The sequence below is a fragment of the Scardinius erythrophthalmus genome, assembly GCF_964197995.2.
Source record: "Scardinius erythrophthalmus genome assembly, chromosome: 8".
In the NCBI taxonomy this organism is placed as follows: domain Eukaryota; kingdom Metazoa; phylum Chordata; class Actinopteri; order Cypriniformes; family Leuciscidae; genus Scardinius; species Scardinius erythrophthalmus.
Window position 1 is genome coordinate 35,393,636 of NC_138228.1, and position 144,179 is coordinate 35,537,814.

General features: G+C 40.5%; 1 protein-coding gene across 8 annotated transcripts; it reads right to left on the reverse strand.

The window, feature by feature from the left end:
* Positions 1 to 12,493: 12,493 nt before the first annotated feature.
* ppfibp2a (PPFIA binding protein 2a) lies at positions 12,494 to 94,125 on the reverse strand. Of its 8 annotated transcripts, XM_081373049.1 has the most exons (23): positions 93,906 to 94,125; positions 58,786 to 58,872; positions 57,871 to 57,984; positions 54,997 to 55,128; positions 51,804 to 51,959; positions 50,766 to 50,858; positions 47,367 to 47,478; positions 40,692 to 40,753; positions 40,065 to 40,140; positions 39,646 to 39,740; positions 39,479 to 39,546; positions 39,351 to 39,393; positions 39,110 to 39,151; positions 38,723 to 38,852; positions 35,818 to 35,950; positions 35,591 to 35,710; positions 35,318 to 35,465; positions 34,853 to 34,964; positions 28,512 to 28,600; positions 28,283 to 28,405; positions 28,042 to 28,167; positions 19,661 to 19,849; positions 12,494 to 19,553 (listed from the first exon to the last, which is right to left on the reverse strand). In XM_081373049.1, exons 1-23 carry the CDS (start codon positions 93,951 to 93,953, stop codon positions 19,350 to 19,352), a joined length of 2,502 nt encoding a protein of 833 aa, XP_081229175.1. In that variant the 5' UTR covers positions 93,954 to 94,125; the 3' UTR covers positions 12,494 to 19,349. The 8 variants fall into 8 exon arrangements, with proteins under 8 accessions (XP_081229175.1, XP_081229170.1, XP_081229174.1 ...); XM_081373044.1 differs by lacking the exons at positions 58,786 to 58,872; positions 93,906 to 94,125 and adding an exon at positions 45,917 to 45,949 and having other exon boundaries at positions 57,871 to 58,062; XM_081373048.1 differs by lacking the exons at positions 57,871 to 57,984; positions 58,786 to 58,872; positions 93,906 to 94,125 and adding exons at positions 45,917 to 45,949; positions 52,620 to 52,678 and having other exon boundaries at positions 54,997 to 55,316.
* Positions 94,126 to 144,179: the final 50,054 nt, after the last annotated feature.

Genomic DNA, 144,179 nt, shown 5'->3' on the forward strand with positions numbered 1-144,179 from the left:
AAAAATCTTGTAGAGGACCTCGATCGGTTCCGATGTTCGGCGCAGATTATCTGGTAATGTGAGGCGTTCACAGATCGAATCTTGCCCCTCCCGATCTGCTCTCACACAAATCGGGCTCGCCCCGATCATATCAAACATGTTTGATATTTATCGGGATGAGCAAGATTGTGATTACGTCAGTGCTGTCAAAAAGACAGCAGGGCTGTCGTGCTGAAGGAATTTCCCTTGAGATAATTTTAAATGACTCGACTCGATATGCGTTTTTATCTCCATTTATTTATTGCTAAATAAATAAGTATTACGCTGTGGTCAGCAGGCACAAACGTTACATGTTCAGTAATGAAACCGAAACTAAAAAGCGCGTGGATTTCAAAATCAATGCACGCATCACCGGATTTAAAAATGCACATCTAGCTTGTTGCACGCACACATATTATGCCGAAATAACAATAGTATATTATGTTAACATTATTAGCCTAATAATAATAAATCTTTAATTAATATTTGATTGAATGCTGAATGTTGTGCTTGGTCAATTTAATAAAACGAATAGGCTACTTTAATTGTGACAATTAAAATGATTGAATATTAAATATTAAGTGGACAATTTTTGCAATAGTATTTATATGCTATCTAGCACCCCCTCGTTAAAAAAATATCTCGCACCGCCCCTGGCCCACGTATTAAAAAAATGGTCGGGTTTAAATCGGGCTCGGGCTCATAATTACAGTTATGTTAATGTGTTGTGTTGTGTTGTGTTGTGTTGTGTTGTGTTGTGTTGTGTTGTGTTGTGTTGTGTCGGGCCGGGCCGGGCTCGGACACAACGTGCATGGGCTCGGGTAGGGGTCGGGCTTGATTTTTTTGGGCCCGATCTAAGCTCTTAACTCAAAGTACCGGTAGGTTCAAAGTCTCTGTGCGTGTCTATGTGCGTGCATGCGTGTGTGTCTCATGGCAATGCATATCCCATATGTTTCCATGTTTTCACACTTCAGATCTGCTGCGTGAGATCACGTGAGACGCTTCCTCTGGCACGATAATCTTAATAACATTTTGTAGTGTGTGGTGCACCGCGATTTTCAAACCTTGTAGTGTGAGCATGTTTAAGATTTGGGGGAAGAAAATCTGCAAAGATTCTCCTTAAGTGTGTGCTTCAACCAGATTTCAAAATCGGTTAGGATTTTAAAACTCCTGTAGTGTGAGCCAGGCATTAGCCTGGAAAATGGTCTACAAACACAATTTTTCTTCCACGAACTGTTATATTTGGAACAACAGGAATATTCAATATAAAAATAAATCTATATATTACCAAAGATGGGTTGATAACAACATTCTATTAGTTGAACAACTCATGAACACAGAAGGTCAGTTACTAACATACGACAAGTTTCTTTCAAAAGCAAAATTTCCTGTCTCCCCTAAGGAGTATGCTATCGTTTTTGATGCTGTGCCAAGAAATATCATTCAGATTTTAAAATATAACTCAACTGTTGTAAGTGGCAGTTATTTGACTACACAAGAAATGTTCCTTGGCGACATTGACATCACTACCAAAAAATGCCCAAACAAATACATTAGGCAAGGCAAGGCAAGGCAAGTTTATTTATATAGCACATTTCATACACAATGGCAATTCAAAGTGCTTTACATAGAAGAAATTAAAATAATAAAAAGAAATAAGAATAATTAAAACAGTTTAGAAAAATAAAATACAGTACAGTACAAACAGTCGGACGAACATTGGCACAGTGCTCATTCAGTAAATGGATAGTTAAACAGATGTGTTTTGAGTCTGGATTTGAAAGTGACTACTGTAGGAGCACATCTGATCTCCTCTGGAAGCTGGTTCCAGCTGCAGCTGGCATAATAGCTAAAAGCGGACTCACCATGCTTAGAGTGAACCCTTGGTATTTCTAGCTGATATGATCCTAGTGATCTGAGTGATCTGTTGGGTTTATATTCAGTGAGCATATCTGCAATGTATTGAGGTCCTAGGCCATTGAATGATTTATATACCAGTAATAATACTTTAAAATCAATCCTAAATTTAACTGGGAGCCAGTGTAAAGACCTGAGGACTGGTGTGATATGTTCACATTTTCTAGTTCTGCTCAGAATCCTGGCGGCAGCGTTCTGTATGAGCTGCAACTGTCTTATGGTCTTTTTGGGAAGGCCAGTGAGGAGTCCGTTACAATAATCCACCTGCTGGTGATGAAAGCATGCTCAAGTTTCTCTAAGTCTTGTCTGGAAACAAAGCATCTAATTCTTGCAATATTTTTCAGATGATAGTATGCTGATTTAGTTATTGCTTTGACATGACTACTGAAACTAAGGTCTGACTCTAGTGTCACACCAAGATTCCTGACTTGATTTTTAGTTGGTTGACCCCTAGAGTCAAGGTATGCATTCACCTTGAGAACTTCATCTTTGTTTCCAAATGCAATGACTTCAGTTTTGACTTTGTTTAACTGAAGAAAGTTTTGACACATCCAACTGTTGACTTCATCAATGCACTGGCACAGGGAGTCAATGGGGCTGTAATCGTTAGGCGATAGGGCTAAGTAGAGCTGTGTGTCGTCTGCATAGCTGTGGTAAGCAATTTGGTTCTTTCTCATTATTTGGCTCATTGGGAGCATATACAGGTTGAACAGGAGTGGCGCAAGAATTGAGCCTTGAGGGACTCCGCATGTCATGGATGTCCACTCAGACTTATGATCTCCTATACTCACATAATAACCTCTCCCATCTAAGTATGACCTGAACCATTTTAGGACTATCCCAGAAAGCCCCACCCAGTTTTCCAGCCTGTCAAGAAGTATGTTGTGATCGACAGTGTCAAATGCAGCACTGAGGTCGAGTAGTACCAGCACCGATAATTTGCCTGAATCAGTATTTAAGCAAATATCGTTTTTTATCTTTATGAGCGCTGTCTCTGTGCTGTGGTGCGGTCGGAAACCAGATTGAAAATTGTCAAAGTATCCATTCGAGCATAAGAATTTGTTCAGCTGATTGAAGACAACTTTTTCAATGATCTTGCCTATGAAAGGAAGATTTGAGATCGGTCTATAGTTGCTTAATATGGTCTTATCCAGATTGTTCTTTTTCAGGAGGGGCTTGACAACTGCAGTTTTCAGGGAGTTTGGAAAACTCCCAGAGAGAAGTGAGGCATTTACCACTTCTAGAAGATCTGCTTCTAAACTGTTTAACACACTTTTGAAAAATGATGTGGGAAGTGTGTCAAGAGCGCAGGTTGATGTTTTAAGGTGCTGTACGGTTTATTCCAAAATTTTGCCATCAATTTCTTTGAAGTCAGACATAGTAACTACTTTCTCAGGTGGTCTGATCTGTCTGACCCCAGGGCAACTCAAGGATGTGCTGATCACCTTTCTGATATTATTGATTTTCTCAGAAAAGAAAGAAGCAAACTCATTGCACTTAATCTCTGAGAGCATTTCACTGGGAATCTGGCTTGGGGGGTTTGTCAGTCTCTCTACAGTAGCAAAAAGAGTGCGTGTGTTGTTTAAATTACTGTTTATAATATTTAAAAAGAAAGTCTGTCTAGCTTTGCCTAGTTCCATATTGAAAGCATGAAGGCTGTCTTTGTAGATGTTATAATGGACTACAAGTTTCGTCTTCCGCCACATGCGCTCTGCTTTTCTGCATTGTCTTTTCATAATTTGCACTGCTGTTGAGTTTCTCCAAGGTGCTTTTTGTCTGCCACTCTTCTTCCTGACTTTAACAGGAGCAATATCATCAATTACACTTTTAACTTTTGAGTTAAAAGAATCAAGGAGAAAATCAACAGAGTCTGCAGATGTGCTTGGTGTTAAAGGTGCTGTATGTAACTTTTTTTATAAAATGAATCCTTTTTTTATTGGCCGTCTGTGAAGGGGTTGTAATCACACATTACATTGATCCACTTTTCGTGTTTTGCTATTACCTCTGAAGGCCAGTAATCCTATTTTTATGTGAAGTCTCCGGGTCGGATTTTCTGCGAAATCCACCGGATGTGACGTGCATGCGCGCTCCCGAGCCTACAGTCTATTGCAACTGCACTGCAGCTAACGACATGGAGTCTGATAACACCAAAAAACGACCTGCCTCCAGCACAACACAGACTCCAACACAAACTCCAAATATATATATATATATATATATATATATATATATATATATATATATATATATATATATATATATATATAAATATATCTGCTGAAGCTCGTCAGGCCAAACGTCAATCGGATCGACTCAGGACGAAAACACGGATCAACATCGGCAGAGCGTTTGAATTATGGAGAGACCTCCGTTTTGAAATAGCAAGGTAAAATATAACATACATAAGACATGAAATGAATACAAAAGACTGTTCCATGATAACAAAAAGCAGGTGCTTTAGGATGTAACTTTTATTTTATGTAATAGATCTACTGTCTAACGTCACTCATCCCACTACTATCATATTGTTTATAATACACATTTCCAGACATGTACAGTACAGTAATATTACTTCCTACTGGCTTATTGTTACACTGAAATTGTCCAGTCTAGTTGACTAACCGTTTTCGTTTTCATTCATTGACCTATGTTGACATTGCTGATTGTGAAAGATACACGAATAGTTAGTGAAATAATGCTAGATAACACCACATGTCGGCAAAATACAGTCAATGTAACGTTATCATGGTACGAGCATGGAGCATTAGTTCTACGTCAAGCTGATAAAAGTAGCCTATTATGGTAATGTTGCAGTGGGAGTTTACAAGAGTTTCCAGCATGTTGTGTGATGCTTTCTCCGTTGTGTTGAAAGTCTCAGTGTGGCCGCCGGTAGTGAGTTCGCGCTCTTGAGTTTGAGCACGCGCACGAGCGCTGTTGTTGCAATCTGAAACATCACCGCTAGAGGCCGCTGGATCCTACATACAGCACCTTTAAGGATATAGCCTTCATAAATAGTACACTAGTGTTCTCATTTAAGCATCTCTTCTTGACAGACACAGATCTAGCTTCAGTGGCAGGAGAGATCAATATATCAAAGAAAATACAGAAATGATCAGACAGTGCTACATCCTTAATAACAATCGATGAAATGTTTAGACCATTACTGATAAGTAAATCTAGAGTGTGTCCACGATTGTGTGTGGGTCCATGTATATGCTGAGTCAGATCAAAAGTTTTTAAAACACTTTTGATTTCTTTTGCCATATTGTTCTCTGCACTATCTATGTGGATGTTAAAATCTCCAGCAATGGCAAAACAGTCAAACTCTGAGGTAATTGTTGATAACAGTTCTGTAAAGTCCTCAGCAAAGGCTGGATAGTATTTTGGAGGCCTGTAAATAATGAAAAGTAAAATGCGTGGAGCACCTTTTAACACAATACCCAGATATTCGAAAGACAAGTAATTCCCAAATGATATTTGCTTACATTGATAGATATCTTTAAAAAGAGCAGCTAGACCCCCACCTCTCTTCACAGCTCTGCAGACACTCATAAAAGTAAAGTTAGGAGGGGCTGCTTCATTGAGGATTGTTGCACTGCAGCTGTCTTCTAGCCAGGTTTCATTTAGAAGCATAAAATCCAGGTTGTTTGTGGTTATTAAGTCGTTGACTAGAAGTGATTTATTTTTAAGTGAGCGGATGTTAAAGAGTGCTAACTTAACAGACTTACTTTTCCCCACAGCAATATTAGTTTGACGTATAATAGGCACCAGATTAGTTGGGTTTGCTGTACGGCTATTGAAGGCCTTAGACTTTCTATCTTGTAATAGAACAGCAATAGAGAAAGATACAGGCACACTGGGTTCCCGCTTGTTCTGTAAACATTTGAGAAAGTTACTGTTATCAAAAGGGGACCCGACACATATCACTGAGAGCTGGTATCAGTTGTTTTTGGTTCACCTCGAGCAGATGGAGGAGGGTGTGGGCCCTGGCGTTGTGGCAGAGGCCGAAGAGCTCTCATAGGAGGGGGAGGGCGAGCTGGGCCCGCAGGCTTTGGTGGTAATGGTGCCTGTCTTTTTTTGGTTGGTATCTGTGGGCTTGCAGCAAAAGAGTGGGATAGTCTGGTTCCAGCATACACCAGTTCTTCCATTTTCTGTGAGAAGCACAGAAGTGGCGATGCTGGGGAGAGGGAAAAAGTGTCTGGTGAAAGGGGCTGTTGCTCTGGTGTTATCTGAGGCTGTAATATGCTGTCCTGGCTTCCCTGGCTGTTTTCCAGGAAGTCGTCCTTGGGTGCTGAATCTTCAAGCAGTTCTGATATGTCTGTCTGTGGTGAGCTCTGTGGGCAGGGTTCAGCTGAGATTGAGTCCGTGAGCAGAGGTTGTTGTGGCGGGGTGGTGTTATCATTGTCCTTGTGTGATATGTCAACTGCATGTCCATTTTGCTGCTGAAGTGAAGTCCCGTGGTCATTCATACTGTGTCCAGGTCTGTGTGTACCATTCAGATTGAGTGGATTGGCACAAACTGCAGAAGGATGATTGAGGGAGAAGTAGATATTGTCCTTTAGCACTCTTGAACCAAGTTTGTTTGGGTGATGGCCATCCTGATGAAACAGTTGTCTCTGACTCCAGAAAAGATTGAAATTGTCAATGAAGTTCACTGCTTTTATATTGCAGGTTTTTTGCAGCCATGTATTAAGCCCAAGTAACCGTGAAAACCTGTTTGTTCCTCTTGCTGGGAGAGGTCCACTGATGAATGTTTGAACTTTCAGTCTTTTAAGTGTTTCAAAAAGTTCATGGAAATCCTTCTTAAGGAGTTCTGACTGCTCTTTATGAATATCATTCTTCCCCACATGAATGATGAGTCGATTTGCAGTCTTATGTTTCATCAGAATGTTCTGAAGTTCCCTGTTTACATCAGAAGTTGTTGCTTGTGGAAGGCAGCACGTAGTTGTATCCCTGCCGCTAATGTTTCTGATTATGGAGTCCCCCACTATCAGAGTCCTGGGCTCGGCTGCGCTCTGAGCTGAGTGCCGCTGTCTGCTCGACCTTGAGCGCCAGTTAGCATCAGTGTTAGCTACTGGCCCATTCAGTCGATCATGTTCGATCACATTCATCACGTTTGGGGATTCCTCATTTACATTCCTTAGTACTTCAAATCTGTTCTCAAGATGTATAGGCGGTGGTAGTAGACTAGTGTTTGCAATCCTTGTCAGAGCTGTATCTGGGGTAGAGGATGCTACTGCGGCAATATGTGATGCTCGTGACAATCTGATGTCTCGAGTGCCTTTGGGTCTAGCTCCCTGTTTGTGCCATCGATTAGTAAGTCGATCGGCTTGTTTCTCTATCTGTCGAGGAGCACTAGTTTCATGGGACTCACCGGTATGCTGAGGGTGTCCATGACGAAGCTCTGTTGTGTGCTTCGTCTGGTTTGGTGGTCCCGTAAGTAACTTTGTTTCAAGAAATGCAATCCATTGTAAAAGTCTGTGGCAGTTAGTGCAGCAAGTAGATTCCAGAAGAGGCATTTTCTCTTATCCTTGAGGCAGTTGTGTTTTCCTTTCCCGGTATGTAAGCTGGTCGGGTAAAAGAATTCTCAGTGTTTGTAGTAATCCAAACTTTGTCGTACGAGCACTGTGCTGATTTGCTGAAGTTAAAATTAGGTGATAAAAGGAAATAAAATAAAGGAAATAAAATATAAAAAAATAGGAGATAAAATGTAAAAGCGATAGAGCAAAGCGCGGAGCAGTAGCCTAAGCAAGAGCGTCGAGATGGTGGACAACCAGAATGCCTATTACCACCGCGCCAGCCGCCGCGGCGAAATTACCGCGGCGAAAATAAACCAGCCGCATTTCAAAGTCGTTCCCGAAATGACCGCCAGGTGGCGCAAAGGGACATTGCGCAAAACAGCAGCAATTGCCGTATTTTAAAATGTAAGTGGGTTAAATATAAAACCCTAAGCCTAATAGGCATATTTTTCATATATATAAATAGGCCTATTAGGCTACAACAGAATAGAACCAAAGATATAATCAATTTTACAGCTGAAAAAATAGAATCAAAAGTTAAAAATAGAGCCGATATTAGGAGCAATGACGCTGAATATTTTTACTGTTCTATTGAGGAATTAGATAAACGAAGAGCTCTCGTGAGCGATACAATTGCACAGTAATGTATAGTGATTTCAAAAGCAGTCCTTAAAAAAAAAAATTACATGGAGTAGTGTGGCATAATTTTTGAGAGATTACGCGGAACACGTTTTAGTTAAGATCCTGGTTTCAATGCCCTTAATGTATATAGGCTAGGCTACTGCTTTAAAAAAATTTCACAACGCGTTTTGAGATTGTTTTAAATTAAACATTGAAGTTTAAAATGTAGTGTTTTGGCACACCAGGCCGAGTGGCGTTACGCATTGTTCAAAAATCAGGTTTTATTCTGGCATGTTGAATTGGCGTTAATATTTTTTATTTTTATTTATTAGATTTAGATTTTAGGTTTCGTTAGATTTATTTTTCTCATAACAGCTAAAATAACTTAATATATGCCTTGTCTTCATATGATTTTTATCGATAAACTAGTGTTTTCTGACAGTGTCGACTGCAAAGATGAAGTTGACGATCGCCATATTTGTAGTGAACGCACCTAGAGAGAAATGCACATAAAGACATAATCAGAGAGTAGCCTTTTTCTTTTTCGTTTTGAATTATTTCGTTTAAAGACATTTCAAGCTTTGTGTATTTGATGTATTTATCATGTTTGTGTGAGGCATACACTGAGATTCGTTAAATTAGGAGGATGAGATGCGCTCCCGCTGACGTGCAATGCAAGTGACCTCGCGGGCGCCTCTATGATTAGTGTCTGTTTGCTTCTCTTACTTATTGAATCCAGACAATTGGGTGATGAAAAAATGATTGAAATTAAGATAATTTATAGAAAACGAAATTCACTTTAAAAAAAAGGTTTTCTACTAAACAAAACTTAATGAAGTGGTCAAAATCATGTCTGACCCACTCCATATCCATCTCTCGATATAATGCATCCTATCTTACTCGTGCTGTTCACTTTTCATATTCAACATAGATGGAAAAAAATAACATTATAATATTTTAACAAATATGATACTAAATGAGATTATTGGCTACAACAGTATAGTAGGCCTATAGACTCTATTTTTACAAATTGCTGCACATTAATTTAATTAAATGAAACCTTGTAACGAATTCACACTGTAGGGTAGACTGTGTACAGTGGAGACACCTTAAATAACTTGCGTTCGCAGCAAGCACAAGTTGTGATTTTTGCTGTGCACTTGCATATTAGTGTCAGCTGGGAAGGAAATATATAGACCAGACCTCTTGGAACTTTAATTGAATACATAGCGTTGGTAAAGCATACTGAAATTACATCCCTACAAATGTATTGGGCCCTACTGAAAATAAATGTATCGAATTTAAGCAAAGTAGCCTAAATGTTAAGACTGTAAGCCCTTTGCTTTTTTACGTAGCCTAAAGGACTCTTATAGCCGACTTTGGGTTAATTTAATTTGTAGAGGATTTTTTTAACTCAAACATTAACACTGAAATAAATTAAACTAAATTATTGTAATTTTTTGGCACACCACGACGAGTGGCGCTATGCATTGTTCTAAAGCCAGGTTTTATTCTGTCATGTTGAATTAGTGTTCGACAAATGCGTTCATTTGAATGAAGAGCACTTCTCGCTCGTGTGAGCGAACACACACTGGAACGTTAGGCCATGTAGCAAAGAGTGAATAGTGGCCGAGTGGTTGAACGTACGTTACGATCATTTAGATGACACGGGTTCGAATCCCGAACTAACTTGGACTACTGGTGTTTTTATATTAGCCTATTAATGCATTTTATAGTCTATTGTTGATGCAGAGAGATTTGTCTAGCTCTAAAACATAGTTTTTTGCTTATAGCCTATTTACAAAATAAAATCACCATGCATTTCCATTTTACACTAAGGAACAAATATTATACAATGACTTTACTTCTGTAGCCTATAATAATTTATATATATGACGTTTAAACGACAAAAAATAAAATCAGAACCAGTATTCTGTTGCGTTCATGGTTCCAGTGGCAGTAATGCATCCACGGCTTTTCAAAATGTCACAAAGCGTTTTGAGATTGTTTTGAATGAAATATTTAAGTTTATAATTAAGTGTTTTGGCACACCACGACGAGTGGCAAACTCTTTGTTTTGTTTTGCAAACTCAGCTAGCCTGTGGGGGGTTTGGAGAAGGCAATAGTTGCTTTATCGTGGGGGTGCAGGACAGAGGTGTTAATGTTCCGTCTTTCATATGGAGAGTGTCGGAGCCAGCCTGATGAGCAGGCAAAGGCAAAATTCTTTTAAGGATTAATCTCAAAATCTCCAAAAGTCCATAGCCTATGTACAGTAGGCCCTATATCTTATTAAATTATATATTGTAGTTTTATTGATTGTATTTAAAGGTTTTCCACACACAATTTCAATTAAGCAGATACATTGCTCTTTAATTCGCGACCCACCTCGTTTTATTGTGAGGTGAATTCAGCAAGGCATGTTGTATCTTTGAAGGAACAAAAGCTATTTGTTACAGTTTTTTCTTTCGTGATTTGTGTGGATGACACACAGCGACATATACAGTATTATCAGCTGTATGGTGTTTTTTTACACTGAAATGCTTAATTTCGAGAGAGACCCGCCGCGCGCAGTGAGGGAGACCAAAACTTACTAAAAAAATATCCAGCGCAAGAGAGGCAAAGAAAAACGCCTGTTCTTAATTTATGTTGCTTTGAACTTTTTTCGTTTTGTACCGTTTTAATTTTTTAATTTAGCTGCAATTTCTTTGACAATAGAAATTTAAAATGTTGCAAGAATAGGCCTAAGATTCTGTGTTTCTTATTTTGCATCACAAAGGGAATAAACTCTATCGATGCAACCCTGTTTAAATAAATAAACTGTCCTGACACTTTATTCATATCTTAAAATGTGCGATGAGTTTTCAAACTTAATTAATTTTCTTTTTCTTTTACATTTTCATTGTTTATTTTTTAATTGAAAGCAATACTGTATTGAAAGTATTTTTCTGATTTGTTCGATCTGTTTTGAAAAATGTCTTCCGTTGCTATGGCCGGGTATCACTGTCAGTCATCTCAATCTCGTGAATGATTCACACACACACAAAAAATAATTTAGCAGATTAAAGACGAGCTTCATCATCTTCATTTTGGTGCAATCGGCTGACAGTCTTCCTTCATCAGATGTGTCGTCTTTGCAGCGGGAATGTAGCAAATTGATGTTGTAATGTACAATTGATAATTAAACAAGATGATTGACTTTAATAAACAGATACATATTTAAGCATCAAGAACGGAAAAAACATAAACACTGTCGGCTACACTGAGATTCGATCTCAGATCGTTTGAAGCTCCGAGAGGCTCTTGTTAATGCTTTGACCACAGAGCTACCGTCTGAATAGCCAACGGCTACTATTTTCTCTGTTTTAAAAGTTTGTAACATGTAAGGCTATTTAGTTCTGAATATAACAAAGAATGCTTAAACCGACTACATCGGTTAGGAGCTGCAAGTCCTGAAAATGTTTTAATTTCACGGTAAATTATTTTAATTTATTTCACTGTTATGTGTCAGTTAATAAATCTACAAACACATTAAAATAACACGAAGAAAATGACAAGTAACCTATTGACATAGCCTTTCTAAATTATAGAAAAACTGGGCACACAATGTTAACGTGTGTCTACTTTGTTTAAATTTAATGAATTTGAATTCGTTTAACCACAATATTTATCTTGAATTTATCTGTGACCTCAGCTCAGATTACTGCCGCGGCAGATTACGTCATAAAGAGAATAAACTGACACTTTTCAAAGTCTGTGATTACAGCGCCACTCAGCGGTAAAAGGCAGCAAATACACATCCCAATTTTGCCGCCGCGGGAACGGCGGCGGTAAAAGTCTCATTCTGGTTGTCCACCATCTGTATAGGTGAAAATGCCCCTGGAAATCAATTTAAGGTGGCAAATATTGCCCCTTAATAAAATGTTAATTTCGGTCACTACTGTGAACTGACCACTGCATAGAATATAAACAATATGAATATATTTGTGGGTCTGCTGTCAACAACAGGCCTAAACCAGCCAGGGTACCAGTACAAAAACACAATCAGTAAAATATCATCTAATTATTATCAACAAAACTTTGAAAATATCTAGACATATTTTTGTCAATGTTGCACACCCATAATTTTCTGTATTAATTTTGATTTCTTCAGGTCTTAAAAAGGTCTTAAAAAGCCTTAAATTTGACTTTAAAAATTGTGCAGATACCCTGAACTTGATCTATTGGCATCACCTATCTCTATGGAGATAGATTAGTTGTATGCCATACTGTTGAACATTCCAGACAGGGAGAGTGTGGGTTGTTGTGAACTGGGTTGTTGTGAACTGAGTTGTTGTGCGCCTGGCACTTAAACTTTGTTAAAAAAAAAAAAAAAAAAAAAAAAAATGCATCCAATTGTTTACAACTATTTTGATGGCTGTTAAATAAATTTAGCAAAAGTGATATTTTCCTCTCTTGTCTTATTTCAAGGTGTATTTTTGAAATTTACCACAATATAACTGCATTATTAAAACATAAAAATACTGCATATTGTGGATATTTTATATATAATATACAGGACATCTCCATTTAGAATACAAAGTTTTACTGTTGTTTTACCAGATTAAATTAGTTTTTTGTTTGATATTTCCCTGTTAATTTCATCATTTATTGATGCACAATAAGCAATTATTACATGTAAAAAATACAGGAATTTGTCTATTTATATACAACACAGTTATGTGAAATTAACAAGCAAAAATTGTAGACTTAACAGTTTTTTAATGTGATTCAGCCGTCATTTCATTCACTGTAAATCAATTTACATATTTCGTCTGTTAAGTTATCCACGGTGCTGCTGTATTTTTTACAGGAATTCTCTGGTAACCACAGCAGTTTTCCCGTAAAAACAACAGTTTTTTTTTTTTTTTTACAGTGGTGAGGAAATCAGTTACAGTGGAGTTAAGCAATCAATGCAGGTTTAGGATACAGACATGTTGTCATCAATATCTGTCTTTGGAAAACAACGTGAGCTTTTGTTGTGCTTACATTTACTGTATTGCAAGCAGGTGGCGCTTATTGAAACCTTTTTGTTCAGAGTTGGACACTCATCAGATTAGGTACACAGGTGATATTATCAATTTAAATGAATTTAAAGACTTAAAGTATTTTAATATGGTATTTAATATATAAGTATTGAAGACTTTCAGGATTAGAATGAGAGCTTGTGCTCAGGTCAGGACAGGTACAGTATTAGGACTTGATTTGCCTTTAATGACAGCAGAAGTATTATACTGCTACCACAATTAAATATCCTCCTATTGCTTTTTCTTTTTTCCATTTTCTTCGTTTTCTTGTGCCCAAAGAAAATATCTAGATTGCAATTTTATGAAAACATATTTTTACCAAGATCAGATTGCCCCCTTTTGCACATAGCATTCTAGCTGTAACACCATTCACCACACCTCAAGTTTTCTAATATTAAAAGCTAACATTTGATTGGGAAAAAGTGTACAGATGTGGTTCTTGATCAATGCAATTGTAAGGAATATCTCTTAAACAACATAACCTTTTTTTTTTTTTCTTTTTTTTTTTGCTTTAATTAAATGTATCGCTATGGCGAGCAGGGTGCCACCAAGATGCTTCACAGGGACCAAATTACAGAAACGTCCTATCTTAAAGGGATAGTTCACCCAAAATTGAAAGTTCTGTCTTCATTTACTCACCCTCATGTTGTTTCAAACATGCATGAGCCTCTTTCTACTGATGAACACAAAATATATTTTGAAGAATATTGGTAACCAAACAGTTGCTGGTCCCCAATGACTTCCATAGTATTTTTTCCATACTATGGAAGTTCCACACAAGAAAGAAACTCATGGAAGTTTGGAAAAACATTAGGGTGAGTAAATCACAGTGGTTACTAAAGAGACAAGATATTACTCTGACTGAAGTTGTTTCTGTAACACAGCCACAGGAAACCATTCTTGACGTTCTTGCAGCCTCAGGAAACCATTCCAGGTCATAATTTCAAGTCCTCCCTCGGTGTCAGATATTCTGTGCTAATAGTCTGGGCAATTTGTACTTACCTCAGACTTGTCAGCAGCTTAATATCCTTATATCTTACATATAGCTTCATATCCTTTATATCTTTAAACATACAATACTTTAATAGTACAATAATATAAATACAATAAATTGTGCAATACTCAGATCTATATTTTCTACTGTATAGTTTCATAAGTAGAGTATGTGTACTAGCAATCTTAATTTTTAAGATTTCACATATGCTTTTATTTATTTTCTTAAATGTGAGCAATGGTAACATGACCAATTTACACCATGGGATCAATAAATTATATCTATTATCCAATTTATTTTCCACAAATGTGATGTATCTTACCAGGTTTCAAATATAAATAAATACTGTCTATGTTATAAGGCTTATGTTATGAAGTCTTCACCAATTAGCGTGGTGAAGTCTTCACCTCAATTAGAGATTAGATCGGGCCCAAAAAATCAAGACCGACCCTACACGAGCCCTTGCACATTTGAAGTGGATCAAAACCTTTCATCAAAGTTATACATTCATTTTGAACAATACCTGTTCTTGTCTTAAGAAAACTTTGATGAACTGTTTTGATCCACTTCAAATGTTGACTACTGTATATTGAGCCGGACAACTTTCTAATTTACTGCAATTAGCTCAGGCTAACAGGACATTAGATATTATTGTTTGAATGTGGATTTTTTAATAAACTTGTTGTAGGAGATTCATGCAATTCCCACCAAACTCAGGCAACATTAAACAAAGACACTAAAGATGCTAAATTGCAAACGATTATATGCCATCTCCAATTGTGTTGCCATGGCGAGGGATTAAAGTAAGGACAAAAAAAGAAAATGGGAAGTGTCACATATTTTGTAAAATCATTGTTTGATTTAAATTAAATTACAATTGTATGTTTGGTTGGTCAGTGTGCTTTTGCGTCCAATCGTTTTTCCTTTTTTAACCCGTAATTGACCGTTCGCAAAGACCCAACCCCTTAGTTACTGTCGCTATGTCCGACAAGCTACGCCGTTCTCACGCAGTGAAAAATACATTGCGGAGCAGAGAGGAGACTGACAAAACGATGACAGACAGGACAGAGCAGGTTACTTTTCGGTTACGTTTGATATTAAACATATTAAACAAAGTCTCATCTTTCAAATTTGGTCATTTTTTAAAAGAAATTTAAACAATAAATACCGTTTTGTGGCTCTTTAATGTGTCGTGACAGATCGCTGTAGAGCAGGGATGGGCAACTTCGGTCCTGGAAGGCCACTGTCCTACAGAGTTTAGCTTCAACCCTAATCAAACACACCTGAACAAGCTAATCAAGGTCCTCAGGATTACTAGAAAATTACAGGCAGGTGATTTTTTCAGGGTTGGAGCTAAACTCTGTAGGACAGTGGCCCTCCAGGACCGAAGTTGCCCATCCCTGTTGTAGAGCATCAGTTAAAGCTGCTCGTGAACCGATCATCTCTTCCTTCTAGTTAATTTATAGCCTCAAATAAACATGAACAAACATAAGAAGGAATGTTGTTTTAACCACGGAAATACGTCAGTACACTCCGTTTTTCAAGTTCAAATCCTCCCATGTTAATCTACTAACTCTCCTGACTGCTTTGTCGGACAAAATGGCGGATGGCGAAGTATGATTGGTCAGATCACCTGTCAATTAAGCTCCCTACGAAGGGTCAATTGAAAAACGAAAAATGAACAGTTGTTGTATTTTTAAAACGCAAATTTGAACACCAAAATTTTTATTTGAACTGTACACACAAAATGCAAATAAATATTGATGTATTTTCAGATTTTTGTTTATGACTTTTTGCCCCTTTATTAAACATTTAAAATATTCACAAATTAATATGGAAAAAATTTAAATTTTACTGGTTTTCTTGGGCCAAAATAGAATCCGGAAATTATATTTTTCCCGCAGTGCTGAATGAGAAGAGCCATGTCTCTGGAACCATACAGAGAGGTGATTTATAGGTGATTTATATGCTAATGATAATACATGTGTCTGAAAAAATAACGAGGCATTTTAATTGTTTATTAATAAACTAGTGTTTTTTAGTGCAGCTGCAAACATATCTCCATCTCCGCTGTAAAGCAGATGTGCCTTTAGAGAGAAATGCACCTTTCATTCGGATTACATAATCAGGCTGTATTTGCTTTCGATTCAATTTGTTCGTTTAAAAGTGGAAATTTCAAGCTTTATATATGTAGGTTATATTTTGTTTCAGTTCTTTTTTGACATGCGCTCCAGTTCACGGAGATCATGAAAGCGCGTCTGATTGTTTTCTTTTATTTTACAAAAGCACAACGTTTTCTTGTTGTTGTGAGTTTACTCAAATAAAAGTAGTTGCGAATGATGTATTATTCTTTTCTGTATGACCAGATTATTTTAAGTTGTTTCCACTGTTGATAGGAAAGCACCGGCGCCTCCGTGTCATGCAGTGCCCGCTCCACTTCTCCGCACAAACTCTTGGATATGTGTCAAAATCTTGTGTTTATTTGTGATAATCTTAGCCCTGTATTATTATTGTCTAACCTGTATTATGACTAAAGTAGCGGAAGAGCTGTACTAGTGACGACATCAGTGATTCCAGAGGGAGGGCTCTGATGACATCCCTAAATTGGCTGTTTCAATGTAGGGGACATAACAGGTAGTTGGGGCATAATTTGTAGGTGGTTTGTAGCACTGCAGGACACAGTCGGACAAACTTGGATTTCTTCTAAAAGTAATTTGCCCTTTTTGACACTTGTGGGATGCTGTAAACTGTTACATTAAACCCTAAATTTCAGTGAAGATTCAAGTTGGACTTTTCTGTAAAAACACTTTCTGGGTCGCTAATCATTCTCCTAGGCCATTGGTGCTTAGACCCTGATGATTGCTGCTTGTGGCTATATTATGTTAAATATACAGTATAGATTATATAGTATAGATTGAGTATAGATGATTGAATGCTTGTTTGATTTGGTGTTGCTGTGACAGACCATAACCAATCTTTAATCTTTCCTCAAAAAGAAGGTGAGCCGAGAGCAAAACACTTCAACTTGAAATGCAAAATGTGTACGGCTCACACTGTGGGCAGATCTAGAAAATTATTTATAGGGTGGCATGGGGACTGTGAGGGGTTCTGTTTCTGAGGTTGTCAAAGCTTGTGATGAGCTATGTCTCACTGCGGAAGCAAACGGTGTGGCCTCTTTTGGGTTTGAGAACACTCTTTCTACCGCCACATCAAAATCTGAGTTATGCTGTGGTTTGTCCGATGCTATCCCCCCTAGTGGTCAGGAGACACTGATATGTCTTGCTTTTAAAAACTCGCTGAGGTAGTTTCACATGCTGTAGGCAGACTAAATTTAGACTGGCCAGGTGCAGCCCAGCTGAAAAGCAGTCCAAATTGGATGAGTGCTTTCTGGCTGGTCACAATTTGCCTCCAACGCATACACATCTCTTCACCATATTGAAGTTGCAGATTACTTTGCCATCCAAGTCCTGCAGGGTGATGTCAGTCCTGATCAGCAAGTCCTATTTGGCTGCAAGTCAGAATGGTGCAAAGCTGCATACCATGGTGGTTTTGTTGGCATACATCCTGAAGGATATGGACAAGAGAACTGCTTAAACCACCACTTGGCCAATCTGTCCATCTGGCAGTGTGGACAGATGGACGGATTGGCCATCTGTCAATTTTCATCAGAGTGCTCCCTACCAGTGGGGAACCTAAACTATTGTGAACATAATATTTACAAACGTTTAGATAATAGTTTAAAAAGTAAAAAAAAAAAAATTAAAAAGTAATCAGTGCTAATATTATTTTAGTTGTGTCATGACAACTCTTGGGAGATTGGCATGTTAATAGAGATTGGCATGGCCCTGGCGGAATAGATCTGCTACGGTGCTGCAGAACAAGTCCAGAGTCTTGCTACTGCCAATACATTCACATACATTCCTGTGAGCATGTTTAGTAGTTTTCTCCATATTAGTCCGTTTTCTCTTTAAGACGTGGTTTTCCTGCTAAGACAAAAGCTGAGAAAAAACACCCTGCAATAAAACAATAAAACGCACCCCTGGAGAGAAGATCTCAAAGAAAGAGCACAGGACACCCCCTTGCATAGATAGGCGAGAAGATAAGTTTGGGCATCTCCCTACTCCCTTCCTTTCCCTCTGTTTCAAGTCACTGAAAGTTATATGTATCCTGTGAATCTTTTGTTTTTTTCCCTTTCATGTTTGGTATAATTTTAAATGTCTATAAATGTGATTGGTAAAATGGTCTCAATTTCACTGCAATCACTGGTATTATGAGAAAGATTAAAAACTTAGGAGAATTCTGTTCTCCTTTTTTGGTGGTGTCTCTTCAGGATCTCTGAGAATCCTCTCCTCTTCCCCGAAACCAGGTGTTTGTGTAGTAAAAATGTACAACCCTTTTGTTCTGGTCGGGGTATTTAAGGAAAAGTGGTAGAGCAGCCATTTGGGAAAATTCTGTAGCCAGAAGACCCCCATGCAGTGCTGTGTGAGTGTCTTAATAACACTTATGTTATGTATTTATTATTTCTGAATTGGCTTTTAGTATTTAATGAAACATTGTATAATTAGTGAGGTGTAGATATTCTAAACTGATCAAGAGAAAACAGTACTGGTATCAGATTGGCATCGGTATCGGCAGATACTCAAGATTGTGATATTTGTATAAGGCATTAAAAAAGTGGTATAGACCCATCCCTAGCTTCTATACATGCTACAGAGAAGAAAGAAACAGTTCATTGGGCATTTCAAAACTCATTTATGTGGACAAATCAGCAGAAGTTTTCAGCACACTGAAAAAAACAATATATAGAAAAAAAAAATGTGCCAGGGATAGGTATAAATTATTTGTTAAAGGTATAAAATCAAGAAACTCAAATTAAGCCTTCAATGTGATATTTCAGCATTTGAACTACCTAGACAAGACAAATAATAATAATAATAATAATAATAATAATAATAATAATAATAATAATAATAATAATAATTTCTGATGGGGTTTTTTTATGTTTTTTTTTTTTTTTTTTTTTTCAGAGTCCATGGTCAGTCTTTTCCTAGATATCCAGATGATACACTGAATTATAAATTATGGGCTTCTCCTACTTGTTAATGCTGAGATTCAAACAGCAGGGTAAAGTTACTGCAGTGCTGGCATTTGATAGTGTTAGTGGCAGTAAGCACATTATTGTTTGGCTAAGATTGGTTGAATTGAAGAAGCAGTGAATCAGCTCTTTGACCCAACTTGCTCAAGTCTGTCTGAATCTCTGGCCAGGATAGGGGTGATGCCCCTAAAGCTTGCATAAGGCTGCTTTGGAGTCCCACTGAGGACTGGTGGGGTTCCTGTTTCCATGGGGCAGATGTAATCTGCAGATTCATCCATCCTGAGCTTTCTTAGTTGCCTGAAGTGAGTAAAGCCAAGCTTCTTTGGCTAAGGCAGAAAAATGTATGTCAAAAAACATGAACATGATTAACTTACAACTGCATATACACTGCATATAATGGATGACTTAAATTATTGTGTTTGTAATATCATACCCTGACTTTGGCAGTGGTGTTTAGGGGTGTGTGCCCACTGGCGTTGGCAAACTCCTGCTTCTCCTGTTGGGCCTGGATCCCCACCAGTGTGCTGAAGTTGGTGGTGAGGTGGCGTCTGAGGAGGGTCTTCTGAGGAGGGATGTTGAGCAGCATGGCCATGGTCTCAGAGTAAAAGCGAGGCTCTAGGATCTGATAAGCAAAAACAGACAACTTAAAAGGTTCATGAATTGAGAAATCAAATTGTCCTTGAGCTTTTCATATATAAGAGGTCATCATGCTATAAGAATATCCTGTAAGTTTCAGAACTGAATACTTCCTTGTTAGTCCAAAAACAGATTTTATTGAAACCAAGGTCTGAAAACAACTCGTTTTGGAATGTGCTGATTTATGACGTCATAGATATTTGAAAGAATGCCTCTGCAGAACAGAAGAGTGATACAGAATCACAGGACTAAAAATAATGTTACCTTCCAAAAGATCCTAATGCTAGGAATGTGGTTATTTATTTTCAATAATGTGCATTTCTCAGTTGAGCATTATTTATTTGTATTAGGTACATTTCACTGGGAATTCCTTGGTAAATCAGTCGCAATTTTGGTGCAGGCTTTGCAAACAGACTTTTACGATATGGACTCAACAGTAATGCAACAACATGAAAGTAACCATACTCATTCTAATGCCTGATCTGTGACCAGTCATTTATAACATGTAATTATTCATGTACAGTCAGATGTTCTTTGTCTCAAAATGATTTATTGATGTCTATGTGTCAGTAAATCAAAACAGTGACTAAGGTTGTTTGTTGTTTTTGTGCCCTGGAGTTTAGATTCATACTTATTAGAATAAGGTTTAACAAAATCATCCTGAGATTCGAATACACATCTTTGAGGGAAAACCATTTTCTATTCAGTTGAAAACTACCCTCAAATTGTAGTATTTTAAAGGGACACCAGGCAATGTTTTCGTGTTAATTAATCATCTTCGTAAGTTGGTATATGGTTAAATGACTCATTACAGGGCGAATGAAGACTCTCTCGCCCGCCCCTACTGCCTGTAGGAAGAATATCCCGATTGCAATTTCAGTGTATCCTACCCGCGTCCTTCAGTTTCACAAAGTCTCAGACATCGCGAGAAGCAGGATCAGTTTACGGCAAGCATCCCCAGCACAGAGGCAGGCTAATGAAACCTGGCTAGCGATTGTTGCAAACGTGTGTATAATGGCAGAGCCGGGGAAGGAGCAGCGAAAACCCTTGACGGAAGATGCAAAAAAAGGAAAAGAGCTTCAGACTGAGCGAGGGCTCGCACACGTATCAACATTGGTCAAGCTTTTTCAGAATGGCGAGAGCTGAAAGACAGAGAAGGCTCCAAGTCAGATGCAGACCTCACATTCTTGCTTTTGCGCTTGTAAGTAACACTTTGATATTTTATTTTGTGCATGGTTGTACTTTCATTGCGTTCATTATTATCTGATCAGCTGGGTTGCTCGTGGCGAGGGGGGAGGGACAACTGTTTGTTTTTACAACAGTGTGTTTGAAAGCATTTACTACCAGACACTGGGGGAGCTAGGGGGAGCTTCGTAGAGAAAAAAAACACTCAAGCTTGCCTGGTGTCCCTTTAACCCTCTGGGGTCTGGGCTGTTTTTGGGGTCCTTGAGATGTTCTGACATGCCCTGACATTTGTGCTTTTTTCAGTTGCTTATAAACATATAAATGGCAAAAAAAAAAATTACACACTATTTAGCACAAACAGGGCTACCATAATATGTGAGCAACAAGAATGTACATGTCTGCATTTTTGAGAGAATAATGTTTATGCATGGTTATTGGAAAAACTAAAAACTAAAGTTTCTGTAATAAGGCCATAAAACACATTCTAAATATGTGCCAATAAGACTTTTGTCTAATGGATGTCATCACCTAGTGTTTTTTCTTCAAAATGATGTGAAAATCACCCTGCCTTATCATTCACATAACACAATACATTGATTTGAATTTTGCAAAGCACTTTCTGTTTGGAAAGGCAATATGCGGAGTGGGCGTCAACGATCATGCATATTTAGTGGTTCACACCTTAGGAGACAATGGGGCCTGCATACTTAATTAGCCATTCATTCAGGTGAGTCACTGAGCCACAAGAATGCAAGAGCAACAGTTGGAAGCATCGCAATTCTTTTTTATTTTTCCACATATTGTGCTTGCAATTTGGCCTATAATATCCAAGGAAAACATGTCTAGTAATTGTGCAGTTAATTCTCATACTGTATTTTCAGTTTTGGAATATTTATCCTCTCCCCAAATTTGTCACTAATAAAACACATCAAAAATTATTTTAAAGAAAAGGCTTATATTTACCTTTTAATAGTTTGTTTACATCTATCTACATTTGTTTACATCTAAATATATTTTTTTATTAAAAAGGTTACAATTACAACAACAATTCAAGTGTAATCTTTCTTTGTAAAAACTAAAGTATACATTTTATCATACATATTTCAAAGTTAAGGATTTGATTGATTATTTGATTACTTTATTTTTGACAAAACATACTATATTTAACATGAGCAAATATTGACAAACAAAACCTTATTTGAGGTGGCAGATATTTTACAGTAAAAATGTATAATCTATCCAAAACTAATCAACGAAATGTTGTCTTTCATATGTCTGTAACATAGGTCTTTCATTTTTATTATGAGAAATATAAATGTTAATTTGCAGTTTAATACGTTGCTTATACAAATACATTTTATTTCAACATATTTCAGTCGATTTTTACTCAGTATAGCAATACAGTTTGCTAAAACCGAAACATTCATTCACAAACAGAAACGCCTGACTGTAACGTTGTTTTTATGAAATATTAGGGCATATAAATGTTAATTTTCAGTTTAATACGTTGCGTATACAAATAGCCTACATTTTATTTCAACATATTTCTGTCGATTTTTACTCAACTCAGTATAGCAATACAGTTTGCTAAAACATCATCATTCATTCACACAGAGACGCAATTTAAATTTAAACTGTCTTTTTGCGAGCTGTGGTAAACAGCGCGCATCTCTGCCGTTCATTCATTCACAGAAACGCGATTAACTTGAGAAGGAAAAAAAACTTACTACATATTCGGATCCTCTCTCCTGCAATACCCGCACTCTGAGGTAGATTTTCCATTATTATTATTTCTCACAGCGCTGCCAGATGGTGTAAACACGTAGTAGGCTACAATGATATGATTAAACTTGTGTTTTCTCGAGCTGATATGGGGGGGCGTTCACAGGTTTGCGTGGATTGCCTCAGACATTTGCGTTTGAATAGCATGCGCTCTCCGTGGGCGTGTCACATTACATTTGAATTAGCTCTAATTAGCTCGACTGGAATCGCTCTCTTTTAATACAGATTTCACAAAATGAGAATATTTGTTTTTTTATATAAATTACCTCATTTAAAAGAAGATAATTCAAGCTTCATGCCTGTGTGTCTGTATGCCTGTTTGACTGAGTATTCGCTGAGTTACAGTTCATTTTCGGACGCGTTTCAGAATGGTCTTCACTGACAGAGAGAAGGCAGAACTCGCATCACGTTTATTTTTCTTTATTTGGCAAAAAGCACAACACTTTGTTTTTATTGTGAGTATACACAAAAATAATACACATTTAACAGAATCGATTGATGTATGAAACTTGCTTGTAATATCAAAGTCCACAGAGCAAAATTAATTTCTTTTGAACTGAACTGAAAAAAAGCGAGCTGGTATCGCCGGCGATACTGTCGACCCCAGGGGGTTAAAGCAGGTTTTGAGCTGTCATATATATATGAAGAGTTCAGATGCAAAAGTGCCATCTGAAATTTTCTTCTTGAATGATAATTTTTAACAAGCTCGTATATTTAAGTTCAGTAGTTTCACTCAAATTACAATTAATAGGTCATTTTCATTGCTAATTAAGTGAAATTACTGAACTTAAATATACAAGCTTGATAAAAATGATCATTCAAGAAGAAAATTTCAGAGGGCACTGAAGGGTTAAAATTTAAGAATATGTTTTCAGATATGCTTCCTTACATAACATCACAGTGAAGAATACTGATTTTTAGCTTTTAAGGTTAGGTTATAATGGTATCAACAGCTCCTACCAGCCCTGTTTTCTCTATTGTGTTTTAAATGAGTCTTTAATGGCTCTAGCCAGTAGCTCCAAGACGCACCCTTTGTCTTAAATGGCTCTGGGATGGCCCGTGGAACCAGAGTTTCCTGGCCAGTATCAGCATTTGAATAGGTATGCTGATTAAATTGATACTGGTAAACACGCTGGGGTCTGGGGCAGGTTACCTTAACCTGCATACTCATTTACATGCTTTGTTTGAATTTGTCTCCACCCCCAAAAGTCCCTCCTCCTAAAATGCCTATAAGATAACATGTAAAGTTATGTTAGATCAGATCATGTTGGAAGTTTCTACAGCCGCGTACAGAGGAGTTCTCAATAAAGAATAACTTCAGTTGAACGCGATCCCGACTGTCTCACTGGTCTCTGCTTTGAAGAAAGAAAACTTTACAACAGATGGTGCCGTGACCCAGATGGAGAAGAAGGAAACTCAGAGAATTTTAAGCTCAAAGAACTGCATCTTGAAACTTCAAGCTCAAAGATCTCAACGAAGCTGACTGAGTTCCAGACTGAATCTTCTGAATCCAGATTGAAAACTTCAAGCTCCAAAAAGATCTCAAAGACTGAATTTTTCCAGACGGAATCTTTCTCTACAAATGAAAGACTCGGTGAGTTTCACTCCATTAAAAGAACCAATGCAGACCAGTACAAATGTTTTCCTCTGCGCCGTTCAGAGAAGTAGTTAACAAACAGCTGTATAGTTTGGTTAACTAAAGATAAGCCTCTAAAAAGTTTTTCTTTTAGAGATGAAATTTACCCTCTGTTGTTGGCAGGGAAGATTAACAGTTACATGTTAATATTGTGTGTATGCTGTTGCTAGAGAAGACCTATCTGTAAGCAAGAGAATTAGCTTTAGAATTAGATTTAGCCTCATGTGCTAATAAGATTGTACCCTCTGTTTGCAAGACAGTAGAGAGAAGGTTTTTTTTGTGTTTGTTTGTGGTAACAAAAATTCACAAAATGTTTAGGAAAAGTACTAGACAGATTACACCTTTTTGGACAGATAGTGAATTCAAGTCTTTGTTATCAGAGCACATGGACTCAATCGTGACTGAGGAAGTCAGATTGAATTTAACAAAGAAATTTGGCATTGATCCAGGCAAAGTTTGGTCAATCGAAGATTGTAAGAAGGTACTAGGAGAAAGTATTCGCAAGAAAAGTGTGAAAAGTTTTATCTGTTGTCACCGAGAATTTGGTTTAACCCTAGCTACAGAACAGTCTAAGCGCAACTCCGAGCTAGAGAAACAGATCAAAGAGCTCCGTGCTAGAATATCTTCATTGACTAAGAAAGTAAACCGCAACAAAGATGCAGAAAAAACTGATGTGGAAGAAGTTAGTCAGCCTGATAACAATTATCCTGACTTAAAAGCTTTCTTTGAATCAAATGTAGCCATCCAATCAGTAACTGATCAGCCTGTAGATTCAGTGCAGGTTTGTGTGGCTAGGATAAGATCTCAGGGAACTAAAAGTGTTACTCCGAACTCTTCTGTTGTCCAAATACAAACGGTTGCCAAAACATCTTTAGGTCCTAAGGATATAGATAGACTCTCCCAGAGTTTACCCTCAGCACGCACACATTTTTCTGAGTTTAGGAGAACATTGTTCAGTAAAATGCATCTTTACGACATGTCGTTGCCGGAAGTCACACAGCTGATGTCACAAATTCTAACTGAATCTGAATTCAACAATTTTGAGTCTGCTGTTACTTCCGAACTGCAACATGTCAGTAAAGGCGATTTGAGAGAAGGTGTTTTGAAAATCCTAAAGAATATCTTAGGACCCAAAATTGATTGGTCGAGAGTTACTAGCTGTGTACAAGAGAAAGAAGAAACTGTGAGTGAATATACTGAGAGGTTCTGTCAGGTAGCGGTAACGTACAGTGGAATAGTGGATGATTCCGAAAGTGTGTTAGCTGACAAAGGAGCTCTAATCCAAATTTGGGCAGATGGTCTTGTAGCTGAGTACAGAACAGCCTTGCCATTCCTAGATACTACGTGGGCTAAAAGAACTCTCAGAAGTAACCTAGAAAGTTTAGCTATTTGGGAAAGAGATTCTGTTGTCAAAGAGAGAGTAAGAATTGCAGCAGTTTCTGTTAAGGTCAACTCAGAGAAGCCAAAGAAACGCAAAAGTCATAGAGAAGCCAGTTGTTCTTACTGTGGCAAGCACGGACATTTTGGAAAAGAATGTAGAAAAAACAAAAGTAACTTAAGACAAGTTAACAATGTTATGCAGCTCTTACTACATTTGTTTGCTACTTTAAAGCAGCCCCTCCCCTCCTCGTTAAACTTGTGGGGCAACTTGATACGGTGTTAACCATTTAGGCTGTGAGTGTTTAATTTCCCCAGTAACTCACAACAAAGATGAAAGACTTATTTTTTTGTTTAATAGAACAAAAGGAAAGTGACTGTCACAGCCTTTGTTTGGGGGACATTCAGAAAACTCACAGCCATAAATGTTACACTGCAGAACACTACAATCAGACCTCCATGCTCTATATGATGTCTATTAAGACCGATGTTTCACTGGAGAATGAAAATGTGCCAATTTTCTCACACACTGTACAGTGTGTACACAAAACAGTGACAGAATAGGACACGGTTCAGTGAGGGCCCTGGAAAGAACTGACGCAACAGGCGTCAGGGGCCAATCCAGGGTGAAGACAACCTCATAGGCCTTTCCCCATTTAGTCCATCCTTACCTCACTTGTCCATAGGTGTCAAATCAATTAAGATTAGGAAAAGAAAAAAAACACTATACGATCACAATGTTTACTTTGATAAGAGTTAGACGTAAAACCACTATACGATCAAATGACTTATGGAAGAATGAAGTCTATGCTTGAATACTGCTGGTCTGCCGTTTCTTTGTTTTCTTGTGTTACAGGTATGTGTTGATGTCTTCGCAAGCGGAAACCTGTTGTAAAGCATCACCTCAGATTTCCATGAACAAGCCTCATGAGGGACGAGTCATCAGAGCGACTCTACGTGGGAAATGGACTCTACAGGAAACAGACTTCACAGCAATTCAGGCGCCATGGATTTTCAAGGCTTCCACTCTTATGCTACATGGTTTTCTGTGTAATCATGTAGTTTATACGACATTTTACACCCTGCGTCGCAGGTGTCAACAGTTATGGTTTTGAGAAGAACTATGACACTCATGTAAATCAAGTACACAACACAGAATAAGTTATACATGCCTGTAACTTTTTCAAGTTACAAGAATTGAACTTTTAAGTGTTTAAATTTGTATTTTGTGAGAGTTATTTTAAGAACTCTCAAAGAGGGGACTGAAGGGTTAAAATTTAAGAATATGTTTTCAGATATGCTTCCTTACATAACATCACAGTGAAGAATACTGATTTTAGCTTTTAAGGTTAGGTTATAATGGTATCAACAGCTCCTACCAGCCCTGTTTTCTTTATTGTGTTTTAAATGAGTCTTTAATGGCTCTAGCCAGTAGCTCCAAGACGCACCCTTTGTCTTAAATGGCTCTGGGATGGCCCGTGGAACCAGAGTTTCCTGGCCAGTATCAGCATTTGAATAGGTATGCTGATTAAATTGATACTGGTAAACACGCTGGGGTCTGGGGCAGGTTACCTTAACCTGTATACTCATTTACATGCTTTGTTTGAATTTGTCTCCACCCCCAAAAGTCCCTCCTCCTAAAATGCCTATGAGATAACATGTAAAGTTATGTTAAATCAGATCATGTCGGAAGTTTCTACAGCCGCGTACAGAGGAGTTCTCAATAAAGAATAACTTCAGTTGAACGCGATCCCGACTGTCTCACTGGTCTCTGCTTTGAAGAAAGAAAACTTTACAACAGAGAGGCTTTTGCATCTGAACTCTTCATATATATATATATATATATATATATATATATATATATATATATATATATATATATATATATATATATTAAAGGTATAGCGGAGGATCTTTCCAAATTTTAGATAAGACCCGCCCTCTCCACTTTTTGAAAAGTTTGATTGATTCACCAGAATGATTGACAATTAGGAGGACCAATAGTTTAGGTTACCCACCAGGAAGTAAAACATCCTCCGCTATACCTTTAATACAATCATGGTTGAGCCAAGTTTATAAGTCTCTTATTTACTGGGAGGGACAATTCTGCTATCCATATGATACATATGGTCTATCTCATGTACTGGCATATTTAAGCATTATTAGCAGTAGTGCTTTAGCAGCCAGTGCCAACTCACAATTAGGCCTCCATGAACGCCGCTGCCTCTTAGGTTTGGAGCATATTCAGCCAAATCCACTGACCTCAACCACTCCATCACTCGATGGTTAGACCACTGCACCACCTCAGAGGGCGATGTCTTATTCTGTATGTATAAAAAACAAACAAACACACTCTTTCAGTGTTAGAGCACAACTAATTAACTGAAGCTTTGACTCTATCCATGCTTGCATGCATTTTTTATCTGCGATTTGTCTTACCTCATCCCCTGGCCTGCGTCTCAAGCAGTTTGGGTTAAACTTGTTGACGTGCAGGACATGGATGGCACATTTAATGCTCAGATGATGGAGTTGACTGGTGACTTTCAGGAACAAGAGATCGTTCTGAGAAAAAAAAAATAACATCAGTTTCAGTTAAAATATGTGCATCTGGAAAAGCACTGTTCCATGGCATTTTTGACAGAGGGATAGAGGGAACGTTTGGTCTTACCACTGTTAGATACTGTAGCATGCGGCCATCAACTTTGCTTTCGTAGAACTGATCTTTGTACTGTGGTAAACCAATGTCATCAAGCCAACCTACAGAAAATTAGGAAGTGGAAACACATAGGCAGAATGGACTTATTTAAACTGGCATACAGAAAACTCATGAAACTCGATAAACGCTGGATCTAATCATATTCGTCATATGACAGCATGTCATCATATTTGATGAAAACAAACTCAAACACACTCAGGATACAAAAACTCAGCAAACCACTGAAAAACAAACCAAATCAAGCACAGACCAAACGTGACAGTATTTAATTCAAAATATTAATTATAAATAAATAATTTTAAAATGCAGCGTTTAAATTAGATTATAAAAATTATAGTTCCAGTCCTTGGTTATGTCTGGTTTCTTTCTAACTAATTTTTCTTTCTTTATTTCTAACTAATCTTTCTTTCTTTATTTCTAACAAATCTTTCTTTCTTACTAATCTTTCTTTCTTTCTTTCTTTCTTTCTTTCTTTCTTTCTTTCTTTCTTTCTTTCTTTTTTCTTTCTAACTAATCTTCATCTCTTTCTTTTTTCTAACTAATATTTCTTTCTTTCTTTCTTTCTTTCTTTCTTTCTTTCTTACTAATCTTTCTTATTATTCTTTTTCTCTTTCTTTCTTTCTTTCTTTCTTTCTTTCTTACTAATCTTTCTTACTAATTTCTTTCTTTATTTCTTTCTTTCTTTCTTTCTTTCTTTCTTTCTTTCTTTCTTTCTTTCTTTCTTTCTAACTAATCTTTCTTTCTTTCAAACTAGTCTTTCTTTCTTTCTCCCTTTCTCCCTTCCTTCCTTCCTTCCTTCCTTCCTTCCTTCCTTCCTTCCTTCCTTTCTTTCTAACTAATCTTTCTTTCTTTCAAACTAGTCTTTCTTTCTTTCTTTCTTTCTTTCTTTCTTTCTTTCTTTCTTTCTTTCTTTCTTCCTTCCTTCCTTCCTTCCTTCCTTCCTTCCTTCCTTCCTTCCTAACTAATCTTTCTTACTAATCTCTTTCTTTCTTTCTTTCTTTCTTTCTTTCTTTCTTTCTTTCTTTCTAACTAATCTTTCTTTCTTTCAAACTAGTCTTCCTTCCTTCCTTCCTTCCTTCCTTTCTAACTAATCTTTCTTTCTTTCAAACTAGTCTTTCTTTCTTTCTTTCTTTCTTTCTTTCTTTCTTTCTTTCTTTCTTCCTTCTAACTAATCTTTCTTTCTTTCAAACTAGTCTTTCTTTCTTTCTTTCTTTCTTTCTTTCTTTCTTTCTTTCTTTCTTTCTTCCTTCCTTTCTAACTAATCTTTATTTCTTTCAAACTAGTCTTTCTTTCTTTCTTTCTTTCTTTCTTTCTTTCTAACAAATCTTTCTTTCTTCAAACTAGTCTTTCTTTCTTTCTCCCTTTCTCCCTTCCTTCCTTCCTTCCTTCCTTCCTTCCTTCCTTCCTTCCTTCCTTTCTTTCTAACTAATCTTTCTTTCTTTCAAACTAGTCTTTCTTTCTTTCTTTCTTTCTTTCTTTCTTTCTTTCTTTCTTTCTTTCTTCCTTCCTTCCTTCCTTCCTTCCTTCCTTCCTTCCTTCCTTCCTAACTAATCTTTCTTACTAATCTCTTTCTTTCTTTCTTTCTTTCTTTCTTTCTTTCTTTCTTTCTTTCTTTCTAACTAATCTTTCTTTCTTTCAAACTAGTCTTCCTTCCTTCCTTCCTTCCTTCCTTTCTAACTAATCTTTCTTTCTTTCAAACTAGTCTTTCTTTCTTTCTTTCTTTCTTTCTTTCTTTCTTTCTTTCTTTCTTCCTTCTAACTAATCTTTCTTTCTTTCAAACTAGTCTTTCTTTCTTTCTTTCTTTCTTTCTTTCTTTCTTTCTTTCTTTCTTTCTTCCTTCCTTTCTAACTAATCTTTATTTCTTTCAAACTAGTCTTTCTTTCTTTCTTTCTTTCTTTCTTTCTTTCTAACAAATCTTTCTTTCTTCAAACTAGTCTTTCTTTCTTTCTCCCTTTCTCCCTTCCTTCCTTCCTTCCTTCCTTCCTTCCTTCCTTCCTTCCTTCCTTCCTTTCTTTCTAACTAATCTTTCTTTCTTTCAAACTAGTCTTTATTTCTTTCTTCCTTCCTTCCTTCCTTCCTTCCTTCCTTCCTTCCTTCCTTCCTTCCTTCCTTTCTTTCTTTCTAACTAATCTTTCTTTCTTTCTTCCTTCCTTCCTTCCTTCCTAACTAATCTTTCTTTCAAACTAGTCTTTCTTTCTTTCTTTCTTCCTTCCTTCCTAACTAATCTTTCTTTCAAACTAGTTTCTTTCTTTCTTTCTTTCTTTCTTTCTTTCTTTCTTTCTTTCTTTCTTTCTTTCTTTCTTTCTTTCTTTCAAACTAGTCTTTCTTTCTTTCTTTCTTTCTTTCTTTCTTCCTTCCTTTCTAACTAATCTTTATTTCTTTCAAACTAGTCTTTCTTTCTTTCTTTCTTTCTTTCTTTCTTTCTTTCTTTCTTTCTTTCTTTCTTTCTAACAAATCTTTCTTTCTTCAAACTAGTCTTTCTTTCTTTCTCCCTTCCTTCCTTCCTTCCTTCCTTCCTTCCTTCCTTCCTTCCTTCCTTCCTTCCTTCCTTCCTTCCTTCCTTCCTTTCTTTCTTTCTAACTAATCTTTCTTTCTTTCAAACTAGTCTTTATTTCTTTCTTTCTTCCTTCCTTCCTTCCTTCCTTCCTTCCTTCCTTCCTTCCTTCCTTCCTTTCTTTCTTTCTAACTAATCTTTCTTTCTTTCTTCCTTCCTTCCTTCCTTCCTAACTAATCTTTCTTTCAAACTAGTCTTTCTTTCTTTCTTTCTTCCTTCCTTCCTAACTAATCTTTCTTTCAAACTAGTCTTTCTTTCTTTCTTTCTTTCTTTCTTTCTTTCTTTCTTTCTTTCTTTCTTTCTTTCTTTCTTTCAAACTAGTCTTTCTTTCTTTCTTTCTTTCTTTCTTTCTTTCTTTCTTTCAAACTAGTCTTTCTTTCTTTCTTTCTTTCTTCCTTCCTTCTTTCAAACTAATCTTTCTTTCTTTCAAACTAGTCTTTCTTTCTTTCTTTCTTTCTTTCTTTCTTTCTTTCTTTCTTTCTTTCTTTCTTTCTTTCTTTCTTTCTTTCTTTCTTTCTTTCTTTCTTTCTCCATTTCTTCCTTTCTCCCTTCCTTCCTTCTTTCCTTCCTTCCTTCCTTTCTAACTAATCTTTCTTTCTTTCCTTTAAACTAGTCTTTCTTCCTTCCTTCCTTCCTTCCTTCCTTCCTTTCCTTCCTAACTAATCTTTCTTTCTTTCAAACTAGTATTTCTTTCTTCCTTCCTTCCTTCCTTCCTTCCTTTCTAACTAATCTTTCTTTCTTTCTTTCTTTCTTTCTTCCTTCCTAACTAATCTTTCTTTCTTTCAAACTAGTCTTTCTTTCTTTCTTTCTTGCTTTCTTTCTTCCTTTCTAACTAATCTTTCTTTCTTTCTTTCTTTCTTTCTTTCTTTCTTTCTTTCTTTCTTTCAAACTAGTCTTTCTTTATTTCTTTCTTCCTTCCTTTCTTTCTTTCTAACTAATCTTTCTTTCTTTCAAACTAGTCTTTCTTTCTTCCTTCCTTCCTTCCCTCCTAACTAATCTTTATTTCTTTCAAACTAGTCTTTCTTTCTTTCTTTCTTCCTTCCTTCCTTCCTTCCTTCCTTCCTTCCTTCCTTCCTTCCTTCCTAACTAATCTTTCTTTCTTTCAAACTAGTCTTTCTTTCTTCCTTCCTTCCTTCCCTCCCTCCTAACTAATCTTTCTTTCTTTCAAACTAGTCTTTCTTCCTTCCTTCCTTCCTTCCTTCCTTCCTTCCTAACTAATCTTTCTTTCTTTCAAACTAGTCTTTCTTTCTTCCTTCCTTCCTTCCTAACTAATCTTTCTTTCTTTCAAACTAGTCTTTCTTCCTTCCTTCCTTCCTTCCTTCCTTCCTTCCTTCCTTCCTTCCTTCCTTCCTAACTAATCTTTCTTTCTTTCTTTCAAACTAGTCTTTCTTTCTTCCTTCCTTCCTTCCTAACTAATCTTTCTTTCTTTCTTTCTTTCTTTCTTTCAAACTAGTCTTTCTTTCTTTCTTTCTTTCAAACTAGTCTTTCTTTCTTTCTTTCAAACTAGTCTTTCTTTCTTTCTTTCTTTCTTTCAAACTAGTCTTCCTTTCTTTCTTGCTTGCTTTCTTTCTTCCTTTCTAACTAATCTTTCTTTCTTTCAAACTAGTCTTTCTTTCTTCCTTCCTTCCTTCCTTCCTTCCTTCCTAACTAATCTTTCTTTCTTTCTTTCTTTCTTTCTTTCTTTCTTTCTTTCTTTCTTTCTTTCTTTCAAACTAGTCTTTCTTTCTTTCTTTCTTTCTTTCTTTCTTTCTTTCTTTCTAACTAATCTTTCTTTCTTTCAAACTAGTATTTCTTTCTTTCTTTCTTTTTTTTCTTTCTTTCTTTCTTTCTTCCTTTTTAACTAATCTTTCTTTCTTTCAAACTAGTCTTTCTTCCTTCCTTCCTTCCTTCCTTCCTTCCTAACTAATCTTTCTTTCTTTCTTTCTTTCTTTCTTTCTTTCTTTCTTTCTTCCTTCCTAACTAATCTTTCTTTCTTTCAAACTAGTCTTTCTTTCTTTCTTTCTTGCTTTCTTCCTTTCTAACTAATCTTTCTTTCTTTCTTTCTTTCTTTCTTTCTTTCTTTCTTTCTTTCTTTCTTTCTTTCTTTCAAACTAGTCTTTATTTCTTTCTTCCTTCCTAACTAATCTTTCTTTCTTTCAAACTAGTCTTTCTTTCTTTCTTTCTTTCTTTCTTTCTTTCTTTCTTTCTTTCTTTCTTTCTAACTATTCTTTCTTTCTTTCAAACTAGTCTTTCTTTCTTCCTTCCTTCCTTCCTTTCTTTCTTTCTAACTAATCTTTCTTTCTTTCTAACTAGTCTTTCTTCCTTCCTTCCTTCCTTCCTTCCTTCCTAACTAATCTTTCTTTCTTTCAAACTAGTCTTTCTGTCTTTCTTTCAAACTAGTCTTTCTTTCTTTCTTTCAGACTAGTCTTTCTTTCTTTCTTTCAAACTAGTCTTTCTTTCTTTCTTTCTTTCTTTCTTTCTTTCTTCCTTTCTAACTAATCTTTCTTTCTTTCAAACTAGTCTTTTTCTTTCTAACTAATCTTTCTTTCTTTCTTTCAAACTAGTCTTTCTTTCTTCCTTCCTTCGTTCCTTCCTTCCTTCCTTACTAATCTTTCTTTCTTTCTTTCTTTCTTTCTTTCTTTCTTTCTTCCTAGCTAATCTTTCTTTCTTTCAAACTAGTCTTTCTTTCTTTCTTTCTTTCTTTCTTTCTTTCTTCCTTTCTAACTAATCTTTCTTTCTTTCAAACTAGTCTTTCTTTCTTTCTTTCTTTCTTTCTTTCTTTCTTCCTTTCTAACTAATCTTTCTTTCTTTCAAACTAGTCTTTTTCTTTCTAACTAATCTTTCTTTCTTTCTTTCAAACTAGTCTTTCTTTCTTCCTTCCTTCGTTCCTTCCTTCCTTCCTTACTAATCTTTCTTTCTTTCTTTCTTTCTTTCTTTCTTTCTTTCTTTCTTTCTTTCTTTCTTTCTTTCTTTCTTCCTAGCTAATCTTTCTTTCTTTCAAACTAGTCTTTCTTTCTTTCTTTCTTTCTTTCTTTCTTTCTTCCTTTCTAACTAATCTTTCTTTCTTTCAAACTAGTCTTTCTTCCTTCCTTCCTTCCTTCCTTCCTTCCTTCCTTTCTTTCTTTCTTTCTAACTAATCTTTCTTTCTTTCAAACTAGTCTTTCTTCCTTCCTTCCTTCCTTCCTTCCTTCCTTCCTAACTAATCTTTCTTTCTTTCAAACTAGTCTTTCTTTCTTTCTTTCTTTCTTTCTTTCTTTCTTTCTTTCTTTCTTTCTTTCTTCCTTCCTTTCTAATTAATCTTTCTTTCTTTCAAACTAGTCATTTTCTTTCTAACTAATATTTCTTTCTTTCTTTCTTTCATTGAAACTAATCTATCTATCTATCTATCTATCTATCTATCTATCTATCTATCTATCTATCTATCTATCTATCTTTATTATTCAATTATCCAATTATTCCAATTACACACAAGGTCAAAGGCGAAACCGGCATGAAGAGGTCAAGGTCATCGCTAGGTCAAGGTCAGGTCAAGTTAATCACTAAGGCAGGGGATGTGGCAAGGTCAAGAGGTCAACCAATCAATCATCATTAATTATAGGGCCATCTATCATTTTTGACACATGCAAAATCATAATCACTACTCATGCGTAACAACGCCCCCAATTTATTTTAAAATGACATTTACCATTTCTTAATCATTTTAATCATGTTCTTAAAGTATTTGTACAAATCTAGCTAATTTATTAATATTAATACATACGTGTAACCCAGATGTGATCCAGTTGTGAAGATTTCTCCATTGTCTTGTTACTAAAAGCTCTTAGAGCGAGTTGCAGCTTCTTTCTGTGCAGAGGATGTTTAATACAAATCTCCTGTTTAAAAAGAGCACAAGGGTCTGTTGTACTGTTTCACTAAGTCTTGTACACCAGTCTATCTTTGTGGTTGATAATATAATTTTTTGTGATGTAAAAAGCAATCTGTGGTTGGTTATTTTACATCATGTTCCATCAAGTTTTTGTTATGACCGCTTTGCTGATAATATTGGGTGCATTTAAAATTTGTTAATTGTCACTTGCTTGCAAACATTCAACAACATCATCTGCATATTACTGTTACTAATATAATCCACAGTGACATGCCTACATAGATCTCAACAGCTAAATAACCGCAATATAAAATTATACACAATAATAATAATAATAATAATAATAGCATAAAAATAAACCTTCTCAAGCTCCTGTGGGGTGGCAGAGAGGAGGGTTTGTCCACTATCAACCCACTGACGGGCCAAACTGACATACTGACCCAAACCACAGTCTTCCAGCCAACCACACACCTGCTCTGTCGACCACTTAGAGAAGGGTGTGTGGGAACTGATGAAGACAAGATAATAACATGATAAGAGCAATAACAGTTCAGTGTCTGTTATGTAAAGGAGATCATGTCCCTCCAATGTCTATTGCAGCTCTGGCCTGTCTTTTCATTAAGGGAACTTTACCGAGATGAGTGTCCAGAATCAGGAGTCCGTGTTAGCCGTGGCCCAGCTGTAGCCCTGAAGCCTCCTCTCCTGAACTGAGTGGGCTCCAAGTCATCTGACAGAACACCTGTCCTCTTCATCCTCAATACAAACACATATTCTCAGATGCATGGATGATCTCAGATTTTTTGTCTCAGATTTCTTTATATTTTGTGTGCTACAATTGCTCCTGGTCATAATCAACTTACTTTCCCCAAAGTTTGCGAATGCTAGTATTTTTGATGTTTTCCTGTAATACAGGAGTCTGCTGGCCAGAGTCGGCTCTACAACACACTGAAGAAAGATCAGATGTGGTTGTGTCCTTCATTTTCTCTGTAATTCCTGAGGGGGACAACATGAAATGAAATGAAATGAAATGAAATGAAATGAATAAATAAATAAATAAATAAATAAATAAATAAATAAATGAATGAATGTACTTATTAGCTGGGTGGCAATAACAATAAAGCAGCAACAGAATGCTATTTTGGTGCTATTAACCCTTATATAAAGATAAAATAATTCCTGTTGTCCCATTTATTTTTTTGTACAAATTGTATAGGATTGCTAACGGCTCGAGGTGTGTAACAGTGCAAGTATACTTTTTCTGCATAACAATAATTCAATCTTTGATGACTGAATAAGTACAATTCCCCTTGATTCCACTAGCTGGCAATTTCTGATACACAATGATAAAGTGACATTTCTATAATAGTTATGGCAGGTATAAAACAAAAGAATGGGAAGTATCATCAGCAAAAACCCCATCGATTTACTGCAGAGCAAGTACTGAACACAATCAAATATTAGTGTCACTGTCACTGTCACCTGATGGTGGATCAGGTGAAGAAGCTGTCAGCAATCAAATATTGATTTTGAAGATGAAAAGGAAATTTTTAATGTATGTTTCAGATCGCAAATATGTGCCAGATGCTGAAAGTAGGCTACTGGTAAACGAGATCTGATGAGGACAGTGATGATCAAACGGAACCATTCCAAGCCCAAAAAAGGTAATCAAATATGCTTTATTTTATTCTTCTGTATTTGTTACTCTAATATCTGGAGAGTTTTAGATCTGGGTTGCTAAAGACCCGCAAATGTAATAATGATTGGTGAAACATTCATGTATTTAAAGGTTAAGTAATTATCATGAGGAAGTCAACATATCAGATAAACACAGTCTCATAAGATCTTCTAGAAATGTTCAACAATCTTATTCTGCCAATATTATTCTTATTCTGATTTTCTTTGTATTAGGGTCTTAGTTTATGAGTTTTAGTTGTTTTGTGTTGTTTTGTATTTTCTTATAAATCATCATCTGCACTTGGATCCAGCTCTCCCTCAACTCTAAATTTACCCTTATTACAAATGACATGTTGTTGTTTACCACATATTATTTTGACTTGTCCCTCAGTTTGAATTTTACAAAAAAAAAAAAATAATAATAATTGCTCACAAAAATAGACCTACAATGCAAATAAATAGGGAAGAGAGAAAAGTTGATCTTGTGTTTTTGTAAAAGTATTTTGTTTAGTCTCAAGAGAAGCCAGGTTATCCTGGTATATTTTTCTGTTGATATGAATAATCGTGTGCATTTAGCAATATAGCGGGTGAATTATATGTATATTACGATGTTAGGATGAACAATATGCCTTTCTCCACTGATGTTCTAAGTTGTTCAAAGTGCTTCTAAGGATACTGATTTTTAGAAGGCAGACTGAGATGGCGAATGGCAACGGGAACATGCTTTGTGTAACATTAGAAACACTTCACTAGCTGTTTGATAACATAGTCACGCAAAAGGCTAATCATATTAATTACCGTTGTGTGTCCAACGCTGTAAAGAGTGATACCATTGTCGTGGTGTCGAGGGTTTACCTCAGTAAAGTTGACCGACCAAGTGGATCTCTGAGCTTGTGTGAGTGAGTGGAGGCGGGGCTAATTTGCCTATTCATGGTTTCGTGTATACAAAATGAAGCAATGGTGTAGAAGATTGATGCTATTTTAAGGAATGAATACTTTTTGTAATAAAATTAAATAAGAATAAAAAAAAATCACTGTAAAATATTTAAATATGTTATTTTTGTGATCAAAGATGAGTTTTAAGAGATAAAATGATTGACTACAGGGGATTTTAAAGTATATCAGTGTCATTGTTTTGACCCAAGATGCTCACCAGCAGTATTATTATTATTTTTTTAAAGGCACACTTATAAAAGCTACTTAAATATCCTAATTAAACTAAGGCCAAATCCTGGCTTAATAAAGCCCTGTCTGTGATGTTTTAGTGTTATTGTTTTTTATTTGGAACAGTGTGATACTATAATATTTTAAATGTTTAATTGAAGTACTGCCTGCTAGGCTTTCATCTAAAGAACATTATAGTCAGGATTTTTTTTTTTCTGTCTTCAGTTAGAGATTTGTATAAATGAAATGAAAGCAGCTGTGCTAATGGAGCAGGAGAGACTAACTGAGCAGGTTTACATGGGCCAGTTTCCAGTCTTCCTGCCTGTCAAAACATGTTTGGGCATCTGGCAGTGATTTGCCTTCAGTCAAGCTTCAGTCGCAGGGTGGGTCCTGAACAGGTGGGGCCCATATGATAGTTGCTCTGGCCTCTGGTAGAGACCCTTTCATTACAGCCCATCAAAGGCACAGGGCTTTAATGATGGTAGAAGTGGTTTTGCTCCAGAATAGGGGTGGAGGAGAGGCTAGAAATATACAGTACATTTGAGTCACAAAAATGTACTTTACCAAAAACGAGAGGGCAGCTATACCTAAAATGGGCGTCAAGACATGACCAAACACACACATACACAAAAAAAGCAGGACCGGGAATTGAGAATCTGTTTCAAATAAAATAAAGAAATATAACACTAGAAATAGCAACAGAGTCATGTAATGTAAATATTAAGGTTTGTGTATGTATATACGCTCTGATACGTTATAAACTGGTTGGTCACTTTACATGTCAGTCATATGGACTTAACTGTTATCTGATAATCACTGTCATCTTCAACAGGAAAGTACTAAGTTATTGCATGATAAATCCCCCTAGGCATAAAAGCATTAGCAGTTACTTTTTTACATTAGCAGTACTTTTAAAGTGTCTCATACTAAGGTTGATGTCTTCATTTTTGTTCTCTGGAGTCCTCTGGTCGGATGTGTCACTCATCTCACTGTCTCTATTCTCTGGGTGACTCAAAACTGCTGGGAGTGTCTGATGTCTTTTATCAGCTGGTCGAATCTATAAAAATGGTTAAGAAGTGAAGTGAAGGTTAATACTGTCTGCTGCAGGCAGATTTAATCCATCTTCAGAAGCAATATCATGAAATAAGCATTATACCACAGCCAATGTTAAATGGCCATAATTTCAGTTATACTGTCTTAATTAGTTTATGTATTATTATATAAAAGAATTAAGACATTAAGACATTATGCAAATGTTACATTGGAAGTGGTAAAATGCTGATATATAATGATGATAGATTAATAACTCTATACCTCCTCTGATAAAACAGGCTCTACCAGTTTCCCATCCACAGCCTAAAAAATGGTGAATCATTGGAAACTTTGGCATGTCAACATCATACACGCGCACACACATTGGAAAATTTGGCATGTCAACATCATACACATGCGCGCACACACACACACACACACACACACACACACACACACACACTAAATAAATAAATAAATCTGTGTCAACAGCAAACAACTGTAAATAATTATTTGGTCAAACCTTTTGTGCTGAGCTGCCTTTAAAGTCCTCCTTACTGTTGGACCTATGTGAAAGCAACATTATTTATATGTGACATGTCATTTATTTCTGTTTGAAATGAGAATATTTGGATGCACAGACTCATTTACCTGGAGTTTGCATCTTTCTGAGAAGAAAATGAAGACAGCAGTAAAGGAGATGAGCTACAGAAGGTCAACTTTACCAGAGGCAAAGAAAAAAATCAGAAACTGTTCAGGAAGTGATGTATCACAGAGTAAACAGCCACCAATACTCATTAACCTACACACACACACACCTCAGTGTGAGCTGTATGTGTTAAAGTCTTCATCTTTACAGTCCCATTCTGCTTTTCAACTTTGCTGCTGTTCTGTACTGATTTGTCTCCGGGTCCTATGGAAGATATCAGTAATATGTCATAAGTTTGTTCAACTCATGATATTATCACTTTTAATCTCATTGCCATGGCCAACTTACAAACAAATCATTCTTCATTTAATGATTTGTTCAAATCTTGTCAGCAAAATGTCACTTGATTTTGACAGAAAAATGAGCTAATCAGTAAAACTCTGTTATGCAGATTTTCTAGCACTTTAATTATGCAATGCCATTTTTGTCTTATAAATATTTTCTGGAAAATCTATCTCAAAATTATTTTGGTGGGTATGACCGCTAACTGTCTGATAAAACAAGGCAGAATATGTCTGAAGAATTTACCTTGAACTAAAGTAATGATTTCATTCATCTCTCTAAACTGGCTGAGGAGGAGAGAGAGCTCTTCTATTCGACGATCCTGGAACAAATTTGAAGAATATATTAATAACCCATAAAAGACATATTTAGTAAATAATAATAATAATAATAATAAATAAAAAAAACATTACTTCTAAGCATCACATTATTGAGGGTATAAAGCCTGTGACGAGCAGAAATTTAATTATAAATTTTGAGTTCAAATGGCACACGTACGTACGTCTGGGGGAGCTGGTTCTGGCTTCAGTTTCACAGACATTCTACACACTTAAGTCCATAAACACAGGGCAGTGTGACGAACAAAGGACCCAGTGTGCTCAAACTGAGTGATGGTGAGGAAATATGGGTGATGGTGAGGAAAGTGTGTTGACAAAGTGAGCTATATTTTGGAATTTCTGTTAGTGGCCATAACAGTTATGAACTTTAGTGTTTAATTATTTACTATTTAAAATAGTGTTTAAATAATAAAAAGTAATAATAATAATAAAAAACCTTTTTTGTGTGTGTGTGTGTGTGTGTGTGTGTGTGTGTGTGTTTTTCTTTGAATATTTCAAAATCAAAATGATAAATAAAAAAAAAAACTCTATATACCTTTTCATTATTGGCAGTAATAAGTGACTCCATTCCTGTCTTTAACCTTTGTAGCTCCTGATCTGTTGACAGAGAAAAACAATGAAAGAGACCAACATTTTAAAACAATGCAGTAACAGTTAAATATGGTACAGTCCTGCACAATGCTATATGTATAAGTTCCCTTTCGGTCGGTCAGTCAACGCCACGTCGAGACCGACAAATAGGAATCTCGCTAGAGAGGCCAATCTACTTCGAGTGAAACTAAAACTAGCCAATACACATTGGCGTGCAATCATTTGCATCAGCTGTGCAGCCTCGCAGCGTGGGTATAATAAGCAGCTGGTGTGATTGCACTTCAGCTTTTTGCTTTGGAGCCAAGCACTTCGATGCTCTCTACTAATTACAGAGTGACTTTACAAGCCTTTCTGGACCTCTCCATCTTCAGTGCGGGCGTGACAGCACAGCAGCACAACAGTCTTCTCTCTCTCTCTCTCTCTCTCTCTCTCTCTCTCTCTCTCTCTTTCTTTTTTGTTTTGTCAAATTGAGCAAAAACAAAAAGCTGTTATCACAGCTGGTAAGGTGTGCCTGAGAGTGCTTAACGGCCATTTTCACGGCTGGTAAGACCAGCAACAGAGAGACAGCGCACAGACAGGTGCACATTCCTGTCTGTGTACGCGGTGGCCGTTCCTCTGCGTGCTTCAGCACCAGTGAGAGCAGTCCCTAAAAGAGCTTACACAGATAGAACGCGTCTTTTTAAAGGTGATATTCTATCTGTGTGTTTCTGGATGCGGTCGTTACCTGGGATCACGGGATGGTCACAACCGCTGCCTTGTGTGTCTGGGCATTGAACACGCTGAGGCAGCTTTTGTGGGTGAGTCATGTACCCATTGTGGGAAGATGACCATCACGGAGCTGCGGTCGAGACTCTCGTTCCTGCAAAGGAGCAGAGTCCCTGTGCCTCTGCCTCGATCCAATCCCCCTCAGAGGGTTGCTTCGGGCAGATTACGGTGAGAGCGTCTCCTTCGGGGAACCAACCCCCTAGGAGCCCTCACCCCTCTCACACTCTGCAGCCAGTTGAGCCGCCATTGGAGAAGTGTACACACCCTCGAAGTGTGTACCAGTTGTCTCCTTTGGTGCTCCCTGCGACGACCAGATGTCGATTGCTGCTTTGGAGGGTGGGTCAGACTTCTACGCGGATGACGACTCGGCGCCGCTACCTCCTTCGGGTGTGTCAGCGGTGCCCGAGACGGACCCGGAGATGATGGCCATGCTTTCCCGGGCCACCAACGGGGTCGGGCTCGTGTGGAACTCTCCACCGTATCCCGGACCCTCGAGGTTGGACGATTGGTATCTCGGGGTGGCGCACATTGGTTCTCAGCAACCCACTCCAGTGCCTTTCTTCCCGGAAGTGCATAAGGAGCTTACGGGGACGTGGACGGCACCTTTTACTGCCAGAAACCGTTCCGGTGGCTCCTCCTCCCTCACCACCCTTGATGATGGGGCAGCTAAGGGATACACACATATCCCGCCAGTGGAACGGGCCATTGCTTTGCAGCTGTGCCCTAACTCCACTTGGTGCGGAGAACCGTGTCTTCCTTCCCGGGCCTGTAAGTACTCATCGGATTTAACTGGCAAGGCTTACAAGGCCTGTGGGGAAGCTGCCTCTGCCGTGCATGCCATGGCGTTGCTGCAGGTCCATCAGGCCAAGGCACTGAAGGTCCTGCACGAGGGTGGTCATGATCCCCAAGTTCTCCAGGAACTTCGTATCGCGACGGACCTCGCGCTTCGTGCAACGAAGGTGACCGCGCGGTCAGGGGTCGTGCGATGTCCACCTTGGTGGTCCAGGAACGCCATCTCTGGCTGTGTCTGGCTGACATGAGGGAGACCGACAAGCTCCGGTTCCTTAATTCCCACGTGTCCCAGAACGGCCTCTTCGGCGACGCGGTCGAGAACTTTACCCAGCAGTTCTCGGCTGTACAAATGCAGACTGAGGCCATCAGACACATCCTGCCGCGGCGGCCAGCTGCTGCTCCCACCCCACCGCCTGCGGCCCCTCAGTCTGCTCGTCGCCGGGGGCGGCCTCCTGCGTCTGCCCCTGCGCCACAGCAGCAGCCTCCATCTAAACGGCGCCGTGAAGCCATTCGCAGGCAGGCCACCCCGTCCATCCAGGCCCCCGCAAAGAAGGGCGGCAAAGCCAGAAGCAAGCGGCCCTAGGACAGGAAACCCAGAGATGGAAGGGAGATTTTGTTCCGCCGCTGGCCTCAAAACCAGTGGTACCCAAATTTTTAATAAAACCCACAAAAGCTGCCTCAGCGTGTTCAATGCCCAGACACACGAGGCAGCGATTGTGACCATCCCGTGATCCCAGGTAACGACCGCATCCAGAAACACACAGATAGAATATCACCTTTAAAAAGACGCGTTCTATCTGTGTAAGCTCTTTTAGGGACTGCTCTCACTGGCGCTGAAGCACGCATGCTGTGGTATTCACAGATGCCTCTGCCACCGGCTGGGGTGCCGCGTACAACGGGCATGCAGTGTCAATGGGTGTGGACGGGCCCCCAACTGCATTGGCACATCAACTGCCTCGAGTTGCTAGCAGTACGTCTCACCCTGAGCCGCTTAAAGAGGCCACTACAGGGCAGAAACGTGCTGGTCCGTACGGACAACACTGCGACCGTTGCGTACATCGACCGTCAAGGTGGTATACGCTCCTGTTGCATGTCGCAACTTGCCCGCCATCTCCTCCTCTGGAGTCAGAAGCATCTGAGGTCGCTTTTGAGCCATGTATGTCCCCGGTGTGCTCAACCGTGTGGCCGACGAGCTGTCACGAGCTGTGCTCCCGGGAGAATGGTGACTCCACCCCCAGGTGGTTCAGCTGATTTGGAGAGAGTTCGGGGAGGCTCAGGTAGACCTGTTTGCCTCCTCAGAGACCTCCCACTGCCAGCTGTTTTACTCCCTGACCGAGGGAACACTCGGCACGGACACACTGGCACACAGCTGGCCCCGGGGCCTCCGCAAATATGCATTTCCCCCAGTGAGCCTACTTGCACAGACCTTGCACAGACCCTGTGCAAAGTCAGGGAGGATGAGGAGCAGGTCCTTCTGGTGGCTCCCTATTGGCCCACCCGGACTTGGTTCCCAGAACTCATGCTCCTCGTGACAGTCCCTCCCTGGCCCATTCCTCTGAGGAAGGATCTTCTGACTCAGAGACGGGGCACCCGAGACCTCTGAAAACTCCATGTCTGGTCCCTGGATGGGACGCGGAGGTTCTAGGTGACTTACCCCCAGAGGTACTTAACACCATCACTTCTGCGCGAGCGCCGTCTACAAGACGTGCGTACGCCTTGTAGTGGAACCTGTTCATCGAATGGTGTACCTCTTGCAGAGAGGACCCCCGAAGATGTTCGATAGGGTCAGTGCTTTCCTTCTTGCAGCAAGTGTTGGAGCGAAGGCTGTCTCCCTCCACCCTCAAAGTACATGCTGCTGCTATTTCAGCATATCATGACCACATAGATGTCAAAACAGTTGGAAAGCACAACCTGGTTGTCAGGTACCTTAGGGGGCGAGACGATTAAATCCTCCTCATCCCCCCTCCATACCCTCTTGGGACCTTTCCCTGGTGCTTTGAGCACTTCAGGATGCTCCCTTTGAGCCTTTGCAGTCAGCAGACTTAAAGCTTTGCTCTGTCCCGTTCGCACTCTGTATGTACGTGGACAGAACTCAAAGCGTCAGGACCTCAGACCAGCTCTTTGTCTGTTACGGAGGCCAGCAGAAGGGAAAGGCTGTCTCCAAGCAGAGGATGGCCCACTGGATAGTGGATGCCATCGCCTTGGCTTACCAAGCTCAAGGTGTGCCCTGCCCGCTCAGGTTGCATGCACACTCCACGAGAGGCGTTGCATCCTCCTAGGCGCTGGCACGTGGCTCCTCGCTAACAGATATCTGTAGAGCTGCAGGCTGGGCGACACCTAACACGTTCGCTAGATACTATAGCCTACGTGTAGAGCCCGTGTCCTCCCGTGTTCTCACGTTCTCACCCTAAATGGGTAGAAGGACTGTGAGTACCAGCTCTGTCGCCTTGCTGCACCCTACTTTGCATCCTTATTGCTCCAGAGTCAAACCTGTTGAGTCCTCCAACACCCTCGGCCTGGACATGGCGGAGCGTCCGGTGCCAGGCCTTTATCCGCTGAATCCTTGAGAACCGGGTCTAGGTTGGGTCCCATATGTGTGACCCTACGGGCATCCCATGTGTGTATATTCTCCACGGCTGCTCCTAAACGGAAGCCCTGTCTTTCCCTTGGGCTAAGTCACCCTCTATTCATATGCAGTACAACCCTCGGGTTAGTCCATATGTGTATCCCACATAACTCTCTTAAGAATGAGGCTCCTGCAACGTTCCCCTCCCTCTGATCGTGCACGCTTTCCCAGTGTTATCCAATAATCTCACTGTATGGGTTATCACGGAACAACAGTGACAGATACACTAGGTGTAAGCCCTCTCCTATCGTCCTTCCAGGCAAGAAGGTGTGGAGGCTTACACAGGGCACTGGATGGGGTGCAGCAGCTGTGGCCCTTTAGTAGGGATTCCTATTCGTCGGTCTCGACGTGGCGTCGACTGACCGACCGAAAGGGAACGTCTCGGTTACATATAGTAACCCTTGTTCCCTGAGGGAGGGAACGGAGATGCCACATCTGCACACCAGCTTTTCAGGCTTGTCTCCTCAGCAAAAAACTGAAGCGCAATCACACCAGCTGCTTATTATACCCGCGCTGCGAGGCTGCACAGCTATGCAAATGATTGCACGCCAATGTGTATTGGCTTTTTTTAGATTCACTCGAAGTAGATTGGCCTCTCTAGCGAGATTCCTATTCGCCGTCTCGACGTGGCATCTCCGTTCCCTCCCTCAGGGAACGAGGGTTACCATATGTAACCGAGACGATATCAAAGATGATCTAAAATGTTGAAGATCTACTACCCTGAAAATAATTAAAGTTTACAGACATGGAAAACAGGAATAACACTGGTCTTAAACTTTTCCAAGGATAGCTGTAAAAAAAGTGGAGCAATAAATCAGCAGCTTACAAGACACTCACACAGCCATGAGTTTAGGGTCACATAAAACAATAAGACAAGAGAGAACTCACACAATCAAATCCAGAAATTAGCTGTATGTGCACAGATGAATTCTGCATTTATCTTTCTAGCATTTTGTGTGAGGTTGTGTAATAGAAAGCAAGCTTACGTTTGGTATTGAGTCTCCTTCTGTATATCTCCTCTAATGGTGAGCGAATGGTGGTAAGAAAAAAAAAATTTTTAGCTATGACAACACACAGCAAACACAAATGGCAATTATTCAAACTGGCTGTTATTATTAGTTATTGACTGATAGGTATTTTTTAAAGGTCAAAATCTAAAGAGCAGGGCAGCCAATGGCCAGTGTAGTGCAGATTAATTAAAGGTTAAGGGTGTAATTTATGTGCCACTATAATAACACCAAATGGAATTGAAAGAATAATGACTAGCTGTGCCCAAAATTGTGTACTTTCAGGGTATGTACCGCATTTGATGAAGACCTTACTTCTTGACCATACATAAAGTTTGGGTCCCACTTTATATTAGGTGTCTTGAATTACTATGTACTAACATTTAAATTAATAATTTGATACAATCCACTTAATGCGTACATACATGTTTTTACATAGTTACGGTTACACTTTATTTTAAGGTGTCATTTTTACAGTGTAATTATTTATGTATTGAGTAATATTCATTAACTACATGTACTTATTATAGGGTTAGGGTAGGATTAGGGTTTGGTTGAGGGTTAGTTACGTGTAATTATGCCTAATTTACTGTTATTACAATGGTAAGTACATGTAACAATGTAACAAGGACACTGCGAAATAAAGGGTTACCCAAAGTACTTATAGTTTTAAAATATTTGAATGTAATTACTTATGTAATTAATTTCTGTAATTACATCTATAATTACACTGTTGACTATTCCCATACCTCTTCACCCACCCTTAAACCTACCACTAAACCTGTCCCTAACCTTACCCTTATCCTACCTTAATTGCAGCAAAAGTGTTTACAGTACAACATGAACACAGTAAGTACATTTAAAAAATGCAAGTACATAGTAGTTAAAGAGACACATAAATATATAGTGTGACCAAAGTTTGTTCTATAAAGTGTGAATTTGTACATACTACTTCCATCATTGACATGTGACCTACAACATCAGGCTCACACTCGGCAGAAGAGTAGGTCATCTGGGTTATTTGTTTACTCTTTTATAAATACTGCTTTTCAGCCATACCTTATATCCTGCTATTCAAACATAGAACAGTAACTACATTTGGATGCTGAAACTGCATGCAAAACAGGTTTCCCCGGAAACCCTTACTGCCTGCCATTGGTCAGACAAACATCTGATTTAGAACAACTTTTATTTCTGTTAATTAGCCAATTGTACACACTTGTGAGACAGATATCTCAAATGGACAAATATCAGCTAATATATCAGTCTACATTTACATTTACATACATTTACATTAGTCTATCACTAATTAACATGCACAGAGGTTTTAGACAGCTGTGAAAAAATGTAAAGAGCTAAATTGCCCTTAACATTAGTCTTGACTGCATCAGGACAGGTGTTTAGTGAGATCTGAGGGAGAAAGCAGTACCTCTATCTGTACTGTCCACAGACACTGGAGTGCTGGAGAGCAGCTTAGCCTGTAGATTCTCTATTTCAGAGTTTTTACAGCTTAACAGCTGCTGTAAACTCATGATCTCTGCCTGAGAGAGGAGAATGATTTCTGTTATTATAATATTGGTAAAAATGTGCAAAATGAATTCATTAAAATTGTTTACATGATTAACATGTCATAGTAAATGTTTAGGAGAGTACTGAAAGGATATCCATTATGGAAGGCAGGATTTGTCATTTTTCATAAAGGATTTTGATGTACTATGTGTCACCATTATGTTCAGTTTAGTTTTGTTTTCATGGACTTTCAGATTGTTGTCATGTGTCATGTGTCTTTGGTCAGATTCCCAGCACTCATCTGTCTCCTTGGTTACAGTCATTATTAGTTCATCTGTGTCATCTGTGTTCTATTAATTCAAAAACTCGTTTGTGTTTGCTTTATAAGTTCATCCCTCACATTCATTCTCAGTTCGGTATACGTTACCTTTAGTGTGTGTTGCCCAGCCTGTCGTTGTGTTATTTGTATTACCCTTATTAAACTTAATATTGGAACTTTATTCATCATCTCCATCTGCCTTCTTGCAATCACCCATGACACTATGTGATATATATATATATATATATATATATATATATATATATATATATATATATATATATATACACACACAAAACACATTCACAATACAGATCATTTACTGAAACTGCAATGTTGCATGTGTCATTTACAACTATCAGCACATTAAAGGAACACGTCGACTTTTTGGGACTTTAGCTTATTCACCATATCCCCCAGAGTTAGATAAGTCCATACACACCCTTTGCATCTCCGTGCGTGCCATAACTCTCTGACGCACCCACCGCTAGCCTAGCTTAGCACAAAGACTGGAGGTAAACGGCTCCAGCTAGCATACTGCTCCCAATAAGTGACAAAATAACGCCAACATTTTCCTATTTACATGTTGTGATTTGTATAGTCACAGCGTGTACAAATAACAAGGTCACATGAGACACAGCCATCTTCTAACCGTATACATAATGGGAACTATATTCTCAGAAGGCGAAGCACTGCTACTTCTGCAGAGTGATTTACTCCAACTCTGAGTGAACACTCTGCGCCTCACCACGGGGCTTCTCAGGTGCTGCGAGGAAATCACTCCACCCAAGTAGCAGTGCTTCGACCTATATATATATAGACGCTATATCTGGAAACAAACCTTTTTGCATTATTTTCCTGTTATCTCTGTAAAGCTGCTTTGAAACAATCTGTATTGTAAAAAGCGCTATATAAATAAACGTGACTTGACTTTGGGGAACCAGGTCTGCATGGGCCAATACGTCCTCCCTGACCTTGCACAGGGTCTGTGCGTGTAGGCTCACAATACATACTTGCAAAGGCCCCAGGGCTAGCTGTGGGCCATTGCATCCGTGCTGAGGGTCTCCTCAATCAGGGAGTAAAATAACTGGCAGTGGTATGTGTCCGGAGAGGCAAACAGGTCTACCTGAGCAGCTCCAAAGCTCCGCCAAATCAGCTGGCCCACCTGGGGGTGGAGTCTCCACTCTCCCAGAAGTGTGATCTGTCATGAGAGCGTGTCGGCTACACGATTGAGCTCGTCTGGAATATGTAAGGCATGAAACGACTTGAGTATGCCTGGGGATTAGCCCAGCGGGAAAGCCCCCACTGTGATCTTCAGATCACCCAGCATATCAACCAAAGTAGTCTTCTGCTGAGCAGAATAACTAGATTAGAGGGGATAGCGGAGGGGACACCACCTCTTACGAGGTATTGGAGTCTCAATCTCAGCATTGAGATGGAAATCTTCCCACAGTGGGTACATGACTCATCCACGAATACTACCTCAGCGTGCTTACGACCCAGACATGAAAGGCAGTGATTGTGATTGTCAACCGAGGCTAAGAAACGACTGCATCCAGAAACACATGGGTGGAATGACATCTTGAAAAAGTGCTCGGCTCTGAAGCAAAAGCTTACTGAGTGTCTCTGCACGCCATACCCACAGCATGGGGCGTGGTTCGTGATGCATATCTTACTCACCAATGTCCATTGGTTGTGTCTGTTAAAAATCAAAGGTGATAGGGCTCTCAGGCGCGATCCTAATTCGTCAGTCACTGAATTAACTCGTAGGGCCCTATCTTGCACCCAGCGCAATTGACTTCGTACAACGACGCATGTATCATTCCTATTTTGCATCCGACGCACAGCAGACTATTCCCTCAACAGACGCACGTCGGTAAATCAGGAAATGAACTTGCACTCCTGGGGGCAGTTCAGCGAAAAGAGGAGGCGTGTTCCGGCGCAAACGTTCCCTGGTGCTATTTCAGTTCCAGAAAACAATTCCGCCACAGACCAGGAAAAACCTAAAAAGTCTCACATCAGTCTAAAAAAAAAGTCTAAAGTCAGTGGCGCGTGTTCAGTGGCGCGTTTTTAAGGGTGCATGCTTAGCCATAATGTAGCGTGTGCACATACACTTTGCTTCTCTCATCTACACACAGACGCAGCAGTTGCCATTTTTGCAAACCATACATAATTACAAGGAAAAATATTCCACATGAGGGAAATCATGGTGTCCCTGAAGCCATTAATCTAGCTTACACATTTACCAAAATTATTATATGCCTGTTTAACCTAAGCTAATTTGGGTGGGTTTCTCCCATCCCCATACAATGTCACTTCTCTGTCTTTTACGGCCCTGACGAGACGTCGGTCTCCTCGGCTGTGAACCGCTCCTGGCGTGCTCCTGGTAAATCCGCCATTATAATAGTAATTAGCCATGGAACAAGCGCGCCTGCTCTTAAAGGGAATGTGAGATGATGCTTTGATTGGTTTATTTCACGTTACGCCCAAACCACACCTATGAGTAATGTAGCTACTTCAGACCAACCCATTTTAGATTTTCGCCGGGCACAAGAGTCATTTATCCCGCCGGTATAATAGCAACAGTGCCCGAGATCCGCCCACAAAGTTACTTGCGTTTCGCGTTTGATTCTTGCGTTTCAGATCGTTAAAATAGGGCCCGTAGTGACTGACTGGGAACTCAGGGAAAACAGCAAAGGGAACAGAATGAAAATGAAACCAAAACAGAACGAGGTTGTTACAATATCAACATCCATTCAGTATTTAGCAGCCATCAATATGACAGGTTTATGTGATACTGTTAATAAAACAAAATTTAAGTCATTATTAATTGACAATCTGCTGCAGCTCATTTGTCTTTTGATCACAAGTTTGAATATATGGAAGTACAAATTAGATTTCAGAGCTACATTGGAAGATTGTCAGTGAATAACAACTTAAATTTGGGCCTGTTCCTCAAACAGGACACAACACTTATGAGTCATATTTGTGTGGCAGTACCTGTGTCACCTTGAGTTTCTGCTCATACTGCATCTTCTCTTGTTCCAGCTCATCAACTCGATGTTTGAGCATCTTGAGCTCCTGGGGCAAGTTCTTATTGCACAAAATAATATATATTAGAAAAATAACATTTAAGCAAATATTACAATGTATTTCATTTCAAAATCCCACCACTGAATGGTCTAATTATTCTGACAAAAATGTGCCATGGTAAAAATGCTTTCTGCAGAAATACCATTGATACCAGAGTTGTGATACATTATTATAATGCATTGTGGTTGCCAAGGTAAATTTAGGCAGAAATCCTGTTATCGGAGAGCTACCTTTCTGCAGATTTGTGGTTCAACCCTGCTCTAATACACCTGTCTTAATTAGCTGGTTCAGGTGTGTTGGAGGGAGCTGAACATTTCAGGAAGGTACATCTCCAGGAAAAGGACTGGGCTCCCTTCTGTAATGGTTAAACAATATGAAATATTTTTTTTCTAGCAATTTAAACATAACTACAGCCCCAAAACTACAACTGTCAGGTCAAAAGTCACATTCTAACAACCATCCCAGTCCTGCCAGAACTTCTTAAGTAATGTTATATGCTGCTGTAGAAGTCACCATTTCCATGGCAACGGGAATGGCAGCCAAAAGGATAGTTTTTGCAGGCTAGCTAGATTATATTAGCTACCACTAATGTTATAGGTGGCATGGTATTTTTTAGGGTTAGAACATAAAACACAAATAAGTTTAAGTGCAAAAAAATGCAGCATTTGAAAACCATTTCATTCTAAATATTACATACAAACCTAAGATGCCTAAAGAGAAAATAAATGGAAAAACACAAGGCCTAGTAAAAAACATTGTTAATCAATAACAATACATAATAAAAAAAATGGCATCCCTTTTATACAATACATTTCTACCTGTAATTCATAAGCACACACAATATATTGGCAGCAATCACAGACTATGAGATACAAGGGGTGCCTACACTTATTCCACAGTTAAACGGTGTTTGAGTTTGTGTAAATGTCCAGATCTCAGACCTACCACTGGCTTTAGCTCAGTCAGAAAGGCTTGCACTGGGTCACTGCCACAACCTTCCTCTGGGACCATCTCCGCTGGCTTCTCTGTGACCTTACTAGAGATCTCTTGCCGAATCCTACACATCTGCTCCTGAAGCTCGCTAATCAGATTCACTACGCTCTGTCAGAGAGGGGTTGGGATAGTAAAGAGAGGAAAAAATAAATGAAATAAGGTAAGAGAGAGTGAAAAGAATGGATTATGGGAAGCAGACATGCAGTGGTTTCCTTCCTATCTGTGCTCTGCAGGTTACTTGATCAACTAGATTTTAAAATCTCCCGTCATCTTAGCTTGATATAATATATCCTAATATATCCTTTCCCAGAGTCCTTGTTTTTTCCAAGCCATTAGCAATCATGCATAGCAACATAAGATTATGTTATTATCTATCATTCAGTGTCATTATACATAGACACAGTTCAGTAGTATTACAAACACTAGGTCTAGTCCAAATATGAGATTATTTAAGATAATAGATGTGTCTATGTACACCATGTAATTCTACGGCATCTATTTCTAGTGTGTGTTAGATTAACTCCTCAAACTATTGCAAGAGGAATCTGACAGAAGTAACATTCTAGTTTAAAATAATATTGTAATGACCTGGCAGTCAGCGCTAGCAGCTGGGTGCATTATGGGTACTTGTTTGTTGGGGGTTGATTTATGCATTATTTAAGCAAGATGGTTTGGTTTTTGTGTTAGTAAAGTTATGTGTGTTTATATTTGAGTTAGTTTGAGTGTTCTTGGTTCATTTACTGCTTTATGTAAAAATGTGGTTCTCACCGTCATGGTAAGAGATGTGTAAGATGGGATTTTGCCTGTGCAGTTCTTATTCTGTTGTTCTGAATAAAAGAGAGAGTGAGATAACAGTACTGCCTCCTACTGGTTTGTACTATTGATGCTCCACTTGCTGAGACACTCATGGCCGAGCGGTGTATGGGACATGAGTGCTCTAGCTTGCGCTAGTAATTAACCTAGTAAAAGTAAATAGAGTAGTTTAAGCTCCAGTCAGCTCCCATGCTTAATAACTGCAGTTATTACAATATGTTACATAAATGTCTCTTAATGTCCTATAAAAACAAAAACTGGTTAGTATTTTTACATGCACATATATATTTTATTATTATTATTATTATTATTTTTTTTTTTTTATTTTATTTTTATTTTATTTTTTAGCAAGGTGAGTACCTTACCAAAAAGTTAAGTGTAATCACAAGACCATGTCAGCTTTTTTACAAATTGTTGTTTGTTTCTTTCTGCGTTTCCAAGTCACTCGCATGGTTAGGGTGGAACATTTCAGGACATTCGAGAACATTATTCAACAGCACATCTACTATTCAAACAAACCACAATGAGAAAACATGCTGTCTGCTCCCATCAGCCTGGGCTTTCTGAAATCAACTTCTTTAGACGAGTAAATTTCTCACCCACCCATTTCACACAAGCCAAGGTCTCAAATATAAGAGCCTTTGTTAAAGAGCCAAGTGACTAAATGTCTTTTCCAGGATATACTGTGTGGGTAATCATGATTTGAACACAAACCAGCTTCTAATGTAGCGTCTGAAATAACTTCATCGTCTGGGTACTAATCTTTAAAAACATATCAAGTTAACTCATAATTTAATTCATAAAGCTGTCATTAGCTGAGGAACTTGGCTTTCCTGTGTGAACCATAATAGCTTAATAACCTAAAAAAATAACAAAGTTTAGTATGTCAGGCACCAAAAGCAGTGACAAAACTAACTGTAAATTTCAAAAGCAAAGACAGCAATAAAGTTGATCAAATTCAAGAATTTCAATTGTCAAACATAGCTTCCTGTAACATATTTCACATCAAAGGGAGCTGTGTTCTAATAAAAGTTAATAGTCGTCATATTCGTAGTTAATAGTTAATGTGTCCAGCACGTGGATGAAAGAACTTTCATGTGAGACGCCATTGGACACCAACAGTGTGATAAACTAGATGGTAAACTGGCCTATCTATAGCAGGTAGAAGACTGAGACCTCGTGTGAGAGAGAGATAGAGAGAGAGAGAATGGCATGCTACTGGAATGATCACCGGCGGATTGGTGCCATTCTTTCACTGTATGAAGCCAAGCAGTTGTCAGACGTCACATTGAGGTCATTCCTAACACTCTACCCATGCTAAAAACACTCTGGCTATTTGTCAGTTAGACTCAGCTTCGATACCTCTCTAGTTAATTACACAGAAATTTGTTCTGCTTGTGATGAATACAGCCCATTATGTTTAAATGAAAGGTACACAACCGCACAAACACATACAGCTCATGCCAGCACATCGTAATGCCAGAGGGAAGGTATATTTTAAATCAGCCAGTTACATACCACAGTAGTAACTATAAACATAGTAATTACATGAAAATAGCACACAGTAAATTAAAAGACACATTTGTTGACATAAGCCCAAACACTATCTTACAAGCACCCATTTCAAATCACTGCTTTTGTGCCAGCAGTTTTTTGTTTGACACTTTTAATTTTTCTCTGAACAACACACAGTACAGTTTATAAGACTTTGTTTGCAATATTCTGATTCAAAACAATTCACAGTTTTAATACAGTGTTGTCTAGATGGATTCACTTTGCTTTTTCACATATTTTTACACACCTACAGTTCTTACAGTATAAGTATTGATAGACTAAATGTCTTTTCCAGGATATACTGTGTGGGTACGATTTGAACACAAACCAGCTTCCAATGTAGTGTTTGAAATAATTTACACCTACAGTTCTTATAAGTATTGATAGACTAAAAGTTGGCTCTTTTGAGATTGTTCTTGTGCATGAAATTATGTCACATCATTTCATTATAGCAATTTTAAATAAGAAAATATCATTTACCGCGCATTACCCCCTGCTCTCTAGATCAGTATCAGCACTGAGCATTGAAATACCCATTTCGGTGGCAAACATTCTGCAGAATTTGAGTTCTATATGGCACAGATGCATGGTTTTTAGTCTGAATAAGAAGGCTTGGGTCCATGAGACCATGAGTCTTACTTCAGTGACTGAAAATTGCTGTGAAATGATAATGTCTACATTATAACCTTATGTTTAGTCTTCAATCTGCATCTTTTAATCTACCTGGTGTGCAGTCTGAATATTATATGGTTCTTCTTAAATTTCATCAGAGTTGTACCTCAGCTTTATGTTGTCTCTCAGCAATGTTGATGTGTTTGTCCTCCATGTTCCCCAGTTTTAGTTTTAGATAGGACACTTCCTCCATCAACCCCAGCTTCTGTGACTCTAGAGAACTCCTGCCCAGAAGTTCCTATTAGAGTCCACACACAAACATACTTGTAAATATACATATATAACTTACACACAAATAAGTGAAACTAAGAAACCGTCCACTGAAGAAGGCATAAAGTCCGTTCAAAATCTCTGTACTTTGCTGTTCCACAATGGCTAAATGGCTAAATATACACAGGTTATGAGGGCTAAATTTATCTACTTCTCTTGCAGGGACTGACACATGAGTGAGAGAGAGAGAGAGAGAGAGAGAGAGAGAGAGAGAGAGAGAGAGAGAGAGAGAGAGAGAGAGAGAGAGAGAGAGAGAGAGAGAGAGAGAGAGAGAGAGAGAGTGTGTGTGTGTGTGTGTGTGTGTGTGTGTGTGTGTGTGTGTGTGTGTGTGTGTGTGTGAGAGAGAGAGAGAGAGAGAGAGAGAGAGAGAGAGAGAGAGAGAGAGAGAGAGAGAGAGAGAGAGAGAGAGAGAGAGAGAGAGAGTGGCGAGAAAAGTACATTACATTTGAGCAGGGTAAACAGAAAAGGAGTTTAAAACGAAGTGATTGAACAGACTGTTGTCTCAAACACTGAATTATAGACAAAATGAAAAAGATTTGACAGATATTTTGATAAAATATTTCAACATCAGAAAGTGTGCATTTGACATGAAAGGCTGAACATGTGAAATTGGGTAAATTAATATATTAATATTCTTAATATGAAGACAATCAAATCCAAATTCAGGTCAATCCTAACTGATGATCACCTGAATGCCTGCATTGCCACCAGCAGCTACAGCCCTGATTTCAATCGATTGGGGGATTTGTTTTAATGCAATTCAACTGAATAAGTGGTTGATCTGAACTCTTGGCATAAAAGTTTGAGCACCCCTGGTGTAAAACATAAAAGCAGCATCTTGCCTTCTTTGATCTCGATGGTTAAACTCAGACACTGAACAGGAATATATTTTACAATACAGAAGCCCAAAAAAACTTTTTTAAATGTCGGTAGCTTGTGCTGAGGGGTTTTACGTGAGCTTTGAGACTTTCAAAGACAGCATATGGAAAATATTAGGCCCGTGTCATTGGAATTGGATTTGCCTTTGAAGGCCAAAACCTCAATGACCACAGGCACATGCCCTAAAAAACTTCCAATCTGAAGGCTGGAGATTTAATCAGCAATAGAGCTTTCAAAGCAAAGGCGAGTTAAACAGAAATATGCAATTAGCATACAAGTAAAATTAGATGTAGAAGCAGAGGAATGTGAATCTAGTCTTTGAAAATGGTATGGATAAGTACAGAAGTCTTACCATGCCTTGAAAGAGTTTAACTTTATAAATGGTCCTAATGGCTCTAGCAGGAACGGCTCTAACAGGTCTACTAAAACGTCAAAGCTTTAAGACCATTCTTTGCTTTTCTCATTTTGCACTTATTTTCACACTACACTCTTCACAATACTACAGTTGTTGTTTTTTACTTTTTTTTTGCTGGACACATTAATATTTATTTTCCCTTCCCCTCCTCTTTCCCTGACTGGCTGATTACAGAAGAAAACATAGGTTACCTGCTGTCAACTAATTCCCAAGCTAATTAAAATGCCCAAATCAACCCAGGCCTTGGAATACTGCCACCACTTTAATATTTGGGTTGCCAAGGTGATGTGGTAACCAGACTCCTGGAATCCCACCCAAGAATTTCCTAACAGATGCCAAAGTTCCTTTTCAGGCATATCAGGTGCAGATTATTCTATTAATGTAAGCTGGTGCCTTAGAAAATATATTAGAATATATTAATATAAAAGCAGTTTAAAGGGAAAATCTAGAGCAACTATATTTTTATATTTTCTGAATCACAAATCTAGGAAGAATCCTTAGTCTAAGTCTTAATGCTATTTTGATCTCTAGATATGGCTCTGGTCCCTGCAAATTGAATAAAAAAAGTGACAAATCAACTAAGAAACCAGAGCACCCAATCTGATTAATGCATGACTGTTCATTTGAACATCCACCAAGCCTATTAAGAAACTTGGCCTGCCCAGTCAGGGTGAAGCAATGTAAGCAGGGTTAGTCATAAACAGCAGAACTAATGATGTAGAGTAAATGTGTAAAGGGTATTCTTCGCATTTTGCACTGTGCATATCAGTATTGTTAGCTTTGTAAATCTGACACAGTTAAATGCAGATGTGAATTTGTATTTGACATCATTACATTACAAAGCAGTATTGTCACTTATTAAATGGAATTAATTTTGTGTGTATGTATATATATATGAAGACTTCAGATGCAAAAGCCTCTAAGTGCCATCTGAAATTTTCTCCTGGAATTATCATTTTTATCAAACTTGTATGTTTATGTTCAGTTATTTCACTTTAATGGCATTGAAAATGACCTATTAATTGTCATTAAAGTGAAATTACTGAACTTAAACATACAAGCTTGAAAAAAAAATGCTCATTTTAGAAGAAAATTTCAGATGGCACTTAGAGGCTTTTGCATCTGAAGTCTTCATATATATATATATATATATATATATATATATATATATATATATATATATATATATATATATATATATATATATATATATATATATATATATATAATTAATATAATTCAATTTAATAAGTGATAATACTGCTTTGTAATGTAATGATGTCAAATAATATTTTCATGTAGACAAAAAATCTCTCTGAGAGCTTGTGATGGATTCACAACAAAGTGTTTGAAATTATTTCTAATAAAAATATGCAAATTAAAATAATCTTCTATTTTAATAAAAATTACCAATACCTGTTGAAGCATCTGCCCAGTGGAGTTGAGTTTGTGCTGATATTCCCCAAGAGAATTCTCTAGGTCTCTGATCTTCTGTCCCTGAGCCTCCACCTGATCCGTCAAAACACTCACCTGAGAAACACGTTTAAAAGTTTGTTCATTTGAGGTACATCATCTTTGTCCATTGTCCTACTAAAGTTGTTTTCAGGTCTATGAGAAAAACATAAATTTCAGTCTACTCATTACTGTTTTCAGAGTCAGACTAAATCAAAAATATTATATCATACAGATTTTCAAACAAATTAAAGCAATTTAGCGTATTCTCGTCAACCCAGTTGATCAGGAATATGCAGTGCAAGCACCTACTCTGCACTACTGTCAAAAACCCAACAAGCCAGAACAGGACTAATCCGTAAAGCCTTGTCTGTTCCCATGAAACACCACGAGTGTACTGGCTTTTTTCCCCAAGTGTTTTTTGTAGACTTGTAGTACAATGGCTTCAATTATTTTATCCAACAACTAAACAGGTTTTGCTGAATGTATTTATAAAGTGGATATTTAGTATTGAAACAGAACACTTACAAGTTTACTTTTAGTACATTGATATTAGTATACTTACTACATAAAATATACTTAAAAATATACTTGAACTTACTGAAGTAACCTACACTTAATAAAATGAACTTGAACTATACTACAATTTGTAAGGGTGGTCATCAAATGATTCACAATATGTCTAAAAGATTTACCTTTTTCTCTCAGTGTTGATTATGTACAGTATTTTTATCGAAACATACAAAAATGTTTTAGGAATAATATTGAATTTTGAATTTCACTGAATTTCATACATGATATCTAAACTATTTGTTGCAATGTCATACTGTCTAGATGGACATCAGTAAATTATTTGTAACAGACTGCCCTATGTTTTACCTGTAAAACAAGAGACTCTTTATCCCCTTCTAGACGAGACAGACGCTCCTGGTAGCTCTCATCATTGCCTGGGCCTTGCACGTTGACCTGGAGTTCACAGGTGTTTAGAGTTATGTTTACAATCAGTAGAGAAGAAAGCGAAATCCTATATACTATGCCAACACTATCTCATGACCAATTTGTATGAATTCGTACGAGTGAGTCAAATGTGACTGATTCGTACAAATTCGTACGACCTTTGTAAGATTTGTCTAAACCCCAGTTAGGCAAGGTTTAGGGGCGGGGTCAGAGGTTGGTCATTCGTACGAATTCATACGAATTGGGCAACTCGTAAAATATGTACGATTTAGCAAAAATCTTACAAATTCGTACGAGTGAGGTCGTCTGAATTTGTACGAATTAGCCACCTCGTAAAATTCGTACGAATTGTCGTGAGATCGGGTTGACTATGCAGCATAAAGGCCACAGCTACCTTTACAGATGTGAACAGTAAATGGCTTTTATAGTTTTTCACAATCCTGATTCAGTTTCTAATGAATATGTCACAGCAAGTTTGCAAAACTTCACATTACCCAACCCACCTACGGTAGGAATTTCTTAAGAGGTTTATTTGTTCTGATCAGATTTATGTACTCAAGCTCCATGAAGTAATGTTGTGGGACTTGGAATATGTCTATGATGTGAGAAATAAGTTAAGGCCGTATAGTCATTTCAACTGTTAAATCTTGAGTAATGATGAATTGCTTTGACTTGTGAAAGTGAAAACTGATAAACTTATGTTAATGTAAAAATATTTTGCCATGAGTTATTGATCACATTTTTCACGAGTGTAGGTCATTGTAATGACATTGTGTTTTCCTCTTTTGTGCACTTTTACATAATACACCAACACTTGTATCTGTTCCCAAGAAAGTGGTGGCTGAAATATGTGCAGTAAGTGGAAAGAAAGTATAAGACTTTGTAATGTTCATTTGTTTCCATTGTACTGGACAGTGAATAAACCCTCTCAGATAACTGTCATATGGAGGAACTAGCCTACCTGCAAGTGCATAAATAACTTTACTTAATTTATACTTGTATGCTTTATGGCTGCAATATAAGTTGCAGGATTCCACATCTACAGAAAGGCCTACAGAAGAGTCTGCACAGACAGAGGAGACATAGGCCTACAGGTGGGCAGTGTATAGCCAACTTTTCCTTTTTATTTGTTGCATGAGGCATGTGTCTAATATCTCTTGTTGCAGGCACTTGACCACTGGCTTTTCTTTACAAAGAACAATTGAAATAAAACTCAAGGAACTAAGCATATTTGTCGTTTATTAAACATTTAATGAAGAGCAATTAAATTTTTGGCAATGTTGTGTAATATGGCACATGCAACAATGTCACAGGCCCTGTCAGGTGTGCAACCCTCTTTTCAGACACTGAAATCTTCCCTTTAGTTAGCCAAAGTTCATTTCATTTTGTGCCCTTGTACTGGCAAGAGCTGCATTGTAACTGGTTTGGGTCAGGGAATGGGGTTATAAAACACCTGTCTGCAGGCAGGAACATGTCATAATCACCTATGAAAAAATGCAGTTCTGTTATAGGATCAGCATAAGTGTATGTAATACAGCGAGCTTGATATTTAATTGTGCCACTTTCCTTACCACTTTCAAATAATGTGCATAAATGTGAATCTCTGAAAATTCTTAAATCATGCACAGATCCTGGCCATTTTGCTTTCACATTTGTGATATGGAAGATTTTAGTCAACTGCCTTTTTTTATTTGATATAATATTACTAATCTGGAATATTAAGAATCACAATAGTAACTGGGCTGCACATTTACATTGTGAACCCCCTTTCTGTTCACATAATCCCCTTCATTAAGGCCTTGATGGCAGTCTATGGTCTAGCCTATAGTCTATGGTACCAATCACGTTAGTGAAGCCTGGGTGACATATACTGTAATCGGCATGGTCATGATTGCATGATCTTCATAAAAAACTTATGATAGCCTAAAAAAAAAACTGCTTTAAAAAAATGCTTTACAACATTGGGTCTTAAGTGGCTTGGAAATGCCACAAAAAAAAAAACTAAAACAGTTTTTTAAACCTAAAAGCGCCAGGTTAACTCCGAATGACACAACAGACAGCACTTTCCATCAAGTTCTTCGCATCTCCAATAGTGTAAAGGAAAGAGACACTCGCAAATAATCTTAGGGCAATGCAAACAGTTTGTGCTGTAGTTAAAGCCCGACTCCGACAAGTCGCAAATAAATGTGCGTTTCCAACAATTTAATAATGTAAACGACAATCTCACGAGTCACAAGAAAAAATATATATCTCAGAAAGTGAGAATCGCGCTGCGCTGGACTTCCCGTATCAGCTCCGCTTATAAAGCCGGGATCTAATCCTGTTAACATGAAATAAGCCTGCTCCCGAGCAGGTTTAAGCTTGCGCACCTGTTGCTATGACAGCAAGTCCAGGATGAGCGTCGAAGAACCAAACAATCCAAGATCATGCCAAATCGCCAACAATCAAATCCAGCTAACTGAGTTAGCGACGTACGAAGAAAGGGCCCCTGATTCCCTTACAAGAAACAACAGGAATCTAGGAAACTTCACCTGCACTGTCCAGTATCCAGGTATTTATTTCAATTACACTGGTTGAATTTTTGGCTAAAAAGTAACTGAATCGTCCTTGAATCATATCGACAACCACGAATCGTGATACGAATCGAATCGTTGTTAAAACAAATCGTTACACCCCTACCTGTGAGTATAAGAGGGTGTCTGCAATGTACGTCATCCGCTTTTTTTGTCTTCAGTGGCCGTTTATTTATTATTTATTATTATTCAGTTGGCCCAAAGAAAGTTTGGTTCAGAGACGGTGCTATCACGCATGCTCAGTATCTCCAGCTCATCGTTCTCCGTATTGAAGGTGTCCGAAAGAAACAGTTCTCGGTTCTGTAGGCTACTGATGATTCGAGAACTGCTTTATCTGTATGTGTAAGTGCGCTGAGCTGAGAACTGCAATCTGAATACACAGTCGACGAAACTAAAAAGTCGAAGCATTTCTGTTTTGATTAAAAACATTATAAACAATTTACTTTGCACCATAAAACCTTGACAAAAGTTTACATTCAGAAATGAAATAAGCTGTTCCAGAAAATGTTTTAGTATAATAATGTTTAGTTTGGAGTAATACTCTGGGATATTGGTGTCGGAGGGACTGTCAGGCATGTCCGAAAGTAAATAACTTTAGAAAACTGTGGATCAGCACTGATGCAAGACACGAACTGTTTAGGGCTGCGTTTCCCAAAAGCATCGTAAGCCTAAGTTGATCGTAAAAACGATCGTACGACTGATCTTAATATTATGGTCTGTTTCCCAAAAGCGAATGGACAGCGACTCTTAAGTAGCACTTAATTTTTGTGAAAAGCTTGTGGAATTGCTGCGAGCGTTCGTAACCTTGCACGTAGAAAGCGCTCTTAAGAGCTAAGATACATCGTTATCGGGAAACCCGGCCTACAACGATTCAGAAGAGTATGGAGCTTATAATGTGACAAAATGATTTGAATTTGAATTGTGTAAATTTGAATTATTGACAAGTGTAATCTAACAAAATATAATATTTTGTAGAATTTTAAATAGTTCTAAATTTGATTTCTTTAAACGAATATTGAACATTTGAAATTTAACGAATTTAAATGTTTTTATGGCTGAATTTTATAGAAATGTATTTTCAAACAGCTAGTTTTTTGTTCTGTATTTTTTAAAACTGGATATTTGCAGTCTAAGAATTCAGATTCAAGTTTTCAAGATGAAGAAGAAATTCGGAACTTCAAATTCAGTTTTCTAAAATTCAAAACGCAGAAAATTCAGATCGTACAGAAAGTAGGTTATCCACAGGGAAGAGTAGAGGATCTCAAAAAAGTCGAACGGAGCATTTTTGCTGCACTGCAGTAGTTTTCTGCCGCAAACGTGGTTCAAGAGAATCTGTGTAGGTCCGTGAACTTTTGTGTCCATTCCTTTTTCCTTTTTTAACTCGTAATTGAAAAACGAAAAGCATGCTTTCTTTATTCGTTTTTAGACTGGTGAAAAAATATTCACATACAAACTTATTTTCCTTAGGCTATACAATGCTTATTTCATTGAAAATCAAATAATTGACATACAACTTTTTTTCCGTTTTACAACAATTAATTATTTGCGCATTTCATGGTATGGTCGATGTATTGTCCGGAGGGCTCGTCCAGCCCGACTTTCTGCGGCTCGAATTCCTCAACTTACGAGGTTGGTCCTGCTTGTAGAGTGGTGAAACAAATTAACTGGAACACAATGGCCTGGTTTCACAGACAGGGCTTAGAATAAGCCAAGATTAGGCCTTAGTTCAATTGGGCATGTAAGTAGCTTTTATTAACGTGCCTTTGAGGAAAAAAAAACATTAATGGTGCATCTTGAGACAAAATATCTCAAGTCTCTATCTGACTTAATTTAAAATATCTCAGTGCAAGTTGCTTTCAGTTAAAACATGCATTTTAGTCTGGGACTAGCTTAAACCTTATCTGTGAAAACGGTATATGGACTACAACAGACAAGCCTAGTTCTCAGCGGAGTTGGTTCAATCAGTGCTTTTAAGCAGAGGCAGATCTTTGAATGCTACCGCATTTAACTGTCATTGTGAACAAAATAAAATGCACAATACCAACGTCTGCGTGCTCTACGGTGTAATCAGATTTGTTTAAATCTGCCATCCGGCAGTGTATGTTGTTTAAGCCATCTCCCGAGTCAAATACACATTAATGATCATTATTCACGTTAAAATTATTTTTCCGCACTAAAAATTAGATTTTTGAAATTTATAAGACTTAAAGCAGAAACATTAAAATGCATACCCATGGCTATCTCATGAGAAAAATATGTTGTAAAAGCACAGCATCAACTGCTGATATACAGTAAGCTATAGGCCTATATATTTCTAACTTCTGGATAATGATTTTATGTAATTAATTAATTCAATTCATGAGAGTTGCATTTGGTAAGGACATGTCACACCAGAAAATGACAGTGACTACCGTGATGCATACAGCTTTGTCGAGATAACATCACAAGTCACATAGCCCGTATTACGGAGCCCGGGAAGTCACCTGTGGGAGAAATCCGTGGAGACCCTTTCGCAATCCGTTCCCTCGGGTTTGTAAACTGTACTCACGGGTTTGTGGCTCACCCTCATTTTAGAAGAACACCAGGAGGTACGTTGTTAATGAATCTTATTGTATATTGTTTTATTGTGTATTAAGTGGAATACTTCAAATTGTCTTAACTGTGTCTGCATGCTTAAAGTGATTCTCAATTGTAGCGGGTTGGCCTATGGGGTGGAATATACGATTTAATATGAATGACGTGCATCAAAATCTTTTGTTTATTTGTGATAATCTTAGCACTTTATTATTATTGTCTAACCTGTATTATGACTGATATTTGATGAATTGCTTTTGTAGTGGGACGTATTGTGGCGCTGTAATTGGACTAATGTGCTTGGGGTAGTGCAGGTCCAATTACGAGCAGGGTGGGACAGTATAAAAGAACATGTAGTCACCACCTGCGTGTGCTTGGCGTTTGAGCGTCGCGTCATTGCCTGTGGGACCGCCCCTTGTTTCTGCAGCGCTTCCGCTTTGAGGTAGGTGCGTTTGAGCTAGGTCGTAAAAACAGATGTGGGATTTTGTGTAAACGCTTGTTTTGTTTATAGCTGCGTGGATGGCCCACGGCTGTTGGCGGCTCCGGCTCTCACGTTACATGCCTCTTGCAGTCCCGTGTCTCATATGCTTTGAGGTAACCTTATGTGTGTGCGTTGGCTGCTTAGTTAGTACCCAGGTATGTGATTTGTCGTAATGACTGTGTGATTCATAGCTGCGTGGATGGCCCGCGGTTTGAGTTTTGAGTGGCTCTCCCTTTGCATTCCCGTGCTTCGGGGATGTTGTGTCCTGTTCCTGTGTATGCGTGGATGGGCGACGGGTTTATGAATTAAAGGTACGTGAAATGTCCACTTTGTATAGCGCTCATTTTTTTATATATTGTAAGTTTATGTTTGTATTTTAGAGAATATATGTTCTGAGACGCCTGGTGGGCAACGCTGATTTGACGCTGCTGCTTTCATATCTCAAGATTATCTCGATAACAAACTTTCTTCCAACACACGTGTGTGTGTGTGCAGCCGATGCGTCTTGTGTGACGCCTGCTCGTTCTCCAGTACGAGTCACCGTGATCGCTGAGTCTCTTCCCCATTATACTCTCAAACTGTTTTGTATGTGTTTTGTTTTTGGTATTTATTTGTTTCTCATTTTTCCAATATATTATTTATCATTGTTTTGTGCTACTGACTGTTCTGATTGGTTTACTTTTGAGTGTGTTGAATTGTTGTACTGTATCTATTCGATTTGTGATTTACTTCAAATGTGCTGGTAGAAGGTCAGTGAGGGTAATACCCAGCGTTGGCACTAAAACCTTGATTTTATTCTTTTTGTTTGTTTGTAGTATTGTTTTCTGATTGGCCAATTTAAATGTTGAGTATTTGTGGTGAGTGTTATTGCATAGTGAGACCTGTAGTAATATTTCTGCTCTCGTTACAGGAGCCGAGGCTTCAGGGCAGGCCACTAGTAGGTCCTTACGCGGTGGTGGAGGGCTCGTCACAGAGTGCTGTGTGGCTATTTCTTGACTTTATTGCAGTGTGTGTGCTGATGCTTGTACACAGGGTGCTGAGAGTGATATAGAAGCCTTATGCTTACTGAGTTTATGCATCTGCCGTTAAGCCTCGGCCTCCTTTATCTCGTGGTCTCTTTTTGCATTGTGAATGACCCAGCTCTTAATTATTTTAAATGATTGTGTATTTAAATAAAGTTTTTGTATTTTTGGTATTCACGTCTCTAGCCCTTCTTGACAAATAACGTTCTTGTGTGTCTTGGGTAACATTTTAGATTCATAATATTAATATTTCCCTGGTAAACAGGGTGGCGTAGTCATGTTTAAGCCAGAGGTAGTGTGCATTTAGCCGCTCCCTACGTGTCGAAGAGAGAGCGCCCCGCTACACTTTGTTCCTTTTTTGTAAATTTTGGACAAAAGTGTCTTCTAAATATGTAGCCTAAAATGTAGTAATAATAATTATTTTATAATAATAATCAAGATTTTTTACATCTTATAAGATTTTCAAAATGTGATAGACCACCAACATGAGGACAAAAAATCCTAGATTTAACCATTTTGCTCCTATAGTGTGTGGTGTGCCATGATGTGACAAAGACCGCACACCACACATGAACAGATTTTCAATCAGAGTCTCAACTGTGAACACAGGAAATCTCACAAAATCTCGCGAGACCTCAGAATAAGCATGACGGACGATATGCAGGAAGAAATTGCGATGATAGTGTTTGGAAAGGTTTTACACAACACGTTGTAAACATTTGTGCTGTTGCCACAAATCAACAAGCTGATCCTCCATCTCTGCTGTCCACATCAATTTCACTTTGTGCTGCGCCATGACTGTTTTTTTTTATGCTTCCATCTTCCATCATCTCGCTTTCTGATTGGATATTGTTTCGTTTCATGTGATAATCTCCAGAGCGTGCGCGCATTGGTCCTCGGGGTTCCACCCACACATCAGGACTTCTGATCGTAAATATTAAACATGTTGAATATTTACGATTCGCGATCGGGGCGGCTCCGACGTTCTTCTGATCAGGTTCGGACACTCTTAACACACCTCACACCAAGGGTACCCATCAAGATAATAGGGATATAGCTAGGATTGTCGGAAGGGGGGAAATCGGCCCAATATCAGCCCGATTATCTTTTGGTGTGTACCCAGCATTACAAATGGCTCGACGCAAAGGAAGAGACTTGACAGGACTTTCTTCTGTGTAGACCAGCAGTTCTTAAGTGCCAGGGGGTCCGTTGCTATAACCTACCATAGCCTATTTTCCGGACTGTAGCCTAAAGTCACGTTTTTTATCATGAAACATGCTGTGATTTAACAAAAAAACAAAGTGACTTAGGCCTTTATAATGCATTTAACGCCAAATAATCTAAATGTTGACTTTCAAAAGTAGGCGCGCCAAGAAGGCTATTCGCTGTATTTTGGTTTATTTTTGATGTGCGCAAGAAAGATGTTCAAGGAGACCGAGACGTGCTAAAGCAGCACATCATGTTGTTTTCTTTATTTTTCAAAGGCATGACATTTTGTAGTCATTTTGAATGTACACAAATAAAAATATACATTTTACATTTTGAATGATGTCATATTATCTGTATGAAATGACTAGTATTAAGTTATTTCCTCTGCTGGGTAGGGTTGCACCAGCCGTTCGTAAGTTCTTACTTAAACTGGAACGTAAAGTCCAAACTAGAGGCTTAGTAACTACTAGCTAGTTTATAAATAACTCTGTACTTTATTCGGTTGCACCATTTGTTCTTAAGGCAGAACGTAGCTAGTAGGTCGTAAGCTCTCCGTAAAGTAATGCGTTGTCGCATAGAATGACGTCTATTTTTCTTAACCCAATCACAAGCCTTCTAATAGGTAAACAGGAAATAGTCTGAACAGCGCGTAATTTCAAACTCATTCTTGACTGGCCTAAACTGAAAGTTAAAAAAGACGTTAAAGCACACGTTATCGAACTCAAAATATTACACTTTTAATTGAAAATATCTATCCCACACATGGAAAGAAACATGAAGAAAAATTTCAGTCATGAAGAAATTCTTATTTTAATTGATGGATACAAAGAAAACGTCTCGGTTACGGATGTAACCCTCGTTCCCTGAGTAGGGAACGGAGACGTTACGTCGGATGACGACGATTGGGGTTTCGCTTAGAAAGCCTCTCACCTTCGAGTGTATAAAACGAGCCAATGGCAATGAAATGCCATGGGTCTGCGGAATTTGCATAGCGTATCTCCGCCCACCGCAGGGGGTATATAAGGAAGTACGCTGCAATATGCAGATATGTCTTCGCTGAGGAGCCGAGACTGAACTCAGGCGTTTTTCAGCGATACAGCGGAAGTGGCAGGAAGACGTAACGTCTCCGTTCCCTACTCAGGGAACGAGGGTTACATCCGTAACCGAGACGTTCCCTTTCGTGGTCACTCCGAGTTACGTCGGATGACGACGATTGGGGTTCCAGTCTAATCACGCCACCTCGGCTGTCATCCAGTGCCCTGCGTAAGTCTGAGCTCCCTGTTGTGAGAATAGCACGAACGAAAGAGTCCTACTTAACACAGGAATACCAAGGTACACTGGGAAGCATATCTCAGGAGAAATATGCAATTATGCCCAACCATTAAGGGGGGGACTTGAGAGACACATATGACCCAGAGGGATGCATATGGGGTATCACTGAGGTGTCCAGCCGCAGGTGGAATATTTAAACCCCAGGGGTGGCAAGGTGGCTTGCCAAGGGAAAGACACACGCTCAAAAGAGACTTACAGTGGAATACACATGTGGGGGTCGCCCAAAGGGGGGACCATGCACATGGAGGCACCTAGTCAAGCGCAAGAGCTGTGTTATGGCAGATTGGCATAACTCAGGCGTTGACGTAACCAGTGCTGGAGGAACTCAGAGCTTATCAGACTCACCTGAGAAGATGATCGCACGTATCCCGTCCGTGGAGAGGAATGGCGAGCAAGCGAAGACACCTGAGCAGAATCTAGTACCGGCTGGTTGAAGCGAGTACATGAGAAGAAACTGGCTCTACTCGGAGATTATAGAATCTCTCGAATGTGTTGGGTGTCGCCCAGCCTGCAGCTCTACAAATGTCTGTTAGCGAGGTGCCATGCGCTAGAGCCCAAGAAGAAGCCACACTACGAGTGGAGTGGGCTTTCACACCAAGGGGGCATTGACGACCTTGCTGCTGGTATGCCAAAGCAATGGTATCCACTATCCAGAGAGATAACCTTTGCTTTGAGAGAGCCTTTCCCTTCAGCTTCCCACCATAACAGACAAAGAGCTGGTCTGAGGTCCTGAAACACCGCGTTCTGTCTACGTAAGCACGAAGGGCGCGTACTGGACAGAGCAGTGCCAAGGCTGGGTCTGCCTCCTCCAAGGGCAGCGCTTGCAGGTTCACTACCTGTTCTCGAAAGGGTGTGGTAGGAACCTTGGGCACGTATCCAAGCCGGGGTCTCAGGATCACGTGAGAGTTAGCCGGCCCGAATTCCAGGCACGCTTCGTCAACCGAAAATGCCTGCAGGTCCCCTACCCTCTTGCTGGAGGCCAATGCAACCAGGAGCGCTGTCTACATAGACAGGAACTTAAGCTCCACTGATTGCAAAGGCTCAAATGGAGCACTCTGCAGGGCAGTTAGAACCACTGAGAGGTCCCAAGAGGGTACGAGGGGAGGACGAGGAGGATTTAGTCTCCTCGCTCCCCTCAGGAACCTGACGATCAGATCGTGCTTCCCCAAAGACTTACCATCGACTGCTTCGTGATGTGCGGCAATGGCGGCAACATACACTTTCAGGGTGGAGGGAGACAGCCTTCGCTCCAACCCTTCTTGCAGGAAGGAAAGCACGACACTGATCGGGCATTTCGTGGGTTCTTGATGTTTAGAAGAACACCAGTTGACGAAGAGGTTCCACTTCAACGCATAGGCATGTCTCGTGGACGATGCTCTAGCGGAAGTGATGGTAGCCACCACCGCAGGTGGTAGGGTACTCAAACCTGCCTCGTCCCGTCCAGGAGCCACACGTGGAGGTTCCAAAGATCGGGACGAGGGTGCCATAAGGTGCCCCGTCCCTGAGAAAGGAGGTCCTTCCTCAGAGGAATTGGCCAGGGAGGTGCTGTCGCGAGGAGTACTAGTTCGGAGAACCAGGTCCGGTTGTGCCAATACGGGGCAACCAAAATGACCTGCTCCTCGTCCTCCCTGATCTTGCGCAAGGTCTGCGCAAGGAGGCTCACTGGGGGAAACGCATACTTGCGTAGGCCCCGCGGTCAGCTGTGCGCCAGTGCATCCGTGCCGAGCGTGCCCTCGGTCAGGGAATAAAACAGGTCGCAATGGGACGAGTCGTGGGAGGCAAACAGGTCTACCTGTGCGTCGCCGAACTGATCCCAAATCAGCTGGACCGTCTGGGGATGGAGCCGCCATTCTCCAGCGAGAGGCCGAACTCGAGACAGCTCGTCGGCCGCCTGGTTCAGGTGTCCCGGGATATAAATGGCTCGAAGCGACCTCAGATGCTTCTGACTCCATATGAGGAGGTGGCGAGCGAGTTGCGACATACGGCGGGAGCGTAGACCACCTTGTTGGTTGATGTACGCTACTGTTGCGGTATTGTCTGATCGGACTAGTACGTGCTGACCCCTGAGCAGCGCATGGAAGCGGTGCAGGGCGAGACGTACAGCCAGCAACTCGAGACAATTGACATGCCAAAGGCGCTGGGGTCCTGTCCAGGAGCCCGCGGCAGCATGACCATTGCACATGGCGCCCCAGCCCGTGGTGGAGGCATCTGTTGATACAACAACATGCCGGGAAACTCGCTCTAAGTGCACTCCGGCCCGTAGAAAATTGAGGTTCGTCCACGGGGTGAAGGTCTGACGGCAGGCTGGAGTCACTGGGACTTGGAGCGTGCCGTGTTGCCATGCCCACCTCAGGACTCGATCGCGAAGCCAAAGCTGAAGCGGTCTCATATGAAGCAATCCCAGCGGCGTTACTGCGGCTGCGGATGCCATATGCCCCAGGAGCCTCTGAAATAGTTTCAGTGGAACCGCACTCTTGCCCTCAGCAGTGACTGCGCGCGCTCGCTCGTAAGCTGCGCGCACATGGCGACCGAGTCGATCTCCATACCGAGAAAAGAGATCCTCTGCACGGGGCAGAGTTTGCTCTTCTCCCAGTTGACCCGAAGGCCCAGACGAGCTAAGTGCCGGAGCACTAGGTCCCTGTGTTCGCAAACCTGGCCTCGAGAGTGAGCTAGGATTAGCCAGTCGTCGAGATAGTTCAGGATGCGAACCCCGTGTTCCCGGAGGGGAACAAGGGCTGCCTCGACGACCTTCGTAAAGACGCGAGGAGACAGGGCTAGCCCGAAAGGGAGAACCGCGTACTGGTATGCCTGCCCCTCGAAAGCAAACCGTAGAAACGGTCTGTGTCGAGGTAAAATGGAGACATGGAAGTAGGCATCCTTCAGGTCGATCGCTGCAAACCAATCCTGCGGCCGTACACACTGGAGGATGTGTTTGGCCGTTAACATCTTGAACGGCAGCCTGTGAAGGGAGCGGTTCAAGACGCGCAGGTCGAGGATTGGCCGTAACCCACCGGACTTCTTCGGTACAATGAAGTAGGGGCTGTAGAAGCCGGACTTCATCTCGGCTGGAGGGACAATCTCGATCGCACCCTTCGCCAGTAGGGTGGCGACCTCCGCTCTCATGACAGGGGCATTGCCCCCGACCATAGTGAAGCGGACTCCCCTGAAGCGGGGAGGAGATATCGCGAACTGAATCGCGTAGCCGAATCTAATGGTTCTCGCGACCCAGCGGGACAGTCTGGGAAGCTCTAACCAGGCCTCCAGAAAGTGCACCAGCGGGGTCATACGAACCACAGACGTACCGTCGGTGGGGCAGCGAGGCGGAATGACCGGCACCGGCGAGGGTGGCATAGCGGCCCTGTGCGGGGGCACGGTCATAAACCGCATCCTGCCAGAGGAGGCCAGGGGAGGGCGCGCGTCCCACGGGGGCGTGCTCTGGCAGGGGTCTGGCGACAGAGGGGGGATGAGAGGAGCGTGGCCCGTGGGCGGCGCGTGCTGTCATCCACTGCCTCTTAAAGCTCAGAGAAAGAGCATCAGTTCTTTAGAACAAGATTCTCCCCCAGCCCTCCACTGGGGGAAGGAGTGGTCCTGCTCCCAACTCCCCGAAGAACTGAGCCCTAACTCCAAGCTGCCCATCTCAGGAGTGCTGCTTAGCCAGGTGTTAGCCGGCTAAGGGGCAGAGACAGGCGGTGCCAGCCTCCAGCGACCTCCTCGTGCTCGGACCGGTGAAGGCTCGAGGGAAGGAGCCGCATGGAGGTAGCGTCGGCGGGAAGCGGACTAAGCAGACCACACCAACGGATGACCGTCAGTGCATAGCCTCAGTCCGCTTCTGGAGTGATCGAAGACTGTTGGGCGCAGTCCTCAACCACACCGCCGACCAGGCTGCCCGCCTCAAGGGTGCTGCTTAGACTGACGTGGCAGTCTAAGGGGCGGAGACGGGCAGCGCCACCCTCCTGCGACTTCCTCCTACTCAGAGCTGGTGAAGGCCCGAGGGGAGCAGCCGCATGGAGGGGGCCTTGGCGGGAAGAAGACTAAGGAGACCGCACGGATGGATGACCATCGGTAAAGAACCTGAGTCTGCTTCAGGTGGCCGAAGCCACACCGCCAAAGAGCTCAGCCTGGGACATGGGGGAGCTGAGAAAATTAATTCTCAGACCCTACCACATCAACCTGGCTAAGCCCATGTCTGGACCACATAGTGGACATCACCTGACCCGGGATCACGCAGGTACCGATGTCGCCCGAGAGCGAGGTCAGTAGTGTGCGTGGCGGAACAACCAGGCCGGGCATGGGAGGCATAGCGTCCCAGCATAGGGGCGTGGTTAAAATTTTCCGCGTTCTGCCAGGGTTGGCCAGGGAAGGACTAGCGTTCCACTGCGGCCGGTTCGACAGAACTCCCGGGACAGCACTGCATCGAAGGCGCAGGCGACACACAGTACTGCATGACCGTGCCACGATAGTGACGGGGAACATACAGACCATGATCACCATGCGATCGAAAGCAGCGAAGGCGGAGGACACCCGCGAGCCGCGAAAGTCACGTGGAGTCTCGCGCAGCGCAGGCGTCCTGATGCACGTCCGGGAGAAGCTTACAGCGCTCGGGGGGAGGGCGGGGCCACTCCAGCCGATGCTTTCAGCTGCCCGGGAAAGCATGGCTGACAGCTCTGGATCGGTCCCGGCAACGATGGCACTCCCGTGGGAGGCAACGCAGTCGAAACTTCATTTCCAGAGGAATCAAGCCCACCTTGTGATGCTGTGAGTGCATGGTCTGCGATGTGGAGGGGGGTGTGGCCCGAGGAATTGACTCGTCGGTTGTTGTGCCACACCAAACCCTCAGATCACCCTGGCCACCAGCCAAAGTATCTCTTCTCGAGGAAGAGATAAATTGGGGTGTGGCAGAGGGGACTCTACTCACATGGAGATCATTGAGTCTTGATCTATAAACATCGCGATGGTCATGTTCCCTTCTTTTTCTTTTTTTTTTTTTTTTTTTTTTAGTTTCTTTTTTTTGCAATGAAAACATGACTCATCAACGAGCGCTGCCAAGCGTGATTAAGCCCAACACGCAAAATAGCGCTCGCGACCGTTAGGCAGATGACCGCACAGTGCGCACACACATCCAGAAAATACACGGGCGAACCGTTTTGAAAAAGACGTGCCGCGTGCAGCTCTTTTAGAGAGTGGAAAAGCTCAGCAGAGTGCTGAAGCGCCCAGGGAGAAACACACTCACTGTCGGCAGATTACTGCACAAATCAGCAGCAGGAAATGCGATCTCGCTGGAAAGCGCCGTCACACAAACACACTGAAGAGCCGCTCGTCTCGAAGAGATTTGAGATGACACTCAAAAGGCTTGTGGAGTGAAGTACTGAACTTGGCTCCGAAGCGAAAACATATCTGCATATTGCAGCGTACTTCCTTATATACCCCCTGCGGTGGGCGGAGATACGCTATGCAAATTCCGCAGACCCATGGCATTTCATTGCCATTGGCTCGTTTTATACACTCGAAGGTGAGAGGCTTTCTAAGCGAAACCCCAATCGTCGTCATCCGACGTAACTCGGAGTGACCACGAAAGGGAACAAAACAGTCCTTGAAAGCAAATTAAACTCATCTGTCACAAACCGAAAAAAAGGTGAGATTTGGCAGGACATAACAAACAAAAAAAATGCAAAAGGCTGTGAGCAGAGGGAGATAAAGGAAGTTAGGAAGAAGTGGAGCGACCTTAAGACACAAGCAATCGAGGATTTTCCTCGCACAAAACATGTGCCCACTGGAGGTGGTCCGAGACCTGAGCCTGGCCCATATTCAACCGTTATCCTGGAAATAATTGGCGACAACTCACCCACCGTCTGCGGAATCACTGGAGTTGAAAGTGGAAGTGAAGCCACAGACGACATTGCTCAAAGTATTCATAGTTTCTTATTATTTTATTCTTATAATGTTTCCTAAAAGTACATATTGTGCCAGTCATATGAGCAAATATGAAAGCCACGGAACGAAAAAAAAAACGAATCTGTATTTTCTGACTCGCAGTTGTGAGAGAGAAAAAAAGTCAGAGTAACATTATTAGGGGCCAAGCACAGAATGTGCGTAGGCACCTATTGTATCTGTTAGCGTACCAAAAATAATTCTTCTTTTTCTTCCGCTCTGGGAGTCTATGGCAGCCCATAGAACCGCTTGCGGGAAAGTTGTGCAATTTGGCACACTGATAGAGGACAGACTGAACAGTCACCATAGCAAATTTGGAGTCTCCAACTCATTCCCTCTAGCGCCACCAGCTGTCCAAATTTGCACTCATGTTTAGGCTAATAACTTTTGAACCACAAGGGCTAGAAACAAAATTCCTTTTTCCTCTGATTCCCTAGCTCAAGACGATTCGATTGCACCCTATGACGTCATTTTCCGTCATGGAAAGTTTTCCGCCATTTAGAATTTTCCGAAAAACCTACTTTTTCGAACTCCTCCTAGGCCGTTGCTCCGATTTTCACGAAAATTGAACCAGATCATCTACAGACCATGCCGACAAAAAGTTATGGAATTCAAGTTGATTTGCTTAGCAATTTTCGAAAAAAACCACCAACAAATTTTACGTAGCGCTTGCGAAAACAGACGTAAGGCTGTATCTCCGCAACGCTTTATTGGATTCAGACCAAACTCGGTACATGTCATCCCAACCATGACCTGAGGCTACATGCTGCGTTTCGGCGCAGCGCCACCTACTGGTCCGGAGATATGAAAAATGGCTATTTTTGCTTATAACTTCTGAATAGTTTGCCCAAAAACCATAAAATTGGTCTCGTTAGATTCAGGCCGACATGCTGAGTCGACTGATATCCAATTTTACCATATCGGCCATTTTGGCTGTCGGCCATTTTGAATTTTGTGCTAAAATGCTGTATTTTAAGAACGCATGAATGGATTCTTACGAAACATGGTATGGGTCATCAGCACGATGCCCTGAAGGAGCGTGAGAAGTTTCGAAACAGCGCCACCTTGTGGTCGAAAGTTATAACAACATTTCCAAAAAGGCTAATAACCTTTGAATAAATCTGCCAATTGAAATGCCACTGTTCTTAATAGATTCCCTGGGTCACGCTGAGAACATAGATACCAAGTTTGCCATATTTGGCCGAACTTCCTGTCCGCCATCTTGATTTTCAGTCAAAACCTACTTTTTCGAACTCCTCCTAGACCGTTTGTCCGATTTTCACCAAAATCGAATCGTATCATCTCCACACTGTACCGACAAAAAGTTATGGAATTCGTGTTGATTCGTCAAACCGTTCTCGAATACCGTGCAAACAAATTTTACGTTGTGCTACAGCTACAGATTTAGTGCAAAAGTACTAAATCGCCCATAACTCCTAGACCGTTTGTCCTAGACTCAAGTGTCTTACACCACTGTGATCCCTGGCTCAAGGCGGACAAAATGGCTATCTCCAAATTCGATTTAGGCCAGAATTTCTTTTCGCTATGTCGAATTTTGTCCGAAACCTACTTTTGCGAACTAGTCCTAGGTTTTTCGCCAGATCGGAACCAAACCAGTCTAGGACATTTCTCTGGACTCTCTAGATCAATAATTATCGAAAAAAAGTTGAACTTTTGCATTTGGGTGGCTGTAACAGGGTCATTTAGAAAAGGGGCGTGGCAAAATACACTAAAAATCCTATAAATCCCAAATGAAAACTCAGGACTTCACCAAAATTGATGAGCATATGTGTCAGAACATGGTGAGGAAGCATGCAGAGTTTCATGGAGATCGGACCATAGGTGGCGCTATAACTGGCAAAAAGCCTTCATTCTTATTAGGGGTTCAAGCATGAAATGCTGAAACCCTATTGTAATTGTAAGGATTCGTAAAACGCATCGTGCAGGCCAAACCGTAAGGCCTAGAGACGTGAAACCTGGCCAGATGGTAGGCCTCGATTTGGGGACAACCTATCAGAGTATGACCCCGAATGGCCCATAGGTGGCGCTACAGCGACCAAAAGTACAAAATCGCCCATAACTCTTAGACCGTTTGTCCCAGGATCAAGTGTCTTATATCGTTGGAATCCTTGGCTCAAGGCGGACAAAATGGCTATCTCCGATTTGCTCGCCCTTCAGGCGCCAATTTCGAGTAAATTGCATTTTTTTGAAAAACCTATTTTTGCGAACTTCTCCTTGGTTTTTTGCCCAATTGGAACCAAACCACTGCAAGAATATTCTCTGGAGTCTGACAATCAATAATCATCCAAAAAATTCAAAATTTCAATTAACGGTCGATAAGGGGGACCAAAATCTTTGATGGCACAAGGGCCACTTTTACTAAAACGGTTATAAATTGTGAACAGAAAGAGATATTTTCGCAAAACTTGGGACACATGTTCATGAGCTCATTCTGAGGTCACGTGAAAAAAAATCATGACAATTGGCCACTTGGTGGTGCTATAAAATGGTTATAACTTGTGAACGGAATGAGATATTTTCACTAAACTTGGGACACATGTTCATAAGCTCAATTTGAGTTGACATGAAAAAAATCATGACAATTGGCCACTTGGTGGCACTATAACAGTGAAAAAAATCATGAAAATAGCTATAAGCGCACCCAACCGTTAGTCTACTGAAAATTGGCACGCAGTGTCTTTATCCAGGGTGCCATGATAGTCTATGAGAACATTGGTGTATCTAAAAAAACTCAGTATACGTCATTGGCACAAAGCCTTGAAGGAGCCTTAAAAGTTTCAAGGAAGCCCGTGTTTTTTTCACAGGAATGACCTCCTAAGAATCCTTGCCGAGTCCAACAATACCAAACATGCCAGGTTTCGCCTTATGGTTTTTGTAAGTGTCATTTAGAGCTTTAAAAAATTGTGTTTATCTTCAAAGCCGTTAGTCTGATCTAGACAACAACAAAAAAACAAAGGAAATTTGAAAACATAGGTAAATAGCTAAACAATAACGCCAAAATGTTAAAATTATGATAGGAACTGACATAAATAAATTAAATCCAATCAATTTCACGCATGGATCATTTTGATGCTCTCACATGTTTAAAACGAACAATGATGGATTGTGATGAAATTTGTTTTGAATTGGGACTGGTGAATCCCCGTCCATACTGTCAATGACCGGTCGCAAAGACCCGCCCACTTTAGTTACTGTTGCTATGTCTGACAAGCGACGCCACTCTCACACCACACCAAGTTCTCACGCAGTGAAAAATACATTGCGGATCAGAAAAAAGACTGCGCGGTGACAGACAAGTACTTTTGATATGAAACAAAGTCTCACCTTTCAAATGTAGTAATTTTTTAGAGACATTTAAACAATAAATACCGTTTTGTGACTCTTTAATGTGTCTGACAGATCGCTGTAGACTCGAGGCTCAGTTAAAGCTGCTTGTGAACCGATCATCTCTTCCTTCTAGTTAATTTAAAGCATTAAAATAAACATGAATGAACATAAAAGGAATGTTGTTTTAAAGTGCTAAGACGTCAGTACACTTTGTTTTTCAAATTTAAATCCTCCTATGTTAATCTACTAACTCTCCTGACTGCTTTGTTGGACAAAATGGCGGATTATGATTAGTCAGATCGCCTGTCAATCAAACTCCCTGCGAGGGGGCAATTGAGAATGCCTGTGCGCACAATCCTGATCTAATCGACAACTTTGCAGTTGCACATAGGAAAGCCCGGAAAATCCCGCTATAATGTAAAAGAGCATCTTTTTCATGTATTTGGACTTAGGCCTAACAATGTTTTATAGTGCGCTGTCCCTATTGTTTTTTTGTTGTTTTTTTTTGTTTTGTTTTTGGTGAGCGTAGGCTACTCCTGATTTTGTTAGTCATCTCATCTCTTATATGCTGTGTATGATCATATCCTGCCCTATTCATGGTAGCCTGCTCGCAAACATTGCGTCATCAATGTCATCAATTGCGTCATCAAGGGGCCCGCCTTGATAATCCTACTAAAGGGCCCGGTGGTGGCTCGTTACGCCACTGAATATAATTGTCTAAACTCCTTATCAAAATTAAATATTTACAACAAATCTGACACATATATATGGGCAAACTTTGAGTACTACTAATAAAAGTGGTGGAGATCAAGCAAGACTATAAGAAGACTAGGAAAAAGGTGCTATAACTGTAAAAACGCTTTAAAACCATATATTTCCTATGTTAAACTGCCTGTATTGGCTGTAAATTGACTTTTTCATCTATGATGGCAGTTGTTAAATGCTTGCTAAATAAAACTTAATGTCTTTTGATGCTTGTGTGCTTAAAGGCCTTAAAGGCCTTAACTGCTTGAACCCCGATAAATGCTGCTTGCAGCTTTAATTAGGGGCCAAGCACCGAATCTGCGTAGGCACCTATTGTATCTGTTCCCGTTCTTCTTATTAGGGGCCAAGCACCGAAGGTGCGGAGGCACCTATTGTATCTCTTCCCGTTCTTATTATTAGGGGCCAAGCACCGAAGGTGTGTAGGCACCTATTGTATCTGTTCCCGTTCCTATTATTAGGGGCCAAGCACCGAAGGTGCGTAGGCACCTATTGTATCTGTTCCCGTTCCTATTATTATTATTATTCTTCCGTTTCTTCCGACTTGGAGTCTATGGCAGCCCATAGAACCGCTTGCGGGAAAGTTTTGAAATTTGGAACACTGATAGAGGACAGTCTGAAATGTCACCATAGCAAATTTGGTGTCTTAAAACCAATCCCTCTAGCGACACCAACTGTCCAAAGTTGCACTCATGTTTATGCTAATAACTTTTGAACCACAAGGGCTAGAAACAAAATTCCTTTTTCTTCTGATTCCTGAGCTCATGCCGATTCGATTGCACCAAAATTTTCCAAAAAACCTACTTTTTCGAACTCCTCCTAGGCCGTTGCTCCAATTTCCACGAAAATTGAATCCGATCATCTTCATACCATGCCGACAAAAAGTTATGGAATTCGTATTGATTCGTCAAACCGTTCTCGAATACAGCGCAAACAAATTTTACGTAGCGTCTGCAAAAACAGTCGTAAGGCTGTATCTCCGCAACGCTTTATCGTATTCAGTACAAACCTGGTACATGTCCTCACAAGCATGACCTGAGGCTAAATGCTGCGTTTCGGCGCAGCGCCACCTACTGGTCCGGAGATATGAAAAATGGCTGTTTTTGCTTATAACTTCTGAATGGTTTGTCCAAAAATCATAAAAGTGGTCTCGTTAGATTCAGGGCGTCATGCTGAGTCGACTGATATCCAATCTTCCCAGATCAGTCATTTTGGCTGTCGGCCATTTTTAATTATGTGCTAAAATGCTGTATTTTATGAACGCATGAACGGATTGTTACGAAACTTGGCATGGGTCATCAGCATGATGTCCTGAAGGAGTGTGAGAAGTTTCTAAACAGCGCCACCTAGTGGTGAATTTTTTTTTCAAACGCTTATAACTTTGGGTGTGGTCGACTTATTTTCACGAGACTCATCTAATTAGTCTTCTGAAACCTTGCCGAGTCCTACGATACCAAACATGCTAGGTTTCGCCTTATGGTTTGTGTAGCGTTGTGATTTAGCGCTTAAAAAACATTTGGCTATATCTTCGAAACCGATTGTCCGATCGAGACGAAACCTCCGTCAGAAGTTTGAAAACATAGGTCGATAGCTATATGCCAATGCCCAAATGCGAAAATATTGATGTTTAGGGGTAGTAAAATTCAAACAAAGTCATGTGTCAGTCATTTTTTACTTGTTTTTTCATATAAATGTCTATAACTCCGAAGCAAATTGAGATTTTTGCACCAAAATCGACACATATATGTATGGGCTCACTCTGAGGACACATAAAAAAAATGGTGGGACTGAGCCTCTTGGTGGCGCTATAATAAAACAAAACATGAAATTCCCATTGACTTCAATGCAGTTTTGTGAAATAAAATGCTATACTTAACAAATGCATTGGTGTAATATTACAAAACTCAGAATGTGCCAACAACACCATCCCCTGAAGGTACTCAAAATATTTCGAAACAGCACCACCTAGTGGTCAAAAGTTATAACAACATTTCCAAAAAGGCTAATAACTTTTGAATAAATCTGGCTATTGAAATGCCACTGGTCTTAATAGATTCCTTCCTTTCTATTCTGCTTGGCCCCGGTAATGGCTGCTTGCAGCTATATTTATTAGTATTATTATTATTATTATTATTATTGTTATTATTATACACTTCATACTTTAATGCAAAGCGAATTAGGACACAATTCTGTAAAGTTACAAAAGCAAGTTCTTGTTTATTCATGCGACAGCCAACTCGCAACAGAAACTTGCGCTGAAAACACTGTAGCGCCAGCATCAGCGGGAGATCTGCCTGTCCTTCGTACAGACCATCCAGAGAGCACACAAGACAAAGAACCGCTAGTCGAAAATTCAAAGAAAAGGAAACGTCCAAATGAGCAGGATGAAGACATAAACTATAGCTGCTGTAAGCTTATCAAACTTGAATGTGCGAAAGTAGAAGAGGAGATCTTGAAAATAAAAAGTGAACGGAAAAAGCTAGAACTCGAAAATGTGAAACTAAACCTAGAAATCATTAAATTACAAGAGGAGTTAAAGCCTCTTGGCTACTCCTTCAACATAGTTGAAATGTAGTCATATTGATAGTTTAATTGCCAATTGTTTAAGGATAATGGTTAAAGTGTGTAATTGTTGAGACCTATAGGCTACTGCTCATTATTAGTATATTTAATAACTTGTTTGCACTACAACATTTATGTTTTAGTATTTATTATTCTTGTACTTTAATACAACTTGTATTGTTATTGAATATGTGTGTGCAGACACCATTAAATAAATTTGACAAGAATAAATATTTTACAATAAATGTATTGTCGGATATATCATTGAATTCACAACTGAGAGATATTAGATTACAAATTGTGTTGATGAAGAATGAGGTGAGATGAGGAATATTTACAATGAACAGTTTAATTAATTCAAAATAGTATATGAAAATAATACAGTTTAAAAAAAAGATTAGTTATTGTAAATAATTTGTGTATGGACTTATATATAAAAAGGACTATTATGTGTTATAGTGTAGTTTAAGTGAAATGATTCTGTGTGATGAAACGCCTGACAGTTACACCCTCTTGCACTTCTGGGCCTTGAAATTGTATGCAGTGCTCTTCCTGCGGGACCTCCTCAATCTCTTCACCTCCCAGATCATCAAGTGACATTTTCCACAGCATGGCCAAATTATGCAATACAATGCATGCTCCTATCACCTTTGCTGCTCTCTCTGGCTCCACTGCAGTTCCTAACGAGCACTTTTGGAGTGTATTCAAAACTTGTACTTTATCTGAAATATTAGCCAGTCTAAACTGATAAAATAATCAAACAAATTAAAATCTGCTGTCACATACCCCTTTGAAGACCCTTCTTTCCACTGTTACCCGTGTTTTGGTATGTGCAGAATTGAATTTTTCCTCTGCCTGTGTGGAAGGGTTTAAGTATGGTGTCATCAACCACTTTTTAAGTGGGTAGGCAGACTCACCCAGCAGAATGCCACGATACTCCCCAGAATCAAATTTTTCACAGATGTTTGATCTTCTTAGGATGAAACTGTTGTGCTTTGAACCTGGCCATCTCGCAACACAGTTTAAAAAAAACATAAACTCGGGTCACAGATGACTTGGGTGTTTAGTGAATGGAAGCCTTTCCTATTCACAAACACATTCTCATCTACTGTGGGTGCTTTTATCCTGCTTTGTGTCCCATCAATGCAGCCAAGTACATCAGGGAAACCGGCAATGGCATGGAATTTTTGCCTGTTCGTATTTTGTGCGTTTATGCTTGGCATACACACGTAGTTATTCATGTGGCGACACAAGGCTAGTGACACCCTGCGGATCACTCTACATACTGTAGATTTATGAATCTGTATGCAATCGCCTATTACATTTTGCATCGATTCAGTTGCAAAAAAACGTAAGGCGACACACACTTGAAGGCTTGGGGAGAGAGAACCGTTTCTGTCTCGTGCTGAATATCAGACGCTATCAAGTCTGTTATCCGCATTATTCCCTCTCTTTTAAAGCGCAAATGAGCATATATGTCGACATCATCATAAATATCCAATGGATGATGTCTGTCTTGAAAACTCGTTGACGAACTTGCGGCTCTTCATGATCAATTACGAGCTCATCGATGTGATCTAATCTGGCTGACATCTTATTCCGACCGTTATTCATGGACAGAGGCTTCCGTAAATATTTAGTTAAAACGTATAGTTATGTTTAAACTAAGTTGAAACTAGGCTACGTTGTAACTTACGCACAGCTGGTGCATCCGGCTCCTGAGGAACAAATCCAAGTGATGGCACCGCATTGCGTGCTCATGCAACATATTATCAGTTCTGGCATTACTAACTTCACATCGCAGCCTGTTCATTATCAAAATAAAACAGTTAACCAAACATATAAAAAGTTATTCTGCTTATTTTAATTAGTCTGTTCAATATAAAGGCTTTTTTGGGCTTAATCACTGTTATTATCAGGGGGTTCTTGGAAATTTATTTTGGTTTAGACAAATTCACTTCTCATGTAAGAGAAATATAGGATATAGGCTATTATAAGTGTTTATTTATGTACCTCGCATCTCCCAGACACTAGCCAAGTCTACTTCAATTTTGTTTAGCTGGCCAACTCTCAAAATCTGTGTGGAAAAGCTGCGGGACGCACTGGACAGCGTGGAGAAAACGCACAATGACTTAGCTTTGGAAGTTTAGTTGGCAGAGAAAATAACACACACCGTTTTGTTTGACATCAATTGATACTCAATACTAATTAAATAAATAAATGTAATGTCGGAGAATATACAAAGCGCATCATTTTGAGATATAAATTATAATTTTAATAAAAACACAAGACCTACATCATAAAATTCAGAAGATTATGTATTTTAATATATCTCATAGTCAGTCTGAATGACAGTTCATGCGTGAACGTTAGGCCTATTATATACCCAAGTCAATGCCTTATTCTTACCTTTTTGTATTAGTGTTTAAAATATTTAATTTAGGCTACTACTAATTATAATGATTTATATCTTCTTTTTTTTTTTTTTTTTTTTTACTTACTGGGCGACCTTGCAGGCTATGACAGCCGTCATTTACCCTGCCATACCCAGATGATGCAAAGCGTAGGTGAATTTATATCTACACAGAAGAAACCCCTGTCTAGGCTCTTCCCCAGTACGGGTTGTGTCGAGTCATTTGTTAGTCTGGTTGTTTGATGAGGAAAAAGATGAAATGTATACATTTTTACTAAGTAGTTGCAATAAACGCGTTAAGAATCCGTGCAACTGCAGTAGCGGAGGACTAGTTAGAATATTAGAAATCTAATATTCAAGCCGTTCTCTGATTTTTCTACTCTTAATATTAAATCAAAAAACGATACGGAAGCCCTACACAGATTCTCGAACCACCACCACGTTTGCGGCAGAAAACTACTGCAGTGCAGCCAAAATGCTCCATTCGACTTTTCTGAGGTCCTCTACTCTTCCCTGTGGATGACCTGTGACCTGCTTTCTGTACAATCTGAATTTTCCACGTTTTGAATTTTAGAAAACTGAATTTTAAGTTCTTCAATCTGTAAGTCATACGTTCGTAAGGTTGGTCTGGACCACTCTTAGCTTTACCTTATCACTGTTGCAGGTCTATATGAATATAATTCAGAAGTTTTAATACACCCAGACAGTGTTCATTTAGGCTAATTAATATTATATTACACTAATATTGTTTCTCATGGGCTCATCCAGTATTTTAAACATTTACAGGGGTAAGTCGGTGACATTGTTGTTTCTCACCCAACCCGCGTAAAAATCCCTGGCCAAATTAGCCAACCTACTGTTTTTTGACAAACAGGTCGTGTGGTAATTTAATTGCCGTCTGAATCCACACTGAGTTTACAAGAAGAGATTCAAAATCCACTGTTTAAATCCTTTTTGATCACTGTCGAGCACCATACGTAAGATGTACACTTTTATTACTGAAATGCTGGAAAGTATTTACAAGAACAATATTTCATCGCAGCTCCACCTCAGCGAACAAAAATGGGAAAGAGAAGAAAGCACGTAAAAATTTTAAATGGTTATTAAGGCAGCAATATATGATACAATTTTAAAATATATAGGCTAGGCTATTATAGTTTGGATTTTTTTTATAATAATAATAAATGCAATTTCAACTATTACTGAAGTGCTTCTTTTATAAAGAACACCGCTTTCTCACATAATGCAGTGAAGCAGCCCCTGCACGAGAGAAAAATTGATTCTTGAGCCATCGATATTAACCAATTCAGCACCATTGCCACGGACAGCACCCGGTAACGTCGCACGTAAGAAGGTATATCTTAAGCAGCTTCCTAAGGTATAGTTTGGGAAACACGCCTAGAAATGGTATACCTTTAGTTAAGTTATACATTAAGAGTCTCCGTAGCGCGCTAAGAGACAACGTTATCGGGAAACGTAGCCCTGGGTATCACTATTTGGAAGTGACCTCAGTCGGCATTGCTGCTCGCATCGCTGCATTATTGACACAGGACTCGATGTGATTCACTCTCCATTCATCTCTGAAAGTCTTCATGAAGCTAAGCTAAGTTCCCTTTTAATGCTTATGCTAAAATCTTTCAGGGTATTATTGGCAACATGCTTGTAGCTAATGCTCTCTGTGTTGCTTGGGCTTATCTAGTTGTTTTCATTAAAATGCTCTTGCTAGGCTTATGCAATCATATTGGCTATGTGCGTTACTTATCTGTTGTAACTGGCAACTGCTCGCCTTGCACATGCTGTGCTTTTAGCACTATGCAGCCAGGGCCATACCATACGTCGCTAGTGGGGTGAAAGGTGGTGACAATTATAGCCCGCTGCCCAGGGGGCCCCACAAAATCAAGCAGTTATACTATATAGGCCCCTGTTGTATGAATAATTCGAATATTTATATTAGTTGTATGCCTGATATTTAAATGAAAACCACAAAAACATGCAGTTTTTTTTTTGTTTGTTTTTTTTTTTTAAATATCCGCTTCTCTTACCTCCCTAAAAATGGTTTAGTCTGATCTAAAGTATTTATTAATTATTAAGTCAGTAAAAAACATCAGAAGGACCCAATAAAATTGTAAGTCCCACCCCAGCTCGTGAACAGAACCAATCAGAGTTGAGGCGGCAGTGCCTGAAGTTAACGATGAACTTGGTGGAAGAGCAGGAGACTGACTGACTGACAAAATGTCGGTGAAAAAAAATAAAAAATCAGGGTACCAGAAACGCCATGAAAAGAAGGAGAGGGAGGCCAGGAGAGTTGTTGTATCCCAGTCGATAAAGACGTTCTTAAAGACAGGTTGTATTGTTATTTCGCTGGGAATAAGAAAACTGCCGAGTACTGTCACTTTTCATTATCGACCGAATGATTACGTGTTCAAAATCCCTGTCTTTTTACACTATTGTAAATAGAGTCATTGTATTATGCACCTGACCTGCCGGCTGATGATGTATTTATTACATCAAGAAAACACGATTACAACACACTGCACTTGAATGAATACATTTATTATCTTTATTTAATAATATTACCAGTTCCATATTATATTTATAAAAAAAATAAGACAATTAATGCTTTTATTTTTAAAATTTGACTACATTCTTGCAATTTCTAAATGTTTACTTTTTGATTTATGAATTATAGCAGACTGATGGGAAAAACATTATTTTGCTGTTACTTTTTTAAAATTATTTTTTATTATTATTTAAATATTATGTAATTATGTAAATTAGTTTTATTATTATGTAACAATTTCTTGCTTTTTGTTAGTTTTTATCAGTTTTAATTTTATATAAACATTTAACTTTTAATAGCCTTAATGTTTTACAACAACATTACCATCTTCTGTTATGTGGGCCTCTATGCTCATCTATTGTACAGTGATATTGGTGGAGGCCAATATTTTTTCAGGGGCCCCAAATCCTCTAGCTACGGCCCTGTATGCAGCACAGATTCAAGCAGCTCTGGGTAATAGTTAGGAAATAACAATTCATGATGCAAACGGAATCATTCTGCTGTGGCACAGCTCTAAAAAGACATAGTAAACAGTAACTATTCAGATGAGTCAGTTCAGCGTTGATTCTGTCGGGTAGGTTATCGGACATGCTTGGTCTATATAGTTCTTGAAAACACGGCGTTCTTAAAGCTATAGTGCATTGGAAATGTGCTTGCTCTAAAGGCTGTCAGTTGTTATTAAAACACGATTGTTCTTAATTATATTTAAGTAATTCTTCAAAACAATGTTACGGTTGTTGTCGCTTTAAGAAAATATCCCGCTTGGCTTGAGTCGATTTCTCATGATTTCTAGCGTCTAGCATTTTTTGGAGGACACATTTTTCAGGTAAATGCAGGATAATGTTATAATATACATTGATAAGAACATTGTATGAAAGCATGGCTCAATACAGTATGTAAGTATTCCTCATTAACTGTGCTAAAGTATTAATGGGTTACATTTTAATTACAGAAAAAAAAAGTTTCAAATATTTTTGCAGGTATTCGACTTATAAAGAATACATTTAAGTGGCTAAGGCCCTGACTCTGAGGTACCCCATTTTAAAGGACAAAGAGGACAATGGATATGTAAGTAGACGATTCAATCTTAATATTACTACTCTTGGTTCTGTTCATACAGTTTCTTATTTTGTGTAAAAAAAATAAAACTGACCAAATAATATTTTAAATAGCACATATGGCACTTGTCTCTGAAACGCAGGTTTACATTTGAGCGGACACCTTTGGCTGATATTGAAGGAGTGAAAAGGTTTTGGTCGTTCAAAAAAGTCTCTGCAACCTGAAAAAAGCACTTGCAAACAAATAGCAAGGCCTGTGGTGAGAGCATATTTTTATATTTTTTCTACAATGTTACCAGTGCATTCTCAATTGTATCATTAAAATGGGTGATAAGATGCAAACATTTTCTTTTTCTTGCCTAGAATTTAGAAATAATATTTTACCTGATTGTTTTTGCCTGTGCACAAGGACATGGATGTTGTTTGAGAGGATGCTACCTCAATAGAGGGACATTTGAAAGTCCTATAGGACCAATATCGAAAGAGACAGCCATATACTCGCATTGATAAAGAGCGAATGAGGAGGACCTTTGCCTGGAGGCGGAAGGAAATTACTGTTGGGAGGACTGTTGAAGATGCGGTCAACAAATATCTGTTCTTGAAGAGTCCATCAGGGGTTAGTGTGCAAATTATAAAAGTGAACATACCGATTAACATGTAGGACACTGAAACTGTATACAGTTCTGATTTTCTTATGCTTGTCTTTTTATCTAATTTCAGCTTTATCAAGAAATTGGTTTCCTGTACAAGTCTGTTAATCTTTGCTGGCATTTTCAAGAAAGTTTTGCAAACATTGCATACAGTGTGCCTACATCTTGCTCAAAGGAAATATTTTTAGCAAAGCTGCACAAAGAAGCTAGAGAAGAATCTCTCATTGAAGACCATCTTGGTAATTGACTCTTTTAAAACTTTATCCTATGTATTAAAGGGTTAGTTAACCCTAAACTGAAAATTATGATATTGATTACTCACCCTCATGTCGTTTGAAATATTATTAGTATTATTATTATTATTGTTTGTTTATCTTTGTAACAAATTAAGATATTTTTAATGAAGTCTGGAAGCTTTCTGTCCCTCCATTGACAGCTGTGCAACTACCACTTTCAAGGCTCAGAGAGGTAGTAATATCATGTCAATATCTTTTGTTTCAGGAATAGATTTTAAAGCAGCACTTCTCATGTTGCCAGCCTTGTTCAGAGAGAAGCTTGAACACTTCATTGTGCTTGGGGAGGTGCGCATATGTTTCTCTGTCTTTGACGTGAATGTCTATCACAAATGCATTTTATAATTCTTGAAATAGATTTACTGTCCACATACAAATGAGGTGAATAATAATCATCCTACTCCTTATGCATGTAGATTATTTCTCTACATCAGTTAACTTGTATGATCATCAAAATTTGATTAAGATAAAATCTGTTCCCTATTGAGGGAACTCGCTCCCTTAGCGTGCACCTCTGAAGTATGAATGAAACTAATCCAATCCTGATTGGTGTCGCGTCATGAAGTAACATGTGACGGCATAACCGGATGCATAAAAGTGACGCCGGCACACACACACATTAGCTTTTCGCTCTTCAGCAAGCGCTCTCTGTGAAACTGTCTGTCTTATTTGGTGTTGTTTGTCTGTTGCAAAAACCCTATCAGTATGGCGAGTGAACAATACACAAAGTGTGTGCACCCCTGCCCTAGATATCTCACGGGTGGGGCCACGCATCAGTTGTGTGTGTATTGTTTAGGAACGCAGCACGCACAGGCAGCTCTCGAGGGGGCTGCCTGTGAACACTGTGAAACACTCCCTATTAGAGTGCTGCGCTCCTGCTTGGCTGTTTTCAATGATGATGGCCAGGCTCGCGATCCCTGCGGTTCGGGTCCTGCGTCCGTTTAGATCGTGGGGTTCACAAAAGGACCTTGCAGATGAGAACAAGACTGCTGAGGCACTTTATCGTTCATCATCTGAAGGTTCTGTGGCGCTTGCTCACGGTGCAGAAGCCCGCGCTGCGGCTTCTTCTGCTCGCGACGAGCGCCCGATGCTCGAGCTGTCTGCTTCTGAGGAAGTGGATGTGCTCAGCATCGAAAGCGAGGAATATGAGTCATACTCGCCGGCTCATGTTTCCACTTATGAGGAGCTAGTGGAGGTTGTGACACGTGCTGTGGCCAGACTCAACATCAGCTGGCCACAAATTAAGCAGGATGATCCTTGTCAAAGCAAGCTAGACGAGAGATTCCTGCAGCACCGTTTAAAACCTCAGCACCGGGGTTTGCCGTTTTTTCCCAGATCTTCATAAAGAGATCTCCAGATCCTGGGAAAAACCCCAGTCTTTTTGCATCTCATCACCTACTTTATATAATTACAGTAATGTGGTGGGTGCGAGAGAGATGGGATATGGCAAGATGCCGCAGATGGAGGAAGCTTTAGCTAGCTATCTTTCTCCTGAAGCGGCATCTTCGCTTAAAGCCCCGGCGCTGCCCAGCAAACTGTGCAGGGACACTTCTGCACTGGTTGGCCGGGCTTATATGGCAGCTGGTCAGGCTGGTACGTACCTGCACACAATGGCAATTTTGCAGGCGTACCAGGCTGACCTCCTTAAAGACCTGGATGAGGGCGAGGGACTGACTCCTGCAGATATTGCAGAATTAAGAAGAGCCACGGATTTATCTCTCCGGGCCACTAAAGAGACGTTGTGCGCTATCGGCCGCTCTATGGCAGCTATGGTGGCCACAAAGAGACATCTGTGGCTGAATCTGTCGGGTATAAAAGAAAAAGATAAATCTTTTCTGCTGGAGGCACCGCTATCGCCTTCTGGCCTGTTCGGCGACGCAGTCACTACTGTCGTCGACAGGTTTCAGGAGGCGAAAAAACAATCAGCGGCTTTCCAGTAGTATCTCCCTCGCCGCTCAAAATCTGGGTCCAGCCGTCAACTAGCTCCTCCCACTGCCAAGAACAGAGAGAGAGCGTTGCCTCTAGAGCCCCTCCTGCGGGAGCTTGGCAACAGAGGAAACGCTCTCAATCGAAGTCCTCTAACTAGAAGGGCGACCTGAGGGCCGTCCTTCAGGTGAAGAAGGCTTCGGGAAAGAGGTCCTCCGAAGTGGTAAGACCTCTGTTCCCCTACCAGACAGGGAGTCTGGGTTTTACAGCCGGTACTTTATAGTTCCAAAGAAGGATGAGCGGGCTGAGGCCGATTTTAGATCTGAGGCAGTTGAATCGTTTTCTGAGGAGATTCAGGTTCAAGATGCTCACTATTCCCATCATCGTGAATCAAATCAGATCCGAGGATTGGTTTGTCACGATAGATCTAAAAGATGCCTATTTTCATGTCTCCATCCTTCCATGTCACAGGAGGTTCCTGAGGTTCGCTTTCGGGGGCGAAGCGTACCAATATCGGGTTCTTCTGTTCGGCCTAACACTCTCTCCCCGCACGTTCACCAAGTGTATGGATGCAGCTCTGGCTCCACTGAGGCTTCAGGGTATTCGTATATTGAATTACATCGACGACTGGCTCATATTGGCCCAGTCTCGGGAAATGGCAGTTTGGCAGAACCTGGGGTTGAGACTCAACACGAAGAAAAGCATGTTGGAACCAGCTCAGAAAACTACGTTTCTGGGCATGGTATGGAATTCGGTTACGATGCGGGCACAAATGTCTCCCGCGCGTGTCGAATCAATCCTGGCCATGGTGTCCGGGATAAAGCTAGGCTAGGCCAGGCCAGGCCATCACTGTAAAGCAATTTCAATGACTGCTGGGCCTCATGGCAGCGGCATCCAACATAATACCTTTGGGCCTTCTACACATGAGGCCCCTTCAGTGGTGGCTGAAAGCCAAGGGGATTTTCCCTGAGGGGAAATCCGTTCCTTACAATCAGGGTCACGTGCAGATGCCTTCGTTCCCTGTTAACCCCCTGAGGTCGACGGTATCGCCGGCGATACCAGCTCGCTTTTTTTTTTATCAGTGTAAAAGAAACTCATAAATACTCTGTTGACTTTGATTTTCCATAGGAGTTTCATACATCAATCGATTCTGTTAAATGTGTATTATTTTTGTGTATACTCACAATAAAAACAAAGTGTTGTGCTTTTTGACAAATAAAGAAAAATAAACACGAAGCGAGTTCTGCCTTCCCTCTGCCAGTGAAGTCCATTCTGAAACGCGTCGGAAAATGAATTGTAGCTCAGCGAATTCTCAGTCAAACAGACATACAGACACACAGGCATGAAGCTTGAATTCTCTCCTTTTAAATGAAGTAATTTATATAAAAAACAAATATTCTCATCTTGTGAAATCTGTATTAAAAGAGAGCAATTCCAGTCGACTTAATTACCGCTGATTCAGATGTAATGTGACTCCGCCCACGGAGAGCGTGCGCTATTCAAACGCAAATGGCTGAGGCAATCCGCGCAATCCTGTGAACGCCCTCATATCAGCTCGAGAAAACACACAAGTTTATTCAGATCATTACTTGTTTACAACGTCTTGCAGCGCTGTGAGGAATAATAATAATAATGGAAAATGTCCCTCAGAAGTGCGGGTATATCGAGGAGCGAGCTGAGGAATACTAGTAAGTTTTTTCCTTCACGAATTTCTTCACGTGGGTTTCTGTTTATGAATGAATGAACGGCAGAGATGCGCGCTGTTTACCACAGCTGGCAAAGACAGTTTAAATTGAAATCGCGTGTGTGAATGAATGATGATGTTTTAGCAAACTGTATTGCTATACTGAGATGAGTAAAAATCGACTGAAATATGTTGAAATAAAATGAAGGCTATTTGTATAAGCAACGTATTAAACTGCAAATTAACAATATGCCCTAATATTTCATGAAAACAACGTTACAGTCAGGCGAAATATGAAAGACAACATCTTGTTGACTAGATTTGGGTACAGTTTTTACTGTAGAATACTGCCACGTCAAATAAGCTTTTGTTTAGCAATTTCTAGTTTTTAATCTAAGTTTTTAATCTAATCTAAGTTTTTAATAAAATAGCAAAACATATTTACAAGATAGATGTAAGCAAAATCTTAATTGGTCAATATAAGTCTTCTTCTAAATATATCTTTTGTCCTTGCATTGTGGCTCAGTCAGTGTCACACCTGAATGAATGGCTAATTATGCAGAGTCATTATGCAGAGTGGGTGGGACATTGTATTCTAAGGTGTAAACCACTCCTCCTCGTTCACACCCCCTCGCATATTGGCTTTCCAAGCAAAACCTGTTTTACATCAATTTATATCAATGTATGGTTTTATGTGAACGATAAAGCAAGACTATTTTCACATAATTTTGAAGAAAAAACTCTAGGCGAGGACATCCATTAGTCAAAAGTCTTATTGACACATATTTACTATGTGTTTTGTGGCCTTATTTCAGAAATTTTAGTTTTTAGTTTTTTCAATAACCATGCATAAACATTATTCTCTCAAAAATGAAAACATGTACATACACGTGGCTCACATATTATGGTAGCCCTGTTTGTGCTTTATAGAGTGAATTTACACCTTGCCATTAATATTTTTTTATAATTTATAAGTAACTGCAAAAAGCACAAATGTCAGGGCATGTCAGAACATCTCAAGGGCCCCAAAAACAGCCCAGACCCCAGAGGGTTAATATGGAAGAAACCTTGGTTCCTGTCCCAAGGGCCAGTGTTAGGAGCGTCATGTCGCCGGATAACCGTTTCGACAGACGCCTCCCTCGCTGGCTGGGGCGCGGTCATGGACGGCCGCTTTGCCAGGGGTCTGTGGCAGGACCATCATCACTCTTGGCATATAAATTGCCTAGAGATGTTGGCTGTGTTCAGGGCTCTGAGGAGCTTCCTCCCAGACATCAAAGGTTATCACGTCCTGATACGTTCAGACAATACATCAGTGGTAGCTTATCTGAACCAACAAGGGGGACTCAGATTGCGCCTTCTATCCAGACTGGCGCATCAGATTATTCTATGGTCACAAGGGAAAATATTATCTATCAGAGCAATACAGGTGCTGGTCATATAATTAGAATATCATCAAAAAGTTGATTTCAGTAATTCCATTAAAAAAGTGAAACTTGTATATTATATAGACTCATTACATGCAAAGTGAGATATCTCAAGCCTTTATTTGTTATAATTTTGATGATTATGGCTTACAGCTTGTGAAAACCACAAAATCAAAATCTCAGAAAATTAGAATATTACATGAAATCACACAGTAATTACACAGTGATACCATGGTCATTGAACCAGGTTTTGGTTATTTTGGCAGTGTGGGCCAGTGCAAATCCTGCTGAGGTTGTGAGTGCTCAACATATGCCGCTAATATATTATACATATATACACATTATAATGGAACGGATTATTATTGCCGCTTCCATAGGCATCAGTGTTTATTTTACAAACTCTAAATGTATTCATACTTATGTGAATTTAAATCTATAATAAACATTATGTGGTTGAAACCACTGAATAGTTGTGATTGTATGACATTCGCTGAGCGCGTCCCTCTCTTGCTCAGCTCCAGCCAACACACGAAAGCACATTTGAATTTAGCAGTTGATCATGTGATGCACTCACGGTTCTAATTACACTGGTGTGATCGTATGCTCCAGGGACCAGCCTAGACTGATCACATCGGTGTGATCGTACGTGCAAAAGGGTTAAAAGAGGTTTGTAAATAGACTGAATCGATGAGAAGTAGTATTCCTCTTGGCAGCCTAAATCTAGTAACTTTCAGACTTTTATTTTGGAAGGCTTCAACATTGCTCCTGGAAACCCATTCTCCAGGAAAGTTTATTTTCATGACCTGTGAATTTCAAGTAATCTCGAAGACCTGATTATCTGATTTAGGTGTTTTTGATTTGGGTTGGAGCTAATCTCTGCAGGACAGTGGACCTGCAGGGTCAGATTTGAAGAATACTGTTAAATGAACTTCCTGTCTATGGAACAATTGTATGTATACAACCAATATCACACTAGATATGGCACTCATAATTGTCCATAATCCTTTAATGCCATGCATGTATCACTGCATACATTTCACATCAGGCGCTATTAAACATATATAAAGATATACTTTAAAAAGGCCTTTTTAATGTAACATGAGCCCTATATGACTTCCAGGTTAATCAACTTAGAAACAATTTAAGAAGTTCTTAACATATTTCAAATGCAAGATTAAGCATTTAGATAGACATTAGTGACAAAAATGAAAAAGCATCCAAGAACTGAAACGGACATGCTTACCTTTTTCAGCCAAGCAAAATGCTTGTAAAAATCAACGTCCCATTCCATTTTGTAGGGCCATTATAAGATCCTTCAGTCCGATACTATCACAACTATCTTAGATACTTCACACAGAAATAAAGAGTGTGAAAACGTTTTTTATTTCTTTTCATCCTTCAAGTACACATTATGTGTCTCCTCTCTCTCGTCTGAGTTTAGCTTTTGGTTTAGGTTCCTGAGCATCTGGTTTGGAGCAGCGGTCTGTAATATCAGGCTTCACTCCTGCCAGCTGCTCTTTTTTATTTCCCTCCCTTTCCTCCTCATATACTCTCCTATTTCTCCTCCTCCTACTCTCTTTTTTCCTCTGCCAGACCATATTATTTATAAAAGTTTTCTCCCCCCTTTCACACTTTCTTATTAACAAGTGCTGTGTTTGGGGGCTTTCTGTAGGGGAAGCACTTTCAAACATTTGAATAGAGAAAGTGAGTGTGCGTGGATTGTTAGAGGTGGGTGCCCCAGAGGAGCAGTGCCCCTCAGAGAGGCCATAGCGTCCACTTGAGAAATTATGGAGGTACCAGACAGCCTGCATTGTATTAGACGTGTGACAGTCAAAACTCTGTTGAAAAGCCTTCATATGTTATGAATTTTCCAGCAGGATATTCCATAAAAGATGCTATATTTACCATGTGGGTGAAAAAAACATAGTTATAAATGAGAATAGAAAAGACAAAAAATAATATTGTATATGTAGGTGTATTCTTCAATTTACTTATGGACACAAACAACACTTGATATTAAAGGAATAGGGTGAATATTACAAAAAATTGTGATATTTCATCCAAACAGGGTTAGAAAAATATGAATATTCAAATATTAAATACATTTTTCATAAAGAAAATGGGCCCATTTTAGGACATCTTATTTTATTTTATTTCATTTTAATATGACATTAATGTCATGGAATTAGGTGAAAAGGCAAATGATTTATCTTATGCAATATCTTATTTATTTTTCTTTTGGGATAAAATGGGGTGAACTAGATACAACTACTTCTGTGTATAAATAAAACTGCAGAAAGAAAATGTTGACAAATAAACATATATTTTGAACATATCTATTTTTAACTATATAAGAACACATATTTTACCACAAATTACTGCAATGGAGAACACAGAGCTAGTTTTAATGCTATAAAAGCCAGATGTGGTTTGAAGGCCTCGTGGCCTAAATGACTGTGAGAGAAGTCACACGGGAAAGAATGGGATTTTAGATGAAGTTGCTTGTGGTTGGCATCTGCACCGATAGTAAGTTGCTATTTTGGTTCACACCGCCTTCAACGGGGTATCTTGATAAAAACAATGAGGCAAAAACATTGAATAATCACTTTGTGGGACAATCAAAAAAAATGTTTTAACTGGCTGGCAGTCAGCCACCTTTACAAAGAGAAAAAGATAGCCAATTAATGAAGTAACTGTGTCAAAAGTGTTAGGGAGATTCCAGGAAGAGAAAAGGGAGGAGAGCACCTGCAAAAAAGTGTGATTTGTGAGTGAGACAAATTCATATGTCCTGCAGGTGTCTCTGCATTGTTGCTTCGTTCAATAAAGTCTTACTTTGACGTCTCGAACTTGAGCATCATTTGCAAGAACGAGATTACTTTTTTCCACAACATAAAATTGGCGAGTGGCAGCCAGGAGCGGCCTGGGGCCTGACATCGACTAGAGCCGTGGCTGGTAGGTAAACAAAGACTGACCACCGGGGGTGTGCTTATGATGTAAGGAGTACATCAGGTGTTATAGGAAGTGTTCCCGGTACCGGTTGACCTAGTTTATGCAGCCTTACAATCATTTAACTGATTTGAATAATAGAGATTAATAAGGTACCAAAACTCCATCAGGTGACAGAATGGAGAAAAGAAAAACCTTGGGAGAAACCAGGCTCAGTTGGGGGGGCCAGTTTTCCTCTGGCCAACGAACGAACAGTGTATGATTATGATTCAGGCTGCATTACAGGTCAGAAGTCAGATTGGATCAAAACATTCAGAATATTTATCCAGTATCATCTATCGAAGTTGAAGATCGGAGTCATCACGCCAGTATGGAGACGGGTTTGTCAAGGATCAGTGCCAATGGCTGTCGTGTCGATGATGCCTTCACAGGGGAGAGTCTAGTTGACAAAATCTCTGCTGACGCTTCAGGGATGTGTTGTGATTGTGTCTAGGCACAGGTCCACCATCTGATCTGGATACGGCCCGGATCCTGCTGACTACATCATGCATTGTATTCATGTCTAGGTGCAGGTCCACCATCTGATCTGGATAAGGCCCGGATCCGGCTGACTACAGTAAACCTTGGAATAAACAGAAAGACTAACATTAGCATAGATGCCATTCTTCTTATGATGTAAGGAGTACATCAGGTGTTATAGGAAGTGTTCCTGGTACTGGCTGACCTAGTTTATGCAGCCTTACAATCATTTAACTGATTTGAATAATAGATATTTATAATGTTCTATGTGTATGCCAAGTTAAAGAGATGTGTTTTTAGTCTAGATTTAAACTGACAGAGTGTGTATGCTTCTCGAACAATACTAGTAAGACTATTCCAAAGCTTAGGTGCTAAATTGGAAAAGGATCTACCGCCAGCAGTTGATTTTGATATTCTAGGTATTATCAATTGCACAGAATTTTGAGATCGCAATAGACGTGAAGGACTATAATGCGTTAAGAGCTCGATCAAGTTCTGGGAAGCTAAAACATATAGTACTTTAAGTAAACAGCAATATTTTTGAATGTATACAATGTTTAATAGGGAGCCAATGCAGTGTTGACAGAACCAGGCTAATATGGTCATACTTCCTGGTTCTAGTAAGAACTCGAGCTGCTGCGTTTTGGACCAACTGGACTATTAAGTGTGCTGGGAATCCACCCAGAGTATAACAATAATCTAGCATTGAGGTCATGAACGTATGAACTAACTGTTCCTCATTAATCATTAAAAGTATATGTCGTAATTTAGGCATATTTTTAAGATGGAAGAATGCGGTTTTACAGATGCTAGAAACGTGGCTTTCAAATGAAAGATTGGTATCAAAGAGCACACCCAGGTTCCTAACCGACGACGAAGACGAAGCAGCCATCAAGTGTTAGACAGTATTCTAGATTAATATGTGCAGAGGTTTTTTGCCCAAAAATTTGTAAGCCTCAGATATGGGCGAGCTGCGGGAGTGAAGGACATAGCACTGCTTCGGCAGTAAAAGCCAGCTGGACGGAGAAACTGAGATCCTGTGGGAGCGGAGGAGATAACACTGCTGTGGTAGTAAAAGCCAGTTGGATGGAGAAACAGAGATCTTGTGGGCGGAGATAACACTGCTGTGGTTGTGAAAGCCAGCTGGATGGAGCTCCTATGGGTGTAGAGAAGATGACACTGCTGTGGCAGTGGAAGCAAGTTGGATGGAGAAAGTGCACACCCTATGGCAAAGTGCCTCTGATGCGCGAACCAATCAGGCGACTCCACGCCAGAGCACGTCAGAGCCCACCAGAATGTTCGGGGCTTATGCTATAAAAGCCCATTATTTCGCCATAATATTAGGTTAAATCGACTGAAGCAACAAACTCTGACAGATTGAAATATTGCAGCAGGCACTGCAATACTCGTTCCCTACTCTCAGGGAACCGAGGTTACGTTAGTAACCGAGTACATTCCCTTTCGAGGACGGTCACTTTTGTGTCTTTCGAGAACGGTCACTATTGTGTAGCTCATATGCAGTGGGGATGCAATGTAACATGCTGCACTATTAGCAACTGGCTCCATCCCAACTGGAGCCTGGGGAAGCAACCCGAGGCTCACAGAAACAAGCCATAATAAAAAAACAAAACAAAAAAAAAAACATAAGGGACAGGAACTGGACCTGAGTCGGGTCTTATGATTAAGGGGGGCTGGAACACCTGAACCAGGCTCGCTCTATAACATATAGTCCCAGGACAACTTGTGCTTATGGACAGTAACATGTTAGACTGATAAGACCGGATACCGTCGGGTCTAATTATCACATTGAGAGGACTCGAGCCTGCAGGCAAGGAACCTCCATGTTATAAAATCTCACAAATGTGGACGGCGAGGACCAGCCGGGCGCTGCACAGGTCTTGAATTGGTTCACCACTAGACCAGGCCCAAGAAGAGGCCATGCCTCTTGTAGAGTGGGCTCTAGCGCCCATGGAACAAACCTGGCCCACCAAGGCGTATGCTAGAGAGATGGCGTCCACTATCCATCTAGATAGTCTCTGCTTCGTGATAGGATACCCTTTGGTGCGGCCACCGAAGCAAACAAAGAGCTGTTCTGATTGCTTGAACGGTGCAGAACGCTCCAGGTAAATTTTAGAGCTCTGACAGGACAGAGCAAATTAGCCTCCCCATCGTTCTCTCAGGGTGGAAGTGCTGACAATATAATAACCTGCGCTCTGAATGGAGTTGAGAGTACTTTAGGTACATATCCATGCCTTGGCTTGAGTGTATCTCTGGAGTCACCAAGCCCAAATTCCAAGCAGGAAGGGCTCACAGAGTGCGCCTGCAGATCTCCCACTTGCTAACCCCCCTGAGGTCGGCTATCGCGCCGGCGCGCTAGGCTCGTTTTTTTTCCTTATCAGTGCAAAAAAGAATCAAAATACTAATATTAACCTTCTGGGGTCTGAGGGGTTTTCTGGGTCCTGGAGGTGTTCTGACATGCTCTGACATTTGTGCTTATTTCTGTTACTTGTGACATTTTCATGGCTATAGTCTGATTACACTGTATTCAGCACAAACTCTGCTACAATAATATATCAGCAGCAAGTATATAAAAGTTTGTAGTTTTGAGATAAAAGCTAAAAACAAAGTACTCCCTAATAATATCCAAAAATGGTTTAAGGAAAGAGATAGTAGATATAATTTTAAGAAGGAGAGGAAATCTCTCTCAATCAATGGCACGCACCACACTCAAAAGCATGTGCATATCTGTCATTGGGGTGAGGCTGTGGAATAATTTACATATAACAATTAAAGAAAGCAAACATATTGTGCAATTCAAAAGAAGGTTTAAAATGTCTATATTAGAAAAGTATATAAATTAAGGTGGACATGGGACAAATGTCTCATTTCCTCTTCAAGAGGTTGATCTGCATTACCATACAGTCTGTTTCTTGCCATTTTGCATATATTTAAATGATTATTATTTTTATTTTTTTATATATTAAATTGTGTTTTTTATTTTCAGATAAATGCATTTCAAATGATTTTTTTTGGTGTAGCATGTGACTTTTCAAAAAAGTTTTTTCTCAATAAGGATTAATTATGATATCTTGCAAGAGTAAACAGTAGCCGTTTCAAAACTAGATGTGTAAAAGGGGAAGGCAAATATAAGTTAGCTTCTTCCTTCTCCTTTTTTTTTTCTTTTTTTTTCTTTCTTTTGAACATGCTGAGACTTTTAATTTTATTGTTTTCTGTTAAAATATGTTTTGTTATTAATGATCATGTTCTAAAGAAGAAAAAAAGAATAAATTTATTCATTCGTTCATTCATTCATAATAACATTTATGCGTGGTTTGTGAAAAAACAAAAAACAATTGTCAATGAAACCCATACTGATTATTTCTTCATAAGACTTTTGAAAAATGTATCACGTAGCCTAGAATATTTGCTTCAAAACTATGTGAAAATCACCCTGACTGCTCATTCAGAGAAGACAATATATTGATTTAAAATTTGTAAGACGTGTTTTGTGTGATAAAGCTTTATGCAAGAGGCGTGGACATCTCATTAATATGTAAGCTTTTCTCACCTGAGAAAGACAAAGACACTCCCTAATGGCCCTATTAGGAGCCATCAGGCCCTATCATTCTGAGCAACCTTGCACAAAGAATGAGGAGATTTAAAAAAGAATGGCTTTTTGATTGTTTTTAATTTATTTACAACACAACATAATCCAAAGATACACAAATGGCAAAAAAAAAAAAAAAAAAAAAAAAACACATTATTTAACACACTGAACTAAAGACAGAGACTTGAACTGTCACACACCTTTGTGCCATTCCTGAAACATAGTACATACCTTTCATTTCCATGGTGTTTGATTTTTCACTTTAGCATGTTCATGTATGGAGACTTATGTGAATGTTGAAGTCAGCAGGACTTATTCAGTGGCATCTTGTTCCTCTAAAAACAACAACAACAACAACAAAACAGCTGTGAACATGCTGATATCAAGAGAAATTATGCTGCACAATTTGGGGAATACATTTTAGATTTTTCAGGTTAAAATAGCTTTTTAAAATGTACAGAATACACACACACACACACACATACACACACACATACACACATATATGTGATGCGATCTGGGAAAACCCACCACATGGTAAAATTGGACCTATTACAGGTTTTGATATCATATGGAAGCTGGTATAAAGCCTTTTCCAAATCTGTTTTTATTTTTATCATAGCTTATTGGTAGCAAAAGTTATGTTTATCTGAAGTCGGTCGATCGCTATGATTTTTTGGAACGGAATTTTGAGAAAAACAGGTTTAATTAACTGTCACCGTCGGGATGCTTGGCACTCTTTTTTTTATTGCATTTTTCTTCATATCACACATTTTAGTAATTATCATAAATTAGGTATCATTTGAAAGCTTACAAACTAAACATTCATACTGAGAAAACCGTTTTGGAATTGGACATTGTGTTACCATGGAAACGGTACTCTAAATTCTTTTAGTGGTTTCCTCTCCTATTGGGCTGTCAGTTTTCATATTACAAAATGTATCTTTCTGTAACCTTTTCTAATCTTAACAAATCACATATCATCATAAATATCTCAATGTTCAATTTTTTGTGATATAAAGTGATATTTGGACAGAAATGTATTAATTTGTTAAAGGAGAATGCATCGAACAAAATTCAATGGAATGTGTGTGACACCCGGTAGATATTTTTGGTACAGCGCCTAAACAAAATCTCATAGGAACTTACATTTTTGTGACATCAACTTCAAATTTGGAACATACCTTGGTTAGATATATGGCTTTTATTTTTATATGAATTAATATATGTATGTTATATTAATGAATTAATTTGGTTATATAAAATAAATATTTAGTACAGTACATTTGATTTGCCGTAAATTTTAAGTTCCAAAACGTTTTCATACTTTCATTTTATAAAGTGCTTTCACTTCTTCAATAATCTAAAATAAAATTCCAAAATCATACCTGAATTACAACCTTTTAAGTTTGGATAATGCATTTTCACGTCTATTCTCAAAAAGGGGACTGAGAGTTACGGGGTTAAAGAGACAATGAAAATAAATGCACAACAGTCAGGCATCACAAGTAAAAGTCATTTTACTGTGGTAAAATACTTAATTTAGTCACTGTACATGTTGTAAAATATACAAAATGGTCACTTTGACCCCAAGGAACACACAACACTTACAAACAATCTGTTTATGAAGTTCAATATATTAACTTTTTAACTCATTTTTCTGCAAAAGAGCGTTATTATAAGTTACATATTTTCTTAACAATTAATATTTTTCTAAAAACGAATTACTCAAGTGCCTTGGAATTTTTCTTATAAAAAAAAACATTTAGTGTTTAAGTCTATACAAATATTTAATATCTATACATATTATTGTAGAATTTACACTTTAAAAATGACACACACCATTATACATATATTACAACTGCAAAAGACTTGCAAGTTCAGACACCTACAGTTCACTATTATTTACAGCCTGAGGGAGGGGACAAACCAAGTTCTGTTTGTCCTCACTCACAAATTCCCTTATTTCATTGTAAATATACTGTTGCCTTTTAGCATCAAGGCCCTTTGGATGGAGTTGACAAGGCAATTCATTTGGGTCAAGAGCAAGAGCATTTTTGCCCAAGTCTTGGGAAACTTCATCACTGTTTAGGAATTTTTTCATTGTGACAAGTGTGGAGCCCTTACTGAATGAGAAATGATGATAGCTTTTAATGTTGTCTAATTTTCTGAAATATGTACCCAAGAATGTGCTCCATTCATACATTGGTACAAGAACAGTACCATCCTCTTTACCGCAAAGACACGGTACATTGACCCCAGATGGACTTGATCTTTCAACTACTTGGGCAATATCATCTAAACAGTCAACCTTATTTCTTCTCAAGTTTCTTTTAAAGAGTCCAAAGCACCAGTCACAGGAAAACTTTGTGTGACCAGTAAGAAGGAAGCTCATTGTGACTGACACATGGCGACCTGTCAAGACACGCCACAAAATATTCCACATCACAAAAGAATTCTTATTTTGCCCCGCACAGTTATCTGCATGGAGATGCGTGCATTTCACCCAATCCATAGTTCTCAAGGAAATGGTGCAAAAGGCTAATAACACAGTTGCTACCTTTCCCAGTCTGTATGGATTCATCCAACAGGTAAGTGACTTGTTTTGGCAAGGCCTCACATGCTACACCAAAAACGCCACATTTACGCAGTGTTTTAAAATACATTGGACCTGGTTGTAGGGGATTGCTGGGGTAGTGGGGTAGGATGCATCCAAGATGGCGCCGCGGATGGCTGCCTCGGTGTTGAGCTCTCCAGTTGTTACACTGTTTTTGTTAGTTTGTCCTGTTTTATGTTTGTCATACGCTATCAGTTATTCCAGGGACGAGCTGCTGAACATTCGGCAGCGCACACCAACTGATCACCAACCAGTTTTTGATTCTTCTGGCGTTTTGCGGAACATTGTCGTCGGTTGCGCCGCTGCACTGTGGAAACAGTATAAGACGCGCAGGCGTGGGAAGCGAGCCGGCGCACTCGTTAAGCTCAGGCAGCGCGAATTCAGAACGGCGCTGCCTAGCATCCATCTGGCGAATGTCCGCTCTCTCCCTAACAAAATGGACGAACTACTTCTGCTCTCACGCAAAAACAAGGACTTTACCAACTCTGCTGCTCTGTGTTTCACGGAAACCTGGCTGAACGAAGCCATTCCGGACAGCGCGTTACATCTACCGGACTTTCAGCTGTTCAGAGCGGATCGCGATATGGAGTCAACGGAGAAAACGCGCGGTGGTGGGACATGCTTTTACATCAACAGAAGGTGGTGTACTGATGTAACTGTGTTAAGGAAGATGTGCTGTCCTGATGTGGAAGTGCTTTTCATTAACTGTAAGCCGTTCTACTCGCCGCGGGAGTTTTCCTCGCTCGTTCTCATCAGTGTCTACATTCCACCGCATGCACACGTGAGTACGGCGCTGCAACAGCTGGCTGATCTGATCACAGAAACAGAACAACAACACCCGGACTCTGTTCTTATCATTCTCGGAGACTTTAATCAGGCAAAACTCACACGTGAGCTGCCTAAATTCAAACAGCACATTACATGCCCCACCAGAGACAATAATATTTTGGACCATTGCTACACCACAACAAAGGATGCATATCGCTCCGTCGCCAGAGCAGCTCTAGGACTTTCCGATCACTGCCTGGTTCATCTTCTACCAACTTACAGGCAAAAACTTAAAACTGCTAAGCCAGTAATAAGGACTGTAAAGAGATGGACCAACGACACAGAGCAGGTCTTACAAGCCTGTTTTGAATGCACTGACTGGAGTGTTTTTGAAGCTGCTGCCAGCGATCTGGACGAGCTCACAGAGACTGTAACATCATACATCAGTTTCTGTGAGGATTTATGCATCCCTACCAGGACTTACTTATCATTCAACAATGATAAACCATGGTTCACACCAAAACTCAGACAGCTTCGTCAGGTCAAAGAAGATGCCTACAGGAGTGGGGATAGGATCTTGTTTAATCAGGCCAGGAACACATTGACAAAGGAGATTGAAGTGGCTAAGAAGAGCTATGCCAAAAAGCTGGAAAACCAGTTTTCCTCCAACGACCCTGCATCAGTGTGGAAAGGCCTGAAAGACATTACCAACTACAAGACACCATCCCCCAGCACCGACAGCAACAAGCATCTTGCGAACGAGCTGAATGTCTTTTACTGTAGATTTGAGACCCCCGATCAGACACCCCACACCCGCCCTGACCATCTCTCTACACAGCCATCAACACCTCCAGCCATCCCCCTCCCCTCCCCCCCTGCACTTCAGATCAGTGAGGATAATGTGCGTCAGATCTTCAGGAAACAGAAGAGAAGGAAAGCACCAGGCCCAGACGGTGTTTCACCAGCCTGTCTGAAAACCTGCGCTGACCAGCTGGCCTCTATCTTCTCACTGATCTTCAACAGGTCACTGGAGCAGTGCAAAGTCCCTTTCTGCTTTAAACGCTCCACCATCATCCCAATCCTGAAGAAACCAAAGATCACAGGACTCAATGACTACAGACCTGTTGCCTTAACATCTGTGGCCATGAAGTCATTCGAAAGACTGGTGTTAGCATATCTGAAGGACATCACTGGACCCTTGCTGGACCCCCTGCAGTTTGCCTACAGAGCAAACCGGTCTGTGGATGATGCGGTCAGTATGGGACTGCATTACACCCTGCAACATCTGGACAAACCAGGGACCTATGCAAGGATTCTGTTCGTGGACTTTAGTTCTGCCTTCAACACCATTGTCCCATCACTGCTCCAGACCAAACTGACCCAGCTCTCTGTCCCTAGCTCCGTCTGTCAATGGATCACCAGCTTTCTGACAGACAGACAACAGCTAGTCAGAATGGGCAAAATCACGTCCGACAGCCGCACCATCAGCACCGGTGCTCCACAGGGATGTGTTCTCTCACCACTGCTCTTCTCCCTGTACACAAATGACTGCACCTCTAAAGACCCCTCTGTCAAGCTCCTGAAGTTTGCGGACGACACTACTGTTATCGGACTCATCCGGAACGGTGACGAGTCTGCGTACAGACAGGAGGTGGAGCAGCTGGCTCTTTGGTGCAGTTATAACAACCTGGAGCTGAACACGCTCAAAACAGTGGAGATGATCGTGGACTTCAGGAGAAACCCCCCTGAACTCCCTTCACTCACCATCATGGACAGCACTGTGACTGCAGTAGAGTCATTCAGGTTCCTGGGCACCACCATCTCTCAGGATCTGAAGTGGGACACTCACATAGACTCTATTGTGAAGAAAGGCCAACAGAGACTGTACTTCCTGCGTCAGCTGAGGAAATTCAACCTGCCACAGGAGCTGCTCGTACAGTTCTACTCAGCTGTCATCCAGTCCATCCTCTGCACTTCCATCACCGTCTGGTTCGGCTCTGCTACCAAAACCGACCTCCGTAGACTACAGCGGATAGTTCGGACTGCTGAGCGAATCACTGGCACTACCCTTCCCACACTCAAAGAACTGTACTCATCCAGAGTGAGTAAAAGGGCTCGCAAAATCACTCTGGACCCGTCACACCCAGCACACTTTCTGTTTGAACTGTTACCATCTGGTCGACGCTACAGAGCACCGAGCACAAAAACAACCAGACACAGGAAAAGTTTCTTTCCCCAGGCCATCTACCTCATGAACACTTAATGTTCCCCTACTGTGGAACAAACATGTGCAATACTTCCCTCCGACATTTCATTATAGCACCTTATAACTTTACTATATATATATTTATAATTTATAATCTTTTATTTTAATTTTTTTATTTATACCTATGTTACTTGTCACTTGTCTTGTCACTTTATATTGTATGTGTACTGGAAGCTACTGTCACCAAGACAAATTCCTTGTATGCGCAAGCATACTTGGCAATAAAGCTCTTTCTGATTCTGATTCTGATTCTGAATCTGTTGAGCAAAGTCCATGCGTCATATAATGTGTCATCCCCTCAAAGCTACAAGGAATGTGTGGACCTAACTCTAACTCAGCAGGCAAGTTTGCTTTTGAATCCGTACAAAGTTGCTGATAGTATGAACGTTCTATTCTAGCTTTCTCTAGGTGATCTGTGGCCAGACGATGCAGCTCTGCCTTCTCTGCATCAGACCTATTGGCAGCCTCGCTGATATTTTTTTGATACTTTTGGCATGTCCAACATAAGTCAGTTGCTGGCCGCATTGTGACAATAAATGGTGCAACCTCCCGCCAGATGCGACAAAATGTAACAACTGAGACCACACGCCGGTTTGTCGCAGCAACTGCCACACAGTAATCGGAGTACACCATTGCCTTTGTGCAGTTAGTTGGGAGCAGTTTCAAATCACTTCTCCAAAAGCCTGGTACCCTCCCAGGAAGATGAATGCCATGAGTTTCTGCATAGTTAAAAATGAAATGCGCAACATACACATTATCATCTTTCTTAAGTGCATTAGGAGGCTGACGCTTTTTGTTGCCATGGATGCGTGGAGTAACACCGTGCTCCTTGTAATGCTTAATAAGAACATTTAGCTTGTCCTGCCCAATGGTGTGAAGATATTTGAATGTATCCCTGCATATTTTCTTGCCATGGTGAAAGAAATCAGTTCTTTGGGACTTTCGAGATGTCTGTTCTTTTTTTCGCGAACAGGATATCAGCTGGGAGAGATGCATTCCACACGAGAGTTTGGCTAAAATGGCAATATCTAGCTCTTCCCTTGTCATTTCCAGGTAACAGCAACGAATCATCTGCAGCTCCTCTTGTTTAAAACGTGTTGAACATGGATAACCGTCATTGTGTTTGCAAGTACATACAAACTCTTGAATTTCATCTTCCTCATCATCTTGAACTGCAGCTGGTGGTAATACCTGTGCTACATCTTCAATAATAGGATGGTCATCATCTGAAATAAGAAAGGACACATAAATAACTAGACTTAAGCCCTATTCGGACGGGACTAGTTTCACAGGGGGACGTTAGAGAAATACCTGTTTCACAGACGTACTTTGAGATTTTAATCCTGTCCGAATCTGCCATGTCTGTCTTTTTCCCAAACGACCTCTGTAAAAATTCCAGAGCAAATTACCTACTGTTTTTCGTCAAACTCGGCGGTCCTCAGAGAAATCTAATCCCGTCCGAATGCGAATGTCTGTGATTACCGGACATTTTTTTTCCAAAACGCTTTTTCTTATGTGTTTTGGTCAACGTGAACTGCCATACAATCTCTCACTATCGCGCCGGTATTCAAGTTTCTGCTTTTTGCGCACCGATAATGGATGTAAATGTGTTTGGTAGCCTACACTGCGAAGAAAAAATTAAATAAAAAATGAAATCAACAAGAAGAGCCAAATCACGTAAACTGTTAAGACTGGCTACTGTAATATCAGTTTCAGGTAAGATTACTTTCATTTCTGCACTTAATTACATAACGTGTAAATTATATTTAACGTGTAAGTTAAAACTTTTTATTCCGGTGGGTTTATTATAAGAACCCAGTTCTATAAAATCATGATGATAAATCTATGTTTAGTTTTTTTTTATACTACAATTTTTATAAAAGGTTTACAAAACACTAAATACGTTAGGACGTTTTACTTTATATTTCAAAGTGCTTAATTTTAAAAGTACTTAATTTCAAATGACCATACGCAATCCACGCATTCTGAACACGTGATCTTCTGCAATGCCCACATGTAAAACAGACACTCCTACCTCGGTAATAAACACGGAGATGTTAGTCCCGTCCGAATCCGTACATGAAATCACAGACGTAGGTTGATAAGAATTGTAACTCAAACGTCGTTTGGAAAACTAGTCCCGTCCGAATAGGGCTTTAGACTATATTAAATGTTTTAAAAATGGCTAAACCAGACATGCACTCCTAATACATCAACCCTGACAATGCATCACCTATTTCACCTGGACAGTGCACCTACGACCTGTTAAAACTTGTAGGCCTATAACAAACAAACTTGTGATAATAATAAAAATAATTAGACTAGGTTACATATGTCGCAGAGTTAAGAAACTCTGTATGTTTTGTATTGGTTCAGAATCAACTCTTATCAGGCACATTAATAATCACTGAGTGTATTACAGTATATTCAGCAACTTATAATACATAACAGCTTCAATATCTCCTCGAGAAAAGATGACTTTACCCGTAGCGTAAGCTTATGCAACACGAGAGTAACGTTACTCTCGTAAGAGAACCAGACGCAGTTCGTAGCTGTAACTTTGAAGTTTAAGTTCAGGCTTTCAGCGTTTGAATATAAAAATCACATTTATATGAAAATGGTGCATGGCAAAATTCAAGAAGAAAAAGAAAGCTCTGTCAGGAGCACTAAGAGCACTGTATCACTACACAAGGAGGAGACTAGCTACCAGTAAGTTAGTCCTGAAGAGGACAGCAACCACTTAGTAAAGTTAGTGAAGTAAATTTTCTGTTGTTTATACTGGGCGTTGTCTCTGAACTTTTGATCACTGCATGGTTAGATAGCACTAACGTTACTTGTTTATTGGAAGCCTACATTTAGAATAGCAAACCTAGCGCACGAAAATAATAACGTTAACATACCTTCATCGGACTCCTCCTCTTCGGTAACTTCATCATCAGATCCTTCATCTGCATCTCTGGATGTGAAATAGTCCATTATGACATCATTTAGGGCACTGACATCCCCAGGAATTAGCAGATTGAGGCGAGCGAGATCATTTAAGTGAGCAGCTATTTCAGACTCCGTTGTTCTCTTGTTCTCCTCCATCTCGCGGTTGTTATAAAACTGCGTGACGTTATAGTTTAAACAGGATTGGGCGTGAAATGCGCACTAATACACATTCACTGTACATGTTATGTGGTTTATTTTATTGGTAAACTATCTTTGTAGTGTTATTAACAGTGTGTGTTAAGAGACGGACAGGTGTATAGGATACGGCGATTTTTTTTTTTTTTTCAGCCTGCCAGTCGCATAGAATGCATTAGAGAAAGAGAGTATTTTCAGCTTGACACTATAAATCGCTGTTTTTCTGCACTAAACAAGGGAATTTTGCCAAGATATTTTCAGAGATAAGAGAAAAGATGTTATAGAATAATAATTTAATGAAAAAAAAATTACAAAAAAAACTGACATTCAAACTATTTTTGAATTTACTGAAAACGGCCCAGCGCGACATCCGACGGGTTTTCCCAGATCGCATCACATATATATATATATATATATATATATATATATATATATATATATATATATATATATATATATATATATATATATATATACTAGCCTACTTTTGCCATGCTGTGTTTTATTATAGAATATAAAAACATCCTCGTGTCGAACATGTATACAAGCACTGAAAGGTTGCCTACCATTCTAGTTCACATTTCATGTATCTGTCTATATATACATGTACTTATATGACATTAGGCTTAGTTCATGTTTTTACTCCAAACTCATTTCATAACATACATTTTAATCTGGCACGACCAGTTTAACATGTCTTACCTTAAAAATCGTCTCATCTTCAAATCGCGTTCTTCTGAGGTAAATCCGAGGTAAATTCAAGGTAAACAGCACAGCACAGCTTACAGTCTTCCAAACTCGATGAAAAGCAGAGAGGAGTAAGTTACGAAGTCTCTGCTTCTTTGTTTTGAGGTAATGAGGGCAATACAGGTCTGCGTTTCTCCGCATGGATGATTTGCATGTCAATCGCTCGTGCGCGCGTGGATGTGGTCACATTATAGTTAATTAGGACTCGTTTGAGAAACTGTACATGCCGCTGCTTTCGTATGGATTACTTAAAAATAGAATATTTGTTTTTTTATATAATTTACATACTTTAAAAATAGAGATTCCAAGCGTTGTATAGACATGCGTTTCAAGTCTGTGTGACAAACATTCGCTGAGTTACAGGTCATTTTCTGTCGCGTTTCAGAATGAGTTTCACATTGAGAGAGACGGCAGAATGCGCATCATGTTTATTTTCTTTGTTTTACAAAAAACACATTTTGTTTTTATTATGAGTGTACACAAATAAAAGAAGACATTTAACAGCTTTGAATGATGTACAACACAAGTATGTAAAATCAAAATCAACAGAGTATTTTGCACTGATAAAAAATAAAAAATAAAACGAGCAGATCACGCCGGCGTGATTGCCGACCTCAGGGGGTTAATTTTTATCTTATATGCTTGTGTTATACATCAATCGATCATGTTAAGTGTGTCTTATTTTTGCGTATACTCACAATAAAAGCAAAGTGTTGTGCTTTTTGCCAAATAAAGAAAAATAAACATGATGTGAGTTCTGCCTTCTCTCTGTCAGTAAAGTCAATTCTGAAACACGTCCGAAAATGAACCATAACTCAGCGAATACTCAGTCAAACAGGCATACAGACACACAGGCATGAAGCTTGAATTCTCTTCTTTTAAATGAAGTAATTTTTATAAAAAACAAATATTCTCTGTTTATGTAATCTGTATGAAAATAGAGAGATGTCAGTCGTTCTCATCTCAGCTCATTATGTTTTAATCTGACCCCGCCCACGGAAAGCGCGCGCTATTCAAATGCAAATGAATGAGGCAATCCATGCAAACTGTGAACGCTCCCATATCAGCTCGAGAAAACACATCAAATTTTTTCAGATCATTGTACTTGTTTACACCGTCTCGCAGCGCTGTGAGGAATAATACTATCGTAATAATAATAATGGAAAATGTACCTCAGAAGTGCTGGTATTTCGAGGAGCAACGGATGGAATACTGTAGTAAGTTTTTTTTCATTCTCAAGTGAATCGCGTTCCTGTGTGTGAATGAATGAACGGGAGAGATGCACACTGTTTACCACAGCTCGCAAAAAGACAGTTTAAATTTGAATTGCATTTCTGTGTGTGAATGAATGATCCGCTTTTAGCAAACTATATTGCTATACTGAGATGAGTACAAATCTCAAATATGTTGAAATAAAATGTATTTGTATAAGCAACGTATTAAACAGCAAATTAACATTTATATTCCTTATAATAAAAACGAAAGACCTATGTTACAGACATATGAAAGACAACATTTCGTTGACTAGTTTTGGATAGATTATATATTTTTATTGTAAAATATCTGCCACCTCAAATAAGCTTTTGTTTGCCAATTTTTGCTAATATGTTAAATATAGTATGTTTTGTCAATGTAGGCTATATTCAGAGTAATGAATCCTTAACTTTGAAATATGTATGATAAAATGTATTCTTTAGTTTTTACAAAGAAAGATTACACTTGAATTGTTGTTGTAATTGTAACCTTTTTAATAAAAAAAATATATATTTACAAGGTAGATGTAAACAAATTTTAAAAGGTAAATATAAGCCTTTTCTTTAAATATTTTTTATTGTGTTTTATTATTGACAAATTTGGGGAGAGGATACATATTCCAAAACTGAAAATACAGTATGAGAATTAACTGCACAATTACTAGACATGTTTTCCTTGGATATTATACAACTTGCAAGCACAATTTGTAAAAAATAAAAATAAAAAAATGAGATGCTTCCAACTGTGAACCAATGCTCTTGCATTCTTTATTGTGGCTCAGTAACACACCTGAATGAATGGCTCATTAAGTATGTGGGCCCCATTGTCTCCTCAGGTGTGAACCACTAAATATGCATGATCGCGTTGGATCGTTGACGCCCTTTGCGCATATTGCCTTTCCAAACAAAAAGTGTTTTACAAGATTTAAATCAATGTATTGTTTTATGTGAATGATTAGGCAGGATGATTTTCACATCATTTTGAAGAAAAAACCCTAGGCAACGACATCCATTAGTCAAAAGTCTTATTGACACATATTTAGTATGTGTTTTGTGGCCTTATTTCAGAAACTTTAGTTTTTAGTTTTTTCAATAACCATGCATAAACATTGCAATTACACCTTTGCCATTAATATGTTTATAAGCAACTGAAAAAAGCATAAATGTCAGGGCATGTCAGAACATCTCAAGGACCCCAAAAACCCCTTAGACCCCAGAGGGTTAACTGATGCCAGAGCCAGCAGGAGAGCAGTTTTCAGCGAAAGTGGCTTAAGATCAGCCAACTGCAGCGGCTCAAACGGGGGACCCTTCAGGGCCCCAAGGATCGTGGAGGGGTTCATCCTCCTGGCTCCTTTGAGGAAACGAACGACGAGGTCCCCAGTGTTAGGCCAGCCACAGGAGCATGGTAGGCTGCTATGGCTGCCACATACACTTTGAGCGTGGATGGGGAGCAACCCGCATCCAACAGCTCTTGTAGAAATGAGAGTACCACTGATACCTCGCATGACTGAGGTACAAAGTCCCTGGCTGTGCACCAGCTGGTGAACACTGACCACTTCAGGGCATAGAGACGCCTGGTAGACTTCGCTCTAGCCACAGTGATAGTATTCAAGACCCTTTCTGGGAGGTCCCCAGATACCCGTTGAGGGGCCACACATGGAGGGCCCACAAGTCATCCAAGGAGATCCTTCATCACTGGCACAGGCCAGAGGACTTTGTCCATCATCTGTGCCAGCTCTGGAAACCACACCTGGGTTTTCCAGAGGGGGGCTACTAGGAGGACTGAGCATCCACTTTCTCTGATCCGTTTGATGACCTGAGGGATCATAGAGACAGGAGGGAATGCATATAGAGGGCAACTGTGCCAGGGATGGGCCAGTGTATCCCTGTTCTTTGAAAAGAACATTGCACATTGAGTGTTGCTTTCCGAGGCAAAGAGGTCAACCTCTGCCTTGCCGAATACACTCCATATCAGACAAACCGTCTGTGGGTTGAGAGACCACTCACCTGGGGGAGTGTTGTCTCGAGATAGCATGTCCGGACCCAAATTTTGGATGCCCGGGACGTGAACAGCTCTCAGAGAGCGCAGGTTGGCTTGTGCCCAAAGGAGGAGGTTTCTGGCCATGACATACAGGTTGCCTGTGTGACCACCCTGTATATTTGGGTCACAAAAATATTTAAGTGTTTATATATATATATATATATATATATATATATATATATATATATATATATATATATTATTTTGTATTTATATATGTCTATTTCAATTTATATATAGTTTATGTATGTTTTATTTAAACTACTTTAATTAGAATGAGTTTGCACTGGACAATTGCATTTTCTGAATTCGGAGTGGCAGTTGGGAGTTGAGAGTTGCCATGACGACTGTGGCATCCTCAAACAACACAGAGAGAATAACACAGTTTTCGTCTCTCTCACTCTCATTTATTACTAAAGGGAGTACTACACCTGATCTGAGGCCGCCCTGCCGATTTATATAGGACACCACTGACATATTGTCCGTGCAGACCAAGACATGGTGTCCTCTGAGGTCTGGCAGAAATGCTTTCAGGGCTAAACAAACTACTCTCATTTCCAGGCAATTAATATGTAAGCTCTTCTCTGGGCTCGACCAGAGGCCGGAGACAGGCTTGCCCTCTTGCAGTGCCCCCCAATCTTGGTTGAAGGCGTCTGTGAAAATCACCTTCCTCCTGGAGGCCACACCCATTGTCACGCCCGACTGGTACCAGTTTTGGGCTTTCCAGGGAACCAGAGCTCTTGAGCAGCCGTGGTTCACTGTAACGTGCAGGCGTCCTGACCGCCACACATGGGCTGGCACACGGTGCTTGAACCAGTGCTGAAAGGAACGCATATGCAGTAATCCTAGGTGGAGTACTGACGATGCTGCGGCCATAAGACCGAGAAGCCTCTGAAACTTCCTGAGGGGCGTGCGCGCACCTACCCTGAAGGAGGCTATCAGCTGTTAGATAGAGAGAACGCGCTCTGGTGTGAGCCGAGCTCTCATTAGTGTTCAGTCGATAACTGTGCCCAGAAAGGTTACGTTCTGGCTGGGTAACAGTTTGCTCTTGGGAAAATTGATCCTGAGCCCTAGACATTCCAAATGGCTGAGGAGCAAGGATCTGTGTGTCAATAATTCGGTCTTCGACTGAGCCATAATGAGCCAATTGTCGAGATAGTTCAGCACGCACACTCCCTGTTGCCTCAGGGGAGAAAGCGCTGCGTCCATGCACTTCGTAATGTTCGGGGTGCCAGGGACAAACCGAACGGTAGGACCGTGTATCGATAAGCCTGCCCCTCGAATTGTAACAATGCATGACATTGTTACAAATCTCAAGAATGGCCTGTGATTGGGCATTATATGAATATGAAAGTAAGCGTCTTTCAGAACCACCGTAAAAAAACAATCCCCGGGCGAACCTGCACGAGGATTTGTTTGGTAGTTAGCATTCTGAATGGCCGTCTCATGAGGGCTTTGTTCAGATGTCTCAGATCTAAAATGGGCCTGGTGCCGACGTCCTTTTTTGGTACAATGAAGTAGCGACTGTAAAACCCAGACTGACTATCGCCCCTTTTGCTAGCAGATTTTGTATTTCGAAAATCGCTTCTCACCGAAGTCTCGATGACCGCCTGAAACCGCGGGGGTGTGCGAGCGAATTGGAGCGAGTAACCTTGCTTTATAGTGTTCATAACCCAGTTAGACACTTCGGGGATGGCTTTGCCAGGCCTCGGCCCTTGTGGCTAGGGTTTGAATGACAACTGGGGTTGGGCCGCCTAGCATAGGGGGACCTAATACCCTTGTGTTGTGTTTTGTGCACATATTCTCTTTGAGGCTGGCTTGACAGGCCTCGGCCCAGCTGGACAGAGATAGAGTGACAATGGGGGAAGGACCGCCTAGTGAAGGGGGACCGGTTACACGTGGAGCGAGTAACCTCGCTTTATAGTGTTCATAATCCAGTTCGACACTTGGGGATGGCTTGCCAGGCCTCGACCCGTGTGGCTAGGGGTTGAATGAAAATTGAGGATTGGCCGCCTAGCATAGGGGGACCTATTACCCGTGTGTTGTGTTATGAAACATACTCTTTTGTGCTTTATTATTTCAGTAGAGCGTGTCTTATGATGGGCTCGGACTGATTTGTGAACACTCTATCTCGCTCTATCAGAGCTGCTGTCGAAGCAGTGACTATCTGTGGTGGCACACGCTTCGCAGCGGGCGTGTTGACTGCAGTGATAGTGTGCGGTATCAGTGGCGCGTGCTTAAAAACATTTCCAGCCGCCTGTGAGCGGGGGACTGTAGGGGAAAACATTTATTTCTCGCTCTGTTTGAGCTGCTGTGAGAACAGTGTTTGTGTGCGCACTTTACAGCGGGCCCATTGACTGTGTGGTGGATTTGTAATAAATAAGATAGTAAACTAATTTTTTTAGAGCTAACCTGTGTTAAACTTTTAACCTGAATCTAACCTGTGTTAAACTTCTAACCTTAATTCAACCTGTTAAACTTTTAACCTGACTTCTCATTTGGGTCTAACATTATGACAAACATTTACCTGACTTCCTCTTCTAGGTCTAACAATATAACAAACAATATAACAAATTTTACTTCTTCTTTTAGGTCAGGTCTTACTAACCTTTTGATAAAGGTTGAACACAACGTCACCAAAACGTTCTGTTTTTTGCCTGCATTATGTCATGATATTGAGTAATCAACTGACTGTTAACCCTTTACAATGTTTTTTTTTATGATTTTGCTTATGCCAGTAACAGAGGGTAAAGAAGGGAGGGGCTTGCTTCACCAATTGAACCAATCATATTGATAGAAGGTGATATGTTAGTCACGCTGATTTTATTTTGATGTGTCTGTCTTTGTCCTATACAACCTGATGTATTCTTTTGCTTGGGTGAGATTCTCTGAAAATTGCTTGAGTTCTCTCCCGGCTGTAAATAAAGAACTCAAAGGACATTTGCTGAAGTCTGTCTGTCATTTTATGCTCCGCAGCAGGTGAGTTAGATTAAAGAGGTAGACTACTTTAGGGAATGTCGATTGGAGACAACCCAGGGCATGTCGATTGGAGACAACCCAAATAGACGTATAGAATAGAAAGGGAATGTCGATTGGAGACAACCCAGGGAATGTCGATTGGAGACAACCCAGATAGACTTAGAATAGAAAGGGAATGTCGATTGGAGACAACCCAGGGAATGTCCAGATAGCAACCCAGATAGTTAGGTTTAGGAAAAATCTATGACAACTGCAGCTATAGTTCGCTCTGTTTGTTTGGATTGACAGAGAAGTGCTCTTATTGTGCTTATTGGTTCTCTGATAAAACAGCGTTAGATTGCAGGGGGTGAAGTTAAAGCATCTACAATTACCTGGGCTAAGAGGGAACTGTGAGGGATGAGCGAGCTCTCTTTGAAGGTGTTGAATAACGCGGAGTCACACAGGAGGCAGGGCCGGGGTGGGCTCACTCATTTCTGACGCACATTGTGTTTGTCTGAATTATGCAGAGGATGCATGAGACGGAGCACAACCCGGGCACGAGGGCGGGGTAGCTCTCTGATGTACAGAAAGCTAGCCGCGAGCACAGAGATAATGGCGGCTTGTTCTCGCAGTGAGAACAGCCGTCGTGAGAGAGAGCAGTTTCAGCGTAGTTTGATTCCAGGCATGAAAACGCACTCGTTGTGTCTGAGTCATGGAGAGGGCTCTGCGTGATGTACAGAATGGGAGGGCGCGAGGGCGGGGTAGCTCTCGTGTCGTAAAGAGACCGTTGGTAGTCGATCTCTGAATGCAACGTAATGAAGCATCTACAGTTACCTGAGCTAAGAGGGAACTGTGAGGGATGAGCGAGCTCTCTTTGAAGGTGTTGAATAACGCGGAGTCACACGGGAGGCGGGGCTGGCGTGGGCTCACTCGTTTCTGACGCTCATTGTGTTTGTCTGAATTATGCAGAGGATGCATGAGACGGAGCGCAACCCGGGCACCAGAGTGGGGTAGCTCTCTGACGTACAGAAAGCTAGCCGCGAGCGCCGAGATAATGGCGGCTTGTTCTTGCAGTGAGAACAGCCGTCGTGAGAGAGAGCAGTTTCAGCATGGTTTGATTCCAGGCATGAAAACGCACTTGTTGTGTCTGAGTCACGGAGAGGGCTATGCATGACGTACAGAACGGGAGGGAGCGAGGGCGGGGTAGCTCTCGTGTCGTAAAGAGACGGTTGGTAGTCGATCTCCGAATGCAACGTAATGAACTTACTCCAGATGAGGAAATGACATGAACTTGTCATTTCAATGAAAAGCATGATAACTTAGATAAAAAATTATCCATGAATTTATATGGAAACAAGCTTTAGAAGTTTTCCATCTTTACTCTCATCATGTTATGTTGCATTCGGAGATCGACTACTTTTGACTGACAAAATTCAAGCCACCGGAAATACTAACTGATAAAGTGAGTCGTACAAAACCTTTCTTTTTAGTGAACTTTGTGTACACAAACAATGTAGTCAATGCTCAAGTTCATGTGTAGAGCCCCTGGTGATACTTCAAGCACAGTTTTATGTTGTGTCGAGCCTTCTTAGTGTTTTAAAAAATGCGATTTTGATGCTACCATAGAAGTGCCCCATGCACTCCCATTCAAAAGGCATTTTGACCTAAAACGAAAAAACGGTCAATCTTAAAAGTGGTGTTTCTATTCTTATTATGCCTTTACACAAAAGTTTGACTCGGGTAGATTAACAAAAAGAGCCTAGGTTAAATTTTTGCGAGGGTTACCCTTTAAGTTGTTTTTTAACCCTCTGATGGTCCGCGGGGTCTTTTTGACCCGCAAATGACTTTTGCTCAAATTAAAAAAAATGTTCCCTTTGTCCAAATGGTATGAAACCTTCTATGGCTCTTAACACTTTCTAGATCTACAAAAAAAAAAAAAAAGTGGAATGATATCTGTTTTTATGTTAGCGTGACAAAATTTGTGACACTCGTGGTCCTCGGGGTCCCTGCAGACCCCGCAATCAAAATAGTCAAAATTCATCATCAAAATCAGAAACAACGCAGAACACATCGACAGAAATGACAGAAATAAAGTGGCACACTTCCACCAATTCAAAAAGCATCCACAATGCTGAATTATTTTGCTCACAACAAGCGCACACACACACACATACACACACACACACACACACACACACACACATATGTATGGAGCTATTCTTGTGCCAATAAAAATGAACGTAGCTTTTCAAGAAACTAATGAAAATATAAATTGAAACTAAATAAATTATCTCTAAAACTGAAAAAGAATAAATTGCAGTCAAATTTTTTGACTTCGTTTTTAATACACTGCATGTTTTGCTAACTATTTCTCATATTTCAATCGCTGATCTGAACTTACATATGCGCTTCCAGAGTTTTCATTTACGCTTCTGAAGTTTTCGTTTACACTCCCAGAGTTTTCGTTCACCGTTCTGACACATTTCTCTCGTGGGGGCGGGGCTAGTAGCAGTGTGTTCTCATTGGTTACTGAGCTTTTGATTGATAGCTTCGTGACCTGGAAGTGAAGACGTCAGTGGTGTGTTTATGTCTGGATGTGAGCGTCTGTAATCGCAGCTTTCTATTTCATTTTAGTGATATTAAGTTTATATCTGTATTTATTTGCTGCTACACTATATTGTTGAGATGATCTCTTATAGAAGGAATAGTACAGACGAATGATATTTATCATTAGTCATCGTCGCTATATCAGGAGGATAACGTTACTGGATAAGCCTACTCGTGGTAAGTCTGATTTTTTTTAATACTATACTAATACTATTTATAATACAGTACTGGCTTTTTTCAGGTGGAGAGGCATTTTAGAGCTCAGTGAGAGCCCATAACATGCAGCTGAGCTGTGTTGTCTTGATTTAACTGTTAGCCCAATCATTACATGACAACTTTGGCAATGTAAAGCCTTTTTTACCATGCCAATAAAGCTATTTAAACCTGAATTCCTCAATTTCTGATTAATTTGCGATGCAGAGTTTTTGAAAGAGGAGAGACACGACTTGACCACAGAACACGTCTCTGTTCGTAATATGTAAACACTCAATTATTTTGAAGTATCGCCCTGGTTGCAGTATTTATTCTGATTACTTTTGTGTGATAAAGATGACTGATAAAGCTATTATATGTATCTAGTATGAGTAACAAATTGCTTTTTTCTGTGTCCATATTTGACTAATAATAATGAAAAAAGTGCACTTCAAATGAACATTTCTTTGACAAATGTTAAATCTTTAATAGTCTTTAATAATAAATATATGTCCACATTAAAAACTTAATACATGCAAGTAATTATGACTGAAAACATCCAGCTACTAGGGAATACACATCCATATGTTTATATATAGGGCAATACAGCCATCTACTGGTTACACAACAGTATTACAGATGATAAATGCTGCTTGACTCCGAGGTAAATATTTAGTGCTGTAAAATCCCTTAAATATACTGTGTATATATAATAAATATTTTAAGTCTGCAAATTATTACTGTATGGAGTTCAAAGCAGTTTGTATTGTTAGATTATAATACATTTCTTCTCTCATTTTCCAGGGAGTGGAGCAACTTTTCCATAAACAAAATTCTGATGCTGACACAGAATGATGCTGATGGAGTGATAGTACCAGAGATCCACTGTCCCTGTCAGACAATAATCTTACTTTGTTCAGACACATCACCTTTGAATGACTGGGATCTTGATCTTCAGACACCTGATTTATTTTAATATAGCAAATATTTCAATTTCCTCTAGATTAAAACAAACATAGTTCGCAAGTACACAAGAGGTTTCACTTTATTCTTATTAAATTATGCTAATCTTGGATTAGCATACCAATAGCATATGAATGTTGAGGGGATAGTTCACCCAAAAATACAATTCTCTCTTATTTTACTCACCCTCATGCTGTCCCAGATGCATTTTACTTTCTTTCTACAGATAAACACGAATTAAGATTGTAAGGAAAGTAATCCATCTCTGCGAGTCCTAAAGACGCTTTAAAAACCACACACAGTGAGCGTGACGGTAATCCATGCGACCTCAGTGGATGAATCAATGCCTTCTGAAGTCAAACAATACGCTAGATAAAATAATAATAATGTAAACTGTAATGTAACTATTAAAAATCTTACGTACATGGGTTACAATCCACTTGTATTATGGACTCACAGAGATGGATTATTTCCTTAAATATCTTTGTCTATGTTTATATGAAGAAAAAAAAGTCGTATACATCTGGGATGGCATGAAGAAGAGTAAATGATGAGAGAATGCTCATGTTTTGGGTGGACAATCCTTGTTCTGCTTGTGTCCAGTCACTGCTTTGTTACTTGAACTGCAACAGGAACTGTTTAAAGAATCATTGCAACATTTAAAATGTATATGAATTTTTAAAATGTATTCTGTATTTGTAATTGTGCATTTTGTATAGTAATGTATATCATGAGAATACTGTGCATTGCATGTATATTATGCAGTTAATGTTTTGTGGATTCTGGTCTTTCCTTTCACAACATAATTGCATCCAAGACCTTCACTCTGATACTTGTGTATATGCTTTAGTGACAATAAAGAATGTAAATTTATTTGAATTCATATTTTCAATTACATTAATTTACTGGTTGTATAAGTCACGATTGAAACGGTTGATGATTTTTAAAATATATTTAAATTAAATGAAAATGTTAATTAAATGAAATAACTAAATATAATTATCAATAAAAAAAATGGCAATAAGAACATTCTTTGTGTGACATATGTAATGAAATGCCCTTTGAGGTCTGTATCTGACAGCAGGCCACTACTGTAATTTTCATTTTGTTTAAATTCCTCTTATTTAAGTGATCATTAAGTTGGCTTGAGAAAGCCAACTTACTGAAATCCTATTTAAACTTATTAAGTTGGCTTGAGAAAGCCAACTTACTGAAATCCTATTTAAACTTATTATTATTAAGTTGGCTTGAGAAAGCCAACTTACTGAAATCCTATTTAAACTTATTATTAAGTTGGCTTGAGAAAGCCAACTTACTGAAATCCTATTTAAACTTATTAAGTTGGCTTGAGAGAGCCAACATATTGAAATCCTATTTAAACTTATTATTATTAATGGTGCTTGCTGAAAGCAAGGCATCATTAGTGTTCTCTTGCATACTTATTAATGGTGCTTGCTGAAAGCAAGGCATCATTAGTGTTCTCTTGCATACTTATTAGTGGTGCTTGCTGAAAGCAAGGCATCACTATTGTTATTGCTCATACTTATTATTAGTGGTGCTTGCTGAAAGCAAGGCATCACTATTGTTATTGCTCATACTTATTAGTGGTGCTTGCTGAAAGCAAGGCATCACTATTGTTATTGCTCATACTTATTATTCTTATTATTATTATTATTATTAATGGTGCTTGCTGAAAGCAAGGCATCATTAGTGTTCTCTTGCATACTTATTATTATTCTTCTACTTCTTATTATTCCGGACAAAAGTTTGGCGCGTAACTCGCCCCGCACCGTTTGTCACAGACCCCTGAGTGAGGTGTCAAATCGACCGGCTCATTGAGGAGAGGTGTGCTATGACTTTTATAAGCGATCGGGGGGGCGGTGTTCGCCCCAGGGGTGAAAAAGCGTCCCAAAAAGTCCCAATGACTTAACATTGGGACGAACTTTGAGCACTCGTAGCTCGGAGCGAGGATTTCGGAGAAACGTGTGATTTGCCACATTTGAAGAGGCTGACAGGCTCTGTAAGAACATACCTCACAATGGGGTAAAAGTTGCACCCCTGGGGGGCAGGAGCGTCCCAAAGTTTCCCATTGACTTACAATGGTGTAGGACGGCCCATGAAATGGGCCGTCCTACACATTGCATTGGGATTTTGTATTGAACGTAGCTCTGGATCACAGTGTCAGAAAGACAAGGGGGCGGGCTCATTTTACTCAGACGACCAGTCAGTCTCTAAGGATCATTGTGAAGCTATCAAGCCACGCCCTAGCAACCATTTAGAGCACCTTAGCAACAAGTCCCATAGACTTCCATTGAAAGAGATCACAGGGATATCTCTGGACTGAATTGTCATAGAAACATGGGGGTGGTCTCATTTGACTCGGGGCAGCAAACAGCCAATCATGAATCACCTCAACACTTCCTATCCCCTCCCTAGCAACCATTGTCGAGCAGCTTAGCAACCAAAACCATAGAGGGATATCTTCCATTCTGAATGCCACAGGCATGGGAGTTGGTTTAAATCATTCATACTGACAAGCAGCCTTTGGAGTTTTATGATTGGCAGCTGCCAAGCCACTCCCTAGCAACCAAACAGAGCACCCTAGCAACCATTTTGCAAGACCTATATCTCTGCATCAGAACATCATAAAGAGATGGGGTTAAGACAAATTTGACTCAGGGCAGCACACAGCCATTCATGAGACACCACAACACTTGCTAGCCCCGCCATAGCAACCATTGTCGAGCACCTTAGCAACCAAAATCCATAGAGGATATCTTTCATTCTGAATGTCACAGAGGAATGGGAGTTGGTTTATATCATTCACACTGACAAGCAGCCTATGGAGTTTCATGATTGGCAGCTGCCAAGCCACTCCCTAGCAACCAAAAAGAGTACCCTAGCAACCATTTTGCAAGACCTATTTCTCTGCATCAGAACATCGTATAGAGATGGGGGTTGGCTCTTTTGACTCATGCTAGCAAAGAGGAATTCCAACATGTTACACATGCTAGCTGTGAATAGCTACATGCTAATAGCGATTAGGTAAGTGCTAAATCATGCCAAGAAAATGCTAAGAACTCCAATAGTAATCATCTGTGACAACTACCAACAACTTAGTAACACCTTAGCAACCGCCCTGAACACCCTAGCAACTGCCTAGCAACCACCCAAAATACCCTACCAACCACCTAGCAACACCATAGCAACCACACTGAACACCCTAGCAACTGCCTAGCAACGCCATAGCAACCACCCAGAATACCCTAGCAACCGCCTAGCAACACCATAGCAACCGCCTAGCAACACCATAGCAACCACCCAGAACACCCTAGCAACTGCCTAGTAACGCCCTAGCAACCACCCAGAATACCCTAGCAACCGCCTAGCAACGCCCTAGCAACCACCCAGAATACCCTAGCAACCACCCAGCACAACCTAGCAACTGCCTAGCAACGCCCTAGCAACCACCCAGAATACCATAGCAACTGCCTAGCAACGCCCTAGCAACCACCCAGAACACCCTAGCAACTGCCTAGCAACACCCTAGCAACCACCCAGAATACCCTAGCAACCGCCTAGCAACCACCAGAACACCCTAGCAACTGCCTAGCAACCACCTAGAATACCCTAGCAACCGCCTAGCAACACCATAGCAACCACACAGAACAGCCTAGCAACTGCCTAGTAACGCCCTAGCAACCACCAAGAATACCCTAGCAACCGCCTAGCAACCACCCAGAATACCCTAGCAACTGCCTAGCAACGCCCTAGCAACCACCCAGAATACCCTAGCAACCACCCAGCACACCCTAGCAACTGCCTAGCAACACCCTAGCAACCACCCAGAATACCCTAGCAACGCCCTAGCAACCACCCACACCCTAGCAACTGCCTAGCAACACCCTAGCAACCACCCAGAATACCCTAGCAACCGCCTAGCAACCACCAGAACACCCTAGCAACTGCCTAGCAACGCCCTAGCAACCACCTAGAATACCCTAGCAACCGCCTAGCAACACCATAGCAACTACCCAGTACACCCTAGCAACCGCCTAGCAACGCCCTAGCAACCACCCAGAATACCCTAGCAACCGCCTAGCAACACCATAGCAACCACCCAGAACACCCTAGCAACACCCTAGCAACCACCCAGAACACCCTAGCAACCGCCTAGCAACCACCCAGAATACCCTAGCAACTGCCTAGCAATGCCCTAGCAACCACCCAGAATACCCTAGCAACTGCCTAGCAACACCCTAGCAACCACCCAGAATACCCTAGCAACTGCCTAGCAACCACCCAGAACACCCTAGCAACCACCTGAACAACACAAATAAGCCATATCTCAGCAGCAGAACATCGTACAGACATGTTTGTTGGCTCGTATGCAATCATGTACCACACTCTAGCAACCGAGTGGCGAGTTTTGCCACTGCAAGCACCATTTCACATTTTCTTCAGGAAATGTACATTCTAGTTATTATTATTATTCTGGACAAAGTTTGGCGCGAAACTCGCCCCGCACCGTTTGTCACAGACCCCTGAGTGAAGTGTCAAATCGACCGGCTCATTGAGGAGAGGTGTGCTATGACTTTTCTAAGCGATCGGGTGTACGATGTTCGCACAGCGGACGAAAAAGCAGCCAAAAAAGTCCCCATTGACTTTACATTGGGCATTCTAAAAATATTTGAATCCCAACTGCCGTTTTCACACACACAGACTCAAAAGGGCCTGACACCCCTGCATCTCTCCCTCTCTCTCTCCCTCAGAGGATTTATATTATCAAGCAGCCAATAAGTAATGGCCTAAAATCTTCATAGCCACACCCTAGCAACCAGTTTCAGCACCCTAGCAACCACTAAGAGCTACCTAGCAACCACCCTAAACTAAAAAAAAATTTTTTTTACATTTTATTGTATTTTTTAAAGCAATATTACACTCGTGGCCTTGCGATATCACTCCATGTTTGTGCCTATTCGGCCATAGGCACGAGGCCGCAGGCCGAGTGCCGTACATAAGGCACTCGCAACCACCCTGAACACCCTAGCAACTGCCTAGCAACCACCCAGAACACCTAGCAACTGCCTAGCAACCACCCAGAACACCTAGCAACTGCCTAGCAACCACCCAGAACACTCTAGCAACTGCCTAGCAACGCCCTTGCATCCACCCAGAATACCATAGCAACCACCAAGAATACCCTAGCAACTGCTTAGCAACCACCAAGAATACCCTAGCAACTGCCTAGCAACTGCCTAGCAACCACCAAGAATACCCTAGCAACTGCCTAGCAACCACCCAAAACACCTTAGCAACTGCCTAGCAACACCATAGCAACCACCCAGAACACCCTAGCAACCACCTGGCAACAGCATCTTGCTAAAAACATCCTAGCAACATGCTAATCATGCTAGCATCATGCTAGCAACATGCTAATCAAGCTAACATCATGCTAACATCATGCTAATCAAGCTAGCATCATGCTAGCAACATGATAATCATGCTAGCATTATGCTACCAACATGCTAATCAAGCTAGCATCATGCTAGCAACATGCTAATCGTGTTAGCATTATGCTAGCAACATGCTAATCAAGCTAACATCATGCTAGCAACATGCTAATCTAGCTAGCATCATGCTAACATCATGCTAATCAAGCTAGAATCATGCTAGCAACATGCTAATCAAGCTAGCATCATGCTAGCAAAATGCTAATCATGCTAGCATTATGCTAGCAACATGCTAATCAAGCTAACATCATGCTAGCAACATGCTAATCTAGCTAGCATCATGCTAATATCATGCTAATCAAGCTAGCATCATGCTAGCAATATGCTAATCAAGCTAGCATCATGCTAGCAACATGCTAATCATGCTAGCATTATGCTAGCAACATGCTTATCAAGCTAGCACCATGCTAACATCATGCTAATCAAGCTAGAATCATGCTAGCAACATGCTAATCAAGCTAGCATCATGCTAGCAACATGCTAATCATGTTAGCATCTAGCTAAAAACATGCTAGCAAAATGCTAATCATGCTAGCATCTTGTTAAAAGCATGCTAGCAACATGTTAAACATGCTAGCATCATGCTACCAAGATGCTAATCAAGTTAACAACATGTTAATCATGCTAGCATCATTCTAACAACATGTTAATCTTAGTAAATCATGCTGGAATGTGATAAATCATAGTAAATCATCTTAGAAACATGGTAAATCGTGGTAAATGATGCTAAAATGTGGTGTATCATGGTATCACAACATGTCAATTGTGTTAGCATCTGCCCAGTGGCGAGTTTTGCCACTGCAAGCACCACTTCACATTTTCTTCAGGAAATGTACATTCTAGTTATTCTTCTTCTTCTTCTTCTTATTGTTCTGGACAAAAGTTTGGCGCGTAACTCGCCCCGCACCGTTTGTCTCAGACCCATGAATGAGGTGTCAAATCGACCGGCTCATTAAGGAGAGGTGTGCTATGACTTTTATAAGCGATCGGGGGTGCGGTGTTCGCCCCAGGGGCGAAAAAGCGCCCAAAAAAGTCCCATTGACTTAACATTGTGACGAACTTTGACCACACGTAGCTCTGAGCGAGGATTTCGCAGAAACGTGTGATTTGCCACATTTGAAGAGGCTGACAGGCTCTGTAAGAACATACCTCACAATGGGGTAAAAGTTGCACCCCTGGGGGGCAGGAGATGCCCAAAGTTGCACCATTGACTTACTATGGGGAAGGAACGTCCCGTGAAACGCACATGCTTTTCCTACTATGGTAAATTGCATAGGGACTTTGTATTGAACGTAGCTCTGGATCACAGTGTCATAGAGACAAGGAGGAGGGCTCATTTTACTCAGACGACCAATCAGCCTCTCAGGATCATTGTGAAGCTATCAAGCCACGCCCTAGCAACCATTTAGAGCCCCTTAGCAACAAGTTCAATAGACTTCCATTGAAAGAGTTCAAAGAGATATCTCCAGACTGAATTGTCATAGAAACATGGGGGTGGTCTCATTAGACTCGGGGCAGAAGACCGCCAATCATGAATCACCTCAATACTTCCAAGCCCCTCCCTAGCAACCATTGTCGAGCACCTTAGCAACCAAAATCCAAAGAGGGATATCTTCCATTCTGAATGTCACAGAGGCATGGGAGTTGGTTTATATCATTCATACTGACAAGAAGCCTTTGGAGTTTCATCATTGGTAGCTGCCAAGTAACTCCATAGCAACCAAACAGAGTACCCTAGCAACCAAAATCCAAAGAGGCATATCTTCCATTCTGAATGTTACAGAGACATGGGAGTTGGTTTATATCATTCATACTGACAAGAAGTCTTTGGAGTTTTATGATTGGCAGCTGACAAGCCACTCCCTAGCAACCAAACAGAGGACCCTAGCAACCAAAATCCAAAGAGGGATATCTTCCATTCTGAATGTCACAGAGGCATGGGAGTTGGTTTATATCATTCATACTGACAAGCAGACTTTGCAGTTTCATCATTGGCAGCTGTCAAGCAAATCCATAGCAACCAAACAGAAAACCCTAGCAACCAAAATACAAAGAGGGATATCTTCCATTCTGAAAGTCACAGAGGCATGGGAGTTGGTTTATATCATACATACTGACAAGCAGCCTTGGGAGTTTCATCATTGGCAACTGCCAAGCCACTCCCTAGCAACCAAACAGAGTACCCTAGCAACCGTTTAGCAAAACGAATATCTCTGTATCAGAACATCGTATAGAGATGGGAGTTGATTTATATCATTCATACTGACAAGCAGCCTTTGGAGTTTCATGATTGGCAGCTGCCAAGCCACTCCCTAGCAACCAAACAGAGTACCCTAGCAACCAAAATCCATAGAGGGATATCTTCCATTCTGATGGTCACAGAGGCAAGGGAGTTGGTTTATATCATTCATACTGACAAGAAGCCTTTGGAAATTCATCATTGGCAGCTGCCAAACCACTCCATAGCAACCAAACAGAGTACCCTAGTAACCGTTTAGCAAAATGTATATCTCTGCATCAGAACATCGTATAGAGATGGGAGTTGGTTTATATCATTCATACTGACAAGAAGCCTTTGCAGTTTCATCATTAGTAGCTGCCAAGCAACCCCATAGCAACCAAACAGAGTACCCTAGCAACCATTTTACAAGACCTACATCTCTGCGTCAGAATATTGTATAGAGATAGGGGTTGGCTCATTAGTTTCAGTTGTAAAAAATAAATATCACCATGGTAACTGTGCATTCACACCCTAGCAACCATTTAGAGACACCTAGCAACCATATTGCAACATATAGAAGCCATATTTCAGCTCCACAACATCGTACAGACATGGTTGTTGGCTGGTATGCAATCATGTACAACACCCTAGCAACCGAGTGGCGAGTTTTGCCACTGCAAGCACCACTTCACATTTTCTTCAGGAAATGTACATTCTAGTTATTATTCTTATTTTTATTCTGGACAAAGTTTGGCGCGAAACTCGCCCCGCACCGTTTGTCTCAGACCCCTGAGTGAGGTGTCAAATCGACCGGCTCATTGAGGAGAGGTGTGCTATGACTTTTCTAAGCGATCGGGTGTACGATGTTCGCACAGCGGACGAAAAAGCGGCCAAAAAAGTCCCATTGACTTTACATTGGGCATTCTAAAAATATTTGAATCCCAACCGACGTTTTCACACACACAGACTCCAAAGGGCCTGACACCCCTGCGTCTCTCCCTCTCTCTCTCTCCCTCAGAGGATTTATATTATCAAGCAGCCAATAAGTAATGACCTAAAATCTTCATAGCCACACCATAGCAACCAGTTTCAGCACCCTAGCAACCACTAAGAGCTCCCTAGCAACCACCCTAAATCAAAAAAAATTTTTTTTTTACATTTTTTTGTATTTTTTTACGCGATATTACACTCGTGGCCTTGCGATATTGCTCCATGCTTGTGCCTATTCGGCCATAGGCACGAGGCCGCAGGCCGAGTGCCGTACTGAAGGCACTCGTTATTAAAGATTTTAATAACTCTATAAAAACTCCATAGTAACCATCTTTGACAACTACCAACCACCTAGTAACACCATAGCAACTAAAAAAAATACCTTAGCAACCATCCTGAACACCCTAGCAACATCTAGAAACGCTCTAGTAACCACCAAAAATACCGTAGCAACTACCCAGAACACCTTAGCAACTGCCTAGCAACGCCCTAGCATCCACCCAAAATACCATAGCAACTGCCTAGCAACACCATAGCAACCACCCAGAAAACCCTAGCAACCACCTAGCAACGCCCTAGCAACAACCAAGAATACCCTAGGAACCACCTAGCAACCACCTAGCAACCACCTAGCAACCACCCAGAATACCCTAGCAACCGCCTAGCAACACCATAGCAACCACCCAGAATACCCTAGCAACCGCCTAGCAACACCATAGCAACCACCCAGAATACCCTAGCAACTGCCCAGCAACGCCCTAGCAACCACCAAGAATACCCTAGCAACCGCCAAGCACCACCATAGCAACCACCCAGAATACCCTAGCAACTGCCTAGCAACGCCCTAGCAACCACCAAGAATACCCTAGCAACCGCCTAGCAACAACATAGCAACCACCCAGAATACCCTAGCAACGGCCTAGCAAGTCCATAGCAACCACCCAGAATACCCTAGCAACTGCCTAGCAACCACCCAGAATACCCTAGCAACTGCCTAGCAACGCCCTAGCAACCACCAAGAATACCCTAGCAACCGCCTAGCAACACCATAGCAACCACCCAGAATACCCTAGCAACTGCCTAGCAACGCCCTAGCAACCACCCAGAATACCCTAGCAACCGCCTAGCAACAACATAGCAACCACCCAGAATACCCTAGCAACGGCCTAGCAAGTCCATAGCAACCACCCAGAACACCCTAGCAACTGCCTAGCAACGCCCTAGCAACCACCCAGAACACCCTAGCAACTGCCTAGCAATGCCCTAGCAAGCACCCAGAATACCCTAGCAACCGCCTAGCAACACCATAGCAACCACCCAGAATACCCTAGCAACGCCCTAGCAACCACCCAGAATACCCTAGCAACCGCCTAGCAACAACATAGCAACCACCCAGAATACCCTAGCAACGGCCTAGCAAGTCCATAGCAACCACCCAGAACACCCTAGCAACTGCCTAGCAATGCCCTAGCAACCACCCAGAATACCCTAGCAACTGCCTAGCAACGCCCTAGCATCCACCCAGAATGCCCTAGCAACCACCTAGCAACACCCTAGCAACCACCAAGAATACCCTAGCAACCACCTAGCAACTGCCTAGCAACCACCCAGAACACCCTAGCAACTGCCTAGCAACGCCCTAGCAACCACCCAGAATACCATAGCAACTGCCTAGCAACCACCCAGAACACCCTAGCAACTGCCTAGCAACGCCCTAGCAACCACCCAGAATACCCTAGCAACCGCCTAGCAACACCATAGCAACCACCCAGAACACCCTAGCAACCACCTAGCAACACCCTAGCAACCACCAAGAATACCCTAGCAACCGCCTAGCAACCAACCAGAACACCTTAGCAACTGCTTAGCAACACCATAGCAACCGCCCAGAACACCCTAGCAACCACCTAGCAACTGCATAGCAACCACCCGGAACACCCTAGCAACCGTTTAGAGCCACATATAAACCATATTGCAACATATAGAAGCTATATTTCAGCTCCACAACATCGTACAGACATGGTTGTTGGCTCGTATGCAATCATGTACAACACCCTAGCAACCGAGTGGAGAGTTTTGCCACTGCAAGCACCATTTCACATTTTCTTCAGGAAATGTACATTCTAGTTAAGTTGGCTTGAGAGAGCCAACATATTGAAATCCTATTTAAACTTATTATTATTATTAAGTTGGCTTGAGAGAGCCAACTTACTGAAATCCTATTTAAACTTATTAAGTTGGCTTGAGAGAGCCAACTTACTGAAATCCTATTTAAACTTATTATTATTATTATTCTTCTGACCCTAAAAATTTACAACTCAAACTCCTCCTAGAGCTTTAACTCCACATACTCCAAACTCGGCACAGACACTCAAACTGATCTGACTCGCGTTGCTATATCTTTTCAGACTGATCGGACTTACGGTTTTCCTAAAAATGACGATCAAAACTCGAAAAAACTCATTCAAAAACTCCCATTGACTTACATTGGGGAGTTCTAAAAAATTCAAACCGACAAAATTTAAATCTAAACACCTTGAAGACTAAACCAAACTGCCATTCTATATACTATATGAGCCATTGAGACTCATTTAAACTAATAAACTCTAAACTCATACACTTATAAACTAATTAACTTATTAACTCATGAATTCATAGACTTATGAACTCTTAAACTCATAAATTAATAAACTCTGAACTCTTAAACTCATTTAAACTTATAAACTCTAAACTCATTAAAACTTATAAACTCTAAACTCATTTAAAACGTATAAACTCTAAACTCAAAAACTCTTACACTTATAAACTCATCAATTTATACACTTATAAACTCTAAACTCATAAACTCTGAGTGTGTGTGTGTGTGTGTGTGTGTGTGTGTGTGTGTGTGTGTGTGTGTGTGTGAACACACACACACACACACACACACACTCTAAACTCATTTAAACTTATAAACTCAAAACTCAAAAACTCGTAAACTACTTTAAACTTCAAACCACTTTAAACTTAAGTTTAAAGCTCCCAGCTCCCAAGCAACTCCATAGCAACCAAACTTGAGTACCCTAGCAACCGTTTTGCAAGACCTATATCTCTGTATCAGAACATCGTATAGAGATGAGGTTTGGCTCTTTTGACTCATGCTAGCAAACAGCACTTCCAACATGCTACACATGCTAGCACTGAATAGCTACATGCTAATAACGAGTAGTTAAGTGCTATATCATGCCAAGATCATGCTAAGAACTCTATAAAGACTCCATAGTAACCATCTGTGACAACTACCAACCACCTAGCAACACCATAGCAACTGCCCAGAACACCCTAGCAACCGCCTAGTAACCGCCCAGAATACCTTAGCAACCGCCTAGCAACACCATAGCAACCACCCAGAACACCCTAGCAACCGCCTAGCAACCACTCAGAATACCCTAGCAACCGCCTAGCAACACCATAGCAACCACCCAGAACACCCTAGCAACCGCCTAGCAACCACCCAGAATACCCTAGCAACCGCCTAGCAACACAATAGCAACCACCCAGAACACCCTAGCAACCGCCTAGCAACCACCCAGAACACCCTAGCAACAGCATAGCAACCACTCAGAACACCCTAGCAACCGCCTAGCAACCACCCAGAATACCTTAGCAACCGCCTAGCAACACCCTAGCAACCGCCTAGCAACACCATAGCAACCACCCAGAACACCCTAGCAACCGCCTAGCAACCACCCAGAATACCCTAGCAACCGCCTAGCAACACCATAGCAACCACCCAGAACACCCTAGCAACCGCCTAGCAACCACCCAGAACACCCTAGCAACACCATAGCAACCACTCAGAACACCCTAGCAACCGCCTAGCAACCACCCAGAATACCTTAGCAACCGCCTAGCAACACCATATCAACCACCCAGAACACCCTAGCAACCGCCTAGCAACCACCAAGAATACCCTAGCAACCGCCTAGCAACACCATAGCAACCACCCAGAACACCCTAGCAACCGCCTAGCAACACCATAGCAACCACCCAGAACACCCTAGCAACCGCCTAGCAACCACCCAAAACACCCTAGCAACCGCCTAGCAACCACCCAGAATACCCTAGCAACCGCCTAGAAACAGCATAGCAACCACCCAAAAGACCCTAGCAACCGCCTAGCAAAAAGCGTTCTGGTCCAAACTTTCTCAAGCCAACTTAAAGTTTGTCTCGACGAACTTTTGCATCTAGTTATTATTATTATTCTTCTGACCCTAAAAATTTACAACTCAAACTCCTCCTAGAGCTTTAACTCCACATACTCCAAACTCGGCACAGACACTCAAACTGATCTGACTCGCGTTGCTATATCTTTTCAGACTGATCGGACTTACGGTTTTCCTAAAAATGACGATCAAAACTCGAAAAAACTCATTCAAAAACTCCCATTGACTTACATTGGGGAGTTCTAAAAAATTCAAACCGACAAAATTTAAATCTAAACACCTTGAAGACTAAACCAAACTGCCATTCTATATACTATATGAGCCATTGAGACTCATTTAAACTAATAAACTCTAAACTCATACACTTATAAACTAATTAACTTATAAACTCATGAATTCATAGACTTATGAACTCTTAAACTCATAAATTAATAAACTCTGAACTCTTAAACTCATTTAAACTTATAAACTCTAAACTCATTAAAACTTATAAACTCTAAACTCATTTAAAACGTATAAACTCTAAACTCAAAAACTCTTACACTTATAAACTCATCAATTTATACACTTATAAACTCTAAACTCATAAACTCTGAGTGTGTGAACACACACACACACACACACACACACACACACACACACACACTAAACTCATTTAAACTTAAACTCTAAACTCATTTAAACTTATAAACTCAAAACTCAAATTCTCGTAAACTACTTTAAACTTCAAACCACTTCTTAAGTTTAAAGCTTACAGCTTCCAAGCAACTCCATAGCAACCAAACTTGAGTACCCTAGCAACCGTTTTGCAAGACCTATATCTCTGTATCAGAACATCGTATAGAGATGAGGTTTGGCTCTTTTGACTCATGCTAGCAAACAGCACTTCCAACATGCTACACATGCTAGCACTGAATAGCTACATGCTAATAACGAGTAGTTAAGTGCTATATCATGCCAAGATCATGCTAAGAACTCTATAAAGACTCCATAGTAACCATCTGTGACAACTACCAACCACCTAGCAACACCATAGCAACCGCCCAGAACACCCTAGCAACCGCCTAGTAACCGCCCAGAATACCTTAGCAACCGCCTAGCAACACCATAGCAACCACCCAGAACACCCTAGCAACCGCCTAGCAACACCATAGCAACCACCCAGAACACCCTAGCAACCGCCTAGCAACCACCCAGAATACCCTAGCAACCGCCTAGCAACACCATAGCAACCACCCAGAACACCCTAGCAACCGCCTAGCAACGCCCTAGCAACCACCCAGAACACCCTAGCAACTGCCTAGCAATGCCCTAGCAAGCACCCAGAATACCCTAGCAACCGCCTAGCAACACCATAGCAACCACCCAGAATACCCTAGCAACGCCCTAGCAACCACCCAGAATACCCTAGCAATACCCTAGCAACGCCCTAGCAACCACCCAGAATACCCTAGCAACCGCCTAGCAACAACATAGCAACCACCCAGAATACCCTAGCAACGGCCTAGCAAGTCCATAGCAACCACCCAGAACACCCTAGCAACTGCCTAGCAATGCCCTAGCAACCACCCAGAATACCCTAGCAACTGCCTAGCAACGCCCTAGCATCCACCCAGAATGCCCTAGCAACCACCTAGCAACACCCTAGCAACCACCAAGAATACCCTAGCAACCACCTAGCAACTGCCTAGCAACCACCCAGAACACCCTAGCAACTGCCTAGCAACGCCCTAGCAACCACCCAGAATACCATAGCAACTGCCTAGCAACCACCCAGAACACCCTAGCAACTGCCTAGCAACGCCCTAGCAACCACCCAGAATACCCTAGCAACCGCCTAGCAACACCATAGCAACCACCCAGAACACCCTAGCAACCACCTAGCAACACCCTAGCAACCACCAAGAATACCCTAGCAACCGCCTAGCAACCAACCAGAACACCTTAGCAACTGCTTAGCAACACCATAGCAACCGCCCAGAACACCCTAGCAACCACCTAGCAACTGCATAGCAACCACCCGGAACACCCTAGCAACCGTTTAGAGCCACATATAAACCATATTGCAACATATAGAAGCTATATTTCAGCTCCACAACATCGTACAGACATGGTTGTTGGCTCGTATGCAATCATGTACAACACCCTAGCAACCGAGTGGAGAGTTTTGCCACTGCAAGCACCATTTCACATTTTCTTCAGGAAATGTACATTCTAGTTAAGTTGGCTTGAGAGAGCCAACATATTGAAATCCTATTTAAACTTATTATTATTATTAAGTTGGCTTGAGAGAGCCAACTTACTGAAATCCTATTTAAACTTATTAAGTTGGCTTGAGAGTTCTTCTGACCCTAAAAATTTACAACTCAAACTCCTCCTAGAGCTTTAACTCCACATACTCCAAACTCGGCACAGACACTCAAACTGATCTGACTCGCGTTGCTATATCTTTTCAGACTGATCGGACTTACGGTTTTCCTAAAAATGACGATCAAAACTCGAAAAAACTCATTCAAAAACTCCCATTGACTTACATTGGGGAGTTCTAAAAAATTCAAACCGACAAAATTTAAATCTAAACACCTTGAAGACTAAACCAAACTGCCATTCTATATACTATATGAGCCATTGAGACTCATTTAAACTAATAAACTCTAAACTCATACACTTATAAACTAATTAACTTATTAACTCATGAATTCATAGACTTATGAACTCTTAAACTCATAAATTAATAAACTCTGAACTCTTAAACTCATTTAAACTTATAAACTCTAAACTCATTAAAACTTATAAACTCTAAACTCATTTAAAACGTATAAACTCTAAACTCAAAAACTCTTACACTTATAAACTCATCAATTTATACACTTATAAACTCTAAACTCATAAACTCTGAGTGTGTGTGTGTGTGTGTGTGTGTGTGTGTGTGTGTGTGTGTGTGTGTGTGTGTGTGTGTGTGTGTGTGTGAACACACACACACACACACACACACACTCTAAACTCATTTAAACTTATAAACTCAAAACTCAAAAACTCGTAAACTACTTTAAACTTCAAACCACTTTAAACTTAAGTTTAAAGCTCCCAGCTCCCAAGCAACTCCATAGCAACCAAACTTGAGTACCCTAGCAACCGTTTTGCAAGACCTATATCTCTGTATCAGAACATCGTATAGAGATGAGGTTTGGCTCTTTTGACTCATGCTAGCAAACAGCACTTCCAACATGCTACACATGCTAGCACTGAATAGCTACATGCTAATAACGAGTAGTTAAGTGCTATATCATGCCAAGATCATGCTAAGAACTCTATAAAGACTCCATAGTAACCATCTGTGACAACTACCAACCACCTAGCAACACCATAGCAACTGCCCAGAACACCCTAGCAACCGCCTAGTAACCGCCCAGAATACCTTAGCAACCGCCTAGCAACACCATAGCAACCACCCAGAACACCCTAGCAACCGCCTAGCAACCACTCAGAATACCCTAGCAACCGCCTAGCAACACCATAGCAACCACCCAGAACACCCTAGCAACCGCCTAGCAACCACCCAGAATACCCTAGCAACCGCCTAGCAACACAATAGCAACCACCCAGAACACCCTAGCAACCGCCTAGCAACCACCCAGAACACCCTAGCAACAGCATAGCAACCACTCAGAACACCCTAGCAACCGCCTAGCAACCACCCAGAATACCTTAGCAACCGCCTAGCAACACCCTAGCAACCGCCTAGCAACACCATAGCAACCACCCAGAACACCCTAGCAACCGCCTAGCAACCACCCAGAATACCCTAGCAACCGCCTAGCAACACCATAGCAACCACCCAGAACACCCTAGCAACCGCCTAGCAACCACCCAGAACACCCTAGCAACACCATAGCAACCACTCAGAACACCCTAGCAACCGCCTAGCAACCACCCAGAATACCTTAGCAACCGCCTAGCAACACCATATCAACCACCCAGAACACCCTAGCAACCGCCTAGCAACCACCAAGAATACCCTAGCAACCGCCTAGCAACACCATAGCAACCACCCAGAACACCCTAGCAACCGCCTAGCAACACCATAGCAACCACCCAGAACACCCTAGCAACCGCCTAGCAACCACCCAAAACACCCTAGCAACCGCCTAGCAACCACCCAGAATACCCTAGCAACCGCCTAGAAACAGCATAGCAACCACCCAAAAGACCCTAGCAACCGCCTAGCAAAAAGCGTTCTGGTCCAAACTTTCTCAAGCCAACTTAAAGTTTGTCTCGACGAACTTTTGCATCTAGTTATTATTATTATTCTTCTGACCCTAAAAATTTACAACTCAAACTCCTCCTAGAGCTTTAACTCCACATACTCCAAACTCGGCACAGACACTCAAACTGATCTGACTCGCGTTGCTATATCTTTTCAGACTGATCGGACTTACGGTTTTCCTAAAAATGACGATCAAAACTCGAAAAAACTCATTCAAAAACTCCCATTGACTTACATTGGGGAGTTCTAAAAAATTCAAACCGACAAAATTTAAATCTAAACACCTTGAAGACTAAACCAAACTGCCATTCTATATACTATATGAGCCATTGAGACTCATTTAAACTAATAAACTCTAAACTCATACACTTATAAACTAATTAACTTATAAACTCATGAATTCATAGACTTATGAACTCTTAAACTCATAAATTAATAAACTCTGAACTCTTAAACTCATTTAAACTTATAAACTCTAAACTCATTAAAACTTATAAACTCTAAACTCATTTAAAACGTATAAACTCTAAACTCAAAAACTCTTACACTTATAAACTCATCAATTTATACACTTATAAACTCTAAACTCATAAACTCTGAGTGTGTGAACACACACACACACACACACACACACACACACACACACTAAACTCATTTAAACTTAAACTCTAAACTCATTTAAACTTATAAACTCAAAACTCAAATTCTCGTAAACTACTTTAAACTTCAAACCACTTCTTAAGTTTAAAGCTTACAGCTTCCAAGCAACTCCATAGCAACCAAACTTGAGTACCCTAGCAACCGTTTTGCAAGACCTATATCTCTGTATCAGAACATCGTATAGAGATGAGGTTTGGCTCTTTTGACTCATGCTAGCAAACAGCACTTCCAACATGCTACACATGCTAGCACTGAATAGCTACATGCTAATAACGAGTAGTTAAGTGCTATATCATGCCAAGATCATGCTAAGAACTCTATAAAGACTCCATAGTAACCATCTGTGACAACTACCAACCACCTAGCAACACCATAGCAACCGCCCAGAACACCCTAGCAACCGCCTAGTAACCGCCCAGAATACCTTAGCAACCGCCTAGCAACACCATAGCAACCACCCAGAACACCCTAGCAACCGCCTAGCAACACCATAGCAACCACCCAGAACACCCTAGCAACCGCCTAGCAACCACCCAGAATACCCTAGCAACCGCCTAGCAACACCATAGCAACCACCCAGAACACCCTAGCAACCGCCTAGCAACCACCCAGAACACCCTAGCAACCGCCTAGCAACCACCCAGAATACCTTAGCAACCGCCTAGCAACACCATAGCAACCACCCAGAACACCCTAGCAACCGCCTAGCAACCACTCAGAATACCCTAGCAACCGCCTAGCAACACCATAGCAACCACCCAGAACACCCTAGCAACCGCCTAGCAACCACCCAGAATACCCTAGCAACCGCCTAGCAACACCATAGCAACCACCCAGAACACCCTAGCAACCGCCTAGCAACCACCCAGAACACCCTAGCAACACCATAGCAACCACTCAGAACACCCTAGCAACCGCCTAGCAACCACCCAGAATACCTTAGCAACCGCCTAGCAACACCATATCAACCACCCAGAACACCCTAGCAACCGCCTAGCAACCACCAAGAATACCCTAGCAACCGCCTAGCAACACCATAGCAACCACCCAGAACACCCTAGCAACCGCCTAGCAACACCATAGCAACCACCCAGAACACCCTAGCAACCGCCTAGCAACCACCCAAAACACCCTAGCAACCGCCTAGCAACCACCCAGAATACCCTAGCAACCGCCTAGAAACAGCATAGCAACCACCCAAAAGACCCTAGCAACCGCCTAGCAACCACCCAAAAGACCCTAGCAACCGCCTAGCAAAAAGCGTTCTGGTCCAAACTTTCTCAAGCCAACTTAAAGTTTGTCTCGACGAACTTTTGCATCTAGTTATTATTATTATTATTATTATTATTATTCTTCTGACCGTAAAAATTTACAACTCAAACTCCTCCTAGAGCTTTAACTCCACATACTCCAAACTCGGCACAGACACTCAAACTGATCTGACTCGCGTTGCTATATCTTTTCAGACTGATCCGACTTACGGTTTTCCTAAAAATGACGATCAAAACTCGAAAAAACTCATTCAAAAACTCCCATTGACTTACATTGGGGAGTTCTAAAAAATTCAAACCGACAAAATTTAAATCAAAATACCTTGAAGACTAAACCAAACTGCCATTCTATATACTATATGAGCCATTGAGACTCATTTAAACTAATAAACTCTAAACTCATACACTTATAAACTAATTAACTTATAAACTTATGAATTCATAGACTTATGAACTCTTAAACTCATAAATTAATAAACTCTGAACTCTTAAACTCATTTAAACTTATAAACTTTAAACTCATTAAAACTTATAAACTCTAAACTCATTTAAAACATAAACTCTAAACTCAAAAACTCTTACACTTATAAACTCATCAATTTATACACTTATAAACTCTAAACTCATAAACTCTGAGTGTGTGTGTGTGTGTGTGTGTGTGTGTGTGTGTGTGTGTGTGTGTGTGAACACACACACACACACACACACACACACACACTAAACTCATTTAAACTTAAACTCTAAACTCATTTAAACTTATAAACTCAAAACTCAAAAACTCGTAAACTACTTTAAACTTCAAACCACTTCTTAAGTTTAAAGCTTCCAGCTCCCAAGCAACTCCATAGCAACCAAACTTGAGTACCCTAGCAACCGTTTTGCAAGACCTATATCTCTGTATCAGAACATCGTATAGAGATGAGGTTTGGCTCTTTTGACTCATGCTAGCAAACAGCACTTCCAAAATGCTACACATGCTAGCACTGAATAGCTACATGCTAATAACTATTAGTTAAGTGCTATATCATGCCAAGATCATGCTAAGAACTCTATAAAGACTCCATAGTAACCATCTGTGACAACTACCAACCACCTAGCAACACCATAGCAACCGCCCAGAACACCCTAGCAACCGCCTAGTAACCGCCTAGCAACACCATAGCAACCACCCAGAACACCCCAGCAACCGCCTAGCAACCACCCAGAATACCTTAGTAACCGCCTAGCAACACCATAGCAACCACCAAAACACCCTAGCAACCGCCTAGCAACACCCTAGCAACCACCTAGAATACCCTAGCAACCACCTAGCAACACCCTAGCAACCACCAAGCATACCCTAGCAGCTGCCTAGCAACACCATAGCAACCACCCAAACACCCTAGCAACCGCCTAGCAACATCATAGCAACCACCTAGAACACCCTAGCAACCGCCTAGCAACACCCTAACAACCCCCAGAATACCCTAGCAACCGCCTAGCAACAGCATAGCAACACCTAGCAACACCATAGCAACCAACCAGAATACCCTAGCAACTGCCTAGCAACACCATAGCAACCACCAAAACACCCTAGCAACCGCCTAGCAACATCATAGCAACCACCTAGAACACCCTGGCAACCGCCTAGCAACACCCTAGCAACCCCCCATAATACCCTAGCAACAGCATAGCAACCACCAAAACACCATAGCAACCGCCTAGCAACAGCATAGCAACCACCAAAACACCCTAGCAACAGCATAGCAACCACCCAGAACACCCTAGCAACAGCATAGCAACCACCCTAAACACCCTAGCAACCACCCAGAACACCCTAGCAACCGCCTAGCAACCACCCAGAATACCCTAGCAACCGCCTAGCAACACCATAGCAACCACCCAGAACACCCTAGCAACTGCCTAGCAACCATCCAGAACACCCTAGCAACCGCCTAGCAACCATCCAGAATACCTTAGCAACCGCCTAACAACACCATAGCAACTACCCAGAACACCCTAGCAACCGCCTAACAACCACCCAGAACACCCTAGCAACCACCTAGCAACAGCATAAAAACCACCGAGAACACCCTAGCAACCGCCTAGCAACACCATAGCAACCACCCAGAACACCCTAGCAACCGCCAAGCAACCACCCAGAACACCCTAGCAACCGCCAAGCAACACCATAGCAACCACCCAGAACACCCTAGCAACCGCCTAGCAACACCATAGCGACCACCCATAACATCCTAGCAACCGCCTAGCAAAAAACGTTCTGGTCCAAACTTTCTCAAGCCAACTTCAAAGTTTGTCTCGACGAACTTTTGCATCTAGTTAAGTTGGCTTGAGAGAGCCAACTTACTGAAATCCTATTTAAACTTATTATTATTATTATTCTTCTGACCCTAAAAATTTACAACTCAAACTCCTCCTAGAGCTTTAACTCCACATACTCCAAACTCGGCACAGACACTCAAACTGATCTGACTCGCGTTGCTATATCTTTTCAGACTGATCGGACTTACGGTTTTCCTAAAAATGACGATCAAAACTCGAAAAAACTCATTCAAAAACTCCCATTGACTTACATTGGGGAGTTCTAAAAAATTCAAACCGACAAAATTTAAATCAAAACACCTTGAAGACTAAACCAAACTGCCATTCTATATACTATATGAGCCATTGAGACTCATTTAAACTAATAAACTCTAAACTCATACACTTATAAACTAATTAACTTATTAACTTATAGACTTATGAACTCTTAAACTCATAAATTAATAAACTCTGAACTCTTAAACTCATTTAAACTTATAAACTCTAAACTCATTAAAACTTATAAACTCTAAACTCATTTAAAACTTATAAACTCTAAACTCAAAAACTCTTACACTTATAAACTCATCAATTTATACACTTATAAACTCTAAACTCATAAACTCTGAGTGTGTGTGTGTGTGTGTGTGTGTGTGTGTGTGTGTGTGTGTGTGTGTGTGTGTGTGTGAACACACACACACACACACACACACACACACACACACACACACACACACACACACACACACTAAACTCATTTAAACAAACTCTAAACTCATTTAAACTTATAAACTCAAAACTCAAAAACTCGTAAACTACTTTAAACTTCAAACCACTTTAAACTTATTAAGTTTAAAGCTTCCAGCTCCCAAGCAACTCCATAGCAACCAAACTTGAGTACCCTAGCAACCGTTTTGCAAGACCTATATCTCTGTATCAGAACATCGTATAGAGATGAGGTTTGGCTCTTTTGACTCATGCTAGCAAATAGCACTTCCAACATGCTACACATGCTAGCACTGAATAGCTACATGCTAATAACGATTAGTTAAGTGCTATATCATGCCAAGATCATGCTAAGAACTCTATAAAGACTCCATAGTAACCATCTGTGACAACTACCAACCACCTAGCAACACCATAGCAACCGCCCAGAACACCCTAGCAACTGCCTAGTAACCACCCAGAATACCTTAGCAACCGCCTAGCAACACCATAGCAACCACCCAGAACACCCTAGCAACCGCCTAGCAACCACTCAGAATACCCTAGCAACCACCTAGCAACACCATAGCAACCACCAAAACACCCTAGCAACCGCCTAGCAACACCCTAGCAACCACCTAGAATACCCTAGCAACCACCTAGCAACACCCTAGCAACCACCCAGCATACCCTAGCAACTGCCTAGCAACACCATAGCAACCACCCAGAACACCCTAGCAACCGCCTAGCAACATCATAGCAACCACCTAGAACACCCTAGCAACCGCCTAGCAACACCCTAACAACCCCCAGAATACCCTAGCAACCGCCTAGCAACAGCATAGCAACACCTAGAAACACCCTAGCAACCAACCAGAATACCCTAGCAACTGCCTAGCAACACCATAGCAACCACCAAAACAACCTAGCAACCGCCTAGCAACATCATAGCAACCACCTAGAACACCCTGGCAACCGCCTAGCAACACCCTAGCAACCCCCCATAATACCCTAGCAACAGCATAGCAACCACCAAAACACCCTAGCAACCGCCTAGCAACAGCATATTAACCACCCAGAACACCCTAGCAACAGCATAGCAACCACCCAAAACACCCTAGCAACCGCCTAGCAACCACCCAGAATACCCTAGCAACCGTCTAGCAACAGCATAGCAACCACCCAGAACACCCTAGCAACCACCTAGCAACCACCCAGAATACCCTAGCAACCGCCTAGCAACACCTTAGCAACCACCCAGAACACCCTAGCAACTGCCTAGCAACCATCCAGAACACCCTAGCAAACGCCTAGCAACCACCCAGTATACCTTAGCAACCGCCTAGCAACACCATAGCAACTACCCAGAACACCCTAGCAACCGCCTAACAACCACCCAGAACACCCTAGCAACCACCTAGCAACAGCATAACAACCACCCAGAACACCCTAGCAACCGCCTAGCAACACCATAGCGACCACCCATAACATCCTAGCAACCGCCTAGCAAAAAACGTTCTGGTCCAAACTTTCTCAAGCCAACTTCAAAGTTTGTCTCGACGAACTTTTGCATCTAGTTAAGTTGGCTTGAGAGAGCCAACATATTGAAATCCTATTTAAACTTATTATTATTATTATTATTATTATTATTATTATTATTATTCTTCTGACCGTAAAAATTTACAACTCAAACTCCTCCTAGAGCTTTAACTCCACATACTCCAAACTCGGCACAGACACTCAAACTGATCTGACTCGCGTTGCTATATCTTTTCAGACTGATCCGACTTACGGTTTTCCTAAAAATGACGATCAAAACTCGAAAAAACTCATTCAAAAACTCCCATTGACTTACATTGGGGAGTTCTAAAAAATTCAAACCGACAAAATTTAAATCAAAATACCTTGAAGACTAAACCAAACTGCCATTCTATATACTATATGAGCCATTGAGACTCATTTAAACTAATAAACTCTAAACTCATACACTTATAAACTAATTAACTTATAAACTTATGAATTCATAGACTTATGAACTCTTAAACTCATAAATTAATAAACTCTGAACTCTTAAACTCATTTAAACTTATAAACTTTAAACTCATTAAAACTTATAAACTCTAAACTCATTTAAAACATAAACTCTAAACTCAAAAACTCTTACACTTATAAACTCATCAATTTATACACTTATAAACTCTAAACTCATAAACTCTGAGTGTGTGTGTGTGTGTGTGTGTGTGTGTGTGTGTGTGTGTGTGTGAACACACACACACACACACACACACACACACACACACACACACACACACTAAACTCATTTAAACTTAAACTCTAAACTCATTTAAACTTATAAACTCAAAACTCAAAAACTCGTAAACTACTTTAAACTTCAAACCACTTCTTAAGTTTAAAGCTTCCAGCTCCCAAGCAACTCCATAGCAACCAAACTTGAGTACCCTAGCAACCGTTTTGCAAGACCTATATCTCTGTATCAGAACATCGTATAGAGATGAGGTTTGGCTCTTTTGACTCATGCTAGCAAACAGCACTTCCAACATGCTACACATGCTAGCAGTGAATAGCTACATGCTAATAACTATTAGTTAAGTGCTATATCATGCCAAGATCATGCTAAGAACTCTATAAAGACTCCATAGTAACCATCTGTGACAACTACCAACCACCTAGCAACACCATAGCAACCGCCCAGAACACCCTAGCAACCGCCTAGTAACCGCCTAGCAACACCATAGCAACCACCCAGAACACCC

Coding starts and splice junctions, on each gene's coding strand:
- ppfibp2a (XM_081373049.1), bottom strand. CDS start 93,953: ATGGAATGGGACGTTGATTTTTACAAGCATTTTGCTTGGCTGAAAAAG. Junction 47,479..50,765: donor AGAAACTCAAGGTGACACAG/GTACTGCCACAC, acceptor CTCCTCTCTCAG/GCAGAGATCATGAGTTTACA. Junction 35,711..35,817: donor ATTCGCAAACTTTGGGGAAA/GTAAGTTGATTA, acceptor GTTTGTATTGAG/GATGAAGAGGACAGGTGTTC.